General features: G+C 43.3%; 3 protein-coding genes across 5 annotated transcripts; 1 reads left to right on the top strand and 2 right to left on the bottom strand.

The window, feature by feature from the left end:
- Positions 1-15,304: 15,304 nt before the first annotated feature.
- Positions 15,305-58,453, bottom strand: fer (fer (fps/fes related) tyrosine kinase). 2 transcript variants are annotated; one of them, XM_018744818.1, is made up of 21 exons: positions 58,401-58,453; positions 55,128-55,967; positions 47,106-47,381; positions 45,399-45,572; positions 44,170-44,269; positions 43,937-43,957; positions 40,291-40,474; positions 35,795-35,932; positions 35,456-35,575; positions 34,946-35,068; positions 33,267-33,456; positions 30,392-30,487; positions 29,661-29,864; positions 28,457-28,579; positions 26,147-26,203; positions 25,860-25,975; positions 23,836-23,930; positions 19,939-20,062; positions 18,449-18,603; positions 16,427-16,549; positions 15,305-15,971 (listed from the first exon to the last, which is right to left on the bottom strand). In XM_018744818.1, the coding sequence occupies exons 3-21, from the start codon at positions 47,313-47,315 to the stop codon at positions 15,835-15,837; spliced, it is 2,490 nt and encodes an 829-aa protein (XP_018600334.1). In that variant the 5' UTR covers positions 47,316-47,381; positions 55,128-55,967; positions 58,401-58,453; the 3' UTR covers positions 15,305-15,834. The 2 variants fall into 2 exon arrangements, with proteins under 2 accessions (XP_018600334.1, XP_018600335.1); XM_018744819.2 differs by lacking the exons at positions 43,937-43,957; positions 58,401-58,453 and having other exon boundaries at positions 55,128-56,158.
- A 7,783-nt stretch (positions 58,454-66,236) lies between these two features.
- On the top strand, positions 66,237-110,710 carry npr2 (natriuretic peptide receptor 2). Of its 2 annotated transcripts, XM_029252872.1 has the most exons (22): positions 66,237-67,274; positions 76,214-76,404; positions 77,763-77,876; positions 78,599-78,734; positions 81,340-81,434; positions 83,210-83,345; positions 84,524-84,608; positions 88,308-88,428; positions 92,501-92,575; positions 94,542-94,619; positions 98,887-98,991; positions 100,328-100,399; positions 101,093-101,252; positions 101,361-101,516; positions 102,215-102,383; positions 103,570-103,716; positions 104,699-104,822; positions 106,123-106,191; positions 106,364-106,538; positions 106,757-106,855; positions 109,499-109,590; positions 110,129-110,710. In XM_029252872.1, the coding sequence occupies exons 1-22, from the start codon at positions 66,569-66,571 to the stop codon at positions 110,189-110,191; spliced, it is 3,168 nt and encodes a 1,055-aa protein (XP_029108705.1). In that variant the 5' UTR covers positions 66,237-66,568; the 3' UTR covers positions 110,192-110,710. The 2 variants fall into 2 exon arrangements, with proteins under 2 accessions (XP_029108705.1, XP_029108706.1); XM_029252873.1 differs by lacking the exons at positions 106,757-106,855; positions 109,499-109,590; positions 110,129-110,710 and adding an exon at positions 104,934-104,961 and having other exon boundaries at positions 106,364-106,445.
- An 11,434-nt stretch (positions 110,711-122,144) lies between these two features.
- On the bottom strand, positions 122,145-131,619 carry spag8 (sperm associated antigen 8). Its single transcript, XM_018744730.2, has 6 exons — positions 131,430-131,619; positions 130,450-130,600; positions 130,029-130,074; positions 127,308-127,422; positions 126,800-126,862; positions 122,145-122,639 (listed from the first exon to the last, which is right to left on the bottom strand). Exons 1-6 carry the CDS (start codon positions 131,556-131,558, stop codon positions 122,502-122,504), a joined length of 642 nt encoding a protein of 213 aa, XP_018600246.1. The 5' UTR covers positions 131,559-131,619; the 3' UTR covers positions 122,145-122,501.
- Positions 131,620-136,726: the final 5,107 nt, after the last annotated feature.

Genomic DNA, 136,726 nt, shown 5'->3' with positions numbered 1-136,726 from the left:
GGCTCCAGCCTTAACCCGACCTCCAGCCCAAACCGTAGCTCCCAGCTGAAATCCGGCTGCTGCGCAAGCCACAGCGCCGGCCCCGCAAAAAGCCGAAACCCTTAGGCGGGCTCCAGCACATACCATTCTCTAACCCTAACCCTAGCTCCAGCCTTAACCCTACCTCCAGCCATAGCCCAGGCTCCAGCCTTAACCCGACCTCCAGCCCAAACCGTAGCTCCCAGCTGAAATCCGGCTGCTGCGCAAGCCACAGCGCCGGCCCCGCAAAAAGCCGAAACCCTTAGCGGGCTCCAGCACTTGCCCAGCCGAACCCTAACCCTAGCTCCAGCCTTAACCCTAGCTCCAGCCATAGCCCAGGCTCCAGCCTTAACCCGACCTCCAGCCCAAACCGTAGCTCCCAGCTGAAATCCGGCTGCTGCGCAAGCCACAGCGCCGGCCCCGCAAAAAGCCGAAACCCTTAGCCGGGCTCCAGCACATACCATTCTCTAACCCTAACCCTAGCTCCAGCCATTAACCCTAGCCTCCAGCCATAGCCCAGGCTCCAGCCTTAACCCGACCTCCAGCCCAAACCGTAGCTCCCAGCTGAAATCCGGCTGCTGCGCAAGCCACAGCGCCGGCCCCGCAAAAAGCCGAAACCCTTAGGCCGGGCTCCAGCACTTGCCCCAGCCCGAACCCTAACCCTAGCTCCAGCCATAACCCTAGCCTCCAGCCATAGCCCAGGCTCCAGCCTTAACCCGACCTCCAGCCCTAACCCTAGCTCCCAGCTGAAATCCGGCTGCTGCGCAAGCCACAGCGCCGGCCCCGCAAAAAGCCGAAACCCTTAGGCGGGCTCCAGCACTTACCATTCTCTAACCCTAACCCTAGCTCCAGCCTTAACCCTACTCCAGCCATAGCCCAGGCTCCAGCCTTAACCCGACCTCCAGCCCAAACCGTAGCTCCCAGCTGAAATCCGGCTGCTGCGCAAGCCACAGCGCCGGCCCCGCAAAAAGCCGAAACCCTTAGGCGGGCTCCAGCACTTGACCCAGTCCCGAACCCTAACCCTAGCTCCAGCCTTAACCCTACCTCCAGCCATAGCCCAGGCTCCAGCCTTAACCCGACCTCCAGCCTAAACCGTAGCTCCCAGCTGAAATCCGGCTGCTGCGCAAGCCACAGCGCCGGCCCCGCAAAAAGCCGAAACCCTTAGGCGGGCTCCAGCACTTACCATTCTCTAACCCTAACCCTAGCTCCAGCCTTAACCCTACCTCCAGCCATAGCCCAGGCTCCAGCCTTAACCCGACCTCCAGCCCAAACCGTAGCTCCCAGCTGAAATCCGGCTGCTGCGCAAGCCACAGCGCCGGCCCCGCAAAAAGCCGAAACCCTTAGGCGGGCTCCAGCACATTACCATTCTCGAACCCTAACCCTAGCTCCAGCCTTAACCCTACCTCCAGCCATAGCCCAGGCTCCAGCCTTAACCCGACCTCCAGCCCAAACCGTAGCTCCCAGCTGAAATCCGGCTGCTGCGCAAGCCACAGCGCCGGCCCCGCAAAAAGCCGAAACCCTTAGGCGGGCTCCAGCACTTGCCCAGTCTCTAACCCTAACCCTAGCTCCAGCCTTAACCCTACCTCCAGCCATAGCCCAGGCTCCAGCCTTAACCCGACCTCCAGCCCAAACCGTAGCTCCCAGCTGAAATCCGGCTGCTGCGCAAGCCACAGCGCCGGCCCCGCAAAAAGCCGAAACCCTTAGGCGGGCTCCAGCACTTACCATTCTCTAACCCTAACCCTAGCTCCAGCCTTAACCCTACCTCCAGCCATAGCCCAGGCTCCAGCCTTAACCCGACCTCCAGCCCAAACCGTAGCTCCCAGCTGAAATCCGGCTGCTGCGCAAGCCACAGCGCCGGCCCCGCAAAAAGCCGAAACCCTTAGGCGGGCTCCAGCACTTGCCCCAGCCCGAACCCTAACCCTAGCTCCAGCCTTAACCCTACCTCCAGCCATAGCCCAGGCTCCAGCCTTAACCCGACCTCCAGCCCAAACCGTAGCTCCCAGCTGAAATCCGGCTGCTGCGCAAGCCACAGCGCCGGCCCCGCAAAAAGCCGAAACCCTTAGGCGGGCTCCAGCACATACCATTCTCTAACCCTAACCCTAGCTCCAGCCTTAACCCTACCTCCAGCCATAGCCCAGGCTCCAGCCTTAACCCGACCTCCAGCCCAAACCGTAGCTCCCAGCTGAAATCCGGCTGCTGCGCAAGCCACAGCGCCGGCCCCGCAAAAAGCCGAAACCCTTAGGCGGGCTCCAGCACATACCATTCTCTAACCCTAACCCTAGCTCCAGCCTTAACCCTACCTCCAGCCATAGCCCAGGCTCCAGCCTTAACCCGACCTCCAGCCCAAACCGTAGCTCCCAGCTGAAATCCGGCTGCTGCGCAAGCCACAGCGCCGGCCCCGCAAAAAGCCGAAACCCTTAGGCGGGCTCCAGCACTTGCCCCAGCTCGAACCCTAACCCTAGCTCCAGCCTTAACCCTACCTCCAGCCATAGCCCAGGCTCCAGCCTTAACCCGACCTCCAGCCCAAACCGTAGCTCCCAGCTGAAATCCGGCTGCTGCGCAAGCCACAGCGCCGGCCCCGCAAAAAGCCGAAACCCTTAGGCGGGCTCCAGCACTTACCATTCTCTAACCCTAACCCTAGCTCCAGCCTTAACCCTACCTCCAGCCATAGCCCAGGCTCCAGCCTTAACCCGACCTCCAGCCCAAACCGTAGCTCCCAGCTGAAATCCGGCTGCTGCGCAAGCCACAGCGCCGGCCCCGCAAAAAGCCGAAACCCTTAGGCGGGCTCCAGCACTTGCCCAGCCCGAACCCTAACCCTAGCTCCAGCCTTAACCCTACCTCCAGCCATAGCCCAGGCTCCAGCCTTAACCCGACCTCCAGCCCAAACCGTAGCTCCCAGCTGAAATCCGGCTGCTGCGCAAGCCACAGCGCCGGCCCCGCAAAAAGCCGAAACCCTTAGGCGGGCTCCAGCACATACCATTCTCTAACCCTAACCCTAGCTCCAGCCTTAACCCTACCTCCAGCCATAGCCCAGGCTCCAGGCCTTAACCCGACCTCCAGCCCAAACCGTAGCTCCCAGCTGAAATCCGGCTGCTGCGCAAGCCACAGCGCCGGCCCCGCAAAAAGCCGAAACCCTTAGGCGGGCTCCAGCACTTACCCATTCTCTAACCCTAACCCTAGCTCCAGCCTTAACCCTACCTCCAGCCATAGCCCAGGCTCCAGCCTTAACCCGACCTCCAGCCCAAACCGTAGCTCCCAGCTGAAATCCGGCTGCTGCGCAAGCCACAGCGCCGGCCCCGCAAAAAGCAGAAACCCTTAGGCGGGCTCCAGCACATACCATTCTCTAACCCTAACCCTAGCTCCAGCCTTAACCCTACCTCCAGCCATAGCCCAGGCTCCAGCCTTAACCCGACCTCCAGCCCAAACCGTAGCTCCCAGCTGAAATCCGGCTGCTGCGCAAGCCACAGCGCCGGCCCCGCAAAAAGCCGAAACCCTTAGGCGGGCTCCAGCACTTACCATTCTCTAACCCTAACCCTAGCTCCAGCCTTAACCCTACCTCCAGCCATAGCCCAGGCTCCAGCCTTAACCCGACCTCCAGCCCAAACCGTAGCTCCCAGCTGAAATCCGGCTGCTGCGCAAGCCACAGCGCCGGCCCCGCAAAAAGCCGAAACCCTTAGGCGGGCTCCAGCACTTACCATTCTCTAACCCTAACCCTAGCTCCAGCCTTAACCCTACCTCCAGCCATAGCCCAGGCTCCAGCCTTAACCCGACCTCCAGCCCAAACCGTAGCTCCCAGCTGAAATCCGGCTGCTGCGCAAGCCACAGCGCCGGCCCCGCAAAAAGCCGAAACCCTTAGGCGGGCTCCAGCACATACCATTCTCTAACCCTAACCCTAGCTCCAGCCTTAACCCTACCTCCAGCCATAGCCCAGGCTCCAGCCTTAACCCGACCTCCAGCCCAAACCGTAGCTCCCAGCTGAAATCCGGCTGCTGCGCAAGCCACAGCGCCGGCCCCGCAAAAAGCCGAAACCCTTAGGCGGGCTCCAGCACTTGCCCCAGCCCGAACCCTAACCCTAGCTCCAGCCTTAACCCTACCTCCAGCCATAGCCCAGGCTCCAGCCTTAACCCGACCTCCAGCCCAAACCGTAGCTCCCAGCTGAAATCCGGCTGCTGCGCAAGCCACAGCGCCGGCCCCGCAAAAAGCCGAAACCCTTAGGCGGGCTCCAGCACTTGCCCCAGCCCGAACCCTAACCCTAGCTCCAGCCTTAACCCTACCTCCAGCCATAGCCCAGGCTCCAGCCTTAACCCGACCTCCAGCCCAAACCGTAGCTCCCAGCTGAAATCCGGCTGCTGCGCAAGCCACAGCGCCGGCCCCGCAAAAAGCCGAAACCCTTAGGCGGGCTCCAGCACTTACCCAGCCCGAACCCTAACCCTAGCTCCAGCCTTAACCCTACCTCCAGCCATAGCCCAGGCTCCAGCCTTAACCCGACCTCCAGCCCAAACCGTAGCTCCCAGCTGAAATCCGGCTGCTGCGCAAGCCACAGCGCCGGCCCCGCAAAAAGCCGAAACCCTTAGGCGGGCTCCAGCACATACCATTCTCTAACCCTAACCCTAGCTCCAGCCTTAACCCTACCTCCAGCCATAGCCCAGGCTCCGGCCTTAACCCGACCTCCAGCCCAAACCGTAGCTCCCAGCTGAAATCCGGCTGCTGCGCAAGCCACAGCGCCGGCCCCGCAAAAAGCCGAAACCCTTAGGCGGGCTCCAGCACATACCATTCTCTAACCCTAACCCTAGCTCCAGCCTTAACCCTACCTCCAGCCATAGCCCAGGCTCCAGCCTTAACCCGACCTCCAGCCCAAACCGTAGCTCCCAGCTGAAATCCGGCTGCTGCGCAAGCCACAGCGCCGGCCCCGCAAAAAGCCGAAACCCTTAGGCGGGCTCCAGCACATACCATTCTCTAACCCTAACCCTAGCTCCAGCCTTAACCCTACCTCCAGCCATAGCCCAGGCTCCAGCCTTAACCCGACCTCCAGCCCAAACCGTAGCTCCCAGCTGAAATCCGGCTGCTGCGCAAGCCACAGCGCCGGCCCCGCAAAAAGCCGAAACCCTTAGGCGGGCTCCAGCACATTACCATTCTCTAACCCTAACCCTAGCTCCAGCCTTAACCCTACCTCCAGCCATAGCCCAGGCTCCAGCCTTAACCCGACCTCCAGCCCAAACCGTAGCTCCCAGCTGAAATCCGGCTGCTGCGCAAGCCACAGCGCCGGCCCCGCAAAAAGCCGAAACCCTTAGGCGGGCTCCAGCACTTGCCCCAGCCTCGAACCCTAACCCTAGCTCCAGCCTTAACCCTACCTCCAGCCATAGCCCAGGCTCCAGCCTTAACCCGACCTCCAGCCCAAACCGTAGCTCCCAGCTGAAATCCGGCTGCTGCGCAAGCCACAGCGCCGGCCCCGCAAAAAGCCGAAACCCTTAGGCGGGCTCCAGCACATACCATTCTCTAACCCTAACCCTAGCTCCAGCCTTAACCCTACCTCCAGCCATAGCCCAGGCTCCGGCCTTAACCCGACCTCCAGCCCAAACCGTAGCTCCCAGCTGAAATCCGGCTGCTGCGCAAGCCACAGCGCCGGCCCCGCAAAAAGCCGAAACCCTTAGGCGGGCTCCAGCACTTGCCCCAGCCCGAACCCTAACCCTAGCTCCAGCCTTAACCCTACCTCCAGCCATAGCCCAGGCTCCAGCCTTAACCCGACCTCCAGCCCTAAACCGTAGCTCCCAGCTGAAATCCGGCTGCTGCGCAAGCCACAGCGCCGGCCCCGCAAAAAGCCGAAACCCTTAGGCGGGCTCCAGCACATACCATTCTCTAACCCTAACCCTAGCTCCAGCCTTAACCCTACCTCCAGCCATAGCCCAGGCTCCAGGCCTTAACCCGACCTCCAGCCCAAACCGTAGCTCCCAGCTGAAATCCGGCTGCTGCGCAAGCCACAGCGCCGGCCCCGCAAAAAGCAGAAACCCTTAGGCGGGCTCCAGCACATTACCATTCTCTAACCCTAACCCTAGCTCCAGCCTTAACCCTACCTCCAGCCATAGCCCAGGCTCCAGCCTTAACCCGACCTCCAGCCCAAACCGTAGCTCCCAGCTGAAATCCGGCTGCTGCGCAAGCCACAGCGCCGGCCCCGCAAAAAGCCGAAACCCTTAGGCGGGCTCCAGCACTTGCCCATTCTCTAACCCTAACCCTAGCTCCAGCCTTAACCCTACCTCCAGCCATAGCCCAGGCTCCAGCCTTAACCCGACCTCCAGCCCAAACCGTAGCTCCCAGCTGAAATCCGGCTGCTGCGCAAGCCACAGCGCCGGCCCCGCAAAAAGCCGAAACCCTTAGGCGGGCTCCAGCACTTACCCTTCTCTAACCCTAACCCTAGCTCCAGCCTTAACCCTACCTCCAGCCATAGCCCAGGCTCCAGCCTTAACCCGACCTCCAGCCCAAACCGTAGCTCCCAGCTGAAATCCGGCTGCTGCGCAAGCCACAGCGCCGGCCCCGCAAAAAGCCGAAACCCTTAGGCGGGCTCCAGCACTTACCATTCTCTAACCCTAACCCTAGCTCCAGCCTTAACCCTACCTCCAGCCATAGCCCAGGCTCCAGCCTTAACCCGACCTCCAGCCCAAACCGTAGCTCCCAGCTGAAATCCGGCTGCTGCGCAAGCCACAGCGCCGGCCCCGCAAAAAGCCGAAACCCTTAGGCGGGCTCCAGCACTTACCATTCTCTAACCCTAACCCTAGCTCCAGCCTTAACCCTACCTCCAGCCATAGCCCAGGCTCCGGCCTTAACCCGACCTCCAGCCCAAACCGTAGCTCCCAGCTGAAATCCGGCTGCTGCGCAAGCCACAGCGCCGGCCCCGCAAAAAGCCGAAACCCTTAGGCGGGCTCCAGCACTTGCCCAGTCTCGAACCCTAACCCTAGCTCCAGCCTTAACCCTACCTCCAGCCATAGCCCAGGCTCCAGCCTTAACCCGACCTCCAGCCCAAACCGTAGCTCCCAGCTGAAATCCGGCTGCTGCGCAAGCCACAGCGCCGGCCCCGCAAAAAGCCGAAACCCTTAGGCGGGCTCCAGCACTTGCCCCAGCCCGAACCCTAACCCTAGCTCCAGCCTTAACCCTACCTCCAGCCATAGCCCAGGCTCCAGGCCTTAACCCGACCTCCAGCCCAAACCGTAGCTCCCAGCTGAAATCCGGCTGCTGCGCAAGCCACAGCGCCGGCCCCGCAAAAAGCCGAAACCCTTAGGCGGGCTCCAGCACTTACCATTCTCTAACCCTAACCCTAGCTCCAGCCTTAACCCTACCTCCAGCCATAGCCCAGGCTCCAGGCCTTAACCCGACCTCCAGCCCTAAACCGTAGCTCCCAGCTGAAATCCGGCTGCTGCGCAAGCCACAGCGCCGGCCCCGCAAAAAGCCGAAACCCTTAGGCGGGCTCCAGCACTTGCCCCAGCCCGAACCCTAACCCTAGCTCCAGCCTTAACCCTACCTCCAGCCATAGCCCAGGCTCCAGCCTTAACCCGACCTCCAGCCCTAACCGTAGCTCCCAGCTGAAATCCGGCTGCTGCGCAAGCCACAGCGCCGGCCCCGCAAAAAGCCGAAACCCTTAGGCGGGCTCCAGCACTTACCATTCTCTAACCCTAACCCTAGCTCCAGCCTTAACCCTACCTCCAGCCATAGCCCAGGCTCCAGCCTTAACCCGACCTCCAGCCCAAACCGTAGCTCCCAGCTGAAATCCGGCTGCTGCGCAAGCCACAGCGCCGGCCCCGCAAAAAGCCGAAACCCTTAGGCGGGCTCCAGCACATACCATTCTCTAACCCTAACCCTAGCTCCAGCCTTAACCCTACCTCCAGCCATAGCCCAGGCTCCAGCCTTAACCCGACCTCCAGCCCAAACCGTAGCTCCCAGCTGAAATCCGGCTGCTGCGCAAGCCACAGCGCCGGCCCCGCAAAAAGCCGAAACCCTTAGGCGGGCTCCAGCACTTGCCCCAGCCTGAACCCTAACCCTAGCTCCAGCCTTAACCCTACCTCCAGCCATAGCCCAGGCTCCAGCCTTAACCCGACCTCCAGCCCAAACCGTAGCTCCCAGCTGAAATCCGGCTGCTGCGCAAGCCACAGCGCCGGCCCCGCAAAAAGCCGAAACCCTTAGGCGGGCTCCAGCACATACCATTCTCTAACCCTAACCCTAGCTCCAGCCTTAACCCTACCTCCAGCCATAGCCCAGGCTCCAGCCTTAACCCGACCTCCAGCCCAAACCGTAGCTCCCAGCTGAAATCCGGCTGCTGCGCAAGCCACAGCGCCGGCCCCGCAAAAAGCCGAAACCCTTAGGCGGGCTCCAGCACTTGCCCCAGCCCGAACCCTAACCCTAGCTCCAGCCTTAACCCTACCTCCAGCCATAGCCCAGGCTCCAGCCTTAACCCGACCTCCAGCCCTAAACCGTAGCTCCCAGCTGAAATCCGGCTGCTGCGCAAGCCACAGCGCCGGCCCCGCAAAAAGCCGAAACCCTTAGGCGGGCTCCAGCACTTGCCCCAGCCTCGAACCCTAACCCTAGCTCCAGCCTTAACCCTACCTCCAGCCATAGCCCAGGCTCCAGCCTTAACCCGACCTCCAGCCCAAACCGTAGCTCCCAGCTGAAATCCGGCTGCTGCGCAAGCCACAGCGCCGGCCCCGCAAAAAGCCGAAACCCTTAGGCGGGCTCCAGCACATACCATTCTCTAACCCTAACCCTAGCTCCAGCCTTAACCCTACCTCCAGCCATAGCCCAGGCTCCAGCCTTAACCCGACCTCCAGCCCAAACCGTAGCTCCCAGCTGAAATCCGGCTGCTGCGCAAGCCACAGCGCCGGCCCCGCAAAAAGCCGAAACCCTTAGGCGGGCTCCAGCACTTGCCACAGCCCGAACCCTAACCCTAGCTCCAGCCTAACCCTACCTCCAGCCATAGCCCAGGCTCCAGCCTTAACCCGACCTCCAGCCGAAACCGTAGCTCCCAGCTGAAATCCGGCTGCTGCGCAAGCCACAGCGCCGGCCCCGCAAAAAGCCGAAACCCTTAGGCGGGCTCCAGCACATACCATTCTCTAACCCTAACCCTAGCTCCAGCCTTAACCCTACCTCCAGCCATAGCCCAGGCTCCGGCCTTAACCCGACCTCCAGCCCAAACCGTAGCTCCCAGCTGAAATCCGGCTGCTGCGCAAGCCACAGCGCCGGCCCCGCAAATAGCCGAAACCCTTAGGCGGGCTCCAGCACTTGCCCCAGCCCGAACCCTAACCCTAGCTCCAGCCTTAACCCTACCTCCAGCCATAGCCCAGGCTCCAGCCTTAACCCGACCTCCAGCCCAAACCGTAGCTCCCAGCTGAAATCCGGCTGCTGCGCAAGCCACAGCGCCGGCCCCGCAAAAAGCAGAAACCCTTAGGCGGGCTCCAGCACATACCATTCTCTAACCCTAACCCTAGCTCCAGCCTTAACCCTACCTCCAGCCATAGCCCAGGCTCCAGCCTTAACCCGACCTCCAGCCCAAACCGTAGCTCCCAGCTGAAATCCGGCTGCTGCGCAAGCCACAGCGCCGGCCCCGCAAAAAGCCGAAACCCTTAGGCGGGCTCCAGCACATACCATTCTCTAACCCTAACCCTAGCTCCAGCCTTAACCCTACCTCCAGCCATAGCCCAGGCTCCAGCCTTAACCCGACCTCCAGCCCTAAACCGTAGCTCCCAGCTGAAATCCGGCTGCTGCGCAAGCCACAGCGCCGGCCCCGCAAAAAGCCGAAACCCTTAGGCGGGCTCCAGCACATACCATTCTCTAACCCTAACCCTAGCTCCAGCCTTAACCCTACCTCCAGCCATAGCCCAGGCTCCGGCCTTAACCCGACCTCCAGCCCAAACCGTAGCTCCCAGCTGAAATCCGGCTGCTGCGCAAGCCACAGCGCCGGCCCCGCAAAAAGCAGAAACCCTTAGGCGGGCTCCAGCACATACCATTCTCTAACCCTAACCCTAGCTCCAGCCTTAACCCTACCTCCAGCCATAGCCCAGGCTCCGGCCTTAACCCGACCTCCAGCCCAAACCGTAGCTCCCAGCTGAAATCCGGCTGCTGCGCAAGCCACAGCGCCGGCCCCGCAAAAAGCCGAAACCCTTAGGCGGGCTCCAGCACAAACCATTCTCTAACCCTAACCCTAGCTCCAGCCTTAACCCTACCTCCAGCCATAGCCCAGGCTCCAGCCTTAACCCGACCTCCAGCCCAAACCGTAGCTCCCAGCTGAAATCCGGCTGCTGCGCAAGCCACAGCGCCGGCCCCGCAAAAAGCCGAAACCCTTAGGCGGGCTCCAGCACTTGCCCCAGCCCGAACCCTAACCCTAGCTCCAGCCTTAACCCTACCTCCAGCCATAGCCCAGGCTCCGGCCTTAACCCGACCTCCAGCCCAAACCCTAGCTCCCAGCTGAAATCCGGCTGCTGCGCAAGCCACAGCGCCGGCCCCGCAATAAGCCGAAACCCTTAGGCGGGCTCCAGCACTAACCATTCTCTAACCCTAACCCTAGCTCCAGCCTTAACCCTACCTCCAGCCATAGCCCATAAGAAGGTGTTCAGAGCCACACTATCCTAAAACTGTAGTACTCTGACTTACCCATAAGACATCGAACAAAGGAGAGACTTTTTAGAGAACGCAAGTCTTCCTGACAACCCCACAATTGCATCACTACATAATAAAAATCACAAGTAGCGATATGATTTGAAGAGGCAAATTTTTATTGCAGGTATATTTGTTTTCCATCTACAAATTTCTTTCATTCATGTATGTCCAACTAATTGGCCACACACTGTCTGTTAGTGTTTCTGAAAAAAGATTAAATTATACAAAACCTTCCAACTATGCCAAAAATGCAATTTTACACATGCACAACATATTAAAAGCCTTAGTACAAATACTATAAAAAGATTTACAGAACAGATTTCATTCTTAAGCTTTTGGTCAGGGCTGTATGCATAGTTAAAATGGTATGAGATCCAGAAATTACTGTAAATCGTGGCATGGCATACAGTAAAAGAAAAAAGCCACAAGCTACAGTTTGGTCAATTTACACATGAAGTGAAGAACTCAATAGAAAAATTGAAAAGCGATAGAAACACATAATAGATTGACAACAGTAGAAAATTGTACAAAGTCATACAAAAATTCTGAGTACAATCTGTACTACATCTGGAAGTAACGTGGGAATTACAGACAGACATTCTCAAGTAGTGGTTTTCGCTGATATAGCCAAATTCTTTGCACTCAGCTGAAATACTGAATGTGCTTGCACTCAAAAAACAGACTTGAGGTTTTTGGCTTCTCGTGAGAAACAAATTCAATATCTGATTGCCTCATTGCCAAAAGCTGAAAAAATAAATTACGCAATTACACAGTTAATAAATGATTATGGCAAGGATTCCGCTCATCGAGGTCGAGGCCAAGCTCAAGGCAGAACTCTGCATTTTCTACGGACAGGGATGTGGCCTGTAGAACATCAACTCGTCTTCGGTACTACCCTCACTCCAACCTACGGGTTACTTACTACCGTGTAAACGGTCAACACAATGTAGACAGAAAATGGCCAAACATCTGAAAAAGAGGCATCAGACTTACTTTGCCAAACTGCAGGAACACGGTGTGTTGTGTATACATTATGTTTTAACAAATACTGTAGGCAACAATAATATGGATGTATGAATATTGGTGCTGGTAACTGGCAGGGATACTTGAATTGGGGAAAAAAATTGGTTCAGGTGAAACGAAAAGCAGATTGTGTACATCACAATTCTGTCGTTTGAAAATGGTCTTGTTGAAGGTGCAGTGACAAACGTGTGGTTAATCGCTGTTCACAATCCTGAATTACAACGGTGGAACTTGTGGCTTGGCGTCGCCCACAGCTGCATAAAAATGACCGCAACAGCTTTGCATTAAATGCTGCAATATGGCAAAACAACAGAGGATGAATTTTAACACAGTAAGATTCCAAAGATTTGCCAAAGATTCAGCTTGAAGGTAAAGTTTGTTTCCTAATGGACTGCCTCACCGGCCTGTGGTTCAACCACGACCCAGACAACAGCGATGAGCTCAGGGTCAGTTCAGTGTAGGTGAGGTGACGGGGGCATAAAAACATACAGGGAATTTCTAATTTAAAAAAAATACTGCAGTGAGTCTGGGTACAAAATTAACATTAGGCTGAATAAGCACTGTTCCATGTCATCATTAAAGGCAAAAACCACATTACATGTAAACGGTAGTAGGCAAAAGGATGATATAAACCCTGGTTTTAAAGAAAGTATTTAAAAAAAAAAAAAAAGCATAGATAATCATGATCTTCAAAAAAATGTGCACTTTCTCAACCATCAAATATGTACAGAAACAAGACATGGAAACACCCCAGGGATGAGGACCAGAGACTGACATCAGGTTTATGTATTGACCTTTTCTTAAACTAGTCAGTCATAAATTCCTATAACAGTCAAATGAGAAAACTGGTCACACAATATTCCTAGAATTTCCTTGGAGAAATTAGTTTTTCCTGAATACACATAAAATGACGTTACTCATAAATTGCACTTTAATCCACAGTATCCCCCCCCCCATTAAATCATAGGGAATTCTGCAGGACTGGGCCAGACCTGAACTATACTTCAACTTCAGACTTTTTACTGTACATGCAGAGTGCCATCAGTTTAATGGATAATATACCAATAGCTCGTGTGTTATCGGCATATTTGTATGTAACACACACAGCCCTTCGAGGTACTACCCCAGGGAACAGGCGAGTGCTGCATTTTATCTCTAAACAGACAACTGTACTTTTCATTATTAAAGGTTCCTTTAGTTCAGAATTAAGTTTTAAAATAGCCTGGTAAAAAAAATGCTCTTTATTTGCCTCCAGGAGAGAGGGGGGGAGAAGAAAAAAAAAAAAAAAAAAAAACCTATCCTTATTAAAATTTTCACTAATTGATTACATTTGTCAGGGTGGCTTAGCCATTAAACGTATAAACTTAGATGAAAATGCAAAGGCAAAACAGACCACCACTTCCCAGGCTGAACAATTTCCTGCAGCTGCAATGATAAAACAGTCAAAAGAGACTCCCACAGTGCAAGAGAAGTACTGCCCATTAAAACATCTGCAGCAGGTACTGATACAGTATAAACTGCTTTTTGCTTTTTTTTTTTTAAAAAAAATTTATAGCTGCCATATACATTTAATTCAAAAGTATATTTGAGCCATATAGACATGGAGTTTTACAATTTTAAGAAAGTTAAAATCATATGCACTACATGATCTTTGGTGAAAAAAAAATTTAGCTTGGCAGGGAAAGTTTGTAGATATGAAAGCCTTCAATAGATGTATGTTGTATTTTGAATTTCAAATAAAAAAAAAAAATAAAGTACTCAAAAAAAAAAAAAAAAAAATCAGATCATGCATGAATGGCTGTTCCTCCAGTACTGAGTGAACTTTAAATTCACATGGGAAGGTACAGGTAACTGTTGCTGTAAAACCAGCAAAGATACAGTGGTACTCCTACAAAGCCAAAAAAAATTCATGCTTTCTTCCTGATGAAACCTTTCACGACATATTGTATCTAAAAACAGAAAGCGATACCTTAACTGCTGAAATATCCGTTTGTCTAAATTTTTTTACCCAAAGTTCTTACAAACCTGACATTTAACCAGGCTAAACTGCAACACCCACTTCCGCACTTTTATCGCCTGTTAATATTTTTACCCATTGCAAACACTAAAAAGGCATCTGAAAGAATACAACAGGCTTCATCAGTTCGTTTGCAGACAATGTACTTCCTACAGCAACTGCGTTCTAGAGGAGAGGAGGAAAATAAAGAGCAGCACATTTACCATCGGCACCAGTTTCACATCTGACAGCATTGATGTTATATGTTTAATATAGCCATAGAATAAGGACCCAACAGAGCAGAGTCTATGAGTGCACATATGGTAAAGAAAGATTGTTTTAATTCAGTTTAATAGCACTCCCTGTATCATCTGCATACAATAAGCTTAGATGAAATTCATCTAGGTAACCGATCTGGAGAAAAGTGCTAAAACTGAGTATGCAGTGAAACAAAATATTGAGAACCAACACTTTTACCATTAACTGATTTAAGGTAATATGTGTTTAGCTTGGCCAGGTCTTTTGCATCGAATTTTGGAGCTGTGTAGATTATAAAAAGGAGGGATTTTTTTGGAACATGACAAAACATTATGATGCCATTATAATTACACATCAGGTTCAATGAAAACTAGTTTCTACCTCAAGGTTTATACATGTAAAAGACATTTATATCAGCCGAGTCATTTCGGGCCCACGAATGCTGTAGAACATGTGGCACGGGGCTTCCTTTTTCGCACAACATTGGAGAAAGATTCTCCCACTTGGCTACAGATGTACCACACCGCCTTCCTATGTGACATTCCATCGGCAGTTTCTCTTTACCGCATGGCTATTTTGCCGATCGAAGAGCTGTTCCATTTACAGTCAGTCGGCAGATGAGTGCTGCTTCAGATATTTATTATTATATACGTATATTTGCACACCGAAAATGGCTACAGCACAAACTGCAAACCACACTGAACAACTTGTCAAAAGATACAGGAAGAAAATTGCCTTTATGAATTGTGTCTTGCATAATAAAATTATATCTTCACAAATAACTAAATGAGAAATGCAGAATTGTAATACTTAACACTTCCACCATTCAAAATTACTCTTGAAGGTATGTGTTTCAAACAAACAGAGAAACCAGTAAACATAAACGTAATACCAGATTAAGACATGGTATCACGGTGACAGTACTAATACACAATTGCAATCAAACAAATATTACTGAATAGGTCTCAATGTTTTGTGATTTTGTAATTTTCCCCCTTTTAAAGCTTTTCAGATCAGACCAACTATCTTTTATAAACCAGTGTACATTTTGAGAAATCTCTGCCTTGATTAATCTCTCTGAAATTAGGGGTCTCTTTGCAGTTCTGCAAGTTTTGTCAACTTTTATTAATCAAAAACTGCAAGGGCGAGCAGGCCCACAATATGACCGAACACGACTCGGCTCAGAACAGGTGAAGCACTGCTACATATTGTTCCCGATGACTGTTTTTACTCATGCTTTCTGAATCAAAGGAGAGTGTGGTTAAATTATTCACTGCGGCGACAAATTTCTCTGTACCCAAATAGAGACAAAATATTTCTTCTTCATGGATTTGATATTAATTTAAAATGAAGGAGCAATGTGACTTCTGGTCCATTTCTCCATTTTTGCTTTAATCGATTGACTGACAAGGAACATTAAAGAGCTGCTGAGTGGACTGCCAGTAAAACCATGTACAACTGCTATTCAGGAAACACTCTTACCAAAGGCAGATGAAGCAAGCTTACATCGTGGCACGGAGACTCAGACCTTTAACTCAACATTCGTAAAGACCAGGAGTCTCACGGCCCCACGGTAACGCTGGTATACATTTGATGTTGAGTACGGGTTCAGCGAAAAAGTAAATAAAGGCATGAGCAAAACAACATGTAAAACACTGCCCCAAGGAATGCTGGGATATTTGGCTGTGCGAAGCAGAGCAGAATCCTCTTTTGATGCCAAGGGGTCCAAAAAAAACTGCGGAGCAGGCAGTTCGACACAACGGACTGCCGACACCACTCGCGACCGTGCACAAGTGCGCGGTCAGTGACGGGCAAGTGTTGATGCTGAAACATACGCGAACGTGGTCTCCGCGCGTCAGCATCAAGTGAACATGACCAATTGTTCTCCCATTCAAACGCACATGCTATTTTTTCTTCACGGCGACTAGTTCTTTTTGTATTTCCGAGAACTTGGGGCGGTTCTCGGGTTTGTACTCCCAACACTTTTGCATGATCTTGTAGACTTCCTCTGGGCACTTCTGTGGACAGGACATTCTGTAACCTATACCAGCAAAAAAAACAAAACCACAAAGTAGCAAGATGAGGCAATATCACCCAAGGCAGGACCAAATTAATGTTGACAACTCTCAGCTAATCTCATCAGTGCTCACCGCTTCATGACATTTACAGGTTAATGCAAATGAAGCATTCCTCTGCCAAAACAGCGGTTAAACTGCTGTTTTAACACATACTTGTAACTGTGAAGCAATATGATATTGCTGAATACATACTCTGCTTCCCTCCTAGCTAAGAATATGTAGTTATTAACCCATCAGAATGCATTTATCATTTCTGGGAGAATATTAATTGGAAAAAAATTGCAAGATACAACACAATGAAGAACTAATTTAAAACCGTTTTATGAGATTAACTGTTTGTAGTCTAACCACTGGGTTTAAGTAAATGTTTCAATTCCTAGGTCATGTAGTGTGTACAGGTGTGTAGAGGAGCAATCACCTTTCTCCACCTGCTCCCGCGCCTGCTGGTTTGTCATTCCTGGATATGGACACATCCCTAAACTGAATGTCTCCCACAGAAGAATTCCGTAGCTCCAAGCGTCGCTCTCTGAGCTGTATCTCCCTGAAGGCAGGGACAAAAAAGGTACAACAGCAGGATAGAGATTTATTTTCATTCTTTACTAACGAAAGCATTTCCCAGCACTTGAACTTAAGCAGGTGAATCAACAAATAAATGGATACAACATTTAATGGTGCAACACCACTTTCACAAACATTATGTGGGTTTTTACAGCAGGCGAAGATGTTAAATTAAGTGAATCTAGGGTAAATTTGAGTATCCTGAATTATGCTGGTACAAGCATCCCTTGATTTACAAACTCCATCCAAAATTTCTGTATAATTCATCATGGCTTCTGATATGCAATTTGATTTATGGAGTGAAAAAAAAAAATTACAAAAATGTATCCAAAGTTTTCCCAAAAAAATATTTAACAGTCCTGTGCTATGTGGGTGAAGCACAAGTACACTAATGCACCGTTGTTGGTGGTGTGTTTGTTGTAGTCAACTGGATATAAGGGGAAAACCGTTTCCGAAACGTGCTGCCTAGAAACATACCCATTAATTACCTCATTATCAAATACGTGATCATGAAGTGATTACGTGCCTGCATACAGATCTCTCCACCTGTGGGTATGTTAGGAACACGAGTGTTGCCTTATGGGAAGTGTAGTAAATTCCACAGGAGTGTGTCAGCCATAGTGGGCATGTCATTTAAATTTATTGATTTAAAAGGCACTTTTATCCAACGTGACTTAGTGCTAAGCTACTTAAAACTAGTTAACCATTTACACAGCTGGAAAATTTCAGTGGAGCAACTTAGGGAAAGCACCTTATTGAACAGTAGATGAGATTCAAACCAGTGACCTCTAAGTCCAAAGGCAGCATCTCTAACCACTATACTAGCGCCCTTTAAGTGTGGAGGTGTGGCTCTCCCACAATGCAGTGCCGCCCGTGTGTGTATATATACACACACACACACACACACACACACACACACACACACACACAAAGAGTTAAACGGGCAACTGTTTAAGCGAGTTATGGGGGAAACGCTAGTAAAAGTGATATTCTATGCGTTTGAGAGCTGAAGCTGGGCATGTGTACTCTTAATCCTGCTGCAACAAGATAAAGCTCATGCTTTTACTTTTGCATCTCCTGAGCCTGCTGAAAGCATGACAAAGGAGGATTGTTGCATTAAAAACATGTTATGCACTGCTGTAGCAATATTTGGGGAAATGTGTTTGGGGTTTTGGATGGGAATACATTAATTTTTTTTTTTTTTTAAAAAAGATAAAATAGGCTCTCAACCTGAAAATCCAATGTACGTGCCGCTTTCTGGAACAGATTAGTTTAGTAAATCAAAGGATACTTCTATATTTCAGGGTTAACATAAGTTCAGGAAGGATAAGAGATTAAACTGTTTGTTCAATTTTGAGAGGCAAACAAATACTATATTAAGCAGATGCATTTTTCCAACATGACTTACTAATCATGCTACTGATTGCAGTAAGTAGCTGATGGCATCGTCCAACGTGACAAACAGTGCAATCATTTACACAGAACAGCAATGTTAACACACACACAAAAAAAAGTCGCCAATTAACCTGAAACATGTCTTTGAACTGTGGGAAGAACCCTTAAGAGCTGGAAGAAACCCAGCAAGAATATGCGACTCCACACAAACTAAGGAGGGATCGAACCCATGCGCAGCTGTGCAGCTCCGATGTTGTGAGACTCCAGGTGCTGCCCACTACACCAACATCATTATATTCAATTAAACAATGGAGCAAACTTTTTTGGCACTATTTTGACATAACACCAAGTGTAGTCTCTTCCACTCTTCACAGGGCTTCTTAAATGGCTTTCAAACATCACAATCTGTCAGTATAAAATTTTTCTGAGTTACAACATCATACAATGACATTAACAGAGGGCAGAAATGTAAAGGCTGTGATAATACCATAATTTAAGGCCTCTGGGGCAGTCCACTTGATGGGAATCTGCTTCAGTCCAGATGAAGAGTAAATCCCATCATCCTCTTGTCTTGACATTCCAAAATCACTGATTTTCAACAGGTTGTTTTCTCCCACCAGACAGTTCCTAGCTGCAAGGTCTCTGTTGCAAGATGGAAGAGAAAGTCACACTTCAGCCTCCACTCAAGGCTCCATGACGCTTTCCGTCAAGGCAAGCCATCCCAAAATAGACAATGCAAGGTTTTATACAGGATTTGCTCAAGTCCTTTTTGCAAAATACTCCAATGTGACATCAAGCACTCATGTCACAATTATAATCATGAGAACGTAAGAAGAGGATGAATATGCAATTATGGCAACGTAAAGTACTTATATTGAAGTTATTTTAGATAAGCAGTTGGGGAAATAAAAGGTAATATTGTAATTTCAGTTTATTTTTACTACAGTTAAAAACCCCTGCAGGGTCAGCCAGAGTGATTAGTAATAGTAGGAATTTTCTACTACAACAAATGTCAGAGTTCCTACTCCATGTGCCCAAATCACATTTATATTAACATGCAGCAAGGTCATCTTCGGTTTGTGATTTTTATATACAAATGCATTAACTGTTTTCATCTGTGAAGTGAAAATGGTTAAACCAGATATCAGATATAAGATGTGTGACACAGCTCAGTTCACAGAAAGACATTATGTCCTGCTAAATCAACAACGTAGTGCGTTTGTGTGCGCCTGCACGTGTGCAATCACATCTTTCACCATAAGGTTTAACACAAGCGTCAGATGAGCCATTTCGCTGACATCCACAGATGAAAAGGCTCAAGATTAAATAGCTGAACTCAAAATCTTCCGATTCAAGTCGTGAAAAAATATGTGAGAAAAGACTGGAAAAAACAAACAAGCCTCCATGTTAAGCATCTCTTTAAAGACTTGCCAAAGATGTGTTAAGTTTGTGTCACATCACCTAAATGGTTGTGAGACTTGCTAATAAATAAATAAGTGAGCTTTAATTATACATGATAGCTGTGTGCAACAACGCAAATGCTGTTTCAAGCCCCTCCTTTCTTTTTTATGAAATAAAGAGCAGCAAAAAAAAAAAAAAAAAAAAAAATTGGATTTACCACTGGCTCTAGTCGATACAAGGTCACATTCAGATATTCAAAGCCCTTAGTATTCACACACAACTGCTACAGACCAAGGTTTCTGGAAACATCTCATGATTCACGCTTCCCAACTTTCACAGCTCGTTATGGTACGTTTCATGGCTAAACAAGTTCTTTGGAAATGTGTAACGGATTATTTTTCACACTTTCATCCACTTACAAAATTTAAAAAGACAGCAAGACATATCTAGTGATACATATATCGCTGTTGTATAAAAATTACCACTGCGTTTACCGCAAGGTATTGAGACAGGCCACAGCGAACCATCTCACTAGACAAAGATGATGTTGAATTAGTAATTACACTGTTTTCTCACCTGTGGATGCAGTTCTTCAACTCGAGGTACGCCATCCCCGATGCAGCATCTAAAGCAAATTTAAGCAGCTGTTTCGTTTTCAGGTCCTCTTTTTTCTTCCGTAGAAAAGACAGGAAATCGCCTCCTAGCGGGGGAATTAAGAATGAGGACGGTACAGTCAGAGCCCGCTTCAAGAAACATCAAGCGGTAAAAACAATGCGGTGAGAAACTACAGCACAGCAGAAATATCAGCATAATGTGAGTTTTACTGCGTGCAACTATCTTTGTTGCTTCATATTATTAAAAGTCATTTTCACTATTTAAACAAAAATTACATAAATTCAATTAAATACAGAAAATCCTCATCTTACAAACATGATAGGAACCCCCTCATACAGTGGCAGTTCAGGTGGAGGTGGGGCTGCTGGCACTAGTGGCAAACGCAGTCTATAGTGATGGACCTCATTTTATAGCCATTGCCTAATACAGCCAACTTTGTTCACATCAGGCATACAAGACAGGTTGTACGCTTCCATCTCTGACGCTTTGCAAGCTGAAAGACCATAAGACGATGATTGAATACACCGTTAAACATAACTAGTTTGAGCTGTATACCTGCATCATAATGAGATCAGGCAGACAGCTGTCTTATAGCAAACTCATTACACGAAACTGATAATTCATTCAAGATGTTACATCCCATGCGTATATTACAATGGCTGTACACAAGGACCCTAGTCCAACCAACATCACCATGAAGCCACAGAGAACAACGTTCAGCATTGCCAACACATACCCTCCATGTTGGAAACCAAGAAGCTCAACTTTCTTCCCTAACCCAGCACAGCCACATGGTATCAACATGAGTATTTCATGGAAGTTGTCAAGTGGGCACTTTCCTTCGGCTGTGTTTCGTTTGAATTAGGCCTATGACACTTCTGGAAGGCTCAACAGTGCAGCCTGGCATCCCAGACCACCCCCCGTTAGATGCCCTATACCCTCAACAAATACTGCAACTTCAGAGACTCAAATACTCCAATGAAATCACAGCTCCATACATATCTTCAAACATGCCACCTTCACAAACTCAAATCATAGATTACCTCCATACCTGTCAGCAGAAACTGCAAATACACCACTCCAAAAACTACCCTAATTAACAAGGTCACACCTCCTTAATTACCACCAGCTGTCTCCCATTACTAGCCACTAAGTTCACCACCACTACACACCTCCCTCCAACCCGTAACCTCAACTACCCTGCTCTCTTCTCAACCCTAACCACTGACTTGTCTTCTCAGCTGTCTGACAGCTCGTTCACTGCCACCCTTAACGAGTGGCCTCTAATATCAAATTCCCCCAACAATGACGTAGCTGATTTAGCCACAAACCTTGACTCTACCGGTCTCTTGCCTCTGCCACCAGATCTGCGTAATTTAACAGTTTCTGTTCGTGTGCCTCCCCAATAGCATCCTCGAATGGCACTGTTAACTTCAAAGACGACAATCTGCTCACACTCTGAATATAACACCATGTCTAGATGCAATGAAGTAACCCCAATAGCTTGTGGAACATCTAAGAACTTTATTATGGCGCCAAATATAGCACCCCTGCGCCAAGCTAACCTTACATCCTGACAAAATGTGCCTCAGCATTGCCACAAAACTTACAAAAGCCAATCACCACCTGCCCACTACTTAAAATTGCGGTATTGGCAGCACGTCATAAGTCACTTCAACAACGAACTTAAGGCGACTTGCCACCACAGCCCACACGTCTTGCCAGCGTAGCTTTGTCTTCTCCACGCCTTCCCAGTTCACCCACTGATCCTGCTTAACTAATGCAACTGCCTTTGCACGCCTTGCCTCCTCTTCCTGCTCAATAACCAGCCACCAACAGCACCACTTCTCACGCAAACCCATCTTTCGACTTGGCTAGCGTCAGCTCCAAACCCACCTTCGCACACATACTCCTCAACCAAACTTGTAACAGAGCTCCAACATGCCCTTACCATTTAATGCCACACTACTTAAACAGCATGGGACTTCCAGCCACCTTCTTACCGCCCTACTAATAAGGCATTCGAGCTTCGCAACCTCCTAGACAGAAACCACGTATTAAGTGGCCACTTATGGGGTTAACAGCCCGAACTGCAGACAACATAACTTTAATTTCTGGGGAGGAGGGATGCATCAATGCTCTTTATGCCTTCCACAACCCCCTCTCTTAGTGCCACAACCCAACCCTTATCACTTAACACAGAATTATACCACCCACCCAGGCTCTTAACTGGCTTTTCCAGAATTGATGGAATTACCTTCTCATCAGTATAAAACCTTTCCTGCGCTACCTTTCCAGCAACAACCAAGGGACTCCTCTATTGCCTTGGCTCAACCTTCAACTTGGCCCACAGAAGTTATCACTGAGCAGATAACTATCTAGCTCCTTGCTTTTCCCACCTTTAATGTCCCAGACTTCTCCTTACCAAAAAGCCTTTACAAACTTAAAAGGATCTCTGAACACCACCACCACCACCCTGGCACACTCCCCCTTCCTCCTCTTCCTTCTAAGAGCCTCCACCCTCCTTAATATTGTTAGGCTACTCTTTACACCCAACTGTAAAGCACAAATACCCTCCCTTTCCTCTTCCTCAGCTCGCTGCCATTGTCTTTTAAGTTTCCTTCTCTCCTGAAGAAGCTTCCATGTGCTCTTTGACTTCACTACACCCAGCTGTTCCTTATTCCTCACCTGTATTACTCCAAATCTCTCTGCCCCACAGCTATAAATAACCTCCCCCAATCTATCCAATTTACTTTGCTGACCCCTTCATTTTACTCAAAATGCCAATCATATCATTATTTACACTATCCCATACCCCAACTTCTCTATGTGCTGGCCACTTAACCTTTGACTGTTTCCCCCTTGACTTTTCCTTTCCCGGTTTATACACAGCCTCATCTGCCTGGGTTCCACCATCCTGCAACTCGGTGCCCAATCCTACCTCCTCAGTGCCAAGGGTACTGATATCTTGTGGACTTTGGTGTGAAACCTGCCACTGAACTTCAACTGACTGACCTGAGCTACTTCTCAAAAGTAGTGATCAATGTAGGGCCTCTGCCCTCCCACATCCAGGCACTTTCCCCTTCCCTGGTGAATCCTCAGGCCTATGTCCGATGTTGCCTTCCTCCACTCTCAGACACAAACCTGCACCTGCCTTCAATTACCATCTGAGCTGGTTACCCCCATGTACAACTCGCTGGTCGTAGCCATAACTGTTTCAAGATCAGAAGCCATAAAATCCACCTGCGATCCATCTTCCATCTCTGCTGTCGCTGACTCGTGGGGTCTCTCACACACACACACACACACACACACACACACACACACACACACACACAGGTTTTTTTGAACTGTATACCTGCATCATAATGAGACCAGGCAGACAACTGTCTTACAGCAAACTCATTACAGTAAATTGATAAACTAATTCAATCTGTCAAACTTTCTGTAATGATTATGTGCATTATACTAGAATCCCAATATACAGGACTGCAATTACCATTCTACGGTGTGCATGCTGGAGAAGGCTAACATTAACATCTATTAAATATGACATAATACATAGATGTGATCTTGATTATTGCGTTTTTATTTGGAAATCAGAACTGCTCCGTAACCTGACATGTGATCAGTATAGCGTGTTACAGTGCATTAAATTATAATATGACAGGATGACTTCCATATCAGATGGATGGTCTTTTTTGGTGCATTTGTCACCATGACAGTTAAATGCAGCAGTAGGTCCCGGAAGCTAAAAATATCCAGTACATAGAAAGAACAGATAGCTAAAACAGATGGATAAAAACTTGATTCATCTCAAAGGGAACTGCACAATAGACATAAGATTATTCATCATACCTGGAACAAGCTCCATCACAATGTAAATAGGCTGTCTTTGTGTGCAAACACCTATCAGCTTCACAATGTTTGGGTGGTCATACTGCTTCAGGATCCTGAGGAGAAAGACAACACAAAGTCATATTCATGCAGCACAACAAAAACAGGAACACCTGGAAATGCTAATGCTTTGTTAAACATGAACCCAAATGGATTGCTTACCGACTGAGTCACAAACAGCCTATCCAAAAAAAACTGTGCAGTTTGGAGAATACCGCAGTAATATGTGAACAGAAAATTTAAATACCCTACATACTTGCACATCTTCAGGTTGCTACTGAAACACATCAATGCAATTTTCTTACAATGGAGCACAAACAATGAGATCAGAAAACCAGAAATCCATAGCAAAGCAGACTGTACAATACACCTAGTTATTACTATTTACACAAGTTTCTCAGTGGCCCAGAAGTCTAATATAAGCAGGGACAAACTCTATGGAACAGTGGCTTAAAATTCACCTTGCAAACCCATCTGCTTCCGTTCATCGCCATATATCAGCTGTCCGCTGTGTTTCATTTGCCAACACATTAACTACTCAATGCAGAGTCAACATCATTAATAAATGGACACTACTCTTTCACTGGAAGTGTTGAGACGTCCTCTGACAGTGGGAAGAATGCAATAATGCTGCAACAACGCAGTGGACATGTGGACCACAAATACCGCAAACACCGCTCTGATGTTCATCTGTCTCTGGGAGGCCGATTGCTTTGTCTTCGCTTACTACACAGTCAACTAAACACACCAACTCTTTTGGTGCTAAGCTCACACCAGCAATTTAATGATACAATCTCCAAGGAGTTAAAGCATAAAGGGAAATCTACAGAAATGAGCAAGACACACAAACATGCTGTTCCACTGAGGACACAAACCACCAAGAAGCTTCCTAGTTAGCACATTCAGGACCACCGAAGATACCTTCTGTTGGTCAACATGATACGCAAAATCTCTGCATTCAGGTGGTGTGCAGGTGCATTGTGGCATCACAGGCTCAAACTACTGTCCATAATGGTCACTATAAATATCAAAGCCCGCACATTAAACACTGGGCCAGTAGGTACCAGAGTAGTTAATGACTTCAAGATACTATGACTGAAAGGTTGCTGAAATAAATGATAAATATATGTATGAAATAAATATCCAAGTGGCAAATATGGCTGTTTGTTCTGCATAAAGGCATCTAGAGTGTGCTTGTGTGTGTGTGCGCACAGAGTCCCTCACAGCGAGACACTGGGCTTATGCCATGCCAATTAAACTAGGAAAGGGGAAGGATGCTTTTTAAGGTGTCCACTAGGTCCTCAACTTACAACTACAATCAATACTGTCAGTCTGTTCATAACATGGTTTATCTGTAAATTTCACCACGACGTCACAATCACAAGTTCTTCTTAAATTATGTGCGGTTTAGATTTTTACAGAAATTCAGACACATCTACTATGAATTAAACATTTGATGTAACGCTTTTATTTACCCATTCCATTTTCATCAACCGCTTTTCCTATACAGGGTTTCAAAGCCTACCCTGGAAATTACTGTTTGTGTAAGGAACCCAGGAGGTGTGTCCTCCACAACAACAGGACTAAGCGTCTGATGAGAATAAAAATGCATTGTTTCCACAAAATTGTCTTCAGTGCCAACTATTGCCTATAAACATGAGCCATGTTCATTGCCATTACTCATCACTTGCAATCCAGTCCCGCTTTCCTACTCTGTTCGGGTGTGTTGTGCTGTTTGTGGAAATGCAGGAGAGTTTTGCTGTGCAACACAGAAATTTTAGAAAATAGATAACTGAAAAAATACAATTAAAAATAAACTTTAAAAAAGCTTGTATCTACAAAAATGTATAACTTGAATGTTAACTAAAGGACCAAGTATAACTGGCATGCTTTTGTGATACCTTTCTTTAGACTCCAAAATCAGCCTGTGGCAAGGGGGGATAACTAAAACATACAAAATAAAACAAACAGGAATACAAATATACCTTGCTTCTGACAAGAATTTTATCTTCAGCTCCTGCGGTAGGTCTTCTTTGCAGGTTTTCACTGCAACCGGGGTTTTGTCTTTCAGCGTCCCTTTATAGACTTCTCCAAAATTACCCTAAAATAACAATTACGATTACTGTCTTTCCTTGTATCCTTAAGGAATATATACCTGCAGTAAAGGTATCCATCCATTAAAATTGGCGGTGTCAAGTAAAAAGTGAAAAATGAAAGTGGATTCGTTACCGGATTTCACCCAGACATCATACTGCAAACCTGCAGCACTTACTTTCCCCAGAAGCTCCGCAAGAATGACATCCTCGTGGTTCAATATCCATTTCTTATCCTGGAAGAGGAGGGGGAGAGAGAGAAAAAAAAAAAATTAATTGAACATGCAGTCCCAGCTGCTTCCAACAGAAAACCCAAGAAATACTCACTATAATTTTGGCAATAAAAAAAAAAAAAAAAACACTTAAGAAATGAGCCGCATGACTCTCAGATATGTGACAACGTGTAGGCTGCCCATCTGTTAATCTCAGATTATACTGCTCCAGCACTGAAGGAAAGATCAGTGTATTCCCGCAAACCGGAAAGGACCAAGCATGCCAATGTCTTCCTCTGACAGAGGAGAAAAGGGGTGAAGATTAAGGAGCGCTAGAAAGAGAGCTGTCAGACTTGAGTGTAATGCTGCATACATGCATGCGTCACCAGCGTGACACTGTGTAGGTTGGGTGTGCCTCCTACTCGTCGCTAATGCCATCAGAGAGAAAACTGGATGGAGATCCAAAACCGTAATCTGCTAACCGACTGGCTGCAGGTCATGCCATTGCATGGCAGGTGGGTTCAAAGCTGGGAAAAATCCCATTTTCAGCAACAACATGTTGGATCCAATTGGAAATAATGGTTTCCAGACCAAGAGAAAGTGAACAAGCATGCAGAATAAGAAAACAGAACAGCAAGAGGAGCGTAAAGCAGAAACGGTATAAAACGAGGTATCAATGAGAGAGCACGTGAAGCAGGAAAGGCACTGAAGAAAAAGAAAGCACTAGGAAGTTGCCACATCTATAAAGGACACATTTTTCAAATTGGAAACAGTCCTGCCCTCAATTTGCTACAACAAATAAACAAAAGATAGTTTAATTTGGACTGAATCATACTTAAATGCAATCAAGCTTACATGTGCTGAATGTGATAAGTGCTAGTGCTTATATTACATAAGGCTCATTTACTTCCCTCATGTCATTCAAAAATCCCCCTTGAACCAATTAAACAGTTTGTTCTAACTATTGCTGTTGGCAAGCCAAATCCGTCCCGTTTTCCTTAATCCCTTAATGCTAAATGACTTGGGATGTTTTTTTTGCAAATACAAAAGTATGAACAGAAACAGAAAACTTTGCATTCCATATTGATTGTAGTCTTATCTCAGAAAGCTCAAGAATTTACTAATATTCCAATTTTGCTTTCAGCAGCAAAGCAAAAAGAAAGGAAAAGAAATGTAAAGCATATCTGCTAGTGTTTCTATGTTGCATAGGAAATAATCACAGCGTGGAATAAATACCGTTTACTACACACTGATACATTAGTAAGAGACAATAGGCCGACTTGATGAAACAATTACCTATTTACATATTCTGTATGACAAAGAAAAAATGTTGTACTTTCAAAAAAAAAAAACCCCACCACAATAAAGACATTACAAGCAATAAAATCATAAGAGCATTTTATCATATTTGTGACAATTAGTGCAGCGTGCCCACTTACTTTTCAAAACAACACAGCTGATGTAGAATACATGGAGGTCCAAGTCTGGTTTATAAAATTGTAGCTGTGAGCAGTTAAGAGTGATGTGGTCTCTCATATTAAATGTACATATTGCTATTCAATCTGTATTTTGTGATATGCGTTTGCTGCACTGCCAGTCCTGCGTACAGCCTTTGGAACAATGACAGCACCGTGTGCTAATCGGCACGATTCACACGTCCGTTAGCTGCGTTTTCTTCACCTTGTTATTATTGTCAAATTATTTGCAGTTTACAGAGGATAAAGCGAAGCGGATGTATCGTTACTGTCGTGATTTGGCACTTTGATAAAGTTTTTCCTCTGAAGATGTCTGTCAGTGGTAAAAGAAAAGTATGCTGTAAAAAAGTATACTGGTAAAAATAAGAAGCAAAAATCTCTGCTTAGGATGTTTTAAACACAAGACGTGTCAAATTCACAACGTTATGCAATACGGAATACACAGGTGAGCTGCAATATTCATGTGGGAAGATCGATGCAAGCGCTACAAATAGTGAAACAGAACAAAAACAGCACGGTAAAGGAACATCACTGTGGTATTTGTAGTTTTTAAAAAAATAAATAAAGATTACATTTAGCGGGGTTCAACGACAAAAGAATTTTTACAAATTAAACACGAGTGTGTGGAAAACCTGATAAGAGCAAATAACTTCCAGCTTATAGCGACTAAACTCATTACAGTTTACAAACAAACAAACAAACAAACAAACGAGTGTTAATGGTGCTGTGGAAAGATGGATTTCAGTCGAGTGCAACAGTGTAAGTGCACGTTCTTTAACAGGAGGACATGAAAAGAGTTTACCTTAACAACGGGGTTCAGCAGCACCACACCCGACTTCTTGGTAATCACTTGCTTTGACGTGTAATGGTGTTCTATTAGCTGAGGAATAGTGGGAAATCCAGTGCCTTCAAATCGATACTGGTTCTGGGGTATAGGAAAGGTACAAAGGTGGGAGGGACGGGGGAACCGCACACCTTAGATTAGCACCTCGAAACAAGCGGAAGCAGGAGAACACGACACCGAATGCCAGAATAAAAGAAGAAGAACTTACCGCTCTGGATTCTGAAAATTACCTGTTACACTTTCAACAAATAAGTCAGCGATATTATTCCAAAGCACTTGAAAACACTTTTACGGGCAACAATGCTGCCAAGACTCCACTTAACGCTTTAGACTGGCACTTCAGACCAAATGGCCTGGACACTAAGGGGGAATTTACTACACAACTGTAACTATGTGCTTTTAACTTCACTTATAATTAACACGAACAAACCACATGAGAGGCTTGAAGAACTGGTATTTCGATTCCGTATAAAGATGCATCGGCAGGCAGCGAGACGAAAAAATTTAAAACTGATCAACAGCCGCATTTGTCCCCTGAAAATAAGATGGAATTTTTTGAAATACCGTATTGTGTTTTGGCTATTGTCACAAAACCTAGCTCTCCAAACCTAAAATTAAGAGCAATTTGCTGTCATTTAAATTGGTCAGGCATTTAAATGGAATTTTCTGGTTACATCAAAAAGAAGGAAAAAAAAAAAACCAAATAAAAATGTCAATTTTACAATTATGTTCTTGTAAGGTTTTTTGTTCCTGTTTTGCATGGTGGAATATCCAGACTGTTAGAGCTCTTTTTTTTTTTTTGATTTACCATAAAACATGTCTCAAACTTGTCAGTAGCTGATCCAAACACACTCACGTACATTTGTGTAATAGCTGCGAATAATTTACGGTACAGAATCACGTTTCAAGCCTAGCGAAGTTTTTATGAAATGCTGCATGCATGATACTTGATAGGTAGTCTTGTAATGGAAATCCAAGTCTGGTGATGCGGACGAAAATTACGCCCTGACACCTAAAACAAGGCAATCAAGTACAACTGCAGGAACATCTAATGCAAAGAATTTGTAGAAATTAATAGGCAGGAGCACTGCGATCCCGCTTCCTCCCCATCGTTAATATTCAGAGGCAGCATATCGCTGCTTCTCCCTCTAGCAACACTTACGTCGGCGTACTGGATGATGAAGTGGCGCCGCTGTCCGTCGGAGAAAACAGAGAGCACGTATTCCCCAGGTTTGCCGTGACTCTCGCGCACCAGGAAGTCGCCCTGCTGCTTGAGCAGTTCCTGGGCCTCGATTCTAGGAATGGCACCGTGGTACCACTCCTGCTCACCCAGGGGCTTGTCGCTCGTAGGGATCACGTCAAAAAACTAGCAAATATTCAAAAAGAAAAAGGTAAAATATGTAATCTAAAAAAAAAAAAAAAAAAAAAAAAAAAAAAAAAAAATCTATTTTTACAATGTCAAAAAAGTCAAATTCTTATTCAGTTCAGGCAATTTGCATTATAATAATTTTCAAGTGGGAATCAATATACAAGCATTACATCAAATGTTCATTTGTGTGTTTTAATGGAACCGCTCAGAGCAAAATGCTTAAAACTGGCATTTCATTTAGAGTTTTACTGAAGCTTATCAAGTTTATTTGGTTCATGAGGTATACGGAACTTTAAATAACGGATTAATGGAATGCTGTATTCAATGTTCCATAAAAGAGAAGCCTAATAAGAAACCCATCACCATGCAAACTCTTAACTGAATTGGAAATTAAGATGACGACATCAACGTTAAAAAGACACATTCGAATTAAGGCAATCCACAAAGTCGTCAACTAATAAAGCCATTATGGCTGAAGAGTTAGCGATACTGTTGCCAACGGGATGCTGAGAGGAAATACTTACTGAGGAAGAGCTGAGGACTGACTTAGGGGATCGGATGATGCCGGCAATGGAATGGCGTAAGGTGTCAAACTTGGACACCTTGTCTTTTCCTTTGTCCTACAGGTAACGCAATCAGACATGCGAAACGATGTAAAAATCAACCAAATCTCATGCATTTGGCCAAATGCCACCATTTGTAAGTTTCAAGAAATTTAATGATGGTCCATCTATTTTCACTTGACTTTTGGTTTAAGAAAATTACACATATACTTGACAAAACCTTTCACAACCTCTTTTCCGGGGCAGGGTCACAGAGGTTCAGAGCCTAACTTGGAAGCAGAGGGTGTGAGGGAAATACACCCCTGTCACCAGTCCACTGCCCCTCACACACACCCTCTTGTACACATGTTAACTGCAATTTAGAGTCACTAATCCACCTGAAACATGTCTTTGCACTGTGGGTGGAAACTGGAGCACCTGGAGGAACCCCACATGAACACAGGGAAAAAATGCAAACTCCACACTGGCTGAGATGGATTCAAACTCACAGCCCAGAAGCTGAGAGGCTTCGCTACCTATTGCGCCACCTTAAAATGTATGGGCAGAAACACGGGAAAAAGCCAAATGACCAGAAGGACACTGCCTGACAGTACACTGCGGTGTAGAGGTGTTGTTATTCCCCATACCACCTCTCTCAGTGGGTTTATAGCAAATAATTAGGAAAAAGGCCTTTTCTGCTTTGTCTTCAATGCTTCTGAAAATAGCATGCACCAAAAAAGAGCATGTTTGTTTCAGAAAAGCACACTTGACCATTTATAGGATGGTTTTTATATACTGGGTGATTAATTGGCTGCCTGACATTCTTGGCATCATCGCCGTGGATACCAAGGTCTGTGGGACCCCATGGGGACAATCTAAAGCTTCAGGCTGATGAGATTGTTTCACATGGTGTGGATAATAAGACAGAAGAACCTTTCGCACATAAATGGACCCCGGGAATTAACAACAGTTAAACAACTCCTAATGAGATCCCTCCGATTCACAGAGCACTTTAACTCCAACTTTACTTTGACTTCAGAAAGGATGAATAAATTAAAGCCAGCTTCCTAATGTGTAAAAACACGCAATCCCCGTTAAACCGCAATCTACAGGCTTTTCACATTTCTTAGTATAATTTTTCCTTCTATGAAGTGGTACTGCAAAATAAAAATGGCATAAATAAAGTTTAAGTTTTGCATCCCACCAAAGACAGACTACATCAAATTTTGATGAAGAAAAAAATATATATATACATATCTGAAAGTAATTGGGATACAGGATAATGTAAAGTGACAGCACAAACATGTCACTGCCTCACTTCAGCAGGTTTCTAAAGCAAAAAAAATAAACGCACTGAAGCAAAAGTACTTTGTTTACTAGGTGACAGTTTGTTGGTGTTTATTCTTTTCCCATCATTTTTAAACTATTTGTAACATATTAGATGTTTTGAGGGGGGTGCGGTGGAGCATTGAGTTTGGCTGGGTCCCGCTCTCTGGTTCGAGTCCCGCTTGGGGTGCCTTCCGACAGACTGGCGTCCCATCCCGGGTGTGTCCCCTCCCCCTCCAGCCTTGCGCCCTGTGTTGCCGGGTTAGGCTCCGGTTCGCAGCGACCCCGTATGGGACAAGCGGTTTCAGACTGTGAATGTTTTGAATGCTTGCCTATTTAATATCTTGCGCAATAAAATGCATATAGAAATTGGTGCTCCAAAACCATTTTCCAGTCGAATGAAAAGTGTCTATACTCTTATTTTGTATCAACGTAAATGTAACTGACCACTTTCTATGGTGATAGGAGCAGATGTGCATAATAAGAGGTAAAACCTGGAACTAGTCTTTTCCAAATTGTATTATGCAAACTTTCACCAAAGCCTTGATTAAATATTTCATTTATTGAATCTCAACAATGATGCAAAGAGAAGGCCTTAGTTTTACTAAAAGTAAGACCCGTTTTAGTCAGGTATACCAGTACACACTGCAGACAGGCACTCTGCAGCAAACCTTGAATAACCGCGTTACTATAATTACTAGGAAAAGACGACAACGAGTCAAAAGGGGACCTGGTTCAGCTCCACCTTGTGTCGTTTGCTTTGTGGGACAGACTCTGGGCTCCCTTACACAAGTGTTTCAGAAATCCTCAGTGTACAGTGTAGACACACTGCCCCCTGTAGTCAGTACGGAAACAGCACCGTTACTGCTGGTTTCCATCATGTTTTCCGTCACTGCTGTGGTCACTTAGTTTTACTTTGTTCACGTTTTATACAACTACAAAAGTGCACATACCGATTGCAGCCAAAGCGTAGTGCAAATTTTTATTAATTTCTCATGATCACACCGCAGTCATTCATAGCGGAATATAAATGTACTATAAACAAATTAAGGTTTTACCCACTTAAAAGGCAATATTTCTTTTGCAGTAAATGCTCAAAAACGGCTCTACATTTGAGCTGTTCATTTAGCCAAATGTTCTGGAAAGATCTGTGCAGATTCAAAGAATATTTCTGTAATGGCTTTATTATTTATAGACGGAAGAAAGAAATGATGCGATTTAATCATCCTATTCATAAAAGTAAATTGTGCGGCAAAAAAGCTGTTTCACAGTGATGCTGAGTGGTACACCAGTACTACCTCAACCTCCAGTAACTGTAAATCTCTAAAAACCACTGAATTGTGTATTTATTTCCAGCTTTTTAAGTAGTTTGTTTGTTCCTCTGGCATTTGCTTTATTCTGTTTGTGTAATGCTTGGACTTTTAAGAATTTAACCCCCCTTTTTTTTTTTTTTTTTTAAAAAAAAAAATAAAAAAAGGTTACACTGCTTTCAGTTTTGGGGTACAAATGGTCCAGTGAGCGACGTGCTCACCATGGAGTTGACAGAGCGCGCATCCTCCTCGTAGTTGACCACAGGTGGCGGCTCCTTGCCCTCGTTCTCCTTCATCTTCTGCTCCAGCAGCTCCTTCTGGGCTGTCAGCTTGGCTTCTGTGCAGCGCAGCAGCTGCACAGTCTGCCTCAGCTCCTCCAGGGACTGCTTCTGACTGAGCAGCAGCACCGCACTGGGGAAGGGGGCACAGCACCGTGTATCATGTTACTGCTGAAAAAGGTTTCATTTACACCTGAGCAAGACCCCCCAATCAATAAACATGGTCCCCGTCATTTTTGGTGAGCTGGAGCCGTCGGCAGGAAGAAGATACGAATAATGCAGCAGCTGGTGATTTACTTGGAATGCAGCAGCAAAGTGGACACTTGAAGGAAACCCAAACAAACAGGGAAAACATTTAAAGCCAACACGGACAGAACTATGGCCAGATTTGGAACCATAATCCCACATATATTTAAGTGCTTAAGCAACGTTATAGTCCCTTTCTACAAACCATGTAAACCATGTACAAGCAAACAACAATTATTCACACTTAACCCAGGCCAAACTGTAGACAAGGAGGCTGAACACATGTGAGGCTGGACCCAGGAGAAACTCCCACCAGGTGGCATCACACTCCAATATGTGAAAAACAAATATGTTTACATACATGACTCATTTACTTAAATATTTATATACATATGCAAAATACTTGTTTGTTCATAAAGCTCTTTGGTTTCTTAAACACTGAAAGACTGCAAAATAATTTTAAAATGCATCTACACTAGTAGACACTTAAAGTTGCAGTAATTTAAAGAAAAATATGACTGCAGGACACGGTGACTGTTCGGCGTACAAGAACTTGGCTGTGCAGGGTGCCGAAGGCCACAAAACCAAATGAGAACTAACAGTTACAGCGAGGCAGGAACCGTACTGAATAAGTCCATCGAGGTCCTTCCTTTATGAGAAATTATTCAGCAGACCTTAAAAAATGCAGCATGTCTGAGCCTGGGCTTTCCACCAAATACAAACAGACAGCACTTGGTCCATTGTGACTGCACACAGATCTCACTTCTATTTATGGAGAACGATCTCCCCATCAAAGTAAATTTACCTCTTTTAAAAAAAATTTAAATTTTTTTTTTTTTTTAAATTACCATGAGTCACGGAGGAAAGGAAGCCCTGAGGCTTTCCTGTGTTCCTAGCTATGAAATAGCAAGACACATGGTAGATAAATGAGATCAAATGCATTCAAGTACACTGCAGACCTCAGCCTGCCATCGCAGAGTGTCTAAGAGTATTAATGTACAGCTAAAAATGCTCATTCATAAGTATTTGAGTGCTCTTAAATAAGACCATCTCAAACCTCCAATAATCAGAGCTCAATGTTCCAGAACACTTGAGAAACCATGGCTGAGAATACTGATTTACAGTACACCCTCACAGTTTGGAATTATAAGTCAGCAAAAACATATTTATGGCTGCATCACTGTGTTTGACTTTCAGATGCTGTTACAGAACTGGATCTTCATTATGGTCCGCATCACTAATGTAAAGCACTCCAAAATCAATTGTGTGCGCACTACTGTGAAATTAGAGACACTGAAATTTCAATGAACGTGACCTGTAATGGCCTACTGAATAATTAATTTAAAAGAAAAAGGCATGGGAAATTAAGAACATACTCAGATTTCTTTTCACATGTCTTGACAGACTCCTCAATCTTGCTCTGCAGGTCCTGCATGAGATCTTCTTTCGTATGCAGGCTTTGCTGCGTGAGGGACAGTTCGTCCGACGTAGATTTTAACCTGCTCAAAATGAAGCGTTGGTTACAGCCAGCTTATATACGCAACGGCGCAAAACCATAAACTGTAAATGCAGTAATCTTGAAAACTATTCTATCCTATTTTCATCATACTTCTGCAGTATGTTTCTAATTTCTACTTTATTTGTATTGCCTTATTTATCTTTTCTATCAGTCTATTATGGACAGTCATTAAAGCATTTCACTGCACGTCGTACTAAGTACGGTTGTGTATGTGAAAACTTCAACACTGTAGAACAAAGACAGCGAAAACAAAAAACAAAACATTGTTATGGATGTCAAACCTTTCAACAGTAAATCAAAACTTTATCTGAGCCCTTTCAAGCACCATTTCTAGTAGAAACGAGTTCAACAAAACAAATGCGCTCACACTGCCTGTAAACTGTCTGCAGTTAAATTATTCCACTGGATCTCATTGGCCTGCAGATTCTCCGTTTCCTCCAGTAGTGTGACATCAAACTCCACTCTTGGCTCTCTGACTTCCTGTGACCTGGTGGGGAAAGTTTTACTTAACGTTCATGATGTTTGATGACTCTTTGCTTGAATGGAAAAAAAAAATAAAAAAATCCGACATGCATAATCACGATCAAACAAAGCAATGCTGTAAATTTGAAAGACAATAATACTATGTTTGTACAGAATTAGCATCAGAATTTGTACACTCCAAGGCAGATATGGATTTCAAAACGCACATCTATATCTCACGTACCTGTGGGTTTCAATGAATTGCTCATATTCTGAGAGGGGGTCAATTTGTTCTATGGAGGTATGAATCTCTTTGTGAACTTTTACTATTTCATCAGATAAAAGGCTGGTTATTTCACTGTATTCCTCCAAAATCCCCTTCCTGAAAAAAGAAGAGAACTTCAACCCTGTATATTTGTAAGCCCGAATACAAAAAAAAAAAAAAAACATAAAAGCAGTAACAATCACATCAAGCAAGAGCACTCAAAAAACAAAGAACATGTGAATTTATTCTAAGGAAGGCTTCCTTGCACACATGTTCACCTCTAGGAAGAGCAAGAAGCGTTTCGCTGAAAATTTAAACCACTAATGGTGTGAAATATTGAAACATTGGTCCCCCCCCCCCCCCCCCCAAAAAAAAAAAAAAAAAGTCCAACTGGACCAACATGTGGGGGGGCACTTCAATGTGACATTTAAAATGTCACTCAAACTCATGTAATACTGGACATCTAAATTAGAGCATCCAATATTAAAAATTTGAGTCGTTACGCAAAGCTACCTGCTTAGATTCCAACCTTTGGCCTGCTTCAAATTAATAGAAACCCCTCGGTTTTGTCATCTCACAACTAGTACAACCACAGCTGAGTTTACAATCCTTTCTTATGCGGAGAGGAAACAACCAAAAAACTGTGTGCTCTGTCTTAGTAACATTAATTATAAAAACTTAACCCATTATTAGTAGCTCAGTGTCTTACCCTGTAGCTGTTATGTACATGCCCAGCTATCAGGCACGTATCATACCAGTCAAGGACAATTATTTCTAACTTACATCAAAGATCCTCCAACATTAACAGAAGATGGGTTACCGAGAAGAAGTTGCACATACACACACAGAGTCCGAAACCGCTTACCCCAAGCGGATACTGGAGCAATTTAGAGTAGGTACCTTGTTTGAGGGTACTACAGCTGGAGATTAAAATTTAAACCTGTGACCTTTGGGTCCAAAGACAGCAGCTCTAACCACTTACACTGGTGGCTGCACACAGTACTGCTATATTTGTTATATTACACAACAGCTACTAAAAGGCTGCATGAGAACTGTATATGACAAATGCGTCGGGAGAGATTAAAATATCTAGTGATGTAGACTACTGTCACACGGCATCAGCAGATACCTCAGATAATACCAGTAGTGCATTTCTGTCACTGAACTTCCTTTCTCTAGATACCTTCATACATACATTGATTGTAACATAGATTATGTGAAACAATGCTAACAAGCAGGTGTCTTTTAAAGGACTTCACTTTCTTTTAAGAATGGGCAAGAAAAACCCTGGTTTGATCATGATTTTATTTTATTTTTTAAAAAATTGGGTTAAAATGTCATTCTGAACTGGATTCTGCTCAATGAAAGCTGCTTTGGCTTGTAAAGCGTGACTTTAAACTATGGCCGAGTCAGATCGCTCATCTGATACGAGGTGATCTGGCACCTTAAAAGACAACTTGACACGAAAGTAAGCTCGTGACCTGTATGGCAAATTGCAACTTGTCACTACTGTGAGAACTGCATGGAGCTCGCCTGTATTCGCGTTACGTCCAACAACCGGGTGGCAGAACAAGGTTCAATCTTGCTCCAGTGACCGGTACTACAACCAAGGAAAAAAAAACAACACACATTTGTTCACAGATGTTACGGTATACTTAACTTCACATGTAAAATATGGTCTTGCTCCATAACACACATCTGTGAACAGACAAAGCCCAAGATGCATCTGCTTCCCTGTAGCTGATGGACTGAAAGACTGAACTTCGACACAGGGCTGCTGCATCATTGACATGCCATACAACATGGTTTGAAAAAGTGTGCTCTTTGATTTGACACAAAGCAAAAAAAAGTGGAAATAACCAGACAAAAGTATGGTTTCGCCCCTTTTTCAGCATGGCAGAGATCTGTCTTTATATAATACCAGAACGCCCCTCTTTGTCGGAAACATTGGCATTACTTACTACAATAGTTCAGAGTTGCACTGCAGCAAAAAAAAAAAAAAACTTTCAGTAAAAAACCTGAAATCACCATTTCCTTTAAAGAATAATAGGAAATATTAAGCTTTCTGGGTTTACCCAGATTTATGAGTACAGAACAGATGTTCAGCAAAGATGAGGACAGGAACGTTGTTCTCCATAGCGATATACTTTTTGCATGCAATACCAGTCCAAAGTTTGAGTACACTTGCTGGAAACTATTCTTGTAAAGCATTTTGTTAACAAGTTCCAGCAATAAAACCAGCCACCATGCCTTCCCAGCTTTTGGCACACTGTAGGTTACTTTGCTTTCACTCTTCTGTCCAGTTTGCCCCATATAAATATTGCCCAGACTGTCCAGGTGGACTAGCACTTTCCACCGGTACTGTATGAATCAGAATCAGAATGAGCTTTATTGCCAAGTATGTTCACACATACAAGGAATCTGTCTTGGTGACAGAAACTTCCACAGCACAGACAGAATGACAGTGACAGGTTGCAGATGAGAAGATAGAATATGTGAATAAAGGATAAAGTATATATAAAAATATAAAAAGTACACAATATACAAAAAATAGTCACTAGACATATGTATGTACAGGTATGTTCTATACAAATGCAAGGGAATGTGAGTAAGACATGTGATAAATAGACATAATTATAAATATAAATAGCGTTGTGTATTGCACTGGTTTACTCTCTAGGGGGGATTTAGCTGTTCATGAGGTAGATGGCCTGAGGAAAGAAACTTTTCTTGTGCCTGGCTGTCCTGGTGCTCAGTGCTCTGTAACGCCGTCCAGATGGCAAGGGTTCGAAGAGGAAGTGGCCTGGATGTGAGGGGTCTAGAATGATTTTGCTAGCCCTTTTACCGACTCTGGACGAGTGCAGTTCTTGGAGAGCTGGGGGGGTGGGTGTGTGTGTGTGTGTGTGTGTGTGTGCGCGCGCCGTATGTAAGCAATTACTGCACCAGATAAGAACCAGTTCAGAAATTGGCCCACCACTCGTCTCAAAAAGCATCAGTGACATGCTTCCAATATTAACGTCTTGCTAGGATTGGACAAAAGAAAACTGTTAGACGTTTCCACAAGCAAACATTATAACGACTGTTCATTTGTATATTCCACATTCTAATGAAGCTGGCTCTTCCAGCATGAAAATATGATACCAGGAAAATGCTCCAGGGGCAACACTGTAAGAGGTACTGTCTCCTACAGCCCCTAGCAAGGCAGTGACATAATACACGACAAACATGACTGCTATCCATTCTTATGCGCTCAGGTTGATAGACACACGGACTCCCTAAACACCTTGCACACGCACCGATTCGTATTAGACCAGGGAAACAATTTCTAAGGATTGTGTTTCCAAACAGATTTAATAAAAGGGCAACAAGAGGATCTTACATCACAGCAATATGCACTATGGGGGGGGGGAGGATTTAACTTAATCATAAAAAGAACCTTTGTTAAGGCAGTAAAGCAACAGGCCTACAGCAGGATTGTGAGAAGTTTAAAGTTCTAAGTACAATGTGAGGTTTTCCAATTGAAGGCAAGACCAAAATCTTAATTCAGATTCCTAGCAAATGATAGCAATATACAATAAGAGTCAAGTGTTAATGTTATAAATGCTGCACAAAATATATTTGGGTAAATTTACCCGCACAGTTTTTTTTTTTTTTTTTTTAAATGAAGTGTCACTAATCAGAGTATCACTGGGGTATGCATTTTAGGAATACCACATTTATATATCACAACTGATTTCACAAGAGAATAAGATCCTTCCACACAGTCTTCAGGCTAGTAAATAACTGACTTGATTTCAAAGTCAGACCTACAGCTCTGTTTGTGTTTCAGAGATACGAGATGCACTGTTAAAAATGCAGAGCAGGTACGAAACAGGCCTCTTTTAGCAAATTATTGTGCTACTTTAGAGGGAAAAATGACTAACCTGAAACAATTAAAGACCTTGAGAGATGCCCGGGGTCACTGTTGCACAAGGGACAAATCAAGTGCTACAGCGGGTGACGTCAGCGAGGGCTACAGGCTCACGGAGACGAGCTTTGGCAGCAATGCATGCTGGCAGAATAGTCCTCTCCGTCACTTAAAGTAATCAGTCTCGCCTGCTAGCAATTTAGCCACAGCGCAGTACAGAACCCGGTCCAAGCGAGGACAGACCTTCACAGGCACGTCACATTAATTCAGAGGAGGGCTGGGAGGATTAGCTAAGTGTGCTGATCTCCCGGGGCACCGTAACAGGAAGTTGCTCTTTTACAGACCCAAAAGCATGATTTAATCCGTCTGCCAAAAAGACCAAGGTGCATAATAAGCTTTATTAGACTTTGCGGAATGTACGTTTATTCCCCCCCTCGACGAGACTTCTCAGCAGTTCCCAGCTTGGGTTAGCCTGCTGCCAGCAGGCTGTCGTCAAACCAATTACAGGAGCATCACAAAAATATGGGCTGAATGAGTTGTGGGTGGTACCAAAAAGAGGTCTACTCACAATGCACTGATCATCTCCTCCTGCATCTTCTGCAGCGAGTCCAAGAGGAGGGGCAGCGTGGTGTCATGGTACTGCTCCTGGTGGAGCTGGGCACTCCTCACCGCCAGCACATACTGGTTGTGCAGGTTGTGCAGCTTCATCGTGGCCTTGTCATAGCGCTCACGTGCCTTATCGGTCTCCTTGCCTGCACAAACAGGCAGAATCCGGGGGGGTGGGGGGAGACAGACAGTGATTCAGAGGCTCCATCGGTCAGCCAAAGCGTAAATCCGTCAGTCTGTGATGCACCGAGTCGATTGGTCAGTGATTCAATGAGTCAGTCAGTCAATCGATCAATGAGTCATTCAATAAACCTGCGAGTGAGAGAGTCAGTGAATAGTCATATGCTTTGGGTTATTTGATGGCGATCAAGGAACAACATTACATCACATTTACTCATGCAGCTGATGCTTTTCTCCAAAGCGATTTACAACGTTAGGTTTGTTCACCGAACTACTGACAACCACCGTGCAAATTGTGCAGCGGGTCCGTTTTTACGGGAGAAATTCGGGTTGTGGAGCTCGATCACGGGTACTACAGCAGGGGTGGGGTTCGACTGCAAGGTGACAGTTTTAACCACTGTGCCACCTGCTGGCCCATAACCGATGCATGTACAGTATACAACCATAGTTACTCTGCAGAATGCAAGACGATTCATAAAAAGACAAAAAAAACCCACACAAAAAAAAAAAAAACTTATCTTTTTGCTTGGAACGGTAATTAATGCTACTGACTGAGCAGCACTGCAGCATCTTGCAGTAGATATCATCTATAAGTCCTGTTTGACTTCCTCTGTAAAATGTACAAGTTTTTTGTCTGCTTTATAGCTATTATGCAAGCCTGCAGCAGTGGAAGTGAGACACACTTGACCATACGACAGCATGAGAAATGATTACTGGTTACTCTTCTTATATACCACTAGCAAAAAGCGAGATGTAAGAAAGTCACATAAAGCCGTTTCATAACAATGCAGATACTGAAGACAATGTAAGGTGGCCAGGAGTCAAGAGATGCACTTCTGTATCTTGGCCACTGAAGCTTATGAAAGAGAATAAAGAATCAATGACTAAGAAAGAAATCATCAAGAAAGAGGAGGAGTAAAAGCTGTTTAACTCCCTTCTGCTGCAATTTATGGTGCTCTGAAGCAAAACTTCAGGGGAAATTATGGTGTCTCGGCATTCTCCCTCCCTGACATTTACACTCTGCAGAACAACGAGAGTCAGGCGAGCGAGTTTATCATGGGGTGTACTTTTAATTGCTCACAGGGCTCATGGCAGCAAGGCAGCAAACGAAGCATACGGCACCTACCTACATACATACATTAAGTTGTCCCGCACTTCTCTGTATAAAACCACCGGCAACACTACTGTGCAGGTAAATGAGCGCAGAACTACTTCTTTGCAATAGGGATCAACAGCAAAACATTTCCTGGTCAAACAACACAACTCCCCGTTCGGAGAAAGCTGGTCTAACGGAACAGGAACTCAATGAAACTGTTGCTGGATCCTTTTTATTCAGAGCTCTTCAATGAGTTCAGTAACAATGTTCCATCAATGTTTTAGTAGGATCAAAACAAAACAGCAAACAAGTAACTGAGCTAAGTTTTTATAATAAAAAAAAAAAAAAAAAAAAAAAAAAAAAAAAGTGCTACCCATCTGTTTCAGTTCTGTCTCTTGGAAGCCTGGAAAACATTTTGGAACAGCAGCACATTACCTACAGAAGAAAGAACACACTATGCTACAATAGTTTAAATAAGCAACTGACACCAGCGTCTGAAGACCTTCATTCAAAGATCACTGACAGAGCAGCACGCATTATGTAACGGAGCTGCACCTGGCCATAGTATGCTGAGCTTCAAGTTTGAAATATCTCCAAAACAATTTGCATATTATTCAACAGCTTTTATTTGCTCTCTAGGTGCCTTTGTTCAACATTACAGATTACAGAACTGCATAATTTACCAAATCAGGTTAACTCAAAAGAGTAGAACCTAGGATTTGAACCAGCAACGTTCTGGCCACAAATTAGGCTCCTTAATTGTTTTGCTACTTTCTCCAGAATGTATTGATTCTCAGGTGTATATATGTCATGTATCAGACATCTTTTTTCAAGGTAAAGCTTGTACTTTTATTCTTTTGCCTGTATATCATGGTTAAACTGGGGGGTGGGATGACAAAATAAACGAAAAACAGCTGCAAAATAAACACCATATGAAAAGGAGTTTAACTAGGCCACAAGTACAAACAAAGCAGCAAAGGTGAGTCATTCAACTGGATTCCAGTTAGCAGTGTGCCTCAGCTATAAGAGGTCTGACAATTAGTCAATTTGATACGAAAGCTGTCAAAGCAACACGAGGCATCAAACGGAGTTCCAAAGAGACCAAACAGATGGCGCCTAAATTGCAGGTGCATCAGTCACAAAACTGCACAATTATTTAATGTGCCAAATGGAACGGTCTCAAAAAATGACGACGGCATGTGACAAACATGGACAAAGCGAAATGGCAAAGAGGAAGAGCGGTCACAAGTGGAAGATCGCCGACAGGGATAGATGGAGACCTTGTAGGAGGGCTGCCAAATGACACAAAAGCACAGGAATTGATGGCAGGGCTGCTGTTCGGAAACCGCTTATATCAAAGGCCAATGCGGGATGCATAACGTAGTATAAGGAACACAAAACCTGGACCCCGAGCGCTATTGTGATCTGATAACTCCTTCATCCTATTTATTGCATCTGGACTGGCCTACCAATTAGTTTCTTGATATTAATATAGTGTTAGGTGTTTGTTATTTTGTCCACTCTATAGATAGAAACAGAGTTCTCAAATTATACTGCTTTATGTCACCTAACACCTGGGAAAAACACATTTTTGTAATAAGTCAGTGCATGTATATTTTACTGTAATAAAATTTCAAAATAAGAACACCAAACAGAATAATCTCAGAGAAAGTACACAATTTTAAAAATGGGTCACCTTCACGGATCCTAATAATCGAACATCTAATACTGAGGCAGAGGGGAAAGTTTAAGTGAACAACAACACAGTTTCATGCAAGTTGTCAGGATAATTATTCAAAAATTAGTAACATGCATATGACAGCAAGTCCACAGACAAGTTAGTTTATTTTGAAAAAACAAATTTTTTTTTTTTTTTTTTTTTTTACACTTACCAACTTATCTAAGACCAATCTTACTTTCGATAAACTTTAAAAAATCTGAATGTTTTCAAGAGAAGTCTAAACTTAAAATGTTAGGTGACATCACTGTCAAAGTACAGTATGTTTACCACCAAATGTGCAGAAAGGTAGAAAAGGAAGGCAAGTAAAACAAAAAAAAGTCTCTGAATGAATGAACAAACAAAATGAATGAATGAGTAAAAGTACATATTCACCAAATTTGTCCTTACTCAGTGCAAAGTAAACATATTGCTGAACAAAAAGAACACAAAATTTGTGTCAAATGCATTCTGAACAACAAGCACATGTAAAAAGAACAGTGGAAATAGCTGTTTAGTAGGGTATAAATGGAGACAGAGCATGCAGGGTCAACTCAACTGAAAACTAAACCACTTAATCATAAAATTATAATTAAGGACAAGAATAAATCTTACCTGAAGATTTAAGTTGCTCCTCTGATTTTAAAGTAATCAAAAACAACAGTCATAACTCCTACTGACACTAAACTACATGTTTCAAGTGTATTTCAACACATTTTCATGATGTCGTCAATGAAATTACAGGAACAATGTTTAATTAAATATTGTTTCGTGCTACAACGACATGTCAAACATTCCTTCGGCTCCATAATGTCAGACTGGAATAGAGGACACATTAGAAATCTTACCTTTTACAACAGCTTCTTTGAATTTTTCTTTGGCACAGTTGGCATCTTTTGTTAATTGTCTATATGTGCCTTTTAACTTTTCCAGATCACTTTTTGTCACCTACAGGGAAAAAAAAAAAAAAAAAAAAAAAAAACCATCAGTACTTGAGTCAGTCAATTTATTTTAAAAGCAGCATTTCTCTACTTAAAAAAAAAAATAAAAAAAAAAAAGCTTGAGAGAAAAGTTAGTCTTTAAGCAAGACAGTGATCCCAAGCACACAGTTCAAGCAAATTTATGTTCTACAGTGGCCCAAAGTCCTTTTTCACTATCTGGGGGGGGGGCCCCATCAACCTGAAGAATGTTGATCAAAACTGCCTGAAAGAATAGGCCAAAATCATTCCTGATCAGTGACCAGTCTGGATATTTACCCCCAAAAGACATAAAGCTGTAAGTGTAGCACAAAGTGCCTCTACCAAGTATCAGTGCGACTGAAACATTTACCGAAGGACTGTATTTCAGTTGTGTATTTAAATATTTAAAAATATTTCCATGCATAAAAACAATGATGTTTTAAAAGCTACATTAGTTTCAAAGTTCTGGAAAATTTTAAATGAACATTTTAAATTTCAATAAACTGTCAGTGGAATGAAAGGTACTAATGTGTTATTGGTGCTCTACCATTCATCTTGTGGAGCTCAAACATGCCGACCCCCCCCTTCCCTACACTCATATTCGGAGCGCAACCATGACGTAGGTTTCCTTGACAAACAGGTACATTCCATGACAGCTCTTACCCTCCTATTTACCATGACAGGTGCAGACAGGATGTGGCGCTGCCCTACTGGAATGCATTTCGTCCAACCTTAAAGGCCATCTGCTCAAAAGGGCTCTGCTGACAAGTATGAGATTTGCTCTTATGGTTTTCTACACCTGCCATCACTAGTTTTGACTGCAAAACCGCACCAGTTAATCCCATGCTCATGGTACAGATAAAGAGAGAAGCAGTTCGGCACACACACAAACGTACACAGGATGTCCATCATATACAGAAACATTTCACAGAAATGTGTCAACTTCACATGCTGTAGTGAAGGCAAGTGCAGGTTCACTCATGAAACTGTCAGAGTAAAGCATAGTAAAACCATGTTAACTATACGGAAACAAAGAAAACACACATCGCACAAGTCCAAAGAAGGTGAAACAAAAAAAAAAAAAAAAAAAACACATTTGAACAGATGAAAGTACACACCTTATTCATCTCTGACTCAATCTGCTGGTGGATACTCTGGTAGCTTTTCTTCACCTGCTGCTTGTCCTTGATCATCATACTGAGCCGGTGCAGCGGACCCGAGTTCAGGTCTTCAGCGTGGGACTTCATGATCTTGCTCAACTGCTCCGTTTGCTGTACTAGGCTGGCCCAGGACTGGGGACAGATCCAGGAGATCAGTCTCTTCTCGGGAAATGAGATGACAAAGCTGCCGCGCAACAAGCCGCATGTGCAACACATTTGTATGCCTCTTGTGCCTCTATACAGCTTTATTTTTTTCCATCCATACTGTGTTTATTTATATTGAGAAAAAGGCAAACAGTTTGGTTTTACTTTAGTGAACACTATTCAAAACAACACATCCCTATGAATTATATTTAAAAAAAAAAAAAAAAAAAAACCAACAACCTCAACCAGAAGAAATTACACAACAGGTATACGATTTCCTGTGTTTCTGACAAAAATGTCCAAGGAAAAGAATTCAAGAGCACCAAACTGCACAGCGAAAGATTACGGAATCCAACAGGAGTGTGCATTTTCATCCGTTTTGTGCACTTATGGTTCAAAGGACACATAGAGGTATTTGATCCTCAGACATAGAGTAAGTGTCTTGCAGCCTTGGTGGTTTAAAGGCTCTTAGCTTATTTGTACCATGAGGGTGCAAGAGCTTTGTGTCATAGGCCTGCTCCCTGGACCGCATCCAAACTGCCCTAATTGCTCATGTAGGGGCTGCTAGAGGGAAGGCATGATACAGCTGGATTTCGAACCCAGCTCCATACTATGAGGCACAGAATTTGGCAATGTCTCACTGGGCCCAAAACATTATTGAAGAAATTTTTTTAAGATGGAGCAAAAAATTTCAGCTGTCCTCAGGGTCGCTTACCAAGACCACAGAACATCCGGTGTCAAGATCAAAAGCCTCTGTACTAGAAACAGACAAGCGAGGTGCTAAAAGGGGCTGTGATCCAACAAAAGGCAGAGAAAGTCTGATGAGACATGACTAACATTCTTGTGAGAAGAGATAGCCCCCCCCCCCCAGCCAGTTTAAGTATTCAAAGCACACTGGCCAAAACACCACTGATATCTGAAACAACTCTCCTCAGATCCAGAACTTGGAGCTCTTGACGAAAGCAGCCTTTGGCTCCAGTACTTTTAAATACCATAACTTATACTGTATGTTTTATGATACCGGTTTTCCATGTTTTGGCTCAGAAAGAAAGATTTAGAACAAACACACTTGCATTTATTCATTTAGCTGATGCTTTTCTCCAAATTGACTTAATGTTAAGTTACTTATTTACCCATTTGCACAGCTGGAGAAATTTAGGGTAAGTACCTTGCTCAAGGGTATTACAGTTGGAGGTGAGATTCAAACCTGCAACCTTTGGGTCTAAAGGCAGCAGCTCTAACCACTACGCTACACAGCTGTCTTTTTGAGCTTATGAATACAGACAGAGACGCACACAGATTTAGAAATCACTTAAAATACAGCATGTTCTGATGCTAAATGACATCTAGTAGTCTGAAACCACCCATAAGATCTTGTAAATTCTCTGCCGCTTGCAAATCCAACCTTTCTGGGATACCTGTACAACCTAAAATGCTCAGAATTAAGTTAAAACTAGTTGTTAGGCCAGTGGTTTAGTACTACTAGCGACAGGCAGCTGCATGGTAAGGTGGGAGGCTCACCTTGGAAACGTTGCTGACGTGGTCCACCTGTCCGACGCTGTCGTGCCTGTCCACATTCTGGCTGATGTTGAGCAACAGAGACGCATACTCCTTGTCGCTCTTCACCCGCAGCGTCATGAAGCGCTTCACTGTCTCCAGCAGCTTCAGCTCCCAGTCCTGCAGCTTCACCAGGCCCTCATGGGAATTGCGCAAATCACGTCCAAAGCCCATCTTCTCTCAAAAGTGTGCCGTGTTCAGGGAAAACAGGGGAAATCTTCAGGTCCGCATGTCCTTAAACTAATCGGAATAAAAGGAAGCAAAGCACATAAAGCTATGTTACATGTTTTCATACACTCCCCCCCCCCCAACTACATTCAGTACACAGGCTCAAGTTTTTACCATCAGGTTATCACTACCAGGCCATCATATTGCCTTCACATACATTGCTAAAATGTGAGTCTTATGTGGAGTGAAAGCATTCTGCAGCTCTGCATCCAGCTGTTAACCAGCAGTAAACTGCACTCAAAACTAATGGGGCTGCAGAGCTGGATTAATTCATTTCACTTCCACAGTGTTTACAGTTTGTGTCTGGTATTTGTGAGTGATGGTGATCACATGTTTATGGGATGATTAAGTCAACAACTGGCATTGAACAGCAGTTTTGTGACAAAGTATTTCCCTTTTCGGTCATTTGTAAAGTTTTAATTTTACTGTAGCGAGCTCAGTTAAAATAAGTATTTTATAGCTTTATTATAGTTAAATGTTTAAGATTTTCACGTAACCCATTACTTCAGGTACATCTGGATAATGTTAATTTATTGACAGTGAGTTTGGACTTATTGAAAAAGTGAATTTATCAACAAACCATGTAACAAACAGATTTCTGGTCCAACTCTAGCATGTAGCACAGACTAGAACAATTAGTTTCTCTGCAGTGAAACTGCTGTTCATGTATAAACTCTTTCTAGCTCAGAAAAGCTGGACAGTATGAGAAATACAAGGTTCAAGGGACAATGACACAGGCAAAAAAAAAAAAAAAAAAAAAAGCAAGCTTCTGACAGTAATTTTTGAATAGGGGTTCTTCTCATTGAAAAGAAAGAGCTGTGTAGAGCTGCCTCCCTTACAACGACCTGCAAGCCCAGTGGCTGGTCAGGGAGTGGGGTGGTGGGGGGGTGAAATGTGTGACTCTCAACTTCATGCTTGTTTCAACAAGGGCGAAAAAAACCCAGCTGAGACAACCTTAGCTGCAAAATGTTGACCAAAGCAATGAAGCTCTTAGCTTGGCACTGAAGTACAGCCGGAGAAAAATATCCAGGAAAAGGCAAGTTAAGAGTAGGACACATTTTGGAAGTTTTCTCCTCTTGCGAAAACAAACATGCATATGGCCATTTAGCGAGTATGGTGAAAATATGCATTTAGTGTTAAAGCATTAATGGCATAAGGTGTGGAAGAAAAAAAAAGAGCAGTCACGCGAGGTCATCGTCGTCTTAAGTATGCGGCTTTCATGTAAACCGGAGAGACCCGTCAGCCAGGAGGGTTCATGCTTCTCATTTTTATACCATCAGCAATCAGATTACCAAACAAAGGGTTTTTTAAAGATGAGTCAGACTGAAGCATGAGTGTTAGCCATGGTGGAGACACCATGCATACCAACGGCAACCACTCACCAGCAGCGAACAAGGCGGAGATACCGTCAATCAGCAGCATATATACTGTACGTTCCTAAAATAACCAAGCAGCATTATGCAAAACACTAGCAAAACAAAGCTTGCACTTCTCGTTCCAAATGTGTTTGACAAGCAAAGTATAAACGTCATTATAAAACAAGTTCTCTTTTTTAAAAACTATTAAAATTATCGTTTTAGTTTTGTCACCTGTGGTTTAAAGGGACTAAATACATCTTTACAGGAAAGAGAGCCTCTTACACAAAAAAAAAAAAAAAAGTCAGCAGACCACAGTGACTGCACCCCTTGCCTACAAAGCTGCCTGAAGAATAAGATGCCTCTTATCACAAGATATTTTATCCACTGTAACCGAGATAGCTCTGTACTAATAGTTTGAACATATTTTCAAATCATACGTGTGTTCTTCCTTCAAGAACTGTAGTGTGCGCCAAACTGTAAGAGACTGATGTGTGTTAAACATCCTGGTGTTTGAAGCCAGATCTCACACGGTCACTATTTAACAGGGCAACTGTCAAAAAATAAAGACAAATGTTTTCAGTTGTGGTCTCCAACTCTCCACTTGTATATCCAGTATCCTGCTTAACCCTTACTGACAACATCGCACCAACAAAATTCATTGAATTCTGCAGGTAATGCAAGCCTACCTCATTTCTGAATAGCGCTACAAAATTGCACCCTAATAGAGATGTTACATAAAATCTGAATAGTTCCATAAAAAAACCTCATGCCAAAGACCTGTAGCAACATCCTCTGGGTATGACCCCATGACAGGTACCAGCAGACGAGCAAAGAGGAACTAATTTGTGGAAAGAACATTTGCAGATTGTTGGTTTGAGGACTTGAGTACCAAAGTAACACAAGGAAAAGTGTGAATCATATCCTTGGTTATAACTGTCTACAACAGAAACAAAAAAAAAAAAAAAGCAAAAGAAATACGGTCAGCATGGTTCTAGATGGTCCACCCATACAAATGCTGACTTTCTAATGCTGGTTCATCCTTCAATACTGAACAAAATTTTAAAAACGTTACTAAAATGCAGCATTTTAAAAATACCGGTATCATTTCAGTATGTAAACCTCAAACAGTGAAGTCTTGCGTCGTGTTTCTTGCAAATCACAGGGTCGATGACGAGAGAAGGGGAGGAGAAGAGGAGAGGAAAAAAAAAAAAAAAAAAAAAAAAAAAAAAAAAAAAAAAAAAAGATGGACTAGGCACCAACACAACAGCCAACATTTCCCCCGTCATACACGTGTTTATGTGGCTTCAATTCTTTGTTCATCCATAACGTCGCATTTGCCTCTCACTGTGGTCTTCTCTGCTAATCTGCTTGACGGACGGCTCTTCACAAGGGTCAGGGCAAAACCAGGTAGAAAAATCCTACCTGGAAACCACATTTTCTATCCCACTGTTGTCTTTTCAACATTCGCAGCCACCGCACTAAGGTTTATTCATATCAAAAACTTTTTCGGTGCCCTTTCAACTATATATTCAGGACATCATGCAATTAGTGACGTGAATTTTTGTTGCACTCTCCATATTTTTCCATCCTCATTGTTGAACACCTTTCTTGGCTTCTTAGCTGACAAACGAAAGCATAATATCATGCACTGTTCAGCTTCCCAGAAATAGGGCTTCAGGAAAAGGAAGCTGTAAACAGTATTGTGCCTTCACTTTCCACCACCCCCCCACTCTTCATAAATGGCTGAACCTCCAAAAGCGAGCAAGTTGCAAACTAAATCCCTGCTTATACCACTATAACTAGAAATGTGTGTGCGCGCGTTTTTTTTTTTTTAAACGTAATATGTTTTACATTCGAGCAACATGGTAACGTGTTGCTCTGCATTTAAGGCTTCACTGCAGCTTAATCAACTGAGGGAAAACGTGAAAGAAGGAAACAGAAACAAAAGTAAACGAGCAGTAAAATTACCTGTCCTAAGCATCAAAGGGATAACTTTCGCGCGTTCACCTGAAACATCAGTCCGAAGTCACGTCGCTTCAGAGTCAATGCGAGAAGTGCAGTGTGACGTAGGGTACACCCTGGACGGGATGCCACAGGGCAGTCCCACACGCTCACTCACACAAACGCACAGACAAAGGAGCCAACATTTCACCTGAAACCTCTTCATAAGCCTGCTTTAGGCGGGAGCTAGGTGGAGCGGAAAGCCACTTCGCAGGTAGGAGAGCTGATGCGCATCTACATCGAGGACGTGCGAAATTAGGCGAGAAATTTCCAGCCCTCAAGTCTACGGTAGTTCTTCCGATTTTCACCGTTGCAAGGCGAACGCCCATAACACCAAAGACGCTCTGAAAGAATCCGTACAATTTTTCAGGCTAAACACCGGCTGCAGCCGAGACAGGACCGCGAAAGGCCAACACGGTAAACTCACAGCGGACAGCTGTCATGCCCCGGCTGACAGGACCCTCCTGGGACGGAGCAAAGGCAGTTGCCTCCCCGCCTGCAGCTATCTGGCTCGGAGATACAAACACCGAATGACATCTCAGAGCTCAACCGCAACCCGAGGAGCTGGGTCTCGGCCTTCAGAGGGCCACCGTACGCCTCAAATAAGGAGGCGTTTAAAAATATTTCAGGGCATCCTTTGCTTTGCTGTGGGGAAAACAATACAACTCTTAAAAGAGGCACAAACAGGTTCTTTTTAAAACTTGAGACAAACATCACTTTCCACGTTGCTTGCGGTGCGAGCAGGTCGCCCGTGTTTATCCCACTCGAATTCCAGAAAACAAAACTGCTTCGAGCTCCATGATTCTAGAAGCACAGTAATTCTCCGGTTGGGGCAGGGGGGCAGCGTCACAGCTTTACAAGGCTAGCACCCCTTCGGAGAATTCAGCAGCTGTGCAAATTTTCCTCGAACGCTGTAAAAATAGAACAATAACAGAAGCGCCGGTCTGCAAAGTTCTCCTCTGAATGACACAGGCGCGTCGCCATTGTGAGAATCGTTTTCATCGTGCTTATCGCTTACATTCTGCTTTCTCCTCAAATAGCATCTGAAAGAGAAGGGGAGGGGGGGAACCCAAACAGAGCTCCAGCAACCCACATGATCACACAGTAAAACTCTGGAAACAAACATTACATACAGTGTATTATATGGAATTCATTCAATCAATCAGTTACTGGTAACGCTAACAACACTTAGTGCCCCATGAAGTTTGTCCAAGGAAGAACAAGACCAGGAGAGGATTTGGACAAACCGCAAGCACACTGCAGGGAAAAACACACACACACACACACACACACACACACACAGACTACTTTTTGGTCTCCTGATGTTTAAGATGACAACTGACTTCTGTGTCCTGACATCTGCAACTTTTAATCATAATAGTGGAGACTCTGGGCAAGTAAGGTCATAACTTATCGTGACCTTCAGCTCTTCCATAATCCCCCTCACACATTTATGCAATTAGGGAGACAGAGGGACACATCAGTGGGAGTTTAGCGCAACAAGGGTTTGCTGTGTGCTACACAACGGCTCTGTGGGGGTACGGCGCTTTGAATACCACATCTGAACAGCCTCTCAGAGGAATGTCCTTATTCTTTTAGTAACCTATGTCGCTGGAGAGGCTATCGCTTTCGGACATTTATGAGGTGAAACCTTGTTTACCAGTGTACAGCACAGTTTACCAGTGTATATCAGTACTGGAAGTACACTTTTCAAAATATCCGCTGGAAAAAAGTGCACGTGGCTGGGGAAAAGCTAATCGGATGGCTGCCGTCACAACGTTTGCCAAAATCCTGACTTCAGAGTGCAAGTCAGAAATTCAGAGCTAAAAGTCAGGATGTAACATCCATGTCAACTTTTTCAGCCTGCTGAACTGTCCAAAAGACAGACACTAGTCAAGACAGGGTTAATATTTATCATTTTACTGATTGTTTAAGTTAAGTTTTTTTTCCTCTATAAAATGCGAAGATGATTTAATAATGGGGTCTTCTTCACGTACTGTCGCAGCACATTTTTTAAGCACACCATTCAAATTTATTCATTTAGCTCACACGTCTCCAAAGTGACTGACGACGTTAAGCAACTCGCAATTATTTACACAGCCTGGTAATTTTACTGGGGCAATTTAGGCAAGGTACCTTGTTCAAGGGTATCACGGATGGAGGTGGGATTTGAACCGGCAACCTTTGGATCCAAGGGCAGCCGCTCTAGCTACTACGCTACCAACTGCTCCCATATGGAAGATAATCTTCAAAAAACTTAAAGGAATATAGGTCATTCAGCACAAACACTACATGAACTCAGTTAAGATTCATTACATAACAAACAAAATATGAAAATTAGAATAAAATTTCCAGTCACTTTTCAATGACTACATGATTGACTAAATAACCACCAGTCTCCTCCAAAATTCCTGGATCTCTTCATTCAAGTACAAATTACAACAAAATATTTCAGAGCACATCAAGCAGGGAAATGAGATGTTTTCAACATAAAGAAGCATAAGTCTGCGTAGAAAAATCTGTATTTGAACCCCACAGCATAATCGCTAGCTCTTATAACTAGTTACAGTAGTCTACGCCTTCTCCTGTGTATTTATTTACTCTCTTGTGCTACGTTCCGTGTTGCACCACGGGATCTGGAGAAACAACATTTCATTCCACTGTACACAGGCTGTATAGAGGAATGACAATAAAAACAACTTGAACTTGTGTAGGAGTTACAGTTGCTGCCTTTGGGTAGTTTTCGCTAGAGGTACGTCTCTTTCTCAAGACAAGCAGCGCTGCTGTCTCACGGCACCTGGGTGGCGCGAGAGGACGTGGGTTCGACCCCCCGCTCAGTCTGTGTGGAGTTCGCATGTTCTCCCCGTGTATGTGTGGGCTTCCTCCGGGTGCTCTGGTTTCCTCCCACAGTCCGAAGACATGCCGTTAGGCTCCCCCATAGTGTGCGAGTGACAAAGTGTGTGTTCCACTGATGTATGGATGAGTGACCCAGTGCAAGTAGTGTCTCTAGCAGTGCAAGTCACCTTGATGAATAATTATAAGGTGTGTGGGCTGATAACAGCACACAGAGTTCATTGGAAGTCGCTTTGGACAAAAGCGTCTGATTGATAGATAGATAAAATAAATAAATAAATAAATAAGAAGAACACGTCAAAGAAATCTATTATAGGGTAAAAACCAGATATGTTTAGAAAATCGCAGAACGGCAACACTGTGAAAACGAGTCTTGTGATCTTTCTTACATCCCAGTCTCCAACCGAATTTAAGTTTTTTTTTTTAAAACAACAGAACAACTTCTCAGCAAAATTCCCAAAACGGCAATGGAGTAGTGTAGTGTGTGTGGCGGTTATGGAAATGAGCCGAGTCGGAGCGAAAAGTGCAGAGATGAGACGCACAGCTCCGAGGAGGGGGGTCCCGGACTGAGTTCCGGGAGCTCTGTGTGTGTGTGTGTGTGTGTGTGTGTGTGTGTGTGAGAGAGAGAGAGCGAGCATCTGTGTGTTTTCTCGCCCGAGCCGAACGAACTCGGCAGTGAGTGACGGGAGTGGGGACTCGCATCACACAGCGGCGGCACTGACTGCTGCAACACCTCCGAAGACCCGGCGGCAACCTCACAAAAACACCGCGACGACCAGTGCCCAAAATCACACCATTTCCATCAACAATAAGAAATCGGACATTAAATTTTGTCGTCTCGTTTTTTTTTTTTTTTTTTTTTTTTTTAACCAAACACCTCGATCACAGTTTTCCGGTCGCTTAATAACGCACACAATGAGAATGACGGAGGCGTGCACGGCATTCTTCTTGGGAAGAGGGGGGGGGGAAAAAAAAAAAAAAAAAAAGATTTTAAATGTATCCGAGGTGGAAAAAAAGACTAAAACATTCATAATCATGTCGTGTACTGCTGAGTTAGAAGAGACAAAAATCTGTCTTTTTTTTTTTTTTTTTTTTTTTTTTTACGTTTTATCCGTCCCTCCTGGCGTGTTTTGGCACAGCTGAGCAGTTCGTGTCCCTTCTGACCCCGCACCGCACGCAAAATAAGATTAAAAATACTTCTGTTTTCTAATCAAAAAATGTGCAAAACGTTACGTGCTCAAGCGGCGCCGCAGTTCCCGACTGTCACATTAACTGTTTTCCAGCCATGAATCATGATCTGGCGGCGGGAGCCCCAAGGCGCGCGCCCATAGCATAGATAGATAGCATAGGAAGGAGGAGGATAGCAGCGAGCTAACGCGCTACCAGCAGCGAGCCGAGCGAGCGCCGACATGGCAAGCCGAGCCGAGCCGAACTGAGACGAGCCGAGCGGAGCGGAGCACAACTTCCACCAACACCTTTCCCCGGGCCGGAGACACACAGACACAGACAGAGCGACGCCAGTGCTGAGCCGTGGCCGCCCTCTTACCGCTGAGCGACACCCAGGAGGAGAGCATGAGGAGGAGCGCTCCGGTCCCGCTGCCAGCTAGTCGACGGCTAGCGCCGAGCCTAATGTCGGACACCTCTTTCAATCGCAGGAAAATCTGTGAGCAAGGTGGGCAGAGTGGACGTCGTCCATTAACCGGCGGCGCAGGATTTTCCAGGATGTTCAGCCGCTGCTGTCGGGGAGGAGGAGCGGGGGTCAATTATATTTATTTATTTGTCGTGTGTCGGCGCCTTTCCCCGAGGTCTTCTCTCCTACTGGAGCCTTGTTTGTATTCGCTGGACGCTGCTCTCCGCTTCCCTGCTCCGGGCCCGACGGGTTCCTGGGCTGCGGGGTCCCGGACTCCACCGTCGGGAGGGGTTTCCGTTTCGGGATCGGCTGCGTGGGACAGTGACGTCGAGCGCACGGCCTGCTGAAGTACTACACGAGCGTGAGAGAGAAAGAGAGAGAGAGAGAGAGCGGGGGAGTGTAGCCAAGGTGCGCGCGCTAACGAGCTCATTCTCTCGCGCACAGCGCGCGCATTTGGATGGTTTGCGGAAGAGCGCGTCGCCTGGTCCCTCCGTTCTTCCTGAAGGGCGCTGCGGCTTAGCGCGTTTCTCTCTTTCTCTTCTGGGATATGGTGTCATTCTGCGCTTACTGCAATTACAGTACAATTAACGTACGACGTACGTCAACTAGAAGCGGTAACAATTTAAAACACTTGAAAACCAAACTGTGTCAGGAGACGGTGATGGATGCGTTTGCACCCAAAGGTCACGGGTTCGAATCCCACCTGGCTGTAGTGCCTCTGAACTCTACTTACCTGAGATTGCTCCATTGCTCCAACTGTAAATAGAAAAAGTCGTCTAAGTTGCTTTGGATAAAAGCATCAGCTAAATAAATAAACGTTTCTGTCTTCACAACAGACATTTGTACACAAAATGACCGTATCGCTAAAAATGTGAAATCACCTAATCTCTTTCAAAGGATGGTCCTCCTCCATAAAACTAAGAATAAGCATAAAGTAAAAAAAAAAAACGATGTTTCATACATCAATGCGAATCTAATTAACATCTTAATAACTAACATTCAACAAAGATATTTTATATAATCATATACCACAACCAACCACTAGAACAAATCCAGTCTACAACCAACATCTTAATAATAATTCAACAAAGGCTTCATACACAACAATTACAATCCAACCGACAGTCTCTAACAGCACAGGTACAGACCTTATGTTCTTTGTAAAATACACACACATCCAAATTTCACAGAGGACAGGAGATGCAACAGAAGACATAAAGGCGGTAGGCAACCAAGTATTACTATTACTCCCCATATTCAATACCTAGTCCAATGACCCAACAGTGCAACAACAATTCACAATGCATCAGACGCTTAAACCGTCTACATTTAGCTGACGTTTTTCTCCGCAAAGCAACTTACGATTATTTACCCATTTTTACAGCTGGGTAATTTTACTGGAGCAATTTAGGGTAAGTACCTTGCTCAAGGGTACTACTGTTGGTGGTGGGATTTAAACCTACAAGCTTTGACTGCAAAGGCACCAGCTCTAAACACTATGCTACCAGCTGCCTCAGCACAGCTCCACTATATATACTGTATATACAATATACATATGCAAAGGATACATATAACTACTATATTGTCTCCACGTCTTCGAACAGCCCAAAACCCATATCGGTTCTGATGTCCGCAACAAGCACTGGCAGGTAGAGTAGCTGCCAGAGTACCTTGGGATAAATCCTGCGAGACAATTTCGAGTGACATTCCTTCCAGAGCAGAGACCTGAGGAGGAACACCAAGCTGGCCGGATGCACTCCAGGCTGCGGCCAGAGACGTTCCTCCGTGCACACAACGGCAAGCTCGCGCATCCATCCCACACCTTCTCGACTCTATCCGTTCTAACGCTCGGCCAGCTGGGACTCTACAAGCGGGACTCGGACGGCGGAGCGGCCTGAAGTCCGACTGTGGGGAACTGCGTGGTGGCTGGCGGCGCCACGTTTGCCGATCCGGCCAGGGAAGAGCCCTCACGGTCCAGGAGTTGGTCCGAAAGCACATGCAGAGTGGGACGGGCTTGCTTTATTGCCCTGCTGATGGCATCACGCACAAGCACAATGTAGGACATCCCTACAGCTTAAAACGTGTAAGCACGCTGAAATGTACGGGGGTTATATGGTCAACACAAATCCCCGCCAGTGATTATTGCAGTAATGCATGTTCATAGATGCATAACTACACACTTAAATAGAAACAAAATGCAACAGAACAGCAATGCAAAATCTTTACATGACCACAGTGACTGTAAATAGCATTACATATGGTCCAGAACACTGCTGAACTTCCCCCGTGTTTAAAAGATAAGGCGGGAATTTTGCTTTTTTTTTTGGCAAAAAAAATTGGTGAAGCTTTTTTGTGGCTCATTATTTTTCCCTTTAATGGTAAACTTCTTTTTATGGTGATTGTCTTGGTGGGCAGATTTTCAAGAAGGAAAGTAATAGGAGGGAATGATGAGTACTCAAACTTGCCCCTTTTGCCATTTTTTTGTATAGCATACTTTTCCGGGTTTACTTACATAGCCAGTATCTGAAATGTTTGTGCATTTTAAAGCCGTAACATCAGGGGTTAAAAAAGCTGGTCTTTTTGCCCATCTTCAAGTCACAGAATCCTAAACATTGTCTTATTATAATGTATCATTTTTAAGAATGTCTTTTGAAAATATATGCAACCCCTACTGAAATGAGAGCTCATACCATAATTGGATTTAAACGTGAGACTACGTTGAATAACATTAAAACAGCTGCCTCCGCATTGTGAGTGAACTCAGTAAACTTAGAAACAACCATGCATTGCAGCAGTGATGTAATAACTTGTGAGCCGAGTAGCGCTGCTGTCTCACAGCGCCGGGGTGGTGTGAGAGGACGTGGGTTCAATCCCTGCTCAGTCTGTGTGCAGTTTGCATGTTCTCCCTGGGTCTCTGTGGGTTTCCTCCGGGTGCTCTGGTTTCCTCCCACACTTCAAAGACATGCTGTTCCTGTTCCCCCCATAGTGTGTGAGTGACGCAGAGAGTGTGTGTTCCACTGATGTATGGATGAGTGACCCATTGTAAGTAGTGTATCTAGCAGTAAGTAAGTCACCTTTGCGAATAAGGTATGTGGGCTGGTAACACTACATAGAGTTCATTGTAAGTCGCTTTGGAGAAAAGTGTCCGCTAAGCGAATAAATGTAAATATGAGGGGAACACTACCCCACCTTGTCATGTCTATGAATTCCACGCATCTCCTCTGAACCATGAGGTTTGGTGTGGTGCAATGTTGATTCCTGCTTTCTTCCACTTCAGCTGGATCTTCAGCTCTGACCAACAACTGCAACTCCTCAAGTGTGTAGCTTTGACCTCAATGCTCCTTTAAATAAAGAAAGGGAAGTAATTATGCACTCAAATACAAAAACTGAGGACAACCCAGAGAATGAAATAATGGGCTATTGGTTCTTGCTCTTAATTCCAAGATGTAAATACCCCCCAAAAAAAGGAAATGAACCCTGAGCAAACAGCTGGCTGCCCTCTTGACAGTGTCTCGCAGTGCATGACCCTGAACCCTTGGAACGCTATCTAACCCTGCAGCCCCCCCCCCCCCCCCCCCCATACCCATTTTGCATTGTACTGAAACCCGTGTAAAACAGGCAAAGACACATTATGTGCAACATTCAAAAGTTGTCACATTACTTCATTCTGTTTATTAGCAATTTGGGAACAAGTTCCACATTAACAACACACAAGAAAGCTGAGTGCATGGCTATAACCGAATTGTCCGCCGTTGAATGCAGTTCTTGTTGTCTTTGGGTTGTTAAACAGTTCGGAAAACATTTTCTGCCGAACGAATCGAAGTAAATGTACTGTAAATATACCGGCTAGCGCACTTCTCGCTTCTCCGTCCATCATTTGGTCCGTGAAATGTCAAGCATGTGGCGAAGAAGAGCCTTCTGTGAGTGGTGAATGTGGCTTGGTCCCTCGACTTGGTGATACTTTTGCCACATCCCTCTCAGCACTGACACACTCAGACTCAACATTGGACACATACAACAGCAGGGAGTGTCCTTGCATTCATTCTCGCTGCATATTCTCAGCTGTCTTCTGGAATAGCCGTCTGCGTGACGGAATCATTTTTCAACCACCACAAAAGCACTGCAGCAACATCTCTTCGGATCGAAGCCTCCGACAGTGGCTACTGTACGTAGGATGGTCTGGAGATCATGACTTTGCAAGTATGGACTAAAATGTGCTCCGAGGGCAAAATCAAACCTATAATCCTGACCTCTTTCTTTTTTAAATTAGTCTCATGAACAGCACTGAGCCACAGCAACAGAGGCATAGACAGTACGCCCCCCCCCCCCAAAAAAAAATTGCACGTGTTCACATGCATGGAGCAAGAGCAGAAAATCAACAGATTGCAGTATATCACAGATGTGATCACATAGCACTATGTGATAAATTCCAGAAGGGATCTCAGAATTCCTATGAATTGTCACGCGGATCAAATATTAATTTTTGAATCAGACAAAAACATGATCGTGTGGTTCCGTTTTCATAGAGCAAACTTCATAAGAACACTTTTTGACTTTTTTTTTTGGTAGGTGCATCTCCTTCTCTACGTTGCCCGCACCAGGGATAAAGTTAATAACCCGATGCCCTTTTTTAATGACGCACAGATTTGCGTTGTCCCTATTGCAACAGATGAAGACACGTGTCTTCAATTTAAACAAAAAAAGAAAAAGAGGACTAGCAGTCCACAGACTGGAAATGAGAGGAGTTGTACTTTGTTGGGATTTTTTTCTCTGCGTTCATTGATTTGCTTGGCCAGATGTTTTTTGTGAGTAACTTGCATTTCAGAGTTGAAGGTATTTGTATTTGCTTGTACACTTATAAAGTCTCTTATTCAGTGTTTCTAGAGTTGTGTCTTGGGATTTGAACTTGTAACTGGTCACAGTTCCCGTTCATTTAAACAATCCTATGTGCTGTTCGATGTGCCAGAAGTAATAAAGCGATCTGGAATGACTACGTATTGGGTTCAGTATAGACAAACTAGTGTTACATGAGATCAGCAGCCACTGCTCTTATAATGGTTGCTGTGGTATAAACAGAGGATTTGGGAAACATTCACACCCAGTTCCCCCAGTGAACCGAGCTACAAGAGCAGCCTCAACACAACAAGAGCTTCTGGCTTGCAGAAAGCTGCAAAACTGCATTTGATTCATGGGCGAATAGATTTATTTTAACCTTCTGCCAGATTTTTTTTTTTTTTTAAATTACCCTGGACGAGCCTACTGTCTGCATACAGCTGGTTTTGGTTCTGCTGCATTAAGAGGAACAGAAGATGAGTGCTATGAGTCAGTGGGTGAGCAATGACTAGCAAAAGTCACTATAATGTTCTGAGAAAGAGTCAATTCCCTTTGCAACCACTAACCCTTCTGAGGCTGCACTTGGTTCATACTTCACCTGGGAGGATGCTTTGGGGATGTGTCGTGCCGCCCCTGTCCCGGGAGTGCTCAGAACATTACTGGACAACAGCCTTCTGATTCATCTTCATCGATGGCATGATTTTTTTTTTTTTTTTGCAGTTAAACATAAAACACACAGGGACTTAGATATATGCTTATTTTAGACCAGACTAATTTTAACCTTAGCTCTTGCTTCGTTGAAATGTTTCAATGAAAATGAGGAAATAATTACTCGAAACGCAGTCACCTTCTGTGTTATTTCACACGTGAAGCAGGGAGAACACACTTGTTCGAATGTACGAATGGTGCCTGCGGTGACCTGAGCTGAGGAGCTCTGGATGCTGCACTCCGCCCTACTGCACTGTGGTCCCTCAACACAGTAAACACCGTATCTACACAACTGTATTGTGGGCTGTGATGCACTGGGTGGCGCTACATACCAAGTCAGTTCCCATCACAGGCCCTGAAGCGTTGCAATAGTTGGATAAAAATACGATCTTGTAGGAACCTGTTGACTGTGATTTGAAATTGATCGTTTTGATTAAAACGGATCTATGATTATAACAGACTATAATGATTACAATGATCTGGTATATAACTAGCTGGTCTAAAGCTTAATTCTAAAAGCAGAATTCAGTCATTCGTGTTTACGGAAGAAACAAAGGGCTAGAGGAAAAACATACACACGCCCACACCGAGAGCAAACAGATTGAGTGTATGCGCACTGTTCAGGTCTCCCGTGTGGAACAGCACCCGATGGGCGATGTTCAGGTGACTCACCTGTGAGGTGTCCTGCCGCTGCACCATGTCACAGGGTGTCTGCTGCTCACATCCAGCAGTAGGTGGCATGATCACTCATGGGGACCCTGCTGAGTGTTACAGAATTCCTTCAAGTGTGTGATGTTTGAGGACTTTCTTGCATGTACTGCTTTCTTCAAGTCCCCCACAGCCAGCTCTTGTGTAGGGTTAACACCTGAGCTTTGAGGTGGCCATTCCATGACCCTCCATTTCTTTTTTTGTGAGCCATTCTTTTTTGGATTCGCTGGAGTGCTTTTGATCATTGTCTTGCTAAAAGATCCACTTATAGTTCAGCTTCAGCTCATTGACAGGTGGCCTCACATTTTTCCTCAGGTACTCTGTAGTACAATGTGGAAATTCATGGTTGACTCTATGATGGCAAGATGACCAGGCCCTGACCACGCCTGGAGGCAGAAAGCAGCTCCAAACCATAATGCTTCAATCACCATCATGCTTCACATGTGCTATGAAGTTCTTTTAGTCAAAGGCAATTTTTGTTTTCGCCGAGCATGATGTCTGGCATTGTAGCCAAACAGCTGTACCTTTGTCTCATCTGTCCAGAGTACTTTGTTTCAATAATCCTAATCTTCTCCTCGGTGTTGTCTGCCAAATTTCACTTGTGGATATATTTGTTTTTTGAGACCTTGCACGTCGGGCAAAGTCACTTTTGGATAGTTGACTCGTGGACTTTGACATTGACTGAGGCAAGACTTACCTTAAAATCTTCTGATGTTATCCTGGGGTTCTTGGAGACTTCCTGCAGCATCTTTCAGTCAGCTCTTGGTCTCAATGAAGTGGTATAACTTGGCTTGGGTAGTGGTTCACCAGTGGTTTAAAATGTTCTTCATATGTAGCTGATCTTTGGACATTGGAGCGATTGACTGCAAATTGCTTGGAAAAGGCTTGAAAACCCTTCCCATACTCACGAGAATCAACCATCTTTCTTCTTTCTTCTGAGGGCCTCAGAGACCTCTTTTGATCTTAGCATGATGTAGCTACATACCTCTGACCACACCAGACCACAGATTTCTGATGTTCAGTTTGAAGTAGTGCCCTCCGAGTTACTCTCTAATGTGGTTTTAATCATTTGCACATATTTTGGTTCACACGAGTCTAATTTGATACAGTGTGAGAATGGATGAGTGAGTGTGTGCCTGTGTGGCTACCCTGTGACGGACTGGTGTCCCATCCAGGTTGTACCCCTTCTCAGCCTCGTGCCCAGTGATTCTAGGATTGGTTCCGGTTCACTGTGACCCTGATCGGGACAAGTAGTTTTTGAAGTTAGAGGGATTGGATGGATATAAGCATACTGGGTGGCATGGTGGGGCAGTGAGTAGTGCTGCCTTGCTAAGAGACTGTAGCTTTGATCCCCACTCAGTCTGTGTGGAGTCTGCATGTTCTCTACACATGGGATTCCTCCTGGTGCTCTGGTTTCCTACCACATTCCAAGGACATGCAGTTCAGGGAGACTGGTGACATTAACTTGCCCGTAGTGTGTGAATGACTTGTGTGTGTGAGTGGCTACCCGATGAAGGACTGGCGTTCTGTCCAAGGCGTATCCCCATTGGCCTGGCGCCTAATACTTCTGGCTCCAGATCACCGCAACCTTGCTTAGGAAAAGTGTAATTGAAATTGTATGGATGTAATCATATTACCATAGAAAGGAAAAAACTAACGAGGAATACCCAAAGGATTCTAGTCCTGAAAAAGGCTGTTATTGTCATATTGCAAAAACAGCTATATGACAAACACTTTATTACTTTACAATTAGCACCTTATCTTCAGTTGTATTGGCCAAGTGGAAGACAACCACTCGTCCATCCATCTGCCCATCTGTCCTCTTTCATCACTTCCTTGTAGAGTTTAGGAACAGCGTTTCTTCAGAATGTGGGAGGAACCCAGAGAACTGGTAGGAAGCTCAGCTCAGAGGAATGTCCATGCACCAACTGTACCGGTTCGTTGGGGCAAGAGGACGCGGATTCAGATATCTTTGTTTAACTGCACCTTTTTTTTTAGGCTGGGCAAGGTCCTCTCACTGTGGATAGGAGGGGCTTAAATTGGGGGAGTCATGGTAAAATTCAACAGAACAACCAATCATAGCCAATGGCACCTAGACATGTCAGCATTGTTAGCTATTGTTTCTTATGTTAGCTGTTACCAAGACAGGTTGCCAGGTACGAGGTTGGGTGGTCGTGTCAGTGTCGGGGTGTCAGGGCATGGTCAGATGTGGCTACGTGCCACAGACCACATTTAATAATACATAAAAAACACCCTAACTGGAGCTGCCTAAGCCTGACAGAACATACTGTACCCCAAGCAGCAAGAACTGACTTTCTCTCTGCTGTAGAAGCAGTGCAGTAGATAATTTTGTATTCCTGTTCTAAAAGTATGACCACTGTATTTTCTGAATTGCAGTGATAAAATGTAGCATTAATAGTACAGTAGGACGGTGCAGAAACAAATCAAAACAATCACAAACCGACAAATTTATTGGACCTTTAGACAGACATCATAGTTCCACACCTACTGGCAACCTGCTCCTTCCACCTATTTTACAATAGATGGCCACATAAACGGGGTGTCAGAGATTGACAAACTCATACAGAAGAGGACAAACTCATACAGAAGAGGACTACTTCAAGTTTAAAAAAGGTTAGTACAGCAAGTAGTGTTCCTGTCTTATAGCACCTGGGTAGTGTGAGAAGATGTGGGTTCGATCCCCGCGCAGTCTGTGTGGAGTTTGCATGTTCTCTGCGTGCTCCGGTTTTTCCCCCACAGTCTAAACGCTGTTCAGGTTTGCCCAGAGTGTGTGAGTGACAGAGAGAGTGTGTTCCACTAATGTATGAATAAGTGGCCCATTGTAAGTAGTGTATCTAGCACTGTAAGTCACCTTGGTGAATAAGGTGTGTGGGCTGATAACACTTCATAGAGTTTATCTGAAGTTGCTTTGGAGAAAAAAGCATCTGCTAATTAAATAAATGTAAGTAAAAGGGGTTTTGCATGCTGCTGAAACATGGGGTGCACTTTCTTTTTTACACATTGTTTCTGCATGCATTTCACACTGAAATATTATATTGGAGATTTGTATTTAGTTCTGTTTTGCTATTCATTGTGCAACTGCACAGAAAAATGTTTCAAATTTTGCTGTTGTTATATAGCAATAAAAAGCCTGTTTGGGTTACATTTACGAATGGACCTAACATAAAGAATAAATGTAGAGCACGGAAATTTCCGTTTAAAGTCTATTTGGCCACTTGTTTTCCTTGTGGCTTCAAGACATTTCTGAATTTATTCTATAAAAGCTAAGTACGCTGGAAACCTCTGGCTTTCCACCATACTGGCCACAGATATTTATTATTAGTTTTTGTTTACCGGACAGCATTTTTCAATGCAACCTACAATGTTAGATAATCAACTTTACAATGACTTATCCATTTATACAACAAGGAATTTCCAAACAAGTTGTTCAGAACAGATGGGGGGGCATGGTGGTGCAGTGGGTTGGACCAGGTCCCTCTCTCCAGTGGGTCTGGGGTTCGAGTCCCGCTTGGGGTGCCTTGCGATGGACTGGCGTCCCGTCCTGGGTGTGTCCCCTCCCCCTCCGGCCTTACGCCCTTAGTTGCCGGGTTAGGCTCCGGTTCCCCGCGACCCCGTATGGGACAAGCGGTTCAGAAAGTGTGTGTGTGTGTGTGTGTGTGTGTGTGTGAGAGAGAGAAACTGAAGACCTTCTGCAATTAAGTAGCACTCACCTTGCTACTACCACCTGACACTGTAAGGTTTGGACATGGACACAAATTTTACACCTTCACAAAATATCTTAGTTACTATTGTAATTATTAGAGATCATGGATTGGGCCAGTGGGTCGCCTGTTGGTTGAGGAGAAGGATTTATTACCTGAGAGATGTTGATTCAAGCATTGCTCAAGGATGTAGTAGTACCTTTTACAAATTTAAATATTTTAAATAGCTCAAGCAAAAGTATGTATGCCATATTTAGCACCAGTGACTCCGAAACTTGCCAAAGTGAGGAGCAGCAGCAACTGTTTGAGATCACATATGTTTTGTTATTTGAAAACAAATTCCCTCAAACAGCGAGCTGAAGCAGTTCTTTAAGGAGAGGTGGGCAGGAGGCTGATAAATTCAAAGAGGACCATTTCAAGTGAAGAAAGGGTGTTGCGCAAGCTGCCGAATCATAGTGTGCATTTACTTTTCCACATTATGGTCCTACATGTTGAAGACAAAGTAAAAGCTATTACACATTATTATTATGATTATTATTATTGCCTTGGGGGGTGTGGTGGCGCAGTGGGTTGGACCGGGTCCTGCTCTCCGGTGGGTCTGGGGTTCCAGTCCCGCTTGGGGTGCCTTGTGACGGACTGGCGTCCCGTCCTGGGTGTGTCCCCTCCCCCTCCAGCCTTATGCCCTGAGTTGCCGGGTCAGGCTCCGGTTCCCCGTGACCCTGTATGGGACAAGCGTTCAGAAAGTGTGTGTGTGTGTGTGTGTGTGTGTGTTATTGCCTTCCTCCAATCAATGCGACCTAGGCCTATGAATGAAAGCTTTATCTGTCCCCGAAAGAACCACACAGGGCAGGAAAGTGTTTACACTAACGGTGCTACAGTGTTATGTTGCTGTACGCTGGACATTAGCCTGATGTGCCTGCTGCTGAGACCCGATGCGGACTAGGTGAGGATCAGCTCCGTCCTGAAATCGAAGGGAGTCGCGCGTTCTTGCGCACCTCACTGCAGGTGGCGCTAACAGTCCGTAGGAGGCTCCATGTACCATATGACGTCCGGGGGAGGAGGGGGGGCTGAGCTGGAGGTTCCACCGATGCTTTAAGTTGAAGTCATCTGGATGGATGCTGTCAGACGCGCGCAGGAGGGGCTCGGCAGCGGCACGCGACGCGATGGGCTCGGTCGGCCGCGCGCTCGGCGCACCGGCTGTACAGCACTGACGAACACCGAGAAACTTCTTTATTGATTCCCTCCCGCTCTCTTGCCGGTTGCTTTCTTCCTCTCCCGAGTTCGCTCAATGTAGAGAGCAGAGACACGCGCTCACAGCCGCTCCCCTCGCCGTCCCGTTCTCCAGGTGCGCGCACCTTCGCGGGCCTCCCGAACCGAAGCGGCGCGATGGGACACGCCGTGGAAGCGGGGCGCAGCGTGCTGCTCGCGCTCGCCTGCTTCGCCCTGGCCAGGTGTCCGAGGACGGAGGCGGCCCCGAACATCACGGTGGCCGTGATGCTGCCCGACAACTACAACAAGTACCCGTGGGCTCTGGCGCGCGTCTTCCCGGCCATCCGCATGGCGCACGAGGACGTGCAGAAGAACCGCCTGCTGCTGAGGGGCTACGCGGTGAACCTGCTCAAGATGAGCACGGAGGACCAGGGCAGCGGCTGCTCCGAGACGCGCGCGCAGATCATCGCCGTAGACACGCTCTACAACAAGCCGGACGCCTTCTTCGGGCCCGGCTGCGTGTACTCGGTGGCTTCGGTCGGCAGGTTCGCGACCCACTGGAAGCTGCCGCTGATAACGGCCGGCGCCCCGGCGTACGGCTTCGACCAGAAGAAGGAGTACCGGACGGTGGTGCGGACGGGGCCCTCCACCACCAAACTGGGCGAGTTCGCCTTCGAGCTGCACTCGCACTTCAACTGGACCTCGAGGGCCGTGCTCATCTTCCTCGACTTGAAGACGGACGACCGGCCCTATTACTTTCTCTCCGAGGGCATTTACACCTTTCTCACCCAGGAGAACATCACGGTGCAAGCGTTCCCGTACGGCGGAACCGAGAACGTCGATTACAAAGAGATCATAACTCACATTAAGGAGAACGGACGAAGTAAGTGCGCGCGGCGCGCGTGAACTTTCGGCGCCCGTTCCCCCTTTTTCCCGCGCGGGCGCTCGCGCGGCGCTGCCGCGAGCTTCAGCGAAGGATTAACAGGGTCTCCCCCCACCCCCCCGCAAAAAAAAAAAATAAATAAATAAGACGAAAAAACAGCGCGAAAGTTCTTCCCGAAGAGTATTCGCGTGGAAAGTCACCTTAAACGTTTATTTCACGCGTGGGAACACACCTTTATGTTTATTTAGTAGGCGGAAACTTTAATGATAATAGTAATAAGGGAACGCACGCATGCGTTGGCCGTCTGTTTGCTTTTTTCGCGGTACAGTTATTAATGGGTGCTCGCATTTCTCTCCACTATCAAAACGTGATTCCTCATGGAGGTTTTTACTGAAAGCAAAATAAATGAGGAACCGCGACAGTTACTTTTAACTGGAACCTGTCAAAATCGTACGAGTTCAGTGTGAGCCTCTCTTCAAGAGGCTCTTGGGCTTATGGTTGATTCGCACCATCTGCTGCTTCGTTTTGTCTCCTCAGTGGACATTTATCGTGGCTCCCGTGGAGAAAACGGGCCACAGATGTGCCCCATCATTATTCATACATTTTCACAGATACATCATCATACATCTGTTGCTTTTCCATTAATGATTAATAAGTTATATACCACTTTAAAGTTTAAGGAATTCGTGTGGTGGAATATTTAAAATCGCGTGTACTGCTTCTTAACCCTGCTTTCAAAATGATGTAGAAACTATTATTTGACAATACTGTGTGTACTATATATCGTATAATAAATATGTATATATATACACACACACACACACATTTTCAGAACCGCTTGTCCCATACGGGGTCACGGGGAACCGGAGCCTACCCGGCTAATGAAACAAAATAGATTACTTCATCTGAGTTATAAACTGTTAATAAGTTTGGAATCGATTTTACCTCAGGAAGTATGATATATTTGTTTTAGTACAAACACACGATCCCGACAAAGTGACAGTTAGCGTCACGCAAAAAAATGAGTTTGACACTTCAGTGAAAACAGTTTTAATTTTTTTAAATGTGTAATTTTGGACTGTAGTGGTAATTGTTGGACTAATTAAGTCGGTAAAATCGCGACACCCTTTCGTTGTTGGCCTGTATTTTTCGACTGTAAGCACTTAATACTCCTTTTGGCTAAAGTTTGAAACTTCGATAGGAAAACCGAAAAGCACACAATCGAAACTGATAAAACTGTATATGCAGTGTAACTTTAGTATTCAAAACGTGTAGCATATTGGAACCATCATAATGTGTATAATTTCTAATAGTTAATTGCTGTATGGCTGTGGCTGTTTTGAATAAGTTATTACAAAAGCGACATTGTAAAATTGCAAAATGAGGTATCCAGATCCAGAAATGGTCTAATTTGTCACTGATTTTACATTTGTTTTTGATTTAGTCATTACAGTAATAATGATACTAATAATAATAATACTAATGTTTATTAGTAGTAGTATTATTAATATTATGAACTAAAAGAATGTGGCATTTTACTCCCTCGTGCAGTTGGAAGTAGAACTGGAAGTAGTGAGGTGTGAGGTACAACGGGAGGGCCCTCGCTCTGCATTCAGGAGCTTTTGAAGAAGGAACCGTCTATTCAACACATATATCAAGCTTTCGTCCGATAGCTCGGCATTTCCACATGTTGTTACATTAATCGCAAGTAATCTTTTTTTGAGCAATACCAGCGCAGTGTCATTAGGAAAGCACTCTTTGGGCTGAAGGTGTCCTCCACCGCCTGCCGAGAGGAGAGAAGGACGCCTCCTATTGTAGCACGGAGCGTTGGAGCCGATGAAAACAATAACAATAGCAAACAGCTGCTCTTATGGGTACCGCTGCTCCAAGAGCAAGAGCCCCGAGCTCTGGTGACATGTGGCAGGACGGTATGGGCCGTCCTCGTCACGTCCTTGCCGCGTTCGCTCGTGTGACGGTAACCTGTTGGCCTCAAAGGCATGCCGGCTTCCAGACGCGGTATTTCTTGACTGATCTATTGTGATGCGCTGGGGTGTTTGGAAATGGTCCAGTCATTCCATTACTAAGCACGCTGTCGCTGGCATGATGCAGCATTCCATCTTCCCCAGGAGGAAGTAATTTCCAATAACAGCGCTCCAGTTCCTAGTAAATTTCATTATCGGCCGTGAATTTTCGGGAGAACTGTCCTCTGTGGCAGCGCATGCTCTTTACTGAAAATACAGTAAAATGAAGAGTAAATTAAGAAACATGCAACTTAATACCTCTTATTGTGAACAATCCTTACCGTCAGCTACCCGTTGTACAGCAGTGCGAGACGTACGGTCTAATCTTCGCTCTTTGCGCGTTACATCTGTACCGAAGTATAATGCTGGTACGTGAACTGGCCTTCAGGACGAAAGGGCTGGCAGTTTACGTAGCAGGAGAGACTCTTCTGTCGTACCCTGGAGAAAAGGTATTCGATCTGGAAGATCAGAGTGTCTGGCACAGGAGCGTGAGAAAATGAGTACATCTGTGTGCTGAAATCTTACTGAATAAATTCAGCATACTGATTTTCTCTTACAGAAAATAGCTTCCAGAGCTACGGCGTGTCCATATTTATTCTGAGCGTGTAATCTGTAATACGTACAAGGACACATACAAAGAGTGACACACAAATGCAGACAGGGAATGTGGGAAGCCAGGATTACTGCTGCCAACACATTTATTTGTGTGGTACATACTTTCAGAGACAGAGATATCAGCCTGAAACTTTAAAGGAGGATTTTGGGTGACATTTAACCAAAGAAGGATGAACTGGTTTTAGCCCGAAGCATAAAAAATCTCGAGAGCGTTTTCTTTTTGCATGGTTACAGCATCCTCGTGCAGCCCACCCCCAGGTCTGTTTCCTGCCTTTGATTTCTTAATAGGGATTTACCACCTTGTCTGAACAGGCAGGCCCTCTAGTAAACTTCCAGCTTAATGAGAAATTCCGAGTTAATGAGAAGTACATGTGTTTAGCTAAATTTTAGTACAGGCTAATAGTCAGTGAAAGTACAAGCGACAAGTATTAGTGACAGAAAAATTAATTCCGAATTACTTAATAGTTACGGGAACAATGAACGGGATTTAATTACGGGCGCATTACTTCCACGCAAAGGCAAGTTAAAACAACCAATTTCCAACTAAAATTCTCTTTAACGTGCAGGGAAGATTGTCCTTAGTGGCTGCTGCAGTTGTTCACAAAACATTTCATTGCTGTGTTATTTAAGGGTTGCTGTTATTACCATTGGTGTGGTTTTAAGTATTCAGTATTTAGGACCTCTTCACAGAGCTCAGATAATATTTATTTTCAAAATAATACCTTCATGATTATGTGAAAACATGTAAAGGCATTGCAGTGGAATATGTTCCTAGAATTTAGATGTGATAACAGGAACATAACATTTTCATGCTTCAGTACTGCTTTTTGTGCCTCTAGTACAGCTGTCTGGTTTGTTTTTCATTTCTGGGAACTCTGATTGGTTTTATTTGAGCAAAGAGGTCTGCAAACTGTCTTATCAACAAACCACACCTGACTTAGTGAAATGGGCAATTTTGTTATTGTTTAAATAGTCTAGAACAGAACTCCTCTGGTGATTGTGTAACATAAGTACAAGATCCACAACTGACTCACACGTTGGAATGTAAGGGTTTAATGTTCACTTTAATATTCTATATTCCTGTTCTTCTCATGTGTTTTCATGTGCAACTATGAAAATACTTATTTTTTCTGCGCAATATTTTTAGCAGATTTTGGTTCAGCCCTTGTGTTCATGCAAAAACACCGAGGATGGACATGTTTTTTAAATGGACACGACCTTGTCCTCTTCATGTTCGATGCCTAGCGCATCACTTTGAATAACGTGTGGTTTGTCTCCCAGCTTTTCATCCTGGCTGCAGTGGACAGAATGGCTGTTTTGCCATTAGTACACAGCACTCTGACTCCATGGGCGAATGTTGACGATGTGCTGGTTATTTTTATTTTTAACTTCTTTTAAGCTCTAGTTATTCTGTATGAACCCCGTTTGATGGAAGCCCTGCACGGGTGGTAATAACATTGCGTATTTTAAGTAATCTACTATTTTAGAGAATTGTCTTTTGCTTTCATTTAGCTGACAAATAACATGGCCTTTTTCTGAACTGATGTCAGTTTTTGTTATATAGGCGCATACAAGTTACCACACCCATTTATACAGCTGCGTAATTTTTTTTTTTAACTGGAGTTAATTTAGGGTAAGTACCTTGCTTAGGATGGGGGGCGTGGTGGCGCAGTGGGTTGGACCACGGTCCTGCTCTCTGGTGGGTCTAGGGTTCGAGTCTCACTTGGGGTGCCTTGCGATGGACTGGCGTCCTGTCCTGGGTGTGTCCCCTCCCCCTCCGGCCTTACGCCCTGTGTTGCCGGCTAGGCTCCGGTTCCCCGCGACCCTGTGTGGGACAAGCGGTTCTGAAAATGTGTGTGTATGTGCGTGCGTGCGCGTGCGTGCGTGTGTGTGTGTGTGTGTACCTTGCTTAGGGGCACTACAGCTAGAGGTGGGGTTTGAACCTGCATCCTTTAGGTTTAAAGGTAGCAGCGCTAACTACTACACCAGCAGCTCTCCCTAGGCTGTTATTGTATAGTGCCCTTCAAAACAGGCTGCATAAGAATGCTCAACATAAGTGCAAAAAAGTTAAGAGGGATGTGCAACAGAAGAGAGAAAACAAATCTCCAAAGGATAGTAAAGGATGAGAAAAGGCCTCTGGGACTCCAAGCCCAACTGACTGCCCACCTCTCTTGGGCATACTAACTTTCATCAAGTGTTGCATGAAAGGATGTTATTATTGTGTCGACACTTTCTGGAGCGGTCAGGTGATCTTCTGGAAGACACGTATTTGATTAGCTGATCATCTTCAGCACGTCAGGCTCTACGTACTGTAGCTGGAAAGTTTTGATGGAGCAATTTAAATGAGAAAGGAAGTTTCTGTACTGAAGATGGAGGTGACTGTCAATGTTAATATACACTAATAGCAGAAGGAACTTCCATTTGTAGTTTTTTTGATTTTTAATAAGGGATTCAGCTTCTGGAAGTCAACTAGTTGTACACCACACTGTTATTCTGACCTTCGTCATTACTCTCAGAATGATGAAGTTTGTATTTATTCATTTAGCTAATGCATTTCTCCAAAGCATCTTACAGTGTTAAGATTACAATTATTTACCCATTTATACAGCTGAGTAATTTTACTGGAGCAGTTTAGGGTCAGTACCTTGCTCAAGGGTACTACAGGTGGAGATCAAACCTGTAACTTTCAGATCCCCAGGTAGTAGTTCCAACCACTATGCTAGCAGCTGTCCGATGTGTGCAAGTCCTGCTTCTCTTCATAGCTGTGTCGTTCATAAGGTGTAGCTTTGCAATAATTTCTCTGACTTCATTTCGAAATAGTTTATGTAGCAAGACTTGTATTTTTGTGGGACCTGAGACTCATACTGGAGATGTTTACTGCTACAAATAAATCAAATCCATACAGGAGCTGAATGGGCGTATTTTTACACGCCAGAGATTCCTACTTTCTTCTCTTTGCGCTACATACAGTTAATGAATTAAATAGGTATAGTAATACATTCAGAGTAACATTTGACATCAGAGAGCACAGAGGCTGCCAGTGGTGTCTGTTTTAATCCAGATGATATTCCAGTCATTGATTACTTTTCTAATCACCAGCCAATATGTGTTGAAAAACCAAGCGTTAAGGTTACTGGAGCTCTCTGCACAGTGTTTGATTGAACCACTTTGTTGAGCCATGTTAGCAGCCATCTGCCTTGGTAATTAAGGTTGCTCTTTCCAGCTGCTTGGTTTGATTTGAATGGCCTGCGCTATGCTAATCAATTCTTTGACTGGCATCCAGCTCTTGGGTTGTCTCCTCTAGGTATTTATCGTGCCTGTGGTGCCTTTTCTGTAATTACAAATTCTGAAAGTCTCACCTTGCTCTTGGCTTGTCTGGTAGTCAGTGGGGCGTTCGTTGGAGATTAACATTCTTCAAACCATATTCGCTGCAGCAGTGCCCAGTGGGTAATGGAGGAGTCAGATCATATTTTTATTGGGTTCTCAAATTTGTATCTTCCCTCATCTTGTCACGAGTCCAAGAAAAAGAAAAAGCTCGGTACTACATAATTACCCATTGTACTTAAAATTCATGAACCATGTTGCTCATTGACCCTGTAACATTTAAACTGTTTAAATCATCAATATTGACTCATGGTTTCGAATGTTGGCTTTGATATTGTTTTTTGTTCTTTTCTTAATCCCCTGAGGCAGGTCTTTTTTTAGTTACCTTAGATTTGTCATGCTGCTAGCATCTCATTTGTAGCACAGATCTTGTAAACAGAAACAGTCGCCTGGTAGGTGATCGTACGTGTGCTCTTAATAGAATTCCTTCCACCTCTTTGATACATCCAGTAAATGACCAACAATTGTTTTTTTTCGACAGCATTTCAGATGGTTTTCCTTTGAATTCCCTGAAATGACATGTAATCAATAGAATTCAGTGGAGGAGCTCTTTGGTTCAGCGTAGCTTCTCGTTCTGCTGGTCAGCCTTCCGTGAATATGAACCTGCAGGAACCCCAAGGTCAAAAGTGCATGGTGGTCAATGCTGAAATGCTTTCTTTTCTTACTTTGTATTTGGAGGGTTCAGTTTTGCAGGTCTGTGCACTGACTGCTCCCCAGCATTGCTAACCCGTGGCTAAAAAGGCCGGAAGACAAATATGGAAAGAGGTGAAGTGACACCAAGTTCAAAGTTCTTATTCTTACACAATCTGTCCATGCAAGCGAACAGCTACTGTATATCCCAAACTCCATTTTAGTGGCTGAAAAGTGGAGAGAGACTCTTTTTGCACACAACTAATGTTGAATAGAGAGGCTTTGAAGAATGTGTCTGGATTTCAGTGTGCTTATAGTGGTTTCTGTGCTGGGACCGAGAGTGCAGAAAGATGCAGACACATTTAAAGAAGGATGGCAAGTGGACAGCAATAACTGATTCCAAGTTCTCAAAATTTAGGAATACTGCAGTGAAAAAGAGGGAAGTCAGCCATTATTCGCATTTATACTTAGTAAAGAACACAGATTGTTATTAACTTGTGTCTACGTGGGCAGTAAAAAACATGCAAAGTGAATTTTAGCGCCAAAGAACCGTTCTGAACCCATCTCACAGTATTTTACAGATGTCCCCATTAAACTGTACCAACCCCACTGTGACGATCGAAAGCAGGGGTCTCGTACATAGTGTAGGTTCTGCCTTGTTATAATTCAGTTACTTTCAAGAGCGGTGTTATCTCCAAGGACTGCTGTGGTGTTTCTTAACTGTCCGGAAGCATTTCTTCCCTTCTAAGAATGCGTTTCTCAAAAATATTTTGAATTTTATACTGACATTTCATAAATACAATGTTTTCCTGAAGTTTACCTTAATATTTTTTATTTGGGTATTTAAAAAGTAAAAACACAAATATCCTGACATAGTATTAATTTTTTAATGTAATTGTCTGACTTTTGAAATATCTCCCGATCGTGTCAAAGGACAAGCATTGGAAACACAGAAAAGCAGAATACATGAAGTCTGTACTATTTTTAAGGTACAACTGACTGAACTGTGGTACATTTAATTAGGCAGAAATCAAGTAATAAATTGTCCAGTTGCACATTCTGCTGCCTAGTTAATTAAAGTATATATTTAAATACCATTACAGTACAAACTGTGTCAATATTGTCAGAGTCCATAAAATTCTAAGTAAGATTTTCCAGATTCCGTCGTGGCAAATGAAGAAATTACAGTGCAATGGCTTTTCAATTTACAACATTTAAGTGTAACCACATGATTAGGCATGATATTTTAATGGTCTACCTATATAAACAGTATGTTGCCACTGATTCTCGGAAACATTCTGCTGTTTAGCCTCAGATAAAAGTGTATTATTTAAAGGTCAAGCTAAAGTACTCTGTGCTTTCAACCACTTTTTCAGGAAAAAAAGTATGAAACACTTATGATGGGCTGTGTTCCCATTAAGCCCTAGAAGATCCATTTAAATTGGGGCACTGGAGAGCGTTTTCTTTGCCTTTTTTTTGGTACGTTTGCTTTGGGCTTGGTCCAAGAGACAGCAGGACTCCTTGGCCTGACTCGACACGAGCTGATGTGGAGCTGGACGGGGGTGAGAGTGGTCTCTAGGAGGTGTCTTAGCTGTGAGGAAAGGCAGTGTATGGAGCTGTGGACCTGTGTTAATACGTGAAGCAGGTGGCATTGACACAAATTGCTGTCACTGTCATGTAGACAGAAGCACAAACATTTACTGTATTCATTTGGCTAGTGCTTTTCTCCAAAGTGACATGGAGTGATTTAGCCCATTTATACAGCTGGGCAATTTTTACTGCAGCAATTCTGGTAAGTACTTTGCTCAAGGGCACTACTGCAGAATGTGGGATTAGAGCCTGTGACCTCCAAGTCCAGAGGATGCAGCTCTAACCACTACGCCACCTGTTGACCCCACACATGTGCACGTGCAGGCCTGTGTTTCTCACAGTCAGCTGTTCTAGTTTTTTTTATTACTGGGTCTGGTTTAGATTGAATTAAAATGTTTTCAGACTTGATTCTTCGCACTTTTGTCAGAGGCGTCAAAATGGCTTTACCCCTTTGGGAACCTGTTGTCAAAACTGTTTGTGTTGAAAGTCTGTACCTGGATTTAATCTGGACCCACTAATTGTACATATTTCCACAAGGGAAACCATTATCGCACTAAATCACTTTGTAAAAATTAAAATGTCTAGACTTTTAAAAAAAAACACACTTTGTACAAAGTGATTATACCATTTTAAGAATGCATGTTACTGTTATTCTAACATAACTGAACCTTTTTTTTTTTTTTTTTTCGCCCTCAACAGTTGTGTACATCTGCGGACCTCTGGACACGTTCCATAATATTATGAAGCGTTTCCAGAGCGAGGGGTTGAATCCAGAGGACTATGCCATTTTCTACTTGGATATGTTTGGAGAGAGTCTCCGAGACGGCACCTACAAACCGTGGCTGAATGCCAACGATAACTTCTGGACAGATCCAATCAAGCTGTTCAAGGTGTGGAATTCGAAAAGGATGCCCATCGTTTGAGCCTCAGATATAATGACCTGGTATACAGCAACTGCAAAGTGATTGTTTGACAGTGACATATCAGTTCTATTTATTCAGTTCCAAGGTACAATAAAAACGTTAATGTGCAGTGTTAGACTGGAGCAGTCATTCATATGGAAACATGCTTTGAAGTTGGGGAATGCAAAATTCACCATAAAACTCCTTTAACGTCACCAGAATTCATTACATTCATTACTTTATTATCTAATGGAGTCTGTGCAAAAATAAACAAATATAAACACTGATTTTAAGAATAGAACGGATTGGCCCCGGACTTAGATTCTTGACCATCATAGAGATTTTTGCCATTTTAATGGGCAGTTAATTTAGTTTTATTACACTTAATTTTTTAGATTTAATCACCCCAAGTTCAGGTAGTTTTGCAACACAAGCTGTACTTTTTGTTTCTTATCAGTCTTATATTTATAGAAAGTTAAATGTTACTTTTCCTGTAATGCTCCAACCCCACTGACGGTCTGTGTCAGAGTCTGTTTCCAGTATAGTGTGTCGCCTTGTCTCTTTGTTGCATATTTGTATGCAGTGTAACACTCCAGAGTTACGTGACAGTTTTGGCCTTTTTGGATTAAACCGAAAATACACACACACACACACACACATTTTCAGAACCGCTCATCCCTTACGGGGTCACGGGGAACCGGAGCCTACCCGGCAACACAGGGCGTAAGGCCAGAGGGGGAAGGGGACACACCCAGGACGGGACGCCAGTCCATCACAAGGCACCCCAAGCGGGACTCGAACCCCAGACCCACCGAAGAGTAGGACTGCGGTCCAACCCACTGCGCCACCGCACCCCCCCGAAAATACACATTTTACATTTTTTGTTATGCATATGGTGAATAAGTAGCTGAAGAAATGACGCGTCAGTGATAACATACACAAGGGTGGCAAAATTACAGTAACTGGCGTTCAAGTTTCAGTTTTATACATGTAAAACTGTGTGTGTGCACATATACACACGTGTACTGTATATATGTACATACGCACATATACACATATCGTACGTATTATACATTGTACTGTTTTGTCCGTATATCTACCGTTTGTCTAATATGGCTATCTAATCTTTTGGGAGGCTAAACGTAATTTTTAAATTTTAAAATGTAATAAAAATATCAGACATTTTAGTTGTGTTGTGAGGGTATTGACATTGAAACATCTTGATTTTCCATTTCACAACTCGAATGAGTCAGTTGCGCATTATCCTTGTACCAGGTAGTCCGTGTATTGTTTCTTTCCTGTTGTTCTCATTGGCCTTACTGATTTTGTGTATGTGTGTTCCACAGTCTGTGTTTGTGATAACGTACAGAGAGCCCGACAACCCTGAATACATAGCTTTCCAGCAAGAGCTCCACCTGCGAGCGAAACAAGATTTCGCCGTCAAACTGGAACCTTCCTTGGTAAGTTAATTGGAAATTTAATAAGAATCGGATTCTCCTTCCACCTTCGTTCTCAGGCAGATTAAGAGATAAAACGGCGCTTGTTTGCGACTCATTTGGCGAGCTGTGAAGTGCACCTCTGTCGATTAAAGCTCTGAAAAGCTGGAAATGTCACAAGTGCTCGGCAGAAAGTTTTTTTTGGATGAGCTGCGGCCAGAAAACCAGAAGACCTTTGGCCATCTCTTACTCACTTTCTCCCAACACAGTGATTCACTTGTGCGGCTTCTCGGGGGAAGCTGCCGATGGCACTTTCGGACCGGGCTTTCCCCCCGAACGCTGCTGTCGGAGCCCTTATCTGCAGGGCCAGGCTCTCGTAGGTGTTGTGTCTGGGTGATGCTCCAAGACTCGTTGAAGACTCGCTGCCTCGTTGCACTCAGCCTGGAATCCCCTATAAAATCCTCAGCAGCTACACATAAGGCAATATTCGAGGCGTTTGCTCTGAATGCTGGTGGATGCAGGGCTGCCTTTTTTTAGTATTTATACTATGTGAAGGCAGTTCATGGACAAGGCTAGCCCTCAGACCTCAGCTGTCACATGTCTGTGCTCACTACATTCTTCTTTTCCTTCACCTCAAGCGCTTGCTTCGTCGTAATTTTGTAGCAAGAACAATAACGGCTCACGCAAAGGGACTACTTGCTTAGCTCAAGCGTGTTTAAAGAACCGTACCCCATCTTGCGTTTCAGGTGGACTTCATAGCCGGCTGCTTCTATGACGGATTCATGTTGTACGCGCTGGCCCTCAACGAGACTTTGGCTGAAGGAGGCTCTCAGAACGATGGCATAGGCATCACAAGGAGAATGCAGAACCGGAAATTCTGGGGTGAGTCGTGTTACTTAAAAGGTGCTGTGCGGGAAGAATGGGGTTTACGTGAGACTCGGTGTGTACGTGGTGGGACAGGTCCTGACCAACAGGAAAGGCAGGGAAGCTGCGCTCGGATCAACACGTGTCACGGCGAAGAAGTTATTTTCCCGCAAACAAAACACAACAGGATGCTCACCGCACCCCCCAATAATTCATACCTGACACAGAAACAATGAACTGAAATAAGGAATACAAAATAATAAAACAAAACAATTTTGCTGTTTGCTGTTGGGCTGTTTTGTCATATTTCGCTGTCATTTGAGACTCTGCGGCATTACAGCAGAATTCTTGGAGAATATTAATTTTTTGGCATATTTGCATTTACATTACATTTATTCGTTTAGCAGACGCTTTTCTCCAAAGCGACATACATCCCGTAGAAAATAGTTTGTGCATTACTTTAGGAGAAAGAGACATAGCTGCAGATGTGTGACTTAAGTACAGTTAGTTTGCTTCCTTCACCATTTGCGTCGACGTTCGTCACGCAAGTAGCTGCATAAAACTTTACCAGAATATCACAGATTCCTAATCACCTTCCTACTAGTTTTTTTTTTAGATACATATAAACATTTACGTTACATTGCAGGAGTGGCTCTGTAAAGGACTGATCCGAGCATGAGCATGAACATGTATACCTTACATGATCTTAAGAGCTCGTGGGCGAAGTGAGTTCAGAAGAGATGAGATTTAAGACCCTTTTAAAATGAGGACAATGATTAAGCAGTTCTGGGCGAGAGGGGGAGATCGTTCCACCACAATGGGTCCAGAACCGAGAACCTCCGTGGTTTACCTTTTGTGCGTGGGACCACCAAGAGGGCAGATGTGGAAGAGTGTAGCAGTCTGGCTGGCGTGTAGCGAATGATGAAGTCCTGTAGATATCTGAGAGCAGTTCTGTTGATGCATTTGTAGGCCATAACCAGGGTTTTAAATTTGATCCGGGCAGCAATGGGAAGCCACTGCAGAGAAATGGGTAGATATATATAAACATATATATTTAGGTTTGCTAGATAATACTATAACATTTCATCTAACGAACCTAAACATGAGTGTAGCAATAAGGCTACTTATTTGCAGTACTTAGCCACACAGTGATGGTTAAATCTGGCTATAAATCGATCATATTGACGCTCTCTTGCACTGTGAGCTACCTTATAAGACTGGGTTACTGTAGACTGTGTTTTTCAAGATGCTTCAATTCTGTTTAGGCAAAGCATTACACAGAGTGTATGAGAGTGATGTGATGCGAGAGGCTATTCAACGCTGTGTGTTTGTTATACACTACGATCTGAAAATTACGGTGACCTAGCTGTTCATTTGCTTTAACAACCCTCGGCAAAAATGATTTTGCTTCCTGAGGAAAATTTTGGTGATTCTGATAGGCAGCTTCAAGTTGAACATAAATGTACTTTTAGATCGACGTTATCGTGTAGGAATTTGGCGAAACCTTAAATGAATTTTTATTGAATTTAGCACATTTAATCGCATAATGATGCTGACGCACTGCATTAGTTCGACTGAGATTTTCCTTTGTCGCAGTGTCCTGGTGAAACCTTTCGCCATGTTCTATGCTCCAAATATCTTTGTTGAGTCCACAAGTGGTTCATGTGCAGGATAGGGCAGAAAAGTGTGGGACATAAACCCCTTGTCAACCCAACACAGATATTTTTGCCTTCTCTTCATAGAAAACTCTGACGGATGAAGAAAGTCGTGAAAGCGGCGAATAAGGAAGGTGAAGGATTTCGATATTTGAGACACATATTTTCAAGAATTACTGATGTGAAGATTAAGGAAGGCATATTTGTTGCAACGATAGAAAAGCAGTATCAGGGCAACTGGAATCCATCAGCGCTGGCCGACTATTGTTGGACACTGAAACGAGAAGCATCACATGCTGAGTACAAATGAGAATCAGGAGCAAAACATTTTTAGCTCAGCTGAACTAACGTAATGCGTCAGCATCATTATGCGATTAAACATGCTAAATTTTACTTTTCTCCAAATTCCTACTTGATACAGTCACTCTGAAACTAAATTTAAGTCTATCATGATCACCAAAAATTTTTCAGGAAGCGAAAGTTCTGAAAAAAATTTGTTGTCCAGTGTCATTTAGATAAAACGAATATATTGATGGTAGAAAAGCGGGTAGCGCGGATGCCTCGCAGCTCCTGGGGCTGTCGGTTTGAACTCCCTGTGTTCATGTGGACTTCCTTCCACAGTCTGAAGATGTGCTCCAGGTGGACTGGTGACTCTGAATTGCCCGTTTTGTGTGTGTGTGTGTGTGTGTGCATGGACAGGTAAATGACTGTGTATGATTGCCCTGCAATGTACTGGTGTCCTCTCCAAGGTGTATCCTGTCTCACACCCCGTGATTCCAGGCCAGCTTCTGTGACCCTGGACTGCACATGTGGTTCTCTAGAATGAGTGAATATGTTGCTTATAAAGTGCAACTTTACCCAGCTGCAGATGTCTCACTTGCAGTTGAACTGTGGAAAAAACCGGTGATGTATTTTCATGAAGCATTAGATGTGACTGCAGTCACTAAAGAAACAATCCTGTGTTTCAGGGGTTACAGGTCTGGTGAGTACAGACAAGAACAATGACAGGAACACAGATTTTACCCTCTGGGCCATGACAAACCACAAGAGCGGCCAATACGGGGTAAGCAGCTGCTCCCTGGATACACCGATCTGTTCACGTGCTTCTGATCTGCTTTGTCATGTGTTACGAATGTAAGACCTCATCTGCAAAACTTGAAAGAGAAAAAAAATTGTATTTACAAAGTATACTTACATTGCACTCTTTGCTCTGCGTTACCTTGTTGAGAACGCTACGTAAAAATAAATGATTTTTATCATCTACTAAACAAGTAAATGTAAATGAACTGAACATTAGAAATATACCTGAAGAAATGATTAATACATTTTTTTGTTTCCATCTGGTGGTACTCTGATTATTTTTGAATTGTTTGAGAATATTAGAGCAGTGGGATACTATACAGTTACCTATAGTAGTGAATTTACAAACTAGCCGTGTCCATCAGGGTTCCAGCGTAATAAAGTGAAGTGAAAGGAGGTAAATGGTTACTAGAGCACCTAGAGGTGCTTTATGGAGTTTTATTCACAAGGCCAGGAAGCTGCATCTCCACTGGACCTGGAGTCAGTGAGTAGGTGACCTTTGTAAAAAGGAAACGATATAACCATTAGTTTCTCAGCTGGAGATAGAGACTGATGGTAAAGCTTTTTAAAGTTGCTCTTATCGAAGGGCTGGCAGTCCAGTCCCTTTCCAGAGTCATCACCACTTCTGCAAATTGCTAGCATACTTGCTGAACACTAAAACAACAAGGGTTAACTGAGGGGCCTACTAGCTAGAAATGGCTTCAAGCTGTTAGCCTGTTCTAGTCTGCTGCGGAGGAAACTGCTAACCGCACGTTTTTTTTTTAATTGCACGCAAACGCTCTGCAACAGTCCTGTGGTGGAACACACCGCAGTTCACCCAGCGCTCAACTCTCACATAGCACATCCTAATTGCATTGATCAGAAAGGCCTGTGACGCGGTCGCGATGCCCCTCTCTTGCCATCGCCTCGTCTGTGTTGCCATCTGTGTCGCCTGTGCCGTTTGCAGCCAGTTCGAGGTTCGCGTTGAGCGAACACATGGCGGTCCTGAGACTTGAAAGTACCGCTTCGGATTAACGCTGGATTTCTTGCTAACTCCCTTTGACTGCTCAAATTGGTCCAATTGCTAGTTAATTGTCTTCAATATTTGTACTTTATCAATCAGTCCGTTCCGCACAAATTGCACCGCTGGCGTATGTTTCTTGAAGATGGAAATATAGATGCAGTCTTGAAATTTACACGCACAGTCTGAACCGCTTGTCCCATACGGGGTCGCGGGGAGCCGGAGCCTAACCCCGTATGGGACAAGCGAAAGGCTGGAGAGGGAGGGGACACACCCAGGATGGGACGCCAGTCCGTCACAAGGCACCCCAAGTGGGACTCGAACCCCAGACTCACCGGAGAGCAGGACCTGGTCCAACCCACTGTGCCACTCCACCTCCCTTTGAAATTTATAGTATATTTCTAAAAAATTAATCTCTATGTAATTTGCGACCATAAAGGTTTCATATTTAGCAGCTGTTTAACATTAATATCAGGTTATTGTTTAGTTGGGTCACAGATTATAGAGCTTATACTCTCATTTTACAGATGTCTTATAAAAACTATCCTCTGTCCAGGAGACTCTTGCATGATATCTAGAATGATACCTTCACTAATGGGTATGAGACATTTAAATGAGGAAGAGTTTGTGTTTTCCATGAGTTTATTGGTGCCTTATCAATGGCATCACTGTACAGAAAGAAAAACTGCTGACCTAAGGGTGTTTGAAAAAGTGCAGATAATCACTGCGTAACAACGTTCCCTTTTGTTTTTGTGTAGGTTGTTGCACATTATAATGGGACAAATAAGGAAATCATCTGGTCTCAGACTGAGACGATACAGTGGCCCAAAGGAAGACCACCTCTAGATAACCCGATATGTGCATTTTCTTCAGATCACCCCTCGTGTAATGAAAGTAGGTATCTGTCTGTTTCCTCTTTGAGACGGTTCCGTTTACATCACATGTTGCGACAGGTTCCCCCAGAGCTTCGCTCCTTTTTGTTAGGAACTGCGAAGGAATGTACTGCTGTGATTGTGCACTGAAAGCACTCAGCTATCAGATCTTTACTACCCTGCTGTTTGACTGACGCTTTCATTCAAAATGACTTACTGCTTTTACATGCGTATATATTAATATTTCATGTTATTGATCAAGGTAAAGCATGAGCATAGGGTCTCTGCTGGGACTCTCCTGGGAACCAGCAACCTTCGAGTTACGAAGCCATCTCCTTGGAGTTTGCTGCCTACTGCCCTAAATAATGCTAGTGGCATTGACTAGTATTTTTACTGTTGCAAAGATCTTGGGCAGTTATTTTCAACTTTGGGGTTTGCTGTGAAGAAACGGAGGTGGGAATAATAATAATTTTATTAAGCAGGCTTCTTGGTTTCATGTGACCTCTTCCTAGACGACATGGGTGTGAGATGCTGCAGGGAGAACATCTAAGCTCTTTGTTTCCTTCCAGTATGGCACTGTAATTGTACATTTTGGTCGTATGGGCTGACAGTTGGGCTAGTTCTCTTATTTCTGGCAGGGACTAAGATTCCTCAGTTCTGGGGTGGGTAACTTTTTTGGAAACTGTACCTTAGTGATTCTCAAGTCACCTGCTAAGATCTCAGTGGAGAAGAGCAGCTGTCTCACAAAGGCATGGGGGATGGTTTATTGCGGAGTGCAGAGGACTGCAGAGAGCGGTAACATACCGTGCTAAATGAAATAGAATGAGTTGATACAGGTCGTGTTTGCAAAATAGACCTCGCATCTCTAAGAAACCAGCGGAAACATCTGCTGCTGGAGCAGGGCCCTGAAGGGCTTTGGGGCTTGAATCTGTCATTGCAGGTACATGGATCCATTCGCCTTAAACATAGGAGCCGTTAGTTACATGTTACATTTCATCATGGCTCAGCAGTCCATTATTGCCCTGTCCCTGGACTGGGAAGCTGAGCTGCTGGTGGATGCAACTGAACGAGCAGCTCGTACCAATGCGAAACCTTCATTTTAGTTAAACAACGCATCTCATAGCGGTTTATAAAGTAAATCTCTTAGAAAAATGCTCTTTTGTTTATTTTGTGCGTAGTTAGATGTCTTTCTCCCCGCAGATCATTTGCCTGTCCTTGGGATTGTTGCCGTGGGCTCCGGTCTGGCCCTCATCATTTTTGGAATATCAAGTTTTCTCATTTACAGGTAAGGATGTGTAGAACTTGTGAAGCTTTTCCCTGATATTTTGAAGCCTTTACCTGTCATCTGTAGCGAATACAAAAGCTTTTCGTATGCGCCAAGTTGTCCCAGCCGCGAGTGACAAACACTAGGAAAAAAGTGTTAACGTGTCATAGTGTATCTAAGATTTTTCCGAAAACACAGCGAAAATAAATGTAACGGAGCGAATGCACGGCTGTCATTTTGGGAAACACAGTAAGGGAGGACTGTTCTTGCGCTGCTGTGAGAGAACTGCTGCTTCTCGCCGACAGCGTCCGTTTGCAACAATGAAGCTGAGCATGATTTTTGTTGTGTCGCTGCGCTGCGCTATTGGTTAAAAGTGCTGCACATTTTATGCATTAGTTATTAATGACACTCTGAATGCGTCTGAGGTCTGGCCTGCAGTTTGCGTGGGGAGATGTTTAAACAGAAACAGGACTTTGCCGTTGAAGGGGGGCGGAGGCTGAGGGGCCGCCGTAGGTACTCGCATATGGGACTGATGAAACAATAGGTCTAGTGTGCAGCACACTTTGCAGTTCAGCCTGCCAATGGCTTCCAAACGAGTGCCTTTAAATAGAAAAATATGTTTTTTTTAAGAAAAAATTGTTTAATGGAGTTTCCTGTCCTGAAAAGCTCAGTTTCGCTGCAGTGATGAATTGACATTTCCATTCTTGTGCACAACTTCCAAATTTTAAAAAATGTTAAATAATAAACTCATATTTTTAAATGCGAAACATATTTTGAGAGCCTGTACATTTTGTTTGCCTTTATTTTAGCTGCAGTCTTAAAGGCAGCAGCCGTGTTTTGGAGGAAGACGCTGATTCATTTTCATTTGTGTGTATCTTGTGAACAATCTCTGTTCCATTGTGACTTAAGGATTTATTTTCTTTTTTATTGAAAGTATACTATACTATTTGTTCCATCAAGAAATAAAGGGCATCATAGTTAATTATGCATGTTTTGACAGAAACACAGATTCTAAAGCATTGTGTTTTTTATTTGCTTTTGCATCAAATAATGTGACTGCTCTGTGGTTTGTTAGACCATTCGAATATTTCAGCGCTTTATAGATCAACCTCATCATAAACAAGGGCCGATGCATTAAAGAAGAGGAACTTTTCTATCTGTTTACATAATTTAAGGGTTAACGCCGCACATCACTCAGTGAGCACAACTAAAACACGTGAGCAAAATATTAAAAACAAAACAACACGTTGAGTATTCCAGTCGTTTTGGGCTCACGATTCAGTTTTTTTGTGGGTTTCTGCATCGGCCTTCCACTTATACTTCTTCTTTGCTTCGGCATTTACGGCTAATTTGTCATTTCGGACTAAGCTTAATAGGATTCGAATACGTTTGGGGAGTTTCGGTATTGGAGCAGGTACTTTAAATTGTTCTGCTGGGTTCAGAAGCTATTTCTGTTCTCTCCCACGACTTGCTCACATTCTGTCTCCTGGCTAATTGTGGGCAATTTGCCTCTTTTGATTCCATTCAGTTTGAAAAGACCACGTGTAATTTGCCCTTTTCTTGTTCGTTCCCTGCCTGGTGGCTGACTTTTTTTGAGCTCAAATTAACTGGGGAAACAAATGACCGTTGTACATTGCAAATCCCCAGGCTCAGGTAATTTATGTAATCAGCCCATAGTTACTTTCAGCCGTACCGGCCCACGGTCCGCACGTATAGCAGCAACGACGTGCCTCGATCCGGAAGGTTTCGCATCCAATCCGTTCAGCAGCCACTTAACAACGCTCCCCCTCTCTCTCCCAACGTGCGTACGAATTTTGAAGTAAACAATTATGATAAGAATCTAAAAAACTGGCAGGAGAGCACGCGTTTCGGTGTTATTTTAAACCGGCTGCGGCCGTCCCACACAAACACTGCGATGCTTCGTCTTTAAATCCTTTCAGTTTGACCACATCGCGTTTGTTTGTTTGCTCGCTCGCTCCATCCCCAAGGCCTCGTACACGGCCGCGTTAATCCCGCCAGCACAGTTTACTGATCCGCCAAAACGAAGGGAGCCGACGTGAGGTGGAAGAAGTATAAGCTCAGCGGAGACCTGCCCGCGATGTGCAGCGCCTCCGCGCAGCGCAGAGGCATGGAAGTTCGCCGAGATGTTGGCAGGCTTCTCCCCAGCAAGTCTCTGCCACTGAGAGTATTTATATTACTCACGCAGAGGAATACGTTTCTTTAATTGACTCATGATTACATTCTTCATCAGTTAGTGTAATTGTGCTTTTAAAAATAGCCGCTCTGTTTGCAGTGTCGTAGCGGGAAACGGTGTCTAATTTGTTTTGCAGGGGTCCGCGCCGTAGCGCACTTAACATCTTGCACCCAGTAAAACGTTTCGCTCGCTTTGTCCAGCGAAATGTGACGTTTTCTTGGCTCCGCGACACCTTAAAATGGATCATTTGGAAAAAGGAGCGAGAGCAGGCTTTCTTCACACAGCCCAAAATATCGTGGTTCGCGCGGAGGAGTCGAAAAAGAACGCGTGACATTTCTGAGAGCGGAGCCGTTAGACGCTGACGCTGGCGGCCTCACCTCAGGGAGGAGTCCAGGGCGTGTATGTGTCGAACGAGGGGGGAAGGGGGTGCTCTTGGAACTGCCTCTCTATTACGTATAGTCCAAACGCTTCTGTGAGCTTAGCTCCGCGAAGCTCCGGACATGCGGCAACTCCTGGATACTAAAAACTCTTCAAGCGGTGCTTTTTGTTTCAGAAGCACGTTGTGTTTAAAAATACATATGTGTGTAATATCTGGGTTCACCTGGGGTGGTCCGGTGGAGGAGCGGAATTCACCAGTGCACCTGGCAAGCTACCTGGCCCCATTCAGCGCAGCGGCAGCCAGCTGGAAGTATTTTCCACCACTTTCACACCACTTTGGATCGCAGTGGAATGTGTGGGGTTCCTAACTTTTTCCACTATCCACTAATCCGCTTTTTCCCCTTTTTTTTTTTTTTTTTTTCTCCCATTTTAATGTCGAGCGGTCGATAAGTTCACAAAAAGTGATTTTTTTTTGAGATGTAGCGATACACAGGGATGGTTTGGTGAAAGAAAGAGCAATTTGTCACTTATACGGACCAGATGCGTTGATTGTTTTGAGGCCAGTTGGGTGTTAGTGTAAATCCCAAACCGATTACCGGGGTTAGTTGTCTTTGTAAGTAACTGTATGAAAAGGGGCACGTGAACAGATCTGGAAATGTGTGGCACACGTGCTGTCATGTTTCAATATCACGAAATCGCGTACAGCCATTCTGTAGATGGGTCGTGCTTTATATTCCGGAGGCACATATGGGGAAGAAACAGAAATATTCCCTGTTCTGCCTTACAAGGGATGCTATCACTCTTTTGGGTGTTGCAAAAACTTTTTTGTTTATGTAAGTGCGACGACAAAACCCACTTGAATGGTAGCGGTATTTATCGCGTTTGGAAATACCCCATAAGGAAAACACAAAGATATTTTTAAAAGATTAAGGAAGCTGACCTTATTGACCTGAAGTCATTTTTCACTTGAGAAGAAAGCAAGGATACAAAAAATGTTCTTAGTATTTTAGGATCCACTTTAAGTCAGCGTTACGCAACAATTTATGAGGGAGTTCCGTGGGATTGCGACCGCTGTATCTTGTGCTATCATTTTTAATCTTGTTTTTGTTATGGTTTTTAACATATTAGAGCTATTTGCCCTAATTCAGGAAGCTGAAGCTGGAGAAGGAGCTGGCTGACATGTTGTGGAGAATAAGGTGGGAGGACCTGCAGTTTGAAAGTCCCAACAAATACCACAAACGTGCCGGAAGCCGACTCACCCTCTCACAGGTGAAGCCCCCTGCCTCTTTGAAACCTTTTACCTGGCTCCTCTCTAAATTGCCGCCGTTTGCTGATGAGATTCATCAACGGGGGTGGCCACCCCTGGTCCCTCGGAGCTGCAGCTCTACGGGTTTTACGGGCTACCGATTGGCGCTGGATCGACACACGAACGATCCAGATAATTACTGCAGTAATGCAACGAAGGGCTGAGGTGCAAGGAAAACTAGCCTTTCCTTCGGCTTTCGAGGTCCAACTTTGGCCACCTCTGCTCTGCAGCAAGGGTACGGAAATTTGCATGAGCTGGCTCGCCGTTGTTTTTCTTCGGTTTACCGTGGGGGCTTTGCACCTTGGTTGCATAGACACTAGGTTGTTTTGGCTTTCGTCATCACTAAACAATTTCTATATATTTTTTTTTTTTAGCTGTTTTATAGAAATGGTAATAAAACTCAGGCAAAACTAACAATTCTTTGCAGGGATGTTGAGGTCCGTGGGAAATGCTCTGTGGTAAAGAAGTTCTAACTCAAAAGGATGAGGAAACAGCTGAACAGCTTATTGAGGAGAAAGAATGACTGAAATCCTTCTAAAAAAAAAAAAATTGCATAGTAGATTCAATATATTTTTGTGGCTATACATATGCTACATAAATTCTGGAGTGATTTTATATTTTTGCATTGACCATGTTCCCTCCTTCCCTACAACACAGTGTTTGATGGATTTTCCCCAAACATTTCCAAGTGTGAAGGAATATTAGGAATATTATCAAGTAGTAAACTGAAGCAGATGTTTTTTGTTTAGACATTGCTCTCTTTTTCCAGCCTAAGCTTGTTTATGAATGCATGTCTATTTGACATTTTCTTACAATGCAGCCTATTGTTCTTTCGTACATTCTGTATATCTTGCTTATATGTCTGCAGAAATAACACACGCATGCAAACAGTCACTCGTGCATCCTATACATGGGTCTATATTTGAAGACTTGGCCCAGAATAACGTTGTCCTTTTTTTTTTGTTGTTGTTTAATCAACACATTCTTGAATGTTGTCCAGGTGGTTAATTTAAGACGGTTAACTTTTTATTCGGTTCGTGGTGGAAGACTGATTCTTCCCTAATTGTTAAAATAAACCCTCGCTGAGCCTGGAGCCTACGGATAACTTCACCTTTCCAAGCCCTTTTCTGCTTTCTGCCACATAATACCTCATCACATTCTCCAGCTATTATGTTCCGTTCATTTCTGTTTCAAGGGCACGTGCTGGTATTAAATGCCCACGTCTCGAGTTTAAGTATTAGCACACACGAAAATGTTCTTCATTACAGGTTCCATTGCTATTTTCTCTGTCACTTTCCAGAAAACACTCGATCCGGTAAGGGGTCACGGCATGCCAGAGCATGTTCCGGAAGCGTAAAGGCACCAAGCCGAAACTAGAGCTGCCAAACCCAAGTCAGGGCGCCAGGCCACCACAGGGGAATACACACAGACGCAGACACATACACACGCACTCACAGAGAGACACACACACACACACACACGCACGCAGACAGTTTTGAGTTTGCAGTATGCTTAGCTACTTGACTGTCCGCATTTTCATGTCTATATTACAAAAATGGATAGACAGTTTCTGCTTTTGGATTTTCTGAATGCAGCCCCTGAAGGCTGGGCTTAATTTTGAACATGTTAACACAAATAAATGTTTACATCTGCAAGACAGAGTTTGCTTTTTTCTTACTTACTATATATATATAACACTTATATATAACATTTATACCGGTGAAAAGTACCAACATTTGTGAAATCACTGAGATATACGCAGTACTTTGCTATTCTTTATAGAGCTATGGCTTCTTCATTTCTTCAGATCTTTAGGGTTCATTTTTATCATGTTTTTTTTTCCCCCAATAACAGATGACCAACGTGATTGAAAAAATGCACAAATTAAAGCATGGCCAGTTTATATTCCATTGAATGTATTTCACTGATACTCATACAAAGCATTTTTGACAGGCATCCCGTAAGGTACTGTATGTCTTCAAGGAATATGTTTTTATTCTGCTTCAGTCAGGTTATATAACACAATCATTTGCGAGGACGACTTAAAACATCTTAGCAACGAAATAACTTAGGTTGTATAATAACGATCCTGTTATGCTTGTTTGTGTTATAGCCAGGCTCTTAATTAATTTGCCCTAATAGTGATTTCATAACTGAAATCACGTTAAATAAAATGTGTTACCCGAGGACTCGGTATCCTCTTTTATTTCTGTAAATGAAATTTGCTTCACTGACAATAACAGTACCTGAACACATAGTCACTTGTATTACAGTTTTGGTTTACATTGGAAATTGTCAGTTTTGAATCTGCAGTTAACACATTTTACTTTTGACATTATCCGAATCAAACATTCATTCAGTGAGCAGCGCTGTCATGGTTAAGTTATTTGAAAAAGGATGTGTTTTATATGTATCCTTGAGCCACGAGATTTCCTGGATGTAGTCGTATGGTATGTAGCATGGTACAGAATCAATACGTGCACGAAAACTGTTGCTGTTCCGAAGGGAACAATACCCCAATACACCACTCTGATGGCAGCGTAAAACACTGTCATGACAAAAGCGCAAACACGCTGTTATGTTGCCAAAGCTATGCAACCCGGACAATGCATTTCAGCTAAACCTGTTCCTTACCAGATTTTAATTTGAAATGTTACTGTTTCAGTAGGGTACATTTTTACAACTCTATGTGTGCGTCACTGCAGAAATATGGGACCATCTGTAAGTTTCTTCTCCTCCGCAAAACTTCGCTCTCCCTTTAGGTTAGAGTTTTAAGTTTCATCTCCCGAGACGCTTGGTTTCGACTCCGCTGCCGCTCACCAACCTGCAGCGGGGAGCTCCACAGCTGTGGAACATAATTGGCATCCTTTCATTGTACGTCATGTCGGGGAGCGTCGTTCCGGCTGGCCGAGGCCTGCGCGCCTCCCGTAGACCCGTCAGGTGCCTGTGGGTACCAGCAGCTGAGAGACGCGTCGCTCCTGCAATCAGAACAAGTTCTGAGCAGCACTTGTAACCTGTAGCACGTAACAGACCTAACTGGGCTGCCTGGAGAGGAGTGCATTAGCGTAACGTGTCCTGATCTCATGGAAGGCCTTTCGGAAAGCTGAGGTGTCTTCAGTTTAGGCGACGTGATGGTACTGATCATCTGTTATAATCTTAGCAACAATTTGACAAAATTGCAAAATTCTGAACGCGTACGTGCACATCTTTAATTCCAAGGGCTGTTAGAATTTTATTACCGATTTGTATACCATGTTACCTTGGTGTACAATTAAAGGTGTTGTTGATGGTTTATAGTTAGTCCAAGGTTATGGCATTTTTTTAATGAGTGTTGAGGCTACAAATGTAAACACTTGAAATCATTCGACAATACAGCAGAGCTCCATGGCAGCGTTTGAGATGAGGGCTTTATGGAATTTTGCTGTGTTCATTTTTAAGGCATTGACTCTACAACCCATAAAATTTTAATTACAGCTCCATTAAGAATGGTATTTTCTTACACCATCACGCACAAAAGAGGAAAAACATGAAATGACTTCCCAGAGTGTGGCTTTAATCTCTCACACTGAGAAGCGACATGTGGGTAAAAGAGAAGCAGCCAAGAATGCTGCTTTTCCCACAGAAAATGGTTGCCTGAGGGCAGAAAAGGGTAAATGCAGGATAAACTTTGCCACACAACAGCACCTTCTCAATGGTTTGTGCTCAGGCTCACATTCTTTTTGGGTTTTCCTAAATCTGTACTGCATGGCGGAGCAACGTGTTCTGGCATCGCCTGTGAACTTCCACCTCTCTTTGCGATCGATATCCAGTTCCGAGAGCTCACAGGTTATGCTCAGCCCGCGCATCGCGACTTGTGTAATTATTTGAACGCCGCACCAAATTCAACACGCTCTTTGGTTTTCTTGCTACAGCACACAAACGTGCAGATTTTTAAGATAAAGGAGATGTTTAAGTCATAACAAATAAAATGCATTTGGCTCAAAGGGCAGAGAATGCGTGAGATCACTTTTAACCGCTCTTCCCGGCTCATTTCAGCGAGGCTCCAGCTACGGATCCCTGATATCAGCACATGGAAAGCATCAGCTCTTTGCAAAAACAGGCTATTTTAAGGTAAGGCTGAATGCTGACATTTTTGACTTCTTTTCACTCCTATCCGCCTACGAGCCTGCATGCACAGCACCCAGCGCAGTGAGAGCGTAGGCGAGCTGACTGTCTGAACGTGGGCCTCCTGATCCGCGTGCTCTCAAACAAACCCCGCCGTATTGTTTGGGAGCAGACGCTAGCGTTTCTGAAAACACGATCGCTGGAGGATCGCAGGCGAGCGACCTCAATGAGCGATGGCAGAGCCTCGCAGCCAGAGCTGTGCACATCGGTGCTTGTTACGTGTGCATGTGGATGCAATCTGTAGGCATTTCTCAAGCAAGGAAGAGAAATGCAACCTGTGAATGATGAGCAAGTTCAATATTTTATTCCGAAATAAAACCTGTGGCTGAAATGGACTGAGCATGTTGGTTTTGACTTGGTCCATAGCGGCAGTCCTTTTGTTTTTCCATTTACTAAAACGGGCAGTAAATGTCCAGAGCGTGCAGGTCATATTCTCAGTATTCTAAAAGTCAGAAATGCTGAGCACCCATGTGCCAGATACTTTTCTGTGTATGGGTTTTGCATCTCAGATGTACTTCAGACTTGGATCGTAAAAGAGCCATACTGCAAAAGCGCATTCTGCGGCCAAACAAAGTAAGTCCACCTCCCTCCGTAAATTCACCAAAATTTCTAGTGTTTACAAATTAGATGCATTTAGGTTCAGGGTAATGATTCTTTAACCGCCTTTCTTCCCTTTCTCTGATTTCCAGCACTGTGACTCATGTAGATGTTGTGTGAATCTAATCCGTACCGCAAAGTGTCTGGTTTGATGCCTAGTTCATCCGTTCTCCTTTTTTGTCCTTTTTAAGACATATCCACATCTGTCCACCCACGTGACTTGGATTCTCAGGCATGACAAAGCTCTCTCTAACCCGTGGTGTCACGGTTACAGGAATCACTCCTGGCAAATGCAGAAGTTTCTCTCTCCCTTCCCTCCAGTAAAACCTGCAGCGTTCTGCTCAGATGCTCTGTGTTCTGCTAATCCTTTTAACTGTTGTGACAAAGTGCTGTGTGGGTGGCTTTTCATGCTAGCAGCCAATGAAAAATAGAAAAACAGTGATGATTTGAGGTTCAGGGAAAATTATTAAGCAAAAAATAGAAATGTATGCATGTGAGTCAAATAAAAACATGAAATCCAGAGTCGCTGTACCATTTATGGCAATTGAGGTCATTTGGCATTGCTCTGTATGCTGGACATCTTTTACGTTATTTACTAGGTCTTCTAGCACCAAAATAGCTGTCAATTCTTAATCCATGCCATGCCTTTTGGGAATTATTCCATTCCATTTCAGTAAATATTGTGGATAAATACTGCATGGCAATATATGCTGTAGAAATGGCGTTAATTGAATCACCTTAATGAAACCAGATCTATATGTCAATTGGAATCTAAAACATTGTGTTAAAAGTGTGCTAGAGTTATAAGCGCCGACCCTTAAAATATTTGCTGCAGTCTCCTGAGGAACATGCCTGTAATATTTGTGGTTACGCGGCTGATTATAGCTGTTGATGCTAAAAAAAAAAAATTCCTCGACTGTCCGGTTCTCAATGGCAGGCGGCGGTAGAAGCAGCCCCGAGAAAAAAAGGCACTAAATTACAAAAAAAAAAAAAAAAAAAGAAAGTGTCGAGTCTTGTTTTCAACGGCTTGGAGGAGGCAGTCCGTTAATTTTCTAAGCAATCAAAAATTTCTTGTGGACTAATGTGCAGCAAGTTGACGTGCATCAGGAAGGAATAAACATAGTTTGAGTGGAAATGCAGCTGCGGCAGGACGCGATGTGGCCGGTGAGAGCCGATGGAACGCAAAAGCAGCAACGTGACTTCGCACTGATCTCCTCTGCTGTATGGCGTGAGTCACTTCGTATCCTTCTTGCTCATGTAACAGCCATATGTGATGTTAATGAGCATTTCCCTGTCTCTCCCTCTCTCTCTCCAGGGCAATCTGGTGGCAATCAAGCACGTAAACAAAAAGAGGATAGAGCTGACAAGACAAGTGCTGTTTGAACTGAAGCACGTGAGTCTTTGCCGGCGTGGTGCATGTGGGGTTTTTTGGCGCGCCGGTGTTCAGGAGGTCTGGGCGGCGCCAGCGCGTGCCTTCGAGACGGGTTGCCGCAGGAGCTGTGAGAAGACGAGACAGGCGGCTGTCCGAATTCCTTAAAGAGCATACGTTGCAGTAATAATTTTTTGCTTTACATCATAACTTTTCCATCGTAGCTTGTGCTTGCACTGGGTCCAGAAACCTATGACTGGTTTGCTAGATTTTTTTACTTCCAGTTCAAGCACGTGAGACTTATGGTGCAAAAGCAAAAATTATGATAACTTATGTTCTGGAAAGAATGCAGAGATTAGTAATACACACACACACAGTGTCTGAAACCACTTGTCCCATGGGGGGGTTGGGGGAGCCAGAGCCTAACCCGGCAACTCAGGCTGTAAGGCTAGAGGGGGAGGGGACGCACCGAGGACAGGACGCCAGTCCATCGCAAGGCACCCCAAGCGGGACTCGAACCCCAGACCCACCGGAGAGCAGGACCCAGTCAAACCCACTGCGCCACCATGCCCCCTTGAGATTAGTAATACTAATAGAGAAATATGTATAAAGCGCAGTCTGCATTACAGTTATTAATTGGACAATTGGCTGCAGCCATGGAAATTTTCGTTGTTAAGGGTGCTTAGTAATGGTGCGGATATGCAGAACTGCAGGTAATGACAAACAGAAATATTGTCACAGACAAAGGGAATGATTACTATTGTGGATTAAGTGCGGAGTGCTTGAAGGGATGTCGCAAACATGAAAGACACAAAAACAGGAAATTCACATATTACTAGAAGGCATCAAGACAGTAGAGGTCAAGTGGTCAGGAAAGTGGGAAATCACCGGCAGAGATGTTGAACTCTTTGCTGGTTTCCTTCTGAAGTCCTCCCAGATGTTCTCATTCAAAGCTGATGCACGAGGAGGCAGTTAAGTGTGCAGTGGAGGGGGACTTTTGCTGTTGTCAGGCGCCAAAGCCTCGAGAAGATCATCACAGTTATATAGGGGGAGCAGGTACTGTAACAGAGACATTACCTTATGCATGTAGTATCCAGCTCCTTCTGTAGTACCCTTCATCAAGGCATTTACCCTAAATTGCTGCAGTAAAAGTCACCCAACTGTATAAAAGGGTAAATCATTGTAAGTAGCTGAGTATACAAACCCAGCACTATAAGAATATAGTCCCTTTACAACTGTTTGTGTAGCTGGTGTCCAGCCCCTCCAGCAGAGTGATGGGTCAGTGAGAGATGCATAGTTCTGGGTGCTGCTCTACACGTTAGACAGACATCGGGGAACTAGCTGGCTGGGGCTCTCAGGGCCCGAGGTCCTGGCAGAACGTCAGGCCAAATTTCACGATAAGGCCGTGGAGATGGACAGATAGGGGATACTTAACTGCCTTCCCAGCTCCCAGATGCTTGATGGAAAAAGCACAGACAGCAGGGTTTTCAGCATTGTGCTGCGACTACCAAAGCCTGCACTCTTGTCTCAGAGAGCGAACGAGGGGGATGTAGGGGTCTTCAACTTCTATAAGGTTTCTCTGCTGCTCATGAACTCCTCTTTAGTCTTTACTCATACCTCTTCGGTTCCCGATTTTACATAACTGTACAGCTCTGATGATATCGGAGAGCTTTACGTATTCCACAGTTTACAGCTGGAGAGAAATGATTGAAACATCCCGTTGTATTGGCAACAGTAGAAAAAAGGCGAATAAGTTAACAAGGCTTAAAAGGGAAGGTGAGATCCAGGTTATGGGTAAATTATGTTTGCAAGCTTGTGAACATCTGCTGTGAGTGCGCAGTTGTTCCTGTTGTTATGTATTTTGTGCAGTTCCTTAGAAGCAAATCTGTGAAATCCTGAGTCATTGCATTCTGTCTTCCGCTGATAGGGCTGAAAGGAAACTTATCAGAATTAGTCACTTACACTGGCATTTCTCTGGTAGCGGGCAAAATACGTGGCAAAAATACTTTGTTACATTTCAAAAGTGGTAGGTGTATCATTTTTCCTTTCAAAATGTTAGATTCATGTGCAATTTTTGGCATAGCAAAACGGAAAATGTTCGTTTTCTGGATTTTCTCGTTTTGCAAACATGGGAATTTTGAAAGTATAAGTAAACTGATACAGACTACAGACTACCTAATAAGCAGTCTCCCCTCACCTTACAAAGGGAAAGCATTCCTGAAAAACCCTGAGTAAGCTCAATTCTCATAACTTGAATTCATTCATTTTCATTAGTTTCAATGGTAGAAATCGGTATACCAAATTCGGTTCCCATTTATCTAAAGTATCACCAAATACCATATAAATGGACTTACAGTAGTTACTTCAATAGTTAACATTAGTTATAACACAAGATGAGAAAGCAAGACAAGGTATCCCTTCATCACTTACTCAACGATAATGTATGACAGTCCACCTGTTCTCGTGAAGCTCTTTCATACCTGTTATGCGCCATACACTTAACAAACACTCACAAACATGCCTACTACAGATGATTCTCAGTGTTCATGTATTAATTCAACCTTTAATGCAAAAAACAAAAGAAAACAGAATAGTAAACACAAAAGAAATCAATGAAAACAGACTCATTGACACTCATTGAACAAATTGACATTGTTTGGATAGTCCAACGTGAAAATAGCTAACAAGGGGTGGTCTCGGTTAAGAATGCACCATGAACCTAACTATACCTGTATAAGAAAACCACATGCCGTGCTGGTTTCTGTGCTGCAGCAGGTAGTGCCGGTCTCTCGCAGTCTCGGGCTATGTACGAAAGTGTCTGCTAAATGAATAAGTGTAAATGTCTTGTGCCGCTCAGCTGTGGGGAGGCAAGCAAAATTCAAGTTCAGAAGTCGAAAGTGCGAATAAATGCCTCGCAAGGCGAAGCAGGAAGCACGAAATAAAACTCCACGTAGAGTGGAATTCTCGTAACTCGAACGGGTGTATCTTGGGGTATGGTGGCGTTTATGTATAAACGTTAATTACTTTGGTCTTTTTCATGGCCATAGGAGTTGACACTGATTTATATTTTAGTTCTTTGCTAATTTCTAGCAACAAAATGGTCCCACTGTGAATGCTGTGAATCTCTCTTTTCAGGAGAATAAATAGAATGAATAGACTAAATTTCTGCTGCATTGGACACGTGTGCATTAGAACCATTCCAAATGGCACCTTGAACTAATATCCATACAGGCATTAGCTAGCTGGCGTTTAAGAGCCAAAGCATGACTAATTTTGTCAGAGAATAATATCTGAACATAAACAAAAAGTTTGATAGCATTCTTTGCCATTACAGCTGCTTCGATTTTTATAAACATTCAGCCATCATTTTCAACGAGAGCAGCCAGTCGTGTCCTTCTCGTTCAGTATTCTCTTAGAAAACTGTGATTTTATACATTGTTTGGCTTGTAATGTGGCAAAGACTTTCACAGAGTGGTAGGCAGGTGATTGTTATCCAGCCTCTGCAGAATAACATGCGCTCCTTCAAAACAGACACTTCAAATCACAGCCTTTATATGTTCTTGCTCATTCCCACAGCTCAGAATCAGCTGGTTTGTCCACACTTTGTGGTGGATAGTCTGCAGAATGCCACCTTGTAGTTTATTCTTATTTAATATTATTTCCCAGATTTGACACACACACACACACTGGCTGAAACCACTTGTCCTTATGAACTGGAGCCTCACCTGGCAACACAGCGGGTAGGGCTGGAGGGGGAGGGGACACACCCAGGATGGGATGCCAGTCCATTGTAAGACACCCCAAGCGGGACTCAAACCCCAGACCCACCACTGAGCGAGATGCAGCCAAACCCGCTACAGCACCATGCGTCCTCCAAGCTTAGCAATAGATTATGTATCTATGGGGCAGCTGGTAGCATAGTGGTTAGAGCTGCTGCCTTTGCACCCAAAGGGCACAGGTTTCAATCTGACCTCTGGCTGTAGTACCCTTGAGCAAGATACCTACCCCAAATTGCTCTAGTAAAAGTACCCAGCTGTATAAATGGGTTAACAGAATAACATTGTAAGTCGTCTTGGAGGAAAGCATTAGCTGAATGAATAAATGTAAATATATACATCTGACTGCAAAAATCACTTTCATGTTTTATTTGTACATTTTTACATCTATTTTTAATGCTCAAAGGCATTTATGCTTTTTCATTTCTATATGTTTTAGAATGTAACATTTATAGTGATTTCATTCTCACTTATTGCACTAGTATTAAGCTGACCCACCTTTTTGCTGTTTTCAGATGAGGGACGTTCAGTTCAACCATCTGACAAGGTTCATAGGCGCTTGCATTGACCCTCCCAACATCTGCATTGTGACAGAGTACTGTCCCAGAGGCAGTCTTCAGGTAGGGATGAATGTCAACTTCGTATTTTCAGTATGCTTTTTTGTAAATAATCTTTTAAGATGTCTTATGTGTGCTTTGCTTTATAATAATAATAATAATAATAATAATGATAACAATGATAATAGTAATAATAACAATGATAGTAATAATAATAATGTACTAGTAGTTTACATTTTGCTGAACCAAGGAGCATAACTGTATGGTTTCATCTGTGAGAAAAAAGCCTTTAGACGTTTTAATAAAAGCTCCCGCCAGTTCTCTTTTTTCAGCACAATGTTACTTTAATCCTTCCATTTCTAAGAATCACCAAAAGCGAAGCGGAACCTTTTAACCAGGGTTCAATAAACATGGCTTAATGGATGCCGTCAAAAAGGAAAGCACTTCACACACATCACTGAAAAAGAATAATTACAAATGTGATAAATTCATGTTAGACTGCATTATGCCTGGCTAAAGGTCTACTGTGTTGGTTTAAGGTCCTTGTTTTTATTTGTACAGAAATTGTGCTTGGTAGCTTAATCATTTTCCTGTTAATTTTATTTGAAAAGAATTACTTTACGGCTGACATGCTAAGGCTATTAAAACACCATCGCTTATTCTATGTTATACTGTTAAGTGACAAAAAGAAATTCAAAAATGTGATGAAGTTTTTAGTTATCTTTTTAATTATTAGATTATAATACTAGCTAGCATATGGCGGAATTGAAAAGTGCATATAAAGTACAATTGGGATTTATACAGTACAGAACTTTTTCACTGTTAGGAAATGTCAGACAGTTTACTGATTTCAAAAACATTATTTGAAGAACTGTTAAGATTTAACTTTACTGTAAAAATCGCAAAAAACTGTTGTAGCCAATTTATTATTTCCAGACGCAGGGCCGCAACAGCTTCTCCTTCTTGTTCTTGAAGTTTACTGCTGATCACATTGGAGTCCCTTATGGAGGCAGCTGGTAGCGTAGTGGTTCGAGCTACTGCCTCTAGATCCAAAGGTTGCTTGTTTGATCTCCACCTTGGGCTGTAGTTCCCTTGAGCAAGATACTTACCCTGAATTGCTCCGGTGAAGTTACCTAGCTGGGTAAATAATTGTAAGTTGCTTTAGAGAAAAATGTCAGCTAAATCATTGTGTTTTTTTGATATCGGCTCAGTTAGAGTTTCCTGTGAATGTGCATTTGGCGTCATACCAGGATAAATGTGTGTTGCAAAAGTAATTTTGAAAATGATCAATGACAACTATATATGTTGTAAGTGGTGGAAGCTTTGCAGTTATACCATACTGTGTACAAAAATGCAGTGCAGCATTTATAATAATCATTCAATATTTTTCTGTTTCAAGGACATTCTTGAGAATGACAGCATTAACCTCGACTGGATGTTTCGGTATTCACTAATCAACGATATAGTCAAGGTATCTATCTGTCTGTCTATCTATCTGTCTGTCTGTCTGTCACTTTGCCCATATAAACAGCTTGTAGATTTTACTGAACTTGCAACAACAGTTTCATTGGTAATTTAACAGCCGATATTTAGTCACAGCTCATCGCCACAATAACATCCATGGTATTACTGTTAACAGAGCAGCAAAGTTATTTCACTCACACTTTGACAAAAACATTGACTGTCTAGTTTTATTCCAGACGTAATCAAGAATTGTGTGCACGTGTTCAATGATTTCAACAGAATAATTAGTCTCTCATGACTTTCAATAACTTTTCATTTGAATATTGTTTTTTTTGGAATTGCCACAGCAATACTGTTCTTCCACACTCATTTTAATTACAAAATTTTTCCTTTTTTTTGTAATCTTTTGTTTTTATTGGAGGTCATACATAAATGTGTCATTTTACAGTATAGAAAGTTTGCTTTTGTTAAAGGAGAATAAGCGTTCTGCATATTTGCAAAACACACAGAATATTTATTGCTTCTACTAAATATTAATCAATTTTGATGTCAACTTTCACAGAAGTGAAATAAAATCCAGTATCTTAAAAAGAACATTTCCTCTGTAAAGCAAGTTTTATATGTATTGTAATTGTCCAACTGTTTTGATGTATTTAAACTTTGGACAAACGTGTAACACAATCTGCTTTATGTTTACCAGGGAATGAATTATCTGCACAACAGCTATATTGGCTCTCATGGCAATCTGAAGTCATCCAACTGTGTAGTGGACAGCCGATTTGTGTTGAAAATCACTGATTACGGTTTGGCCAGTTTTCGGTCGTCGTGCGAAAACGAGGATTCGCATGCACTCTACGCAAGTAGGTTTCATTTAAATAATGTCCTTGTCAGCTAAACACCTTATACATTTAGTGTTGAATAGAGGCCTAGCATATTACTAAATTTTTTTTAAAAAATAATTCTTCCAGAAAAACTGTGGACTGCTCCAGAGCTGCTGATATATGACAGACCCCCCCCACAGGGCACGCAAAAGGGGGATGTTTACAGTTTTGGCATTATACTGCAGGAGATTGCCCTAAGGAATGGGCCTTTTTACGTGGCGGGCATGGACTTGAGTCCTAAAGGTAACAGTGCCTGTTGTTCTGCTGCACCACATCCAGTCCAGAATGTCCAAAAATAGCCCATTTTTTTTACACTCATAATTTTAATTACTAAGGTAAAAAAAATCTAATTATATATTAACTAGTATTGGTAATTACTAAATAATTTGTCGTTAATAATCATTTTCTGTCAGTTTGGTGGGAAGCTAAATGCATAAAGGTAAATCTAAATGTAAAAAAAGGAAGCATATAAATAAAAACAATTCTTGATCTCAGTATGGTGTTCTTCCCTGCAGAGTGTGATCAAAGCCTTGTATAGTGAACTATATCAGCCTCTCGATAGCTGCTCATTGCTCTCTAGAATCACTGATACTATTCTGTATGTTATTATTATATGTTAATACATTTATTAAAGAGATCATGCATCTATTATTGCATTTTGTGCCAAAGGCAAGACAGAGATACAATACTCTCTATACCTTGAAGATACACGCTGGTAGATTTCAAGTATTAACTCACATTTTTTAAAAACTACTCCTTACGGTTAGGAGCATTAGTGTCTTACTTGTATTCACTGTGGGAGTGGTGTTTTCTGATCGCCACTGTAAAAATGGCATGATAAAATAAAGCTGTAACAAAGAGTGGGGCCGTGGACCAGGGGCCGCAATGTGAAACACGCAGGAGTGAGAGTTTTCAACATCCGTCCCGGTGGCTCGTTGCAGAGATCGTGCAGAAGGTGCGCAATGGCCAGCGACCCTACTTCCGGCCCACCACCGACACCAGCTGCCACTGCGAGGAGCTGGCTGTGCTCATGGAGAGCTGCTGGGCCGAGGACCCCGCGGAGCGACCTGATTTCAGCCACATCAAAATATACATCATGAAGCTCAACAAGTGAGTTTCTTCGAAACGGCCCTCCCCCCAGAGGAGGCTGCCACTGCCTCAAATGAAAACAAGCTTGATGCCATGTCTAGTGGTGGTACATGGTGCAAAAGGAATACCAAGTACAGTTTTGGGGTTGAAATATATGTAGCAGTAAAAGAACCGCATACTTATTACATGATTTTAAAAAATGGAAAACTACAGTAGAACGATGCACATACACATCCTAAGAAATAATAATCATGGAAGGATGAGCTGCACCCTCGTATCAAACTTGCACATTCATGGACTTGCAGTCAATTTTATTGGTAAAAAGGTAAAAGTACACAAAGTGATATTAAGCAACATTACAGTGGCATTGTTATAGTGATAGTGATAATATCTAGTAACATTACTGTTACATTACATTAACATAATTATGGAGACCGTCTTAAAAAGGAGTCACAAATCTCTATTGCCATCTTTATAGTAAATAAAAAAAATTGACATTGCTTTGTTGCATTAAAAGGTATGTGTCATTTTCTGCATGGCGCTTCAATTTACCTAAATAACATCGCTATGTTCCTATTTGTCCTTTTGCAACGTAAGCGGTGTATGATGTGGTGAAAGTTATAGTGGTCCTTTTATTCTTCATCACCGGGTTGTGAGTTGGGCATGATGTGGTGAGCAAGGAATATCCTCATGACTTATGGAATAGCATTTACTTTTCTAAGAAACAAAAACAGAAAAATAAACAGAAACAATAATAATACAAAATGCTATAAATGATACGAGAGCATTCAATATGCCTTTCGACATGGCGTGTTTGTATTTCGCCCAATTTATTTTTGTAGAGTGCACTACTCAAATTTGCCCGCAAGCAAAAAATGCTAATGCAGAGAAAACATGCAACGAGTAACAACAACAGTGGTACACAGTTAAAAACAAACCGGTGGGAAAAATCAGGAGGCAACACAGGAGAATGTGCTAAGGATGGCGCAGGGCATAAAAACCTCTGGGGGCCAAGATCTACTCCTCTGAGCCATAAAAACATTATACAATGTTAGTAATCTCTTATCATGACACACTATGTATCTCAGAAGTCTTGCGCTATTAAGGACAATTACAGCACATATATGGTTGAATGGAAAATATACCATATAATTCAATAATCCTCTGTGATTGCATGCTCAAATCTGATTAACCTGCTGTTTTTCAGGGAGGGAAGCACCAGCATTCTCAATAATCTCCTGTCCAGAATGGAGCAGTATGCCAATAACTTGGAGAACTTGGTGGAAGAGCGCACGCAAGCGTACCTCGAAGAGAAGAGAAAAGCAGAGAATCTGCTTTACCAGATCTTGCCGCAGTAAGGATTTGTGAAACGTGTACCTTCCGATACACGTATTGGGCGTTTGCATCTGCGTGCATGGTGTGGCACAGAATTGTGGACAATGGTAGGGAATTGTAGTTCAGTTTGCCTTGGCTCAGGTCCCAGTAGAGGTAATGCTGTTGTACCTTTGAATGAGGTGCTTGATTTGTGATCTAGAACATTATACAGCAGTAAAAACTGCTAAAACTCTGAAATCCTTTGGAATAAATACACAGAACTATAACCTCCGAAGACCATTAATTTTTATTCACTGTAGAGGACATATATTTTTATATTTGTCTCCCAAACTCTACATGCTACAGCGTGAGAGTCCTAGTGCATCTTATATAGGACATTGTATGTTTTTAAATGTACCAGTGATTGTAGGTGGGGCAACTTCCTAGAGATTCTAGAAATATATCGAAAAAAATTTTTTTCTTTTTTTCCCTCAGGAAAGCATGCCTATAGTGCTAAAAATAAAGATTTATTGAGACCCTTTAGTGAATGATATGCTAAAGGAGAGCTCGAGTGGACAGTGACGGGCCTGCACTGTCATTAGTAATTGTACGGTGGAAAAGCCTAATAGCATGTTTCAGGACCGCTGTGCAGTGGAAGCTGAGAAGGCTTGAGCACCATCTACTTAACTTATCGGCTTGCTCTTGACTTCCATTAATTTATTTTTCTGTCTCCTTCTTAAATTTTCTTTTAATTTTACCCATGCATAGTTATTGCCATATCATTCAGAAGAAATGCATACAGTATATGTTTAATGTAGTTACTTAAGCTGATCATATTGGTTGCCAGTATCTGTCAGTGAAATGCTGGTGAAATTGAAGGACTGAAGATTTTATTAAAAATGTTAACTTGCATTATCATTTTTGCAACAGACAGTACATTTATGCTGGAGTCCGTTGCTCTGAAAACCGCATCTGATTTTAACGTCTTGATTGTCCCTTTTGTCTCCATGTGCTTTGCACAGTTCAGTGGCAGAACAGCTGAAAAGAGGAGAAACCGTTCAGGCAGAAGCTTTTGATAGTGTCACTATTTATTTCAGTGACATTGTTGGCTTCACTTCTTTGTCAGCTGAAAGCACACCGTTACAGGTATGTTTGGAAAATATTATATATTATAAATGATTAACATTAATCTTACTTGAGTTGCCTAGAGTATTGGGTTTGTGAAAGCTACTTACGTATGTATACCCATTTATACAGCAGGGTTTTGTTACTGCAGCAACTCAGGGTAAGTGCCCTGGTCATGGGTTCTATAGCTGGAGGATGATTTGAACCCTGGACCTTGAGTTCATAAGGCACCTGCTGTTAACAGCTGCTGCATGGAATTTATAACTGACATCTATATAATATATAACTAATTTTTAAATTTGATATGTTGGAATTCATGCTTGTTTTCAGCTCTGCTTTTTAACAGACTTAAAATGATTTGTCTCAAATCTAATTCAGCCTCAGATTATGGTGTGATTTTGTAACCCTGTGTGATTTAATATACTCCAATATAGCAAAATCTAGTCAAAACCGGTGCTGCTGGCAATGAATCTTGTACAAGGATACAAATTTAATTTCTCAAATGTTCTCCTGTAACTCTGTTTCATTCATTTTATCCATAAAATTACAGAGTAAGTTTTATGTTACTAATAGTGCATGAGGGTAGAGATAGGGGAAAGAGGGCTGCCAGTAAGCCAAGACGCCATTTTACGATGTTGATCTTCTAGAAAAATTGCTCCTCACTTCTCCCTTTCTGCAGTACATAGCAACAAAGCAGTACCATAGCAACCATCGAGACCAAGAATGTTTGTTGGTCAAAATATTTCGTGGCGGAATATTTTTTCCTGTACGTAAGCAAATAATGACTTAAAAATGGACAGAACGATATAATTACAGCAATATATATTTAATGCCATTTCGCTTGTTTCGATGTCGATTAACGTTAGCTTTGGTAATCCTTGCTGAGGTGTTTTTCTAGGTTTGCTTTCAAATGGAAAAACAAAAAACGTTTCCGTTTCAGAGTACTCTAAGCAGATTATATGTAAAATCCCGCAAGTAATCAATGAACATGCAAGAAGGAGCAATTCTGACACTGCAGGCATCTTGAGGTTTTTCACTGAAAGACAGAGCTCTTCCTAATCAAATGATGCATTGTTTCATTTCTCATGCCTGATTCTCAGAACACAGACAAATAAGGTTAGATTTGCAATTTTAGCGGCTTATTTTTTTCTACAATGAACTCATTCCCAGATCAGTCTTAGTAATACGCTCAGAGGGAGCCACATTTTTTCCAGACTTCACCTTTCCAGACTGCCAGAATTTGAACAGATATTTAGTGGTGCCACAAAACTGAGATTTTTCTTGCACGCTAATATGCGAAATGTGCTTTTCCTCCTTTTAGGTTGTGAATTTACTGAATGATCTGTACACCTGCTTCGACGCTATCATCGATAACTTTGATGTTTATAAAGTGAGTTACCGCCGCACAGCGCATTCACGTTTTACGCTTTTCACTAGTGCAGCAAAATCAACAAGTGTTCGATGGCGTGATGAAAAAATTTTGCGCGCGTCAGTTATTGAGGCATAACCGATTCGTTTTCCTGTGCGGTATCTCAGTAATCTTTTTAAAATAAATGTTTCAGGTGGAAACAATCGGTGATGCGTACATGGTTGTGTCAGGTCTGCCTGTTCGCAATGGCAAGTTACACACACGAGAAATTGCTGGGATGTCATTAGCCTTACTGGAACAGGTGAAAACCTTCAAGATCCGGCACAGACCCAATGACCAGCTTCGTCTACGAATAGGCATTCATACAGGTACCATTCTTCACATCGTACTCAGTACTTTCACACATAAAGTCAAACCTCTCTGTGTTTCTTTAGCTCCTGTTTTGTTTACTGGCCCAATACAGTATGTCTAAATAGCCCGCTTAAATGCTATATTAAATCTTCCAAAGGTGCTAAGGATGTAATGACTGATTTGGAGTAGACTGATGATGTAGAATGAACTGACAGACAGCTTATCGTTTGCTCAGGACCTGTCTGTGCTGGGGTCGTTGGTTTGAAAATGCCACGGTATTGCTTATTCGGGGACACTGTCAACACAGCATCTCGAATGGAGTCAAATGGAGAAGGTGAGTCAGGGCTTCATCTTACACATCACATGTCTTTTACTCACTTGATGTAAGCAGGTGCTCGAGGTAGGATATCCAAAGAGGGCTGCGACCCCCTAAAGGATGGTCCTGCAATGAAATACCATTCCGCTGGAAAAACGACCGAGTAACTGTAACGGCAAAGTGTAGAATTTAGGTGGCTGGTGGTTTTGAAAACACATGCAAGCTACACTAAAAAAGTTGATCTGCCGTACTCTCTCCTTCACACAAGAAATGCGAAAAAAAGCTGAAGCAGATCGCTGTCATTTTCTTCAGTTTTTCTCCATTAAACTTGTTAGCGCTAGAAAACTTTTCAAAAAGCACTGCAATACATGCTTGTAAAAAATTGCATCGTAACATACTTTTATTAAAAATAATCTTTGATCAACTAAGCAGCTGGAAACAACTAATCAAAGGTCATAAAAGTGTGGAAAATAGTCTTTCGTTCCAAAGAGAACATCGGGTGAACCACTAACAATTAAGTGCAAAAATTTGAAATTTAGCCAAGATAAGCACTCGGATATATTTAACTTTAACATGCTAGGGTGTGTTTTAAACTTGACATATATCATAGTTTTACTTACATGCGGTTTATCCGTCAAAATTCCAGTTGCAGCTTCCCAGCGTTCTGTCTTTCATTAGATGAGGCGTTCATTTTCTGGACGAGAAGCCTCGTTGAATTTTTTGAGATTATATCACTGCCAGAAAAACCAACATCTTTTTCTAATCCGTGACCTTCCATACACGTGCAGTGGCAAATTAAAGGCGCAGTTTCCATTAAAAAATTACTTCAAATGGGAAATTGCTTTTTTTTTTTTTTTTCTCCTCCCCTTTGGTCTTTTTTGAAAAATGTCAAATATTCTGAAGTTTCTCTTTTATCTGGAATGAAAAAGCTCCAGTTACAGTCAGCCACATGTACAGACATCAGTTCATCCATCTTTCCCAAGAGCAGATTGTTGACATATCAAGACTTAATACTCTGGTGAAGGCGGCTCATCGGTAAAAAAAGTCCCACAGTGTATTTTCTGTTAATCCATGGCTGCCCAGTTGTAATGGCTATGGAAAAAGGGAAACATGGTACCGTGTATATACCTTGGCAGACACACTGACATTTTTCTGTGGACTAAGTGCCGTAATCATAGGCTGGTTCAACACACAACAGATGTTGCATGTAACCATGATGGGAAAAATCCATAGCGGTCACCGAAGTGTTTAAAGATGCCCTTAACATTCCAGTTGTATCAATGAGAACAAAATAAGCCTACAGAGATACAAAAAAAACTAAACTGAAGGAAGATTCTGCTTCCTTCTGCTCACATAGGCATCTATGTGTGAGCTGTATGAACAGCAAAGGCAATGAGGTACGTTATGAAAAGACTGGGCAGCATGACATGCATTGAGGTGACTTATCCTATATGCCAGTTTTTCTGATGTATCATGAAAATTATATATAAACAAGTTGAGTTTAAAATCCATCTACAGCTCTTCGTAGTGTTATAGATTTGCTGTAAGTATTAGACCGGGGTCGTGCATTTGGATCAACTAGAGTCCGCTGGTGGGCTCACGCCTGAGTTCGAGCGGGGTTGCGGAGACCCCTCGGTGGGACACTTTTGGACAAAAGGAGAGGTGGAGTTTGAGGTGGAAGTGGGTGGTGCTGGGTTTGCGAAAAACAGCACGTGCGACAGTTACTCTGTTTTTATATATGTACGTGATTGACAGCTGGACATGGCCAGGATTTTGGTTTAATACTTCCCTCCTGAAATTCCATTTTTCACAAAGCTCCAACTCAGACTCCATTTTGCCGCATCTCAGGTCGCAATTTAAATGATTATTCCCTTCACTTATTCACCATCAATAACTGCTTGACCAAGTCAGGGCCATGGTGGTCTGGAGCCCATCCCGGAAGCACGGGGCCCGGGATGTATTTTTCGGCAGCAGTTTGGGTTTGTTTACACTCCAGGTTTTTTCAGATTTGGTACCACGCTCAGGGTATGTGATCAAGTGATGTTTTAAGCAGACAGAAAGCCCGAGGTGAGTCTCCTTGAGCAGCGTGCTCTTCGCTTGCCTGGGCTCCCTCCCAGGCTCAGGCGTTTACGGCGAGCCAGCAGGGTACGAGAGCATTTACTAGCAACTTGTCCGCTGCAATTTCCAGCAGGCCTCCATATCCTTGCCTGTGTTGTTCTGACATTCTCAGTTCCCGCACTGCTCCTGGTGAATGTTCCCAGCACAGGTGTTGAGTTACAGATTCATTTCCTGCTCTTTGCTGATATGCAGCCTGTTCCTGATCCGGAGACCTTAGTCACCGCGGAGAACAAACACATAAATAATCCCGCGTCAGCTCCGTCTTATTTGGCCACTGTGCAGCCTGCACGGTTCTTGTACAGCGAAAGGAGCAGTCCGCTGTAGACTGTCCACTGTGTTGAGCAATATGTGCGATAGTACATTTTGTGCAGTTACACGGTGAACATTTTGAAATCGGATTAAGCTCTAATGCAGTGTGTTACAGCCTGGCTCAGCACCAATGGAAACAGTATGACGCTCAATCCCTGTTTCCGTCACTCCTCTTTGCTTCATTTCAGCCATCGAACTTCTACCTGTTTTAGTGCTTTCTCGTGTGTTCCACAGCCTTGAAGATACACGTCTCCTCAGCCACCAAAGAAGTGCTGGATGAGTTTGGTTATTTTGAACTTCAGCTGCGAGGGGATGTCGAAATGAAGGTGAGAAAATATGCAGAGCAGCGTGAAGACATGGGTTACTACACCTCTAGGTACATCTGAAGTTGCTCGGATAGTGATCGCAGCGTGGAAAAGAGGTGTAGTCTTCCATGGGGAAATTTTCTGTGTTAAACATAAAAATCATTTAAAATTATTATTTTAATGCGCACTCTGTGTTATAGCTTGATATATTGACGTTAGGTCCATAACAAAAAAAAAAAAAAATGACGGTCTGAAGATTAAGGTGGTTATTTCATAAATCTGCTTCAAGAATGATTAGAAGCCAGGTCCAGGAAAGTGATTTTACATTTTCAATGTGGTATTCTCTACTGCTGCCACTGTTCACCAGAAGGTGACTCTGATTGAGCAAATAAGATATTCATGCTAATATATCCACCACGCAGATGATTCCCCCGTGTTACTGAATGGCTCAGTGACCTTTTAAGGAAGGAATGGATTCCAAGTGTTCACTGCTAATAACTCTTTACCAATCAATATGCTCAGTGCCTCTTGATGCATGTATTGATTACTTTTTTTGCAGGGCAAAGGAAAAATGAGGACGTACTGGCTTCTAGGGGAAAAGAAAGACGTCTATGTCATCTGACATCCCTCTTGATGATACAGTACGTACCTTCATTGCTGTGGAGCAGACCACAGAGGCTTCGAGGGCCCAGCCTGCGGTTTTATTTGATCTCAGATAAATCTGGAAGGGCATTTCCTTTGGTAGAGAACAGCAACACATTTAATAAATTATACACTGAAAGAAAGGTTGGCTATTTCAGGTGTGTTTCATACCTGCAGGTCTGCAAAAATGTAAAGTTTTTAATGAAGAACATTCTGTCCCGAGTACTTTCCAGTGATAAAATTTTTATTTTTGTGCTTTCTATATAAGATTTGTATAATGTGTTTGTAAATCAATGATGTTTTAATAATATTTCCATACAGAATACATAGAGGAATGGGTCATGTTATGAAAGTGGGACCCATCGCTATGGGCATTACAATGATGGAGGGTCAACATAATGTCCCATGGTACTACACTACAATACAGGTTAATATATGTATATATGTATAGCCCAGATATTGCTAAATATTTTGTTCAATAAATTGATTGAATTGCAAATATTTATTTGCTTTGTGAATATGTTTTAAAACTCAGATTTGTCTTCGAATTCATTTGGCAGAGTTCTTTTTTTTTTTACTTAGAACTGCTCCGAAACACTGCCAGTAAATACTAGTCTAAATATTTTGAGGTCACAGCACAGTTAACAAAATAGTAGATCAACAGGAGACATTTTTAAAAAAATTGAACTTTTATACTCGACCTTTGTTCAATAATGCTTTGAGATCAGTAACAATTGTAATTAACTGTTATGCCCCCGTGATCAAGCCGAGCGACCGCGCCTGCGGCTAGTTAACCCGGCCAGGTATAAAGGGAGCTCCGTAACCCCACAGAAGTGCGGATTCTTGCAAACGCCTCCCTTCGTGGATGTGCAGTATCAGCGTTTACTCCTTGCCCTTAGTCCCTGCTTCGTATTCTGATCTCCTGGCTCCTGACCCTCGAGTGTTCTCCCGAGTACCGAGACTCGCTTCGCCCGTGTACCGACGTCTGCGCCGCGAACGACCTTTGCCTGTCCCTGACCATTGTTTTCGTCTGCCCCAGCGTTCCCCTCCTGAAATAAAGCCGGCCCGCACTTGGATCCGTTACCTTACCTCCTGTCTCCAGCCCATCTGCCTGACGTTAATAATATCAATAATATGATCTAATAAGTGAGAGCCTTATTATTTTGTTTAGCGGACAGATTTATCCTTCTCCTCTCTACAGTTAGATATTTTACTGGTGCAATTCACATTATTTACCTTTCTGATGTGTACCACAGCAGGCCTGGAAGTTGCAAATGCTGAAGCTGGAAGCCTGTTTTTCAACTGCGTTCGTACTGCATGCCTGTTTTTTGTTGTCTTCCAAAAACACTGCGAACATGTCTGCCTCCACATTTTTTGACAAATGAGATTTTATGAAAATACGGTTTACGTTCTTGTCGTTACAAACTCATTATTATACTCATATAAGACTATGATATGTGCTGTAAAACAGCATGCTGTGGTATCGGACGCATGTTGTTAATAATTTATGGGCTGGCTGTTTTTTTTCTCACTCTTCTTGCGCAAGGCTGTTTCCCTCTCAAACTGAAGTATGTCCCGTTCTGTCTCCCTGCATGATTCTCTTTGGCAGGATATTTGACAAGAGTCTGAAATAGTATACGTAATAAACTCAGCATTCTGAGGCGAAGCGGAAATACAGAATGCTTCCCACTGGGACCGGGTAGGGAGAAGGGTACCGGAGGAGCAGGAACATCTGCGGTACATGGAGACCTGGGAAACGTGGGCTTCTGCGTAATCACAGCAACCCACTGAAGCGAGACGTAAACAGGCCGGCGCCAAGTGAGAAGTGTCAGTCATCGTAACGTGCAAGCGGAGGTCTCCAAACTTCCTTCGCTGTCCCTGCATTCCTGTGCCCCGAGGGGCCGCTTACGTAAAGTTGCGTAAACCTGGCCGGACGATCGCGGCCACGAACGTTGTGCCTTGCGTCAGAAGGCTTACAGCAGGTAGCATAGTTGGTAGTTGGTCAGGAAGTGGCCTTCTAGTCAGAATGCTGCAATTCCGTGTGTGCAGACACACACAGACACAGGAGTTGAAACTTTAGCATTCTCATTACAAGGGCTTAGTAGTCTACAGTTTGAGTATATTCACACACTGAATGCATTATGAAGCAACTCAATAAAAAATGATAAAACACACAGGACTGCTAAGGTATAAACTATTGTGTTTCATATATTCATATGTTTCATATAATAATAATAATAATAATAATGATAATAATAATAGTAATCATTATTATTATTATTATTATTATTATTATTATTATTGGAAACTTTCTCTGACAGGTGGTGCACAGCTGTAATATAAGGATGTGTCCCATGTCCTCACCTGCAATGTCTTTTTTGCTTACTCTTGGCCTTGACTGAATCATGCTGAATTACTGGTGCAGTGCAGGCAAAAAAAAAAAAAAAAGGTTGATTATAAAGAGCAGTGATTCAGCAGAAATAAAGTACAATCCCAAGGTAGTTCACCTACCTTTACCATTCTGCAACAACGCCAATGTCAGAAAGGCGTTTGCATTTGTGATGTTGTACTAAAGGATAGTTTTTTCCACGTGCCCCGTGTTTTTTGTGTTGATACTGTAATGGCAAACATCTGTGTGCCCTCATATGTACGCATTGAGCTATGACTCAACTTGAATATGACTGAGGAAGACTAAAGAAAAAAATTACTTTAGCGGCATAATTTCCAGGACACATGGGCAAATTAAACAGGAGCTGGCACTAATTTCCTTTCCTGGTGCAACACTTTTTATAGTAACTAGGGAGATCCTTAATCATAGCCCAGAAAATGTCAATTAAACAATACTTAACCTGTAAAAAAGCAACGTAACATTACTGTAGTTATTTTTAATTAACAGGGGTTGTCAAGGAAGCCAAAAACATTCACCCAAACTTACCGTAAAGAACAGCGCTACATGGAAAAATCAGTGCGGATACCGTATAGCTTCAGGCGTTATTTCTTCTGACTGAAACATGGCTGGTTTCCCTCCTCCCTGCTCTTCTGAACACCTGGGTAATTATCATCATGGCCATTAATTTACCTACTCAGTAGTGTGAAACAATGGGGGTGCGGTGGCGCAGCGGGTTGGACTGAATCTTGCTCTCTGGTGGGTCTGGGGCTCGAATCCCGCTTGGGGTCCCTTGCGATGGACTGGTATCTTGTCCTGGGTGTGTCCCCTCCCCCTGCAGCCTTGCCCTCTGTGTTGCCGGGTTAGGCTCTGGCTCCGTGTGACCCCGTATGGGACAAGCGGTTTCAGATGATGTGTGTGTTGTAAAAGAAACAAACACAAAGTGGCTGAAGTTGCACTGAGCTGGAACCTAACCTGGCAACGCAGGGCATAGGGCTGGAGGGGGAGGGGACACACCTGGGATAGGATGCCAGTCCATCACAAGGCACCCCAAGTGGGACTCAAACCCCAGACTTGCTGGATAGCAGGACCCAGCCAAACCCGCTGCGCCACTGCACCCCCCTCGTAGAATAGGCTAGCAAAATAATTCCTATAACATAACTAGAAGCAGTATAATAATTCCGTAATCAGACATCTTACAAGAGTTGAATGGCTGTACCTTTGGCAAGGTAAGATACATGCCCTGCTTCAGCTCATTACTGTCAAAGTCAACTTTACTGTTACTCCCACAATATGTCTAGGACATACGTAGCAGTAAAATAGCATTTCTCCTGGACCAAAGTGTGAACATAGAGAACAAGATGTACATAGAGCACAACATAGAGAGCAACACATACATATATCAAGTGCGGTGATATATTCAGTCTAACAATAAACGCACATAATAATACACAATGACAATGAGGTAGCGCGAAAGAGTATTTTTTTCTTTTCGAGATATAATTAGTAATATCTGTGAGACATATAACCTGTAAGGACCCAAATCCAGGTTAAAACTTGCAGCAAGGCGCCAAGTGCCAAACCCAGTCCAGATTGAGGATAAGACCAAGAGCGGTGAGAACATGCCGAAATGAAGCTGCTATTTATTATTGTTTGGATACCACAGACAGAGTCCGGTCTGCCTTTTGCACAATTCGGAACTTTATTTACTTATTGTCTGGCTAATCTGCAGGTTGGACATTTCACAAAAGTCTCTGTGTTGCAGTGTTTTAAAGTTTCAAACAAGTGAGCACTTCTCGTAGGTCTTTGGTACAACAAATCTCCAAATGGAGGTAGAAAAATAGACAAATAAGTCAAGAACACCTTGACGCCATAAATCTGGCAAGCTACATTACATTTATTTATTTAGCAGATGCTTTTCTCCAAAGTGACTTCCAATGGATACTATGTAGTGTTACCATCAGCCCACACACCTTATTCACCGCGGTGACTTACACTGCTAGACACACTACTTACACTGGGTCACTCATCCATACACTAGTGGAACACACTCTCTCTGTCATTCACACACTCTGGGGAACCTGAAGAGCATGTCTTTGGACTGTGGGAGGAAACCAGAGCACCCGGAGAAAACCCACACAGACACGGGGAGAACATGCATTTATCATGTACTGTACTTAATGTTTCTAAAATAATTCAGGAATATACATCAAGTAAAGGCTCCTTTGCTGTTCAAATATCGGTTTCATACATAGATACTGGTTACACATTTTGATGACAAGAAGGCAGACGAAATTTCAAATGAAATGAGCAAAGATGTGACCTCCTTGTGACCATTTGTGAGAAAAAGAAAAGTGTGTCTTGTCAACCATTATTTTAATGGAATTTTGTGATCCACTCTAGAGTCAGAAATATAATAACAAACACCTGTTGATTATGTCCTGTTTATTATTTGTAATTTCCCAATGACACGTACATTGTGAGTTAAACTATAGTATCTATGACAACAATCACACACACCGTCTGATACCGCTCATGCCAAGCGGGGTCACGGCAAGCCAGAGCCTAACCCGGCAACGCAGGGCGTAAGGCTGGAGGGGGAGGTGACACACCCAGGACGAAATGCCAGTCCATCACAAGGCACCCCAAGCGGGACTCAAACCCCAGACCCACCGGAGAGGAGGACCCGGTCCAACCCTCTGCGCCTCCACACCCCCCCCGTGACAACAATCCTAAAGTTAATAATTGTTCATCTCTTCAAGTCCTGAGGCGAAAATGGCCAAAATGCCAATAAAGCAAAGTACAAGACTTTGCAAAACCATTAAAAGACAGTCTGTCACAGTCACTCCCAGTTACAAATCTGGGTGTACACACCATATTTATCACACCACCCTTGATTTCCAGTCTTTCAGAATTAAATGTTCATGGTAATAAAATTAGGGATCGAGGCTCATAAAATAAATGGAATAATTTAAAATGTATGGAAACTGTTGAGTTAGCGCATTTGTAAATTTACACGTGTATACGTAAACACATAGATATAATATAATGCAATATAATTAATTGACATAGACCTTTTAAAGCTATATGAGCAAGCCAAAAGCATTATGTCTTCCTTTTGACACAGTTGTTTCCCTTCATGCCCAATAAGATAACAAATGAGAATGTGGCATTCATTCAGAAGAAAATTGCTTGTTTCCATAGCTACCATTGTACTAATCCATGGTGAAAGGACCATTGGCATATTGCGGAGAATAATCCTTTGATTGACACAACCGGCTTCTGAATCTATGCTGCTCTGGCTGCGATGGAGACATCTGGCACGTTTACAAAGTTTCTGCACTGTGATCTTTGAACATCGCAATTTTTTGGAAAAAACGAAGCCAAAACGGAATGGCTTGCCCGACATAGAACCCGTCACGAAATTGTCTAACCGCAAAAGATTATCGCCTGCTAAAGAAAACAAATTTGATGTTGTTTCATTCAAGGGCTCTGCAGTTTTTAAATGTAGTGGTGATAAAAGGTTATACAGCAGACTCATGGCGGTTTGGTTCAATGCATCACTGGCCTTATATTGTCTCGAATGTGTAAAAACAAACAAGCATACTTATGGGATATTTCAGTAATACCTTACATCCAGAGGCAAGATCAGTGCTATCGCCCAGTGCTCGGTCACTTACAAAGCTATATTTGTATACTAAGATAATTTTGCTCATTTATCCATTTACACGGTTGGGTCATTTCTACACAAGCATCTCGTAGAAAGCATTTTGCTCAAGGGTACTACAGCAGGATCAAGGATTCAAACCTAAGTCCTTCAACTGCAAGGTAGAGGCTCTAAGCGCTGCGCCACCCGCTCCTCCTCAGGTGTGTGTTCTGCATCTCATTCATTCGTTCTCTGACATAATTAAGCCAAGTACAATATAACTTGTTCCTTGTACCCTGTAAACTTTAGCTGTGCTGGGATGTGAAGCCACACTCTGACTTGTGTCTTAATATTGCACCTGAAACCTCTTGGGCATGCAACCTACAAGGCTGGTTAGCTAATAAATATATCAATGAACATAATTTTATATACTGTATAAACTGTAATACATTTATTTAGCAGATGCTTTTCTCCAAAGCGAATTCCAATGAACTCTATGTAGTGCTATCAACCCACACACCTTATTCACCGTGGTGACTTACACTGCTAGATACACTACTTACACTGGGTCACTCATCCATACATCAGTGGAACACACTCTCTCTGTCACTCACACATTATGGGGGAACCTGACCAGGAAGTCTTTGGACTGTGGGAGGAAACCAGAGCACCTGCAGGAAACCCATGCAGACACGTGGAGAACATGCAAACTCCACAAAGACAGAGCAGGGATTGAACCCACGTCCTCTCGCGCCACCCAGGCGCTGTAAAACAGCACCATGCTGCCCACATTTAGTTAAGTGACATACTTTCTAGTAGCGTGTAAAATTTACTGTATGTCTGCAGTATATGGCTAATGTGGTGTTTGTACCGAAAGGCTTAGAGCAGCTGATGGCTGATCTCTACTTACCGCATTAAAAACTTTCCCGGTTTGAGAGCTGAACAGTGTGCAGAAAGCATGCAATGTTTTCATACCAAACAGGCTGCCTACCGTTTACATTTTAATTGTAATTGCTCCGCTTAGAGGTTATTCTTGAGTGCATTTAATTAGTTTTATGGATCATTATTTTCTACCCCATGACTATCATTTGCTTCCTTCAGAATTTATTAACTAAAATACTGTTGATTTAATGCCACAAAGGCACAGTTTCCTGTTCTATTTGTGTTTTCACATTGATAGAAGTTCTGAATCCTATCCAGCAACAGCATGAATTATATAAGAGCAGCGGCTCATGCTGCATTCCACCAAAGACTGGGACAGAGGTAGGAACCTGTTGAGGTGCTCGCAGCGTAGGCGCCAGGTTGAAGAGGCCAGACGCTGGCGATAATGGGCGGCGTAATGAGGGTACACGGTGCACCTGGCATCTCTCCCCTGCGCCGTGTCCTGCACCCTCCGCCAGTCCTTTAACTCCGTGTGTGTGTGTGTGTGTGTGTGTGTGTGTGTGATTCAGGCTTTACGCGAGGGAGATGAAAAGAGCGTACGGGGCAGTGGGGAGACGTGCACTGTACCACAGCATCAGGGACCAGCCATTAGGAGCCCCCACCCCCTCTCCACCCCCCCACCCCCCCACCCCTTAACCAACAGATGCTGTCGGACTTCCTTCTTTTGTTATTTTCAAAAGGAAGCCTGTTTCGGTGGAAGCTGCCATTAATCCAACAGGCTTCCTCCTACACTATCTTGTGATGACTGTGGACTGTCTTTCCTCCCTTTGGACTACAGAATACCTACACTCAGTCCTCAAATTTGAAGTCTTTTCCTGCCGTGTAACATTTCAGAGATATGCAATTATTCATTTTGCAAGCCTTTTTTTTGCCAAAGTTGCATACAATGATTAATAAGTAGCTAACACCTATATCTAAAGGGACTTACAGTGCTGGATGCACTACAGTAAACGCCCTACGATCATTTGCACATTTATACAGCAGAGCATCTCACACACACACAGTGGCTGAAACCGCTTGTCCCAGGCGGGGTCACAGCAGACCGGAGCCTAACCCGGCAACACAGGGCGCAAGGCTGGAGGGGGAGGGGACACACCCAGGGCGGGACGCCAGTCCATTGCAAGGCACCGTAAGTGGGACTCGGATGCAACCAAACCTGCTGCCCCACCGCACCACCGCACCCCCCACAAACACGCAATGAACAATTCAGCCATCAGTTTACCGGAAACACACATTTACTGAAAACCGGAGCATCTGGAATAAAGCCATGTGAACACGGAAAGAACACACAAACTCCAGGCAGTGTGATCAGGGTTCGCTCCTATGTCCGATCACACAGTCCAAGGTCTGCGATGCACCAGCCCTACCCGCTGTGCTACCGTGCTACCCTAGTGCAGAGTATAACATTTCTTTGGAGAAGACTGAGCACATGGATTATACTGCATGCTGAGATAACGGCAGAACGTCGTTTACTCAATTTTACTCTCGTTGTTCTTGTTCAGCCCTGTCAGGACAGAACTAACAGATTGACTCAGGGACTATGGCGAACGAGGTGCATGGGGGTGTCATCCCTCCCATTTCTAGGAACGGTGCTCCACGAAGCAGGCAGAAAGTGAACAAGGGCCATTATCCTTGGTGCCCCGACCTCCTGACTGCTTAGCACCGATGAAGTGGCGGCGCGCTGTCAAGTATTGCCTCTCATCATTATCCATTCTCATCAAAATGCGCGCCTCGTGCTTTGTTCAGCGACGGCAGTCATGCAGCGATTAGTGTCTGCAAGCTTGCAAATTGTGTGTCGGAAAAACTGGCAAGGGAAATTCAGAAAAGGTTTGCTGAAAGCACCCGATACTATTTACATTAATTAAAACATTAGAAGTATTTTGGCAAAATTACATGTTGACCTTTGTGCTCACATGCAATTTTGCCGATTTCAAATATAATTATATGAGCGGTGGCTAAATTTATCTTAAGTTCTGTGAGCACATCTTGGGTAGTCTATTATTTTCAGGGTTCAGCAAAAACCTGTTGAGTTGCTCAGATTAGCAGCAATTTGTCAAACGTTTCAGATTTAAATTACCTACCTGGCATTTGCTCATTTTTCCAGTTTAAAAATACTTTGTGAAATGTAAAAAATGATGCTCTGTACACTGTGCTGCTTCAAAGTAAGTGAACCACTTATGCCCATAGTTTTACCACTAAATTGTTATTTGATGGAAAGCAGTCTTTCTCATCTTACATAACAGGTGTGTAATCACCAACTCCATATTTTGTTTTAGAGGACATCACGTGTGATGTTAACATCTCTCAAGCTCATGTATGGTGTAAATGTTCACGCACCGTAACTTTATGATCATGCCCAGATAACCCTTTACACAGATGCTCATGTAATGTACGTAAATGTTTGTGTATCTCAAAAATAATAAAAAAAAAAAATTAGTAGGAAGGTGATCATAAATTGTTGATATTCTGAGTTTTATGCAGCTACTTGTGTGATGAAACGGCAGAAAGAAACAAACTAACTGTACTTAAGAATCACATGTCTGCAACTGTCACCCTGTCTTCTAATGTAATGCACAAATGTATTTCTCTGAGATTTATGTTGTTTTGGAGAAAAGCATCTGCTAAATGAGTAAATGTAAATATAAATGTGTGATAGTATAAATGTGTGTAGTATAAAAATGGAAGTAGTGCAGGCATAATAAGGTGAACCCCAAGTTATGTTGGTTAAGCCAAGTACATACATAGAATCAAGTGTTAACATGGTGAGTACTCATTTTATAAGTTTATTTTAAGATTAAAGATTTGGATTTTATAAGTTTAATATTTTATACAAGAATAATGACTATTTCAGCTTTCATAATGAATAAAAAAATGACGCTTCGTTGCTCAGTGTTAATGTTCAGCGTCGTCTGTGGGTTTTTTCGGAGAAGGGGATGAAGTCCAGTGTGTCAGGGAAGTTTTGTAATGTGCTTTGTTGAAATTACCACCATGCATCTGAACTTTGCATGTGGGCTTGTGTGTGCAGATTGTTGCCCTTGCGTGTTGTTAAGTGATAAAGAAAAGGAACCGGACATTACTATGTTTGGATGTCAGCCCCTCACTTTACTCGCAATGCTCTGTGTAAAAATAAACTTAAGCTTGGGCAAAGATAAAACATATGGTGCAACACTTATTTCAGTTAGAGAGCTAAAAAAAAAATTCTGATAAAACCAAACCGCACTGGATGGACGCACGACATTACAACAGTCACACATTCAGTTTTTTGACACTGGTTGCTCCCTGAGTACTTTTGAGCCCTCCCCCACTGAATTTTCTCAGAAGTGTTTCCTGCTCATCTCTTCAGCAAAGAGTCCCGAGACAATCCTTCCTACATCATTGCACCCAGCCCATATTTTGTGACCCAGGGGAATTTTATTTTTACCCGGAACAATTTGTCATCTTACCCATTTATACAACTGTATATTTTACTGGTATAATTCAGATTGTGCCCATGAATAAAACAGCACGGCCCCTTCTAAGTACTTCGCTGCTACAATGACCATTGCCTTCCCTCTTCTAAATGATTGTATTGAAAAACTAATTGTCCAGCTTTTCCTTAGGACAAGATATTAGCATTTCCTGGGGTTTGGCTGCTTAGCCTTTTACCCGAGTTTTTGCCTTGAGGACCCTGCCCTGTGCTGCAGAGCCAACAGCTCGTCCACCTCCTCAGCATGATCATATCTCACAAGGTGGTAAGAAAGCAGTAGACCTCACAAGGCCCCGGAGCAGCGAAATGAACCATCGACAGGTTTGCGCCATTTGCCAGCCAATGAGGCATTATGCGCTGGCTGAAACTCCCCACCTGCATCACCGTCAAACAATGGCAACCGACAAAACACTTGAAAACCAAGTGCCACAGTATCAATGTGAGAGGCAGACTTCTAAGGCCAGTCACGTTGTTAGTGTAGGGATGCTCCACCACAATTGATTATTCTCCCCTGTTCAGACTAAGTTATTGACGTGACATTGTAAAAATGTGGAAATACCCTAGAGATAATTGTCACATCCACGCCCACAACTCAACCGACGGCACCTGACTCTGCTCCAGCACCTGATTAACTGCTCACCCTTTAAAAGACTCTCCTCAGCTCCCATACCTTTGTGGAATCTTGTCAGAGACAACCGCCCTCCTTTGTGACGTCCAGTGCACACTCAACCCTTGTTCTCAGTTCTCGTCCTCCGGTTTTCGTCCCTTCGCCTTGTTTCCCGACCACGTCCACAGATCTCCGTTTCAATGCCGACCGCCGATCGACCTACTCTTCATTTTGTCTCCTGACCTCGCCCATGGATCCCTGCTCTGACCCCGACTGCCGATCGACCGACCACTTGCCTGATCCCCTGAATCCAAATGAATGACTCCGCACTTGGGTCCTGCCGTTCTCTCGGCCGCCCATGACAATAATCTCACGCTGACCTCCAGCGAACTAGACTTTTTTCAACAATAAAATTTATAATACAGTCATAGGTTTGAGTTGCAATCCTTGTTCATGTACAAATTTAATGAAATTACTTTATTAATTTCTGGCAAGTTGTCGCTCAGCAACAATGTCCACTGCACCCCTCCAATGCCGGTGTGCACTGCCAACTGGGTTTATTCCATCTAGATGCCTGGGCTGCACTGGGTGATCCATCTATGGGTTTCTGTTCCTCTACTGAGTTACACTCTCAAGTTACCTGTTGCCCCATGAATCCACTGTGAGCTGCATGGTTCATACAGTTACCTGCAATGTCACCAGCAGGAAGAGAAAAACATACGGTCCCATTTGTCAAGGCGCCTCCTCAAATAGGGTGAACTTCTAATAAATGCAAGAGCAAAGTTACAGAGAACCAGGGTGACTAGTAGGGTTATCAGGAATACCAAGTGCCATAAGTGTGTCACACTATACTGAGCATAAAGCTTTGAGACAGACTTGTGTCATTTATTGCCTTTATTACACAGAAACCACAACAGTCCGGTCCTGTGTTGAGCATTCTCCGAGTTACAGTTCTTTCCACAGTGTTTTCAAATATGACATGCAAGGTGGCAAACCAATGAGATCATGACATACACCATTGCTACATGACATTTACAAGAGGAAGGTATATATTTTGGCATAATCTGAAATACCGTACTTAATAGGAACAATTTGCAAATATGCACATTCACAGAGGAAAAAAAAATCATGAGAAAGTGGAATGGAATGCAATGAACAGGTCCTGAGTTTGAATAATTGTAAATAGTTCAGCATAAAGCCCAACAAAGGTTATCAGATGAACCAAAAACAGGCTTTAAGAATGTCAGCTGTATCTAGTGCACGTACGAGGATCAGGTTCGAGGGTGCGTGGCATATCTTCAAAAAGTTGCTCACTGATAGGTGTTGAGAAGGTACAATTTTTCTTAAATGGAGTATCCCTGGTCCGTACAGCACTCACACCCTAAAAAAGAACATAAAAAATGATACAGTTTCAGCCATTTATGTTTTATTTAAAATATTTTCCAGTGAGCATTATTGTATATGGTCAAGTAAACGTAATTTCAGAGAAAATATAGTCAAACCAATTCCTCAAATAAAGTTATCTTGTGACCTGCTTCTCTCATGAAAGCATTTTTAACATTCTAAAACCGAACATATCTATTAATAAAGGCCTGATTGCTATGTTATGAATTACTTTGTGTATATTAATTCCTTAGTCTGTTCAATATACCTTCCCCTAAATAATCAACATGTTTGAACTGATTAGGAACTCAGTAATGTCCAAAGTTATCGTGAGCTTGCAAACTTCCAAATATTGCTTATCATTAGGAAGTCCTTTTCAAGTATGTCACATATTAATATTTTTCCAGCATTAATTTGTTACTAATTTGTTACTAGAGATCAGCGCACAATTCAGTGTGGATCTGTTACTGTTCCTTGTGTAATGTTTCCACATTCCTTGTCAGTCACACTGTAGTCAGTATCCCTCTGCAGGGTGGCTCATAATTTAATCTTTAACAGAACACATTACTCTCTTTTCAGTTTTCTTTGTCTTCCTCTTTTGTTTCATTCATATGCCTTAATGTCTTCCTAATTGCCTGTGATGTATCGCTAATTTGTGAGCAAGCTAGTTATTTAATTTACTTTCAGTAGGTAACATTATTAAGAAGAAAAATGATGAATGCATTGTCCTATTAAATATAGTTAACACAAACTGAAGTTGAAGTGTAAGAAATGAGGTTTCAGTAGCTGTGGGGAGGCCAAGTTAATATTTATGCTCTTTGGCTACACACAGTGCCTACTGGCTTTCTGAATTTTTATCAGCAAACTCAAAAGTTTAGCTACATATGGCGTGGGGTTGGTACTGAATTATCCCCATGCATTTGACCAATTCGCTATAATCTCAGAATAGACCTGGCCAATATGAGACAGTATGAAAGACAATACAGCAGTTATAATTTACTGCTAACACAATTTAATTCATCACCTGGAGTGCAACAGTTAGAATAAATGGTCTCTATAACACTGGTGTCATGCCGACGACCACACCTCAAACCCAAGTACCTGGCCTTAATCAGCAGGGCAGGGTATAAAAGGTGCAATTGCACCGCTCCCTGGTTGCGGAACCTCATAAAAAGCAACAGTCCCACCTGAGTTTCTGAACTTCACCTTCGCCTTGCCCAACCTCCGCCTAGCATCCTCCTTCCTTGCTCCCTTGTCGACCTCCTTGTCCCTGAGCCCTACTTCCCACGGTTTCAACTTTTGCCTCGCCTCATTGACCACCACCTCGGATCGTCCCTCGGAACAACGCTCGCGCCTCGATTCTGGATCCACTCCTGCCCCCAACCACGAGCATTGCTTTGCCCCTTGAGCTTCAACATAAAAGATCCTGTGCTTGGGTCCCACCTCTGGAGTCCAGCCCTGTGTATTGCAATTGGCTTAAATAAAGAATACTTTTTGCATGTAGAAAATAAAGTATAAAAATAAAAATATGTAAAAATAACGTGTTCATTACAATTTAGATAAACACTGTCCTGTAGTATGCTGCGAGGGTGCTCTTCTTCCAGATATGTGATCCAGATAAATGTAAATGTAAGGTATATGGTCATTGTAAAACTAGGAAAAGTAATACAACAATCTGGACACTGGCATTACATAAGTAAATCATGGACAATAGAAGCAAAGCATGTGAACTGGAGAATAAGCCTGAATTAAAAAAGAAAAAAATGTTTAAAAACATGTTAATTTTTTATATTAATGAAAACTCCAAAGGATCTTGTCTGTAATGCAACCAGTAAGATTACATCTTGCCAGCTCAAGCTGACGTTTTCGGTATAATCGCATCTCAGTTGTAGCAAGTTATTCTAAGGCTGGAATATAAACCGTAATGTAAAACTAAACTATACTTATCTTTCTAGCGCTCTTATTTAGCGTAAGCCGCTACGTTAACATTCAACATTCTATTTACCTGTTAGAATGTGTATAAAAATGCTCATATAGCTGTTTTTTTCACACACATGCCTCTTAGATCTCACTCTCAGTTCTCAGCCTGTGGTGCTTAGAATGTGCCTGTTCACTAGATGTATTTCACCTTCCAGTGAACCATGCACAGCAGGCTGTAAACGTCTTTCACGAGGAATCAGTCGAGCTGATGGAGGTGCAAATAAAAAATGGCTGGACTACAAATTAAAAAGGCCCATTAAATGTCTGGGCCACAGTATCTGGGAATGAAGCAATTCTGGTTGTTCTTAGAATCCCATTCTAAAGTTCGTATTCAAGGAAACCCAAACAGGGTGTAATTATAAAATACACACACACACACATTTTCAGAACCGCTCGTCCCTTACGGGGTCACGGGGAACCGGAGCCTACCCGGCAACACAGGGCGTAAGGCCAGAGGGGGAAGGGGACGCACCCAGGACGGGACGCCAGTCCGTCACAAGGCACCCCAAGCGGGACTCGAACCCCAGACCCACCGGAGAGTAGGACTGCGGTCCAACCCACTGCGCCACCGCACCCCCATTATAAAATAATTTTAAAGTATTTTTAAACCGACTACAGTTTAAAGCAAAAGCATACAGCATAAGGACTAATTTTTATATTCTTTTCCCCACACTGTAATTTTTTGATGTTGAGTCATTCTATTAACACACACAGTTAAGCATCTAGAGTACTGAACGTCAAATTTTATATGTTTTTCCTTCATTTTGTTTAGAACACTTCATAAGTTTACTGTTTAAAGAATAATTAAAAAAACTGGTGAAGGAAAAAAGTCGTTCACAACCACATCTAACATGGAATACTGGTGTGGTTAGACACCGCAAACTGTAGCACCAATATGACAATGTCTGGCAGATCTTTTTCTTGAATGCACTTTTGTTTTTTTTGTTACTAGGTGTTTCAGCTATTATGCATAAATAAATGAGAGACAACCACTACATTAGGACTGACTTTTAAAGAGTTAGAAATAAGACTTAAGAGAGTAAACGTACATTGGAGTATCTCAAGTTCTAGGGGTATGAAATGAGATGACACAGAAGATGCAATCATCTTTTCTTCATCTGACATCTGGCTTACTATTTCATGCTGCCTTGTCAAGAACTCATTGTTAATCCGACTGTTTGAATAAATATTTTGCTTTATCTTTCCTTTTACTTTGCAAAAAAAAAAAAAAAACAGTAACATCAGATTCTTAACCAATTAATTGGTTCTGCTTTTCGGATGTATTAAAACACTAATATACTGACGTATTGACAACAATGACTAGGAATAAGTGGTTAGAACATGAATCAAAACTTGACCCAATAGACACTATGCCCTGTCATACTCCTAGTGTAACATTTTAATATTTAATTCATTACATGAAATAACTGAACAGAAATAAAGCTGGTCAGATTTATTAAGAGTATATTTTTAGCACAGCAGAATAATAGGATGTTGATAAGGAGTGGAATGCGCTCTAAGATCACAGAAGAGCAGGCCGAAAAACAAAACTAAAACGCTTTGAATTAGGAAAAAAGACAAGAGGGAACAGTTTCACCAATATCTGCAACCGATATAGAAGTAAGAAATTAATCCGATGCAAAAAAACTGCAAGAACAGAGTCAAAATTAGCTTGAAAGATGCTTTTTCTGCCATGCCAGCTGCAAGAGGTACCATGGTAACAGACAAGTGCCTTTTCACTGAAACATAGCAACCCAGCTGAGTTAGTCTGGTAATTGACTCACAACCACTTCGAAACGCTCCCCCACAGCGAACGCAGGTAATGTGAGATACCTTATTGCCTGTAACTGAAGTACAACCATATAAACGACTTTGTAAATTGCTGTGCTTGTAGCGAAGAATGTGGGAACGATAAGAGGTTCTTCAATTGTTCCATAAATTTTAGTTGTCAGATTTGAGAGAAAGAATGTATGACGCATACGCCGCTCGCCAACCCTTAGCAAAACTGCAAAAACATTGTGAAAATAACACACTGCCGATCCCTCCTTATGCTGATAAACGTCATTGGTCCCTACTTTCAAATTGGCCACTTGTCCTTTTTGCGGCTGTTAAAAACACTTTTAAGAAAATAATGTTAGGGTGACTGGGCAAAAGTGGGCAGAGTGATATTAAGCTTACCGTTATTTTGTCATGGTTATCACTCCAAAAGGTTATTGCTTCTTCGTTTCTATAGTCATGTTCCTGCGGAACAATGCATACACAAACACAGCAATGGTTATATGGTCAACAAAAATTTCATCCTATAACCATACAAAATAGAAATCAAGGGAGGCCTTTCAATTCGCATTTCTCTACGAGTTAAAAAAACAGGAAATACGCTACATAAAATAAAAGAAATCACACAGTACAAAAATGTGAATAAAATACAAAATTCTTTTCTGATCTTTTTTGAGAAGTGGGAACATCTCGCATCAAGTCTTTGTTCCCGGTGAGGGCTGTATTTGCTTTCTTATCGTTTTATGTTTGTCCCGGTGCTACAATTCGTTGATGCTAATAAAAAAAATTCTGTAACGGCTGAAATTATTTTACAAGGGCTTTCAAATAAGCTGCTAGTCACTTCATAAATCCATGAAACACCTTCGCAGTTAGTGCTACAAGTAAATCACTGTAAATAATTGGCGGTCACCTGAGAGGGAGGTGGGATCGTGGACTCAAACCCTTCCACGTCATAGTCTCTTTTTGCGGAGGAGACATACTCCGTCGAAGAAGGAATAAAGTTAAATTCTTCTAGCACCTTTTCGCTGGTTGTAAAGGAAAGAACTGTCACGGTTATTGCTTGGCATCGTTTTACTGCTTTGTGCCTTAAGCCGCACCATGAACTCCCCAAGCATCAAGTGAGTGTATTAGCAGTAGATGTGTATAATACCTGAGAATTAAAAATGCATAAGAAAGCAAAAGTTTGCATTAACAGAAGCCATTTGACTTACTCTCCGTAACAGGGAGGTGTAATAACAAGTTGACACATACATCAACTTTCACTCCTTACCCCAGTATCACATGAGCTCCAGAGCTAAATCTCTTGTTGCTGTGTATCTGATGACTTCTCTCCATAACACTACATTGAGGTAGCGCTTAGATTTCCCACAATAACCTGTCATGGGCAGTGAAGCAGCCTGGGTTCCTAAGCTGTCATCTCACTGTGCCTTTAATGAACCCAGGTCCAAGCACAGCATGGAAACACGATGATGCTTTGGCTGTTTCATCCAAGGCCTGGGAAGATGTGTCCCCAAAGACCACACTGTGGGACATAACCTACTTATGGGCTTGACAGCTAAGCTCACTGCTTAAGTCCTCAAAGGGTAGGCAGGATCTTTCTTACCATGGATGGTGACACTACCAGGCAAAACAGTCACTGCCACAGTCAGTATAAATAATCATTTCCCTAAAAACCTACCTGTACATTTACATTTCTTCATTCAGCAGACACTTTTCTCCAAAGTGATGTACAGTTCAGAGTAACAAAAAGTCCATTTCACCAAAAGGCAAAGGGTTGGAGATACAGACACACGATTCTTGAAGCACAGTCAGTCTGTCCAATACCAGCATTTCTGATGGCACACATTTTGTGAGAAGCTGCGTATGAAATTTATAGGAAGTACAGAGATAGTTGGGACAGATGATGTAGAGAAAGCTTGTGGAGCAGATAGGAAACCAAGAGAGAAGCAGATGTCCTCTGAGACCTTTTTGACTTGAGCAGAATACAGCAGTTCTTACAACTGAGGGTCATTTTAACGCATCAGTCAAAATAGCTTCTTTGAATGCAAACTTTTGCTTCCCACTCAAGAACCTTTAGGCTTTTCGTTTTGTAATTTTGGTTTTTCTGAAAGCACTCTTTTTAGAGGCTTCTGAAGATACAGCCTCGATAAAAAAAACATGGGTGATTACAATTGTTGTTTTGAAAACAAAAACAATGCTTACAACAGTACATTGATGGCTGGCTTCCATTGTTTTTGCCACCGTTTCTTGCTTTGGAGAAAAGCGTCAGCTAAATGAACAAATGTAAATGTAAACCCATCACCATATGCTCATCAACACAATGAGAACACCATATACAGTATGATCTGCACCATTAAAATCCTCAACCTAGGAATCAAACTCCACTGGAAACTTTCACTGGACCACAGTGGCTTGAACCGCCATACAAAGGCATCAGGCTCCTCACCACGACCTTCTCCAGCCTTTCCTCTAAACATCTGCTTCTCCTGGACGAATGCTAACACGAGACCATGGCGGAGCACCTCTTGGTTTCAAATCTCTGCAGCTTGGACACCTCCCAACTCACTCAAAACTGTGTGAAATGAAGCCACACGTGTCGAGGCTCCTCTTTCATGGACGCTGTCACCACATTCGGCGAATTCTAAAGGCGTGCAGCCTGCACTGAGCGCCATCGACACCCGCTTTGATGTACTCTTGGAGGGGCGCACGTGTTAAGGCTCCACACCAGCCAAAAGAACAGCATTAGCATTTCCCCAGCGGCACTTGGCTCCTGACCGAGAGCGGGTGAGCCAACCTCATCTGGTGCTTTATTAAATTAGCTTCCGGCTTAATTTAGTTCTGACAATATCCTTATGAGACTGTCCTCTGAGGTCCACTAAGGTCCATTTCTGGGAATGTTATCCTTCTGGTGACTGAGAGTAAAGCTTTGCCGGCATGTTACATTTACATTTATTCTTTTATCAGGCACTTTCCTCCAAAGCAACTTACAATATTATGGTACCTACAACTATTGACCCATTTATACAGCTGGGTAATTTTTACTGGAGCAATTCAGGATAAGTACTTTGCTCAAGGGTACTACAGCTGGAGGTGGGATTCGAAGCTGCGACCTTGGGGGTCCCAGGGCCGCAGCTCTAACCACTACGCACCGTTACATGGTAAATTTGTCTGTCATAACAAGATGAATACTCTAAAGAGTTCTTCACTGTCCTTTTCCATGTCTCCTGCATGGCGGACTGTAGCGACAGCTCTGTGCTACACGTCGGGATACAGAAAGCAGCGAACCGCACTTGGCCACAGTGCTACGTAACACAAGACCAACTCAAGTAGTGACCCATCTCTCCGGGTGACAGAAGCCAACTGGCAGCTCAAAGGCCTAACAGGCCCCCACCCTGACTGACATGCCCCGAGGCACCGATCGAGTAACTGGTACAACGGCCACCAAAGATACCCTGTCCAGCTTAACCCGTTTCCCATCCCCAGCAGGATTATACCCATAATTAGTTTTGATATAAATAGATAAAGTACATTCGACTGAAAATCCACACAGCCTGAAGTAAGAAGCAAAGTACATGTTTATAACAGGGGGGTTTACACAATCATAATAAAGCAAAATCACTAAAACACTTACCCAATTGTCTCATATAGTTGTTTTTTGAGCAGTTCTTCTCTTATCCCTAAAATGAAAAACTAATCAAAGCCGCTGTCAGGAGAGGGTAAACCTCACAATATCAGATTTTGCTTCGGCTGGATTTTATTACATTTTGCCACTCGCCGTCATACCCCCTAAAGCCGTACCGCGTTTTCATTACAACGAAGAGATAACGTGAGGCAGAACATATAGCTGTAGTGGAAAATGAATCTCCTAGAGAGAACTTCTCTTGCTGTGGTACGTACAGTATACATGCGGGTTTTGCTGTGCACAAGTGAATGTCAGACCTATTTAAGGTTAATGCGTGGTCTTATTCCGCAGACATGCTTGAGGGAACAGAGATACGGTGCACCGCTTCCCTGTCATGAAACCTGTCTGGGGGTAAATCTTTGCCACTGACCTTTCTCTCTCACTCCAGGGCCCCTGGGAGGGGTGAAGGCTGCTTTCACAGCGCTGACTCCCTGGAACTTGGACAGAAAGTCCAGGGTGAGAATCCCCTTGTGTCCACGTTTATGAATGTTCTCCTCTTTGTCCAGCGACGCAGTGGCTCTCTGCAAGTGAAAGGCCGGAAGCGGGAGTCCGAATGGGTTAAAAACCTGACCGCTACGATGCCGTTGCTGCAAGGTGTACTTGTTCATTGAATCACTTGTACTGTATTTCTTGCAGGATAACTAGGAAGTGCAGTGTTTAAAAAGATGTGCCCTTGCAGTAGCGCTGCTGTCTCCCAGCGCCTGAGGACATGGGTTTCATCCCCGTTCACTCCGTGTGGAGTTTACGTGGTCTCCCCGTGTCTGCCTGGGTTTCCTTCGGGTGCTCTGGTTTCCTCCCACAGTCCAAAGACATGCCGTTCAGGTTCCCCCATAGTGTGTGAGTGTCACGGAGTGAGTGTGTTCCACTGATGTATGGATGAGTGACCCAGTGTAAGTAGTGTATCTAGCAGTGTAAGTCTCCTTGGTGAATAAGGTGTGTGAGCCGATAACACTACATACATACATACATTGGAAGTCACTTTGGAGAAAAGCGTCTGCTAATAAATAAAAATAAAAATAAATAAAAAATGCAATGTAAACCTACCCAGGCTGGTTTCCATTACATTTTTATTTTTTATTTTATTTTCACGGCTCAGCACGGCCGCCCAGCATCATTTCCACAATCTCTCCGCTGATTTAGCACCTCATCATAATTAACCTCGACTCTACTCGCATTCTTCAATTTCCCACCAAGTACATTTCTGTCCTCCTGTGACTTTTACCACAGAATTGCCCACGTGTAGCCTGCATGCATGTTAGCTGCTGTAACTTCGATCATCATGCCGGTCGTCACTGCTGTTTCCACTCCAGCGACTCACTCACTCACTCACTCACTCACTCACTCACTCACCTCTTCGACCCAGTTGTGCAGCAGACACTTCGCCCTCGACTTTTTCCCCACCACCACGTCTTCGGACGATTTCATCATCCTGCCTTGGCTTGTTTTCTCGGCAAATGTGCCTCTTTCTCTCACATTCATTCAATTTATGAAGTGAAACTGTCAAAACAGCCTCTCCAGTTTCACCATGTTGAACCTCACTCTCGCTGCGTAGCCATGGCAACGGTAAACAAACCGACGCGACTCGCCCATCTCGCGTTTCCTGCCCACAGGATCTACACCTATAGGTAAAGAAGTGATCGCTGTTCTGGTAAAATCGTGATGTGGGACTGACCCCTACAAGCCATAGAGCATCTTCAACAGCACTCATAAAAGGGCAAAAAATCGACTGGTCACTCTTTCAGAGGATACTCAGCGCTGTATTGCTAATAATGACAAATAGACTTACATAAGTCAAACGTGTATAAAAGTGAATATATACATATAACAACATATTCCCCTTCATGCATATACATACACATACAGTATACACATAAACATTTACATTTCCAATGTGCGTAGTTGATTAAACATACTGTATTTCATGCTGACATGCCTCTTCATGCCGCCTGCTCACACATTGATGTTTTCTGACACTCTTAAATGTTTCATAGCTTTCCCCAGGAGAGGCAAATACGTTTACATTTACATTTATTTATTTCACAGACGCTTTTCTCCAAAGCGACTTCCAACGAACTCTATGTAGTGTTACCAGCCCACAAACCTTATTCACCGTGGTGACTTACACTGCTAGATACACTACTTACACTGGGTCACTCATCCATACATCAGTGGAACACACTCTCTCTGTCACTCACACACAGAAAATAAATCTGTAAGAACTCATGCAGGCTGTTTAAGGGTTTAGGAAGCAACACAGAAATGTACTTTACACATTTGCGTTGTACAGCTGTGTTCTAGAGTAAAACGTTTTGATAACCTGCTCTCATTATCGTGCCTGAGCACGGACAGAGCTCGGCTCCAAGGGTCTGGAACTAAACCAAAGGATGTATTTTCTCATGTGAATAATATATACGGTATTTTGGAGTGAGTTTGGAAATCTCACTTTTAGTGTTTATATTAAATCAAAGTTACTCAACATAATGTTGACAGGGATGACTTGTCACCGTTAAGGCATTATCCTCAGTGTCCGGTGGGCTTTTTCCCACGTAGGTAGAAAATCCTGCCTTCAAGTGTTGAAGATGTTATTAGGTGCTGTGAATATTGCAAGGATAATGTGGGGAAAGTACCTTCAGTGGGTCAACTAATCTTATGGCCAAGCACATGGTCTGTACCCTAAGGGTGGTGTTTCAAGAAGCAGAACGACATAACCCGAATTTCAGCAAGTATCCAGTTATTTAATAGCGTGAAACTGTATGCTGGGTAAAAGACTGATAGTGTCATAAAATTATAGAGTGACTTGTTCACATTTTCAGTTAATATGCGAGCTCTTTCTTGGATATGGTGCTTACATTTGTTAAATCTCAATGGTGATTATTAAAAAACACTTCAGATGACCAATCCTGGAGGTCTAATGGGTCTCTGCAGACTGTAAGAGGCAGATTGTAAGAGGACAGCTAATACAGTGGACCATCCACTTTTAGTCATCCCCCTCACTCATCCACTTTTAGTCAATCCCCTCAGTCATCCACTAGCGTATGTAAAACACACTTGGCTTATTGACTACTTTTAATGCAGCTCCTATAAACTATACATGACAAAATCTTTTGCCTCATAGACCACTTGGACTTCCAAGATTCTGAAGAGTACTCTAGTAAACAGGTATTTAAAAACATGCATTTAGGAACCACTAAAATGTCATATTTTAATGGCATGTTATATAGATTAAGCTATGTTGCTCCCACTGGAAATTATTTGGAAATAATTACATTTTTTGTATTAAGGTTGACAACAGCTTCTGATGGGGACCAAAAAACTTCTTCCACCAAAGAGTAGGAAGAACCTCAAAGAGGTGTGTAGCACCCATGGGCATGCCTTCTAGATTTGCAGCACACACACACACACACACACACACACACACACACACACTGTCTGAAACTGCTTGTCCCAAGCGGGGTCGCGGCGAACCGGAGCCTAACCCGGCAACACAGGGTGGAGGGCTCGAGGAGGAGGAGACACATGCCAGTCCGCCACAAGGCACCCCAAGCAGGACTCAAACCCGAGGCTCCAGAGAGCCGAACCTGGCCAAACCCACTGCGCCACCACACCATCACGCCCCCCTTGGATTTGCACATCTTTTTATTATTCTTCCTCACAATTACAAATGAAACAACCGATCAAAATCATTCAGCCAGACTAAAATAAAATGAAAAAATAATGCTTCACAGCTGAAGAAAAGAACAAAACTACAACAACCACTGAAGCATAGGAATAAATCACCAATAAATTATCAATAAAGACAACTTTAAATTAGGTCACTCAAACTCAGACCAAATCACGACACCCAAGACACCACACTTCAAAACACAGGTTTGCGATACCATCACCCAAATTCAGCAGTCATCCTCTCTCCCTTTCTTCTTACTGGGTCCCACTTTCACCGTACTGCTTGCTTGAATAATTGGCCACACCCGGTGCTCATTTTGTCCCGATGAACCATTTGCCAGAATGGGTGGGGGGTTGTATTTTTTTAATGTGGAACAAAAAAAAATTAACTCTGAAATAGTATAAATGCAGTGGTCTGCACTTTACATGTAAAAGCTGAATTCCTCAGTACCAAACACATAATTTACACATTATAATGTGTCATTCATTATGTCTTTTTTACATAGTGAATAAGTTGCGTTCAGGCAGACTGCTGTCTTCTGCTGAGATTATCTTTGGTCTCCTTTGGTCTCTACAAATAGAGATAACTTTTTCAACTCATTTCCAGCATCTGTCCATAACATATGCTAATTAACTTAAGCTTTTTGTTATTTCTCTTGGATTGCAATTATTTCGAATGTGATTGTAAACTGCTGTGCTCTCCGTGATGAAAGGACGCAAGAAATGTTTTCCAAAACATATATTTTTTCTAAGATGCAGTTAAAACTTAGGCTGCTTGACTAAATCTTTCTTTCTTTCTTTTGTTTTCTACATTTCTAATATGTAATTCAGATATTAAGTTATATTAGATGCCTTTTGATCAGGTTCTGAGTTTTCTGGAATGCTCATCCTTTAAATTTTATCAAATTTGTCTTCATTTATACTCAAAGTGTGTTGAATGTAAAATCTAGGTAATTTGACAATTATTAGTACTCATTTTCAACACACAGAATGTATTTGTAGAAGTCTCCTTTCAGCTTGCGTGTTGAAATTCTTAAAACAACATTCCTTCTGTGTGATATTACATTAAAACAGGGTACATCTTGCCCATGTTTTAATCCTCACTTCCCCACAAATCCTTGGTGCTATAAAAAGTAAACAGCAGGATTGATGATGCTGAAATGCCCACTGGGAGCTTCTTCAAACTGTCGATTCCACTGTATTCAGCTGGAAGCAAAATAATGAACAAAATGCCCATTTAATTACATTAAAAAAAGTTAGCATTATGTAATGGGCTGTGCATTCCTACAATTCCATAGTGACAGTGAGGTACATAATGAGAAAAAATATTGTAAGATGGAATTCTGCTTTGTATGTGTATTAAACTTAAAAAAAACAGCTTTCTCTTATTCACAGTGTAACTGTTGTGTGAAGTTTGTTGTTCTCCTTTTCTACTCTGCCAAGGTGAAGAGAAATTTGCTGCATGATTTTGCATAATAAATGTAAATGACGCTGAAGCCCCTTTACAAAATGGAACGAAGAGGAATCATAATTCTCTTAAACGTAAGCCTCTGCACAACTCTATGCAAGTTACATAACAGTTCTTTTCCCAAATTGTGTTGATTGATTATTCCAGTGAAATAGCCTGCGATAGTTGTGATTAAAAAGGAAAATGTCTTCAAACCTCATTATTAATTGAAATGGTCTCCAGTTTGAACAGTAAGCAAAATTCTCAGGTCAGTCCCAGGTAAACCACCCCGTAGGACGCAACACAACACCGCCTAAATATTTCAGTTCTTTTACGTGGTAAGAAATATCCCCTAACAATGACGCTTTTCACCCCATAATATGAGGAAATGTTGTTTTGCGCATATTCTTTGTAAGAAGCTAAATTAGCTAGAGCCTCCAACAATCCAGTTTCTTGAAAGCTTAGTTTTTCATTACGTTTGTTTGGAAATCTTGGAGGTTTTATTTTACACAGTGCGGTTCCATGACATTCGGCCTAGACGGCTGTCACAAAGAGTGTGATTGATACAACCACGGGCGCGTTTGTGGAGACGGCACAGCACAATCAGTCATTCTGCCTTTCCTCGGGAGACAATTCGGACGTTTGGGGGCTGGAGGAATAAACACTGATTGCTAACATCTGTTTGGGAAACTAAGCAAATTTTAAATGTTTGCTTCCTGTCGAATCATTCCAGACAGCGATTTAATCCAAAAATGTTATGCGTCCCCCTGCCTGAACTCCTTTGTAAACCACATCTTGCTGCTCGAGAAACTGGAATGGATTCCACTAGGAATTTTCCCAGCCCTCGTGTTTCATTCATCAGGATTCTCAGAGTAACAGAAACAATAAGACACAAAATTTAATTAATAAACTGTTCATCAGGGGAAAATCTAATGGCATGCTCCTTAAATTGCTTTATGTATTCCCAGTTATGCTGAATTATGTGTTCTGTTAAAGCAAATGTTTCTGTTAGCAGACTCTGGACTATGGAGTAATTTCATTAAAAAAATTAAGGAGGTGCAGTGATTTTGTCAAGTCTTCATTTGTTATAATCCTCTCAGAATGGACAGCTCTCCCATGAAGAGCCACAGTGACAACTAACTGTGGAAAGGACATCATTTAGTTCTTCCAGTTACAAAATTCCTCTCCCAAATTGTATGACACCACAACTTCAAAAATGTCTCATGCTATAATTATATTATGATTGATTTCAAATGGTGCCCTTTGTTTATCTAACATTAATCCCTAAATCACAGACTTTGTTTCATAAAGAATACGTCAAAAAAAAAAAACGTTAAGAGAAAAAAGTACTTTAGACTTTTCTCTTTAAACATTAACTAACTCAGCACTTGTATTTTTTATTATATAATAATGTGTAACTTAGAGAAATATCATAAAATTAATCTTACGTCTCAATTCCAACAAAGGCTTCCTGAATGTGAATATATGAACAAAACAATACAGGGAAATCATTATGAATACCTGGAATAATTATTTT

Source organism: Scleropages formosus, chromosome 6 (genome assembly GCF_900964775.1).
Source record: "Scleropages formosus chromosome 6, fSclFor1.1, whole genome shotgun sequence".
NCBI classification, from domain to species: Eukaryota; Metazoa; Chordata; class Actinopteri; order Osteoglossiformes; family Osteoglossidae; genus Scleropages; species Scleropages formosus.
Note: the sequence above shows the minus strand (reverse complement) of the source record. Positions and strands in the feature narration are given on the sequence as shown.

What these genes read in the sequence shown, in the direction of transcription:
- npr2 (XM_029252872.1), top strand. Translation starts at nt 66,569, where the DNA reads ATGGGACACGCCGTGGAAGCGGGGCGCAGCGTGCTGCTCGCGCTCGCC. An exon ending in GCCGACTCACCCTCTCACAG is followed by an intron (nt 88,429 to 92,500) that starts GTGAAGCCCCCT and finishes GGCTCATTTCAG; the next exon opens with CGAGGCTCCAGCTACGGATC. An exon ending in TAATCAACGATATAGTCAAG is followed by an intron (nt 100,400 to 101,092) that starts GTATCTATCTGT and finishes TATGTTTACCAG; the next exon opens with GGAATGAATTATCTGCACAA.
- fer (XM_018744818.1), bottom strand. Translation starts at nt 47,315, where the DNA reads ATGGGCTTTGGACGTGATTTGCGCAATTCCCATGAGGGCCTGGTGAAG. An exon ending in GGAGCAACTTAAATCTTCAG is followed by an intron (nt 40,475 to 43,936) that starts GTAAGATTTATT and finishes CTGTTTGTGCAG; the next exon opens with GCAAGGAGACCGATAAGGCA. An exon ending in GAGGAGATGATCAGTGCATT is followed by an intron (nt 35,933 to 40,290) that starts GTGAGTAGACCT and finishes TTCTTTTTTCAG; the next exon opens with GAAGGGGATTTTGGAGGAAT.
- spag8 (XM_018744730.2), bottom strand. Translation starts at nt 131,558, where the DNA reads ATGAATGTGAGAGAAAGAGGCACATTTGCCGAGAAAACAAGCCAAGGC. An exon ending in TGCACAACTGGGTCGAAGAG is followed by an intron (nt 130,601 to 131,429) that starts GTGAGTGAGTGA and finishes TTTCACTTGCAG; the next exon opens with AGAGCCACTGCGTCGCTGGA. An exon ending in CCCTGGAGTGAGAGAGAAAG is followed by an intron (nt 130,075 to 130,449) that starts GTCAGTGGCAAA and finishes TTTTCATTTTAG; the next exon opens with GGATAAGAGAAGAACTGCTC.